At 35.2% G+C, this 127,147-nt stretch overlaps 4 protein-coding genes across 4 annotated transcripts; 3 read left to right on the top strand and 1 right to left on the bottom strand.

Moving 5' to 3' along the window:
• The first annotated feature begins 213 nt into the window (after window positions 1–213).
• On the top strand, window positions 214–3,664 carry LOC128997782 (dynein axonemal heavy chain 12-like). The gene is made up of 3 exons (XM_054423470.1): window positions 214–484; window positions 2,043–2,260; window positions 3,363–3,664. Exons 1-3 carry the CDS (start codon window positions 344–346, stop codon window positions 3,586–3,588), a joined length of 585 nt encoding a protein of 194 aa, XP_054279445.1. The 5' UTR covers window positions 214–343; the 3' UTR covers window positions 3,589–3,664.
• A 7,165-nt stretch (window positions 3,665–10,829) lies between these two features.
• LOC128997797 (uncharacterized) lies at window positions 10,830–14,989 on the top strand. The gene is made up of 3 exons (XM_054423511.1): window positions 10,830–10,892; window positions 12,638–12,801; window positions 14,580–14,989. The coding sequence occupies exons 2-3, from the start codon at window positions 12,645–12,647 to the stop codon at window positions 14,936–14,938; spliced, it is 516 nt and encodes a 171-aa protein (XP_054279486.1). The 5' UTR covers window positions 10,830–10,892; window positions 12,638–12,644; the 3' UTR covers window positions 14,939–14,989.
• Window positions 14,990–19,965: 4,976 nt separating this feature from the next.
• Window positions 19,966–47,748, bottom strand: LOC128997931 (thioredoxin reductase 1, cytoplasmic-like). The gene is made up of 12 exons (XM_054423772.1): window positions 47,400–47,748; window positions 44,204–44,267; window positions 43,205–43,425; window positions 40,235–40,427; window positions 39,703–39,842; window positions 39,121–39,357; window positions 34,268–34,402; window positions 29,805–29,938; window positions 28,780–28,906; window positions 26,684–26,911; window positions 25,219–25,353; window positions 19,966–21,939 (listed from the first exon to the last, which is right to left on the bottom strand). Exons 1-12 carry the CDS (start codon window positions 47,628–47,630, stop codon window positions 21,877–21,879), a joined length of 1,908 nt encoding a protein of 635 aa, XP_054279747.1. The 5' UTR covers window positions 47,631–47,748; the 3' UTR covers window positions 19,966–21,876.
• A 3,852-nt stretch (window positions 47,749–51,600) lies between these two features.
• Window positions 51,601–126,515, top strand: LOC128999074 (protein timeless homolog). The gene is made up of 28 exons (XM_054425431.1): window positions 51,601–51,817; window positions 53,999–54,149; window positions 57,289–57,469; window positions 58,352–58,486; window positions 60,000–60,095; window positions 62,027–62,190; window positions 62,785–62,902; window positions 66,623–66,769; window positions 70,952–71,064; window positions 74,561–74,693; window positions 76,674–76,828; window positions 77,450–77,574; window positions 79,254–79,404; window positions 82,571–82,651; window positions 84,034–84,140; window positions 84,707–84,745; window positions 87,169–87,244; window positions 95,389–95,587; window positions 96,404–96,549; window positions 103,736–103,833; window positions 107,124–107,224; window positions 107,701–107,788; window positions 110,687–110,827; window positions 117,490–117,663; window positions 118,873–119,078; window positions 120,465–120,570; window positions 122,494–122,572; window positions 124,389–126,515. Exons 1-28 carry the CDS (start codon window positions 51,721–51,723, stop codon window positions 126,313–126,315), a joined length of 5,334 nt encoding a protein of 1,777 aa, XP_054281406.1. The 5' UTR covers window positions 51,601–51,720; the 3' UTR covers window positions 126,316–126,515.
• Window positions 126,516–127,147: the final 632 nt, after the last annotated feature.

Raw genomic sequence — 127,147 nt, 5'->3', positions numbered from 1 at the left:
AGAGCCTAGTCAATAGTCGTTTGCCAGATGCAGGGTAAAAAAAATTAAAAATTAAAAATATCACAATCTACCCTTTTAACCAAATTTAAAATGATTGATATGTTGTTTATTTATTTATTAAAATTTATAACCTAATTTAGTAATTACAAACCAGCTTTGTTTCTAACAAACAACCAATATTTTTCAGTTCTCTCAAGAATTTTCACTTGATGAGGAGTATAACTTTCCTCTATCTGGAGTGGGGTTTGTAATCAGACAGGAGTGGAATCTTTACTCAAGGCTATTGTTGGTTGTGCGAAAAACTCTTCAATCTTTCAGTGAAGCATTTCAAGGACTATCCGAGATGTCTGAAGATATTGAACTCCTCGGATTCCAAATCGAAAAAGGTCTTATTCCTACAACATGGTTGAAAGTGTCTTACCCAACTTGCAAACCCCTTGGTCCTTATGTGGATGACTTAGTTAATCGGCTCAAGTATATCAAGGTAACTCCCGCATTTCAGTTTAAAAATTTATATCAAGGCTTTTACGTGTTGTACTATTATCAAATTTACTTAAATGAATTAAAATAACAACTCTAGCTTAATAGACCTCTGAATTTTCACACTTCACAAATAAATGTTAAGGTTATCTGTGTTACTGTCACGTCATTTATTGAAGTAGTTGTAAAAAAAAACACACACATCAGTTGAGCCTTGATGTTTGCAAAGAAAAAAGATTCATTTAAACTTTTGTGAGGAAATATTTATTTAGTGTTATATATTTGGTTGCAATTAGATTGGAAGAATTAAATAAGAATTATTTCACACAACAGAGCAATGGCAGTGGAAGCTTGGAAATGAAAAATTGAAGCAGGCTCTGTAAAATAAAATAATTTCCAGAGATACTTAGAATAATTAGATACTAGAGAAACTTGGGGGATCTGCCTTGGCACTGTCCGACCTTATTCCAACTTACAACACTTTTAAGACTGGAAGCACCAAATCCTTCTATTAATTATTTTTTATTTTTCATTTCACATCTATTTATTACATAATATGTCATAATGTACCTATCAAATAGACAATAAACACTGATTGTCAATTTTTTTTGTTTGTCCTGATCCTAAGAATGAACCGAAAGTATTGAAAGTCAGCAATATAAAAGTGAAAATAAAGTTACATCATATGTAAAATAAACTCAATGTTATTCAATACAGGTCAATTGACCTATTATTATAATTGACAATTGCTTTGGTATAGGCCTGTTCTAGTTGTTAGTGAAGTCTGGATTTTCTTTGCCCAACCATAAAATTATCAGTGTCTATCAGCAGGAAGTTAGATCAGCAATCCTCTTATTCATAAAACATTTTATTTAGCACATTTTTTACTTTAACCTTTTTATAAGGTAAATGATCCATTACAGAAACCCAAGGGGCCATACAGATATTACGAAACACACTTTTTTGTCATTTTACCTCTTCCCTCATGTAACACACCATAACGCTTTAGAGCAAACCCCTCCCCCCACCCACCGTTGTGTTACGTAACTCGATTGTAGTTGACTTTGATAACATTTTAAGCATAAATTTACTAGTGGAATATGGATTTAACAAATCATTAAACTTGTAATGACTTTTGATCGATACCCTTATTATAATCAAATAAAAATTGATAACTTACAAACAAACAAACAGAAACAGAAACAGATCCCTATGTGGACGTATTTTTTATATAACTAACTGATTTAGATATCAGTTTGATTATTTTTGTATATTTAAAGAGGATTGTGTGTGTTACAAAATGGTGAGCCACCCCCTCCCCCCGTATAACGCAGTGTAGCCTATTTACACGCGGCCGCGGCCAGGACTGCAGTGATGTCATCACGTGCAGTCTCTCAGTCTGGCCAACCTCTTTCACTGCATACATCTTGCCCCACACCCCCTGGCTAGATCCACCACTGCTTCAATCAGAGCAACTGTCTGAAGTAGCATTTCTGTTTGCCCATTCTCTTGATGACCGTAACAAGCCACTGAAGTTTCTTATTGTACGGTTTGTTGTCCAGGGTTGCTGTAGTGAAGGGGTAGGGAGACATGTGTGGCTTGGAGGGTTGTTCCAGCCCCAAGCTCTACTAGTGTCTGCTCTAGGGGATCATTCTAGAGTGACTCACACCCCCGTTCACCTGCTGAGTTGGGACCATTGTATGGAGCCTCCATCTCCCGGGGACTCTGGCCTGTTGGTCTCTGGTCTTCTCATCCATGGAGCCCGCTGGAACTCAGCATTGTCAGTATTTAGAGATTTGTTTTACTTTCCTCAGTGATAAAATATGAACCCTTCCCAGACAGGTGTCAGATAAATCCGCTTTATCATAGCTGAGTTAGTTGAGTGGTTATTGTGTTTGCCTAATAATCAGGGTTCCCCTAGTAATTAGGTCTCTGGCTAAATACTGAGAAAAGTCAGAAGCTTTTCGATGAGTTTTTTGGATGAGGAATACAATGCTTATCATGGTAAACATGTTAATCTTTAATGTGAATAACTGTCTAGAGCATAAATGTTGGCAACCATAAAGCATCAAATTTACCATATAATTTTCTTTGCCAAATAAAATCTTGTCCAATAAATAAATAACATAGCCACCTGTTTTACAGGTTAAATTTGATATATTTGTGAAGATGGGTTGCGGATATATCTGCCATTGATCCAGATACTCATGGACGGGTAGCTAATACATCATCTGGATCATTTGTTTTTAGTATAATAATTGTTTATGCAGTAAGAAGACTTTGTTATGTTCATATAGAGTGGAAAAGGTGCCAAAAATGAAAAAAACTTTTTAATTTTACAAGTTTTGCCCGTAAATAAATAAATAAATGTTCATTCCTACTTTACAAGAAATGAAGAAATAGAGATGAAATAAACTTATCCCAACATAATTTCACATATTCTGTGAAAAAAATCAACCCGTATAGGATCCAAGTTTTTAAATCATTTACCACCATCACTACAGACAAAAAACATTTCAGAAATAAATGTAAAACATTTTAGTCAAGAAAAGTTGTTACTCTCTAGAAGATAATTTTAAGAATAAATGTATAGATTGATGTACTTAAGCACAATTTTAAGTCAGTTGCACGTCAAAATTAGTTGCAGTAGAACACCTATTGTATAGTAGAAGTGTTTCTATTTTATGACACTAGTCTTGTATGTCATGTACAAAATAAATAAAGAGATTTTGATTTGATTTGATTTGAAGGGTAAGAGTAAAAATGTTTGCAAGACTTATATTGTGTATTCATATTCAGTATCATTATAGCCAGGTTTTTTTTAATTGATTAGAACCACCAAAGGGTGTATTTCAAGGTTTTTGTAACTATTTTTGTTCCAGATCAATTTTGGAAGACCAGCCTCCAAGGGAATTCATTAGTAAGATGCCTGAGATATGGTTCAAGCCAATACTCAAGTCAGAGAGGAAGGAAGAGTCCAGGCACCGGTACAGTTGTCCTCTGTATGAAACAGCTGATCGAGCAAACTATGTAGCCCACGTGTTGATACCCAGCCAACATTCACCAGCTCATTGGATATACCGTGGTGTGGTTCTCCTTTGTCAGTAGTAGAGTAGAAAAAACTGAGCTGTGAGTAATAATTCATTACTTACCAACCGTTGATCAGCTCAAATATTTGCGTGTTAGGACATATTACACAACAAAAGTGGCATGGAATCATCAGCTCGTTGATATGAAGTTGAAATTACAAATGTTTTGGAACACAGAAAAAGAACAGGTCAAGACAAAATTTTAATTCTTATTCAGTATTTAATGCTCTTATTAACAAAGACAGGCCTGGTTCTTCTGGGAACGTGAAGATTGTTCCTCTCCAGCAGAAATGGGCAGCTGATCTGGTTATTAAGCTTGAAGAGGGAGGCATATTAGCAACTTTTCTTCTATAATCCAAGCGTGGGAGTCCATTAGCAGCAAATATTGCCTTGACCGGGACATCCATGAAGTTGAACCCAGTGCGGCAACCAAGATGTCTAACGAAGCGTCTCTGGACTGATTGAAGATATTGATTCGACCGAGGAGGTAGGACCTGACCACAGAGGCGTACTCAAGCAGCTGACAAACTAAAGCCTTGAACAGGATCGTTAAGAAGTTAGGATAGGCTTTGTCCTGTATATAATTCTATTACAGCAAAAAAAAAATAAAATAAATAACAAAAAAATAATAAAATAAAAATAATAATAATTGAGGACTCTTTCTTAAACCATGGCACAACTTACCCTTCAAAATTATCCAGAAAAAATTCTTCAATGCTATAGTAAGATTTTTCCAGTAATAATTTATGTAAGGTTTTGAAGGTATTTTTTGATGAATTTTTGCTTATGGTTTTTGATAGCTTGTTAAAAATTTTGATTGCCATGTAATTTGGACTATTTTCATACAGAGAAAGTCTATGGTGTGGATATAAGTGTGAGTGGTGTGTGTAATAGTTATGGTTAAATTTAAACTTATCAAAGCTGTCCTGATTATTGTAGAGTAACTTGAAAATTTCTAATATATACCTGTTACTGCTAAAATTCCAAATTTTTTAAATAATGATCTACAGCTTTTTCTTTTGGAAACTTTGGCCATTGTCCTCACCACTAATTTCTGTGCATTGAGAAGTTTCTTTTGTTTTGGAATTGGATCCCCAAAGAACAATACCAGTTGAGATTACGAGATAAATAAACAAAGATAGGCTACCGGTACTTAATAATAAAATGTTTACAATGAAATAAAAATAGAAATAAGAAAATCAACCATTCTTAATAATGTCTATATCCGGCCAGGGAGTAAAATTCCGGGGGTAAAAATCTGACCCGTACATCTTCAGTTGTCTAAACGCTTGTTATCTGGACAGGGGATAAAATTCTGGTTTTTATCGCTAATCTAATTAATCACACTCTGTCTATTTTCATTAGACTTCCAAATCAGCGGGGGTAAAATTCCGCCCGCGAACAATCTTTTGAGCGCTCAGGTTACTACAGTAGAACCTCTTTAATCCGAACTAATTGGGACCGGGGGTAGTTTGGATTATTGAATAGTTCGGATTACAGAACATATTGTTGTTTTTACATAACAAAGCTAGGGAAAAGTGAAAAATGCTTTATAAAGTAAAATACAGTTTTATTTAATACAGTAGTAAACATAGGGAATAAACAGTGCTATACATTACAATTGAAATAACTATAGTGCGCATATCAATAAATACAGTATACAATGAAGAACTACTGTACTGTGTATAGAGTACAGCAATGAGGCGTTCGGATTAGTGGACGTTCGGATTACAGGGGTTCGGATTAAAGAGGTTCTACTGTACATCACAGAGTGATGTCAGCTTTGCCCTGGGGGTAAAATTCCAGGGGGATAAAATTACGGCGACCCTCATTCTTTAGTAATTTAAGTTTAAACAAATTTCCAAAATGGGTCTCTTCTATTTTAACATACACACAAAGTTTCATTAAATTGCTTGAAAAAAAAAATCAAAGATAAAAATATTTATGTAAAAAAACAAAATGGCGGATTCTGGTTAACGAAGTGATTTTGGAAAAAATGTTATTCTTATTTTCTCTTTATTTTGACCCAAGGAATCACTACGTAAATTATGTACCCACCTTTTTTGAACACCCTGATATATTGTATAGTGTGTGTGTGTGCATTAGCACGATAACTCTATCAAAAATTATCCGATTTCGATTAAATTTGGTACAAACGTGTAAACTTATGTTTATACCAACGAGTTTGAGGACTAGCATGATCCGACCATGGGAACATTATTGGGAGATTTATGAGGTATAAATTGGTTTTTCTCGTTTTTGACTCTCAAAACATAGAATTCCCAATTTCTCTCTAGACCACATTTGAAAAGCTTAAAAGCCAAATAATTTAGAATATTGAAGTGATTTTGTATGGTTATTGGTTACGGATAAAATTAAAAAAATTGTAAATTTAAAATTCCCATGTTATTCTTATGGAGAATAAGTATAAACTGTTGTAGTTTGCTTGTTTTTGGGTATATTTTTAATTTTTATCAAACTTAGCAAATCTACTGTATTTATTTTATACTAAGCTATTAATGTTTTACTAAAAAACACACTTTATTACCCTCCCTGTAGCAGCAAACCTACTAGTCAAACCTAAGGTTATTGAAATAGATTTAATTGAAAATCAAATCAGGCATATGGAGATTTGCTTAGTCTGCAGGTTTGCTGTTGCGGGGGTACTTTTTCTATGTAGTAGTTATTCAGTGTTATGTTATTTTTACTTTCTCCCCCTATATCGTACGGAGAACAATACGGAGAAAGTATTGTTTTCGTCAAAATTTTCAAGTTTCAGTTTTGAGTGGATAAATTTGTTTCGGGTCCCCATGAACCCAAAGAAGTGGTTTTCGAATTTATGTCTGTCTGTATATGTGGATGTGTACAAAGCTACAGACCATCTGTAGTCCGATTTTGATAAAATTTGGTATGTAGGTACTAATACATGGTATCTCCTGGTATTTATTTTTTTTTTTTTATTTCTATTTTTAATGGTAATTTTTCCATAAAAAAACACATAAAATAACAGAAAAATCTAATTTTTTCAAACTTTTTCTGAATGATTTTAATAAAACTCCAGTATTGTATAGTCCTATAAATTCTGAACAAAATGGTACAACTCCCATTGCTGTAAAAATTATGGTTCAAAGGTTATGGTGACTTATGTTAATATCTCATTTAAACTCATCAAATAACGAAGAATCTGATTTTTGAAAAAAGTGTATGTTGTCTCACCGGAGCCTGCCCTAGCCCTGCTGGTCACGCAAATTTTTATTTTTAAAATTTGTATTCGAGGCTTACAATTGATTGAAGTTTGAGCATTTTTTTTCTTTAACATACATGTTACCAAGGACTAATTACTCCGTATTTTATTCAAGAAGAGACCATGACTATTTATCAGACGTTTTTACCCTACCAACTACGTTAAATTTGTCGCTGCTTGATATTTTAGGTATATAGTCAATGCTATTATCTAATTCAGTAACTTATTATCAATACAGTTTTTGTTTCTAGTTGGAAATTTATTTAAACATTGATGGTTAAATGACTTTAAATGGTTAACAAACATTACAGTGTCTTGGTCCACACTCTTTAAAATGTCAATAAATAAGTCACAATGATCTTTTCAATACGGTACCACAAAACCTGAGTTAGAGATACCTCGTTTCCAGGAGAAATTTTGATATTCAAAGAAAACCATTCAAGATATAAGGCAATATCTTTTAGACACCATTATCACACTTATGCCTACATGCTGTATTTTCATGTCTTTCAAACAGATTTAGAATATGACTTTCTTAAAAATTATTTATACAGGAGTGCTGGTTCAATTCCAAGCGACATCCATTTCAGAACCCAGATGCCTTTTGTCATTGGGCGAATTAAAAAGCCGCTATCTAAAAAAGTTTGACATTAGATAGAAACAAGACCAGGGTTTGGACCGTTCCCTTTCAAAACGTAAAAAATGCCATTGGCGTAGAAAACACAATACAAACTTAAGGGAAATAGTATAATTTGCAGTCAAAATATAAATTGTAATAAAAATGTTGTGGCAATTAAGTTTATTAAATCTCCATTTGTACAAAATAAATTTAAAACTATAGATACACGTTTTATGAAAATAACTTCTCCTTAGGTATCATTATTAATTTACTTATTCCATTGATATGAACCTATACTAGTAATATCACAATACAAGTACAAAGCATCATTTAAATTTTAAAAATAGTTGTTTAGCCTCCGGATTACTGTATTATACTTAAAATGGTTTACAATACCAAAGAGATCTAGACCACTTTGACCACCAGTCTAGACTTTACCTCAGCCCGGTCACGATCGTTTGTCAATGTCCCTTCGTGTTTTTCGTGTTTTTTGTAATGTGTGTCCGTTCCGTGTATCGTGTTTTGTATATGTTTTATTTATTGAATTCTGTTAACGACCTTCGAATGAAGTGATCACTTAGACACCTTGAGGCCTGAAGATGGTTCAAAACAAGAACCGAAACTAGTTGCCTAAATCAGCAACAAAGGATTACTATATGCAGGTATTGTAAACCATTTTAAGCATCATTTAAAATATTATCCAAGTATAAATATTAAGCTAATAAATACAAAACCCAACAGTACCTAATATTTTCTGGTATAATTGAGATCAGTGTGCAAAGCATTAAAGTGGTCAAGTTATCTTTAACTTTAGTTTAACAAATACAGGTATCGGTAAGCTGAAAGGAATGCTGATGCTAAATATGCCACAGATAAGGTAGTGTTTAGTCTATAACTGATTATACCGAGACAAAGCAATATCTGCTGACAATGTTCTAAGAGTATCACGCCACTGTGGTATGGCTGAAAATATTATTGATTATTCCCTTCCTCACAGTTTCAGAATTAGCCACAAGTTTTAAAAGTATGTATCCACCAACACACATACATATACAGTAATACAGTGTGGTTGGTCCCGGAAAGGTGTAACATATTTTACCATTATAGTTAAAGTAATGCAATTTGGTTAATATATAATCAATGCGATTATATTAATAGATTAATAATAACCATAAATATCTACTCTTTTTAGCTATTATTAAATTTGTATTCCTTAGGGGGGACGGCCCACGAGGAGTCAGACACAGTTATTCCTAAATAGTAACATATGTCAAGTTTGTTATCAATTTAAAAGTCTTGGTTGGTAGAACTCAATGCCGCAAATCTGAAATCACTCGCACAACATAGTCAAAAATGGTAGCCGTTTTTATATTATTTGAATCTGCCATTTTGAATATTTGAACGGCTGTCATTTTTTACTCAGTTGTTTTTTTAGCTCAAATTTACGACATTGTATTCTACTAATAAAGACCTTTAATTTGATGTGATCTTTGGGGACAAATGGTTAAGATTTTTTAAAGATGATTGTGCATCTTTAAAAAATCTTAACCATTTGTCCCCAAAGATGGTTCAGTGAATTGATTTTGCATACTATAGTTTTTTATTTCATTTATCATCATCGCATGAGCACAAAATCCAAATTAGTTTGATAAAATTCTGATCACCCCTTGCGGCTGTGAAGACATCATTATATCCCTGCGGTCAATTATTACTCTGGTATTAACCTGGTGGTGGTTAATTACCCTGGGGCAGGGTTATTAAGCCCTGCGGTCGTTTGACATAGTAATCGCCTCCCGCAACTGTGGCAAAATGCTTATCATCTCCCACGGTCATGTGGAGATCATCATCTTCCGCGAATGAGGCAAAATTCTGATCTTTTCCCGCGGTCATGTGAACATTTTCATCGTCCATCTCGACCGTTTAGAATTCATTATTGTATCTCCCGCGGTCCTGTAGATATCGTAATCGTCTCGCGCGGCAAAATGTTAATCATATCCCGCAGTAGAGTGGAGATCATTATCGTCTTCCGCAATCGCAGCAAAATTCTTGATTTTTCCCGCGGTCGTGTGGACATTATCATCTTCTGTGATCGCATAAAATTCTGATCATCCCTCGCGGCCGTGTGTAGACATATTATCGTCTCCCGCGGTCATGGAAACGTCACTGTTGTCATGCGGGATTGCGATAAATTGAAAATTCCAGGTAGATATTCACGTATATATCCCGGTTAAAAAAACTCACGCATAATACCCGGATCTCCCGGTCGGTGGACACCCTGTTATATATATTGCATAGGGGCGCTACTATTAGTTGTGCCTAGGGTGTTGAAACAGGGTCAAAAACGGGCCTGATTGCATGTGCGTAGTCTTTAGAGCTTAAAGTTTTAATGACCATGGGTTTACTAAACATGTCATCTATGGTTATAGTTTCTCTTCTATAATTGGAATAAAATACAATTGTGTGTTAAATTTTAATTAGTAGTAAGTATGTATTTAGTGAAATGTGTATCTTTCAGCAACAAAAAGTATATTTAAAATTCCTGTAAGTTATAGATTGTGGAAATTGAAGCCAGAACCTCCTTATAGTCCCATAATAGCCAGCGAGTTATGCCGATTCCAAATCATCATACCAAAAGAATAAAAATTAAAAGTATACCTTAGAGTGATATAAATTTGTTAGTGTAATTTTTTTCTAATATACATAAAAACTATCACCAAAGCTTGAACATTCTCCCTATAAGATTTATCACAATATAGATTAGTTGAATACAATTTTAACGTTAGTTCTGACCGGTACGTGCAGAAGGCGGTTTTTTATTGACTACGCCTTGTTATTTCACACATTTCACAACTATTTTAACCAAATCTTTTGATCTAATTCTAAACAACAGTTCTCTCTTTCATTTCTCAAAACCAAACAGTAAAGCACAAATCATTAAATCATTCCTAAAATAAGGGAGTGAACATTCTGTCGGTAATAGCTTTCAAAATCACCAATATGAATTAAAACACATAAAAAGCAGGCATCATATTTTATCATAGAATAAAATCTTTACTTGTACATAAGTAAATGCTGTCACATTTTACATAAATTCATCCATTTAAAAGTTCTAGTTCAACAGTAAAAAATCTTTCTTCTTGAATTTATTCCTTGGTTGCTTGTGTACACTGGCTAACTTGGCAGTAAGTTATCGCTTGTTTGTTAACAAATCTAAAGGGTTATAGTAATGCTAAGGGTATTTTCTTGGCTTTATCACATAGTTTTAGGCTGCTGAGCTGGCATTCTACCTCCCCTTCCCCTCTCCGTCTACCTGTCACTCACATGAGTCATTGTCTTACCTCCACTGCTCTGTGCTCAGTTGAGGATCAGCCGTGACCAGACCAACAACTGTGACTTGATTTGGTTTTACTTTCTTGTTATAGTTCTGTTACTGTCATAATTTACATCAGATATAGAAAAGGTAAGTGGCAATTAGAATAAGTATTTGGATTACTTTCAAGTTTGATGTTTCTAATCTGAAATGTAATTTACTAAAAAGTTTGGTACCGGTATTGAATTGTTCTTTGTTTATTGAATTAGACTTTTTAAGTTCTGTATTTTAAATATTACAGTTTTGTGGTGGAACTAAAGTAATAAACAAAGTGTTTACTCATAACTGTAGGCCTACTTGTAATTTACTAGTTAATGACTAAGTATGACTTTATGGTGAGGGGTTTATGGTAGCTAATGATAAAATAAACTTTTTATTACATTTACCTCTGTTGTTTATTGAGTTCTTGTAGGTAAGATATTTATGTTACCCTATGCATTTTGATGACACTCTTGTGTGGCATCTTCAGAGGCCTTCTTAATCACTTACAATCACTATAGTTTATACTGTATTTACGAAAATATTTACACACACACGGTGACTAGTCTAGTGACCTGACTGCGATACTAATAACCTTGTGTGTAAATATTTTTTTTTAAATATAGTATAAACTATAGTGTTAGTGATAAGCAATTAAGAATATCCATGAAGTTGCCACATAAGCTGGGGTAAATCTAATATAATTCAAGTTCTTAAAACTGGGATAGCATAAAATATTTAAAATAAACATTGCAATTTTTTTCTACATATAACATTATTAGGTTTGAATCTAGGGGTTCCAAGTTTAAATGGTTCTTAATAAAGTTATAACGATTCTGACTCAGTCAAAAAACTCAATTACACAGGGCGAGTTTACAAGTTAAGCCAGGAAGAAATATAGCAAGGTTTTCAGCGCAAAGGACATAGAACTCCCTATATTATCCGATTCCTTCCATATCTTCAAGACTAATCCTACTTTTCATTGGTAATGTACAAGTTCATGACTAGAGATAGCATTATAGTACGGTAGCTGTTGATAAAATAAACTTATGTTAAAACATAGGGGTTCCAAATTTGAAAGGATCTTAATAAAGCTATAACGATTCTGACTCAAGACAAAGTCATAAAGCTCAATTACACAGGGAAAGTCTCTTAAGTGAGTTGGTGGCTCAGTCGGGAGCGCCACGGACATTGGGCCTAAGGCAGCAATGTTGTGGATTCGGATCCTCTAAAGCCAATTTGTTCTCTAAAGTCACTGGCGGAGTCAACTTTTTCCAGAGCTATTTTAATAACAGCTTTTGAGCAAGTGGAGCGATCACACTGGGCTAGATTACGAGCTGCGTGCAAAAAAGTAACCAGTAGCTTGTGAACTCGCTCTGAATAATTGAGCCTTTACCATTGCGGCTTCACCAAGGGGACTAGTATTGTTTGAAAAACTATTATGTTAACACACATTCACTACCGCAAGAGTAATGTAGTATACTCATTGTTGTTTGCAATGGCAGTTCATATTAATATAGACTGACGTCGCATATTTGTATTGGTGTTCTAATGTGTTAAAAAACTGATATCTTTGTAACGGTCTATCTATTTGAGAGCCCTGAATTCTCTGCAGATGTCTACGCACATGTGCGTCATTTGGCCTGTGGATATGATGATTAGTGACGGCATATGATTGGCATTTGCTGCATCACTGGCCCACGGTCTGCGTGTACTGTTAACTAAGTGACACCCGGTCTCATGTGTAATATTAAAATGTATACCTTTGTCCGTGGCAATGACCACAGTGTTGCATATATGTGGCGATTGGTAGCCAAAGTTTTTAAACATTATTTAGTTTAAATTCTGGTTTTCAGATTATACATGGATATGAGCTTCATGTTTTTTACAATTTCCGTGAGGTTTCTTGCCTACTACAAAATTATGGCAGCTGTCTTTGAGAACATTCTGGACATAACGCCTAAACCAGACATTGGGAAGAAAATTGCTGACTTCTTGGAGGAGAATGGTATCTCTCCAGGTAAGATTTAAACAATCTCCATTGTTGTCATGACCACTATGCTACTGAACAATCGTTGGCTCTCTTAAGGAGATGATAATTAATTATGATGTTTACCTCTTGATTGCCAGGTTCTTGATGAATTAATAAGTTAACGCTCTCTATGTACATTTTGCCACAAGTGTGGCATCATCAGGAGCTGTCTTGTTTCTTCTCACATCACTTAGTCACTAAAAAGCGCACCATCCTTTTTTATTTACACTTATTTACATTCGCAAACGATTCATGGCGCGAGCGTGGAATTCCGTGAGCACGAGTGCGTGAGCGGTCCGGGAGCGCTACATATGTCACTGTCCGACTGCCCGGCTGTTGTCCTTGTACTCGCTTTTTGAGGTGTTGGTAGGTTAGGGGATGGGGTGAGTTTATGATACTAGAGCTTTCTCTTCTAAGACTGCGATGTTGCCAAGTCTCTGCGGCGTTGTCATATTGTACTTCTAGTTGGTTTATGAGTTTGAAAATTATCAAATTGTTGTAGTCTTCTTTTTTGTTTAGAAGGGTATCTGGTTTGAACTATGAAAATGTTTATAAATATGGTAGCTTTCTTGGATTTTAGCTAATGATTTAGAATTTTTACGTTTTAGGATTGTTAATGATTCAGGAAATGAAATATGATGATTCGGATTACTTTTAAGGTGTTTGGCAACTAATGATTCTGGGTTGGTATGGTATCAAATGTCACCGATGAGCGGCGACCGGTTTCAGCCCAGCTGTGGGGCCATCTTCAGGCGATGAAGGAACATAAATTCACTCCGAAGAGGTTGTCATAAAGTCTATAAATACGTCACAAGAAACAACACATAAATACTTTTTTTACAAATACATGTGTGACCACAAATTAACTGCGCGGCAGACGGTACGCGTACATTAAGTTGCTAGTCCAGACTGTCGTCACTGCCGTCTTGTCCATCTGCCATCCCCCTCCCCCTCCTCCAGTTCTTATCAGGTCCTTTACGTGTTGTTACTATCCTTTCAATGCCGACTACTGTTTTAATATTGTTCATTGCTGTCGACATTAAAAGGATAGTAACAACACGGAAAGGACCTGATAAGAACTGGGGGAGGGGGATGGCAGATGGACAAGACGGCAGTGACGACAGTCTGGACTAGCAACTTAATTTGTTAATTTGTGGCCACAAGTGTATTTGTAAAAAATTTATTTATGTGTTGTTTCTCGTGACCTATTTATAGACTTTATGACGACCTCTTCGGAGTGAATTTATGTTCCTTTATCGCCTGAAGATGGCCCCACAGCTGGGCTGAAACCGGTCGCCGCTCATCGGTGACATTTGATCACATTGACGGATTAAAGGTATTTTAACCTGTAGATTAAGGTAAACTATTGTAGTTTACTTGCTTCTGGATATAATTTGATGAAACTTAGTAAATTTATTTATTTTATACTAAGCTATTAATATTTTAGTAAAAAAATATACTTTATTAACTTCCCTGTAACAGCAAACCTAACTAACCATTAAACTGCGTAGCTAATGTTATTTTAGAAGGGAACACATCTGGCATTTTTAAGGAAATTTTTTAGTGAAAACCTAATCAGGCAAATGGAAATTCTTTTAGTCTGAAGGTTTGTTGCGGCAAGGAGTATTTTTGTTATACACCCTTTTTGCTCATATGGCCTCAACACAGCCAATTTAGGTCAGATAATTGAGACTCTACCGTAAAACTATTTTCATAATATAAGTTAGTTTAAAATAATGAAATTCATACTTTATGTACTATTCCAGTACATGCGCTGCTGTACCTGTCCGGGAGCATCCTGATCTTAAACTTCATTTTTACGGTTCAACCGATAGCTATAAATGCTATAATTATGTGCAAAAATCATAAGTACCAACTTCCAAAATTGAGCGGCGATAGCGCAGACATTGAAGCAGGAATCCTTTTGAATCATGGAACGTCCCCTCCACTCTTCTTCTCGGCTCCCACTCCCCGCAAAACTTTGCAAGATCCTTCTCCAGACTTGCTACAACACAGACTACTTCAGGAGCCAGCTAAAGTACATTTTGAGGATGAAGTACCTCAGCGCAAAGTACACAAACCGGACCCTCCAATCAAAGGAATGTTTCAGAGTCCTTTGAACTAAATTGAAAAGAACAACCGCAGGCAAATTAATCTTCAGTTGTAAGAAAGTGTGTGTTGTTAAAATTATAACTTGTAGTAACATAATTTTAAAATGTTGTATTCAAATACATATTGGAATATTTTTTTTTACTATAGATTTTGTTATACTTGGACTTGAATGTCTTTTTAATAGTTTTACAGTAAGTTTGAATACACCAATCTTAGGAAACCTAATAAACTGTTTTCAATTAAATTAAAATTTTGGTCTAATAAATTCATTGTAAAAAAAAAAATTCATTGTAAAAATCATTGTAAAGTGTGATATTAAAGCAAATAAATAAAGTAAATTGAGTCTAGTTATTACAACTCCTATATAAAGTGTTTTTGTTTGTTTTGGAGATTTATTTTAAATTGATACTTTGATGTGCAACTAAGACTAGTGAACCTGTCTATGGCAGTGATTGGGGGAAAGGCCTACTTAAAAATTAACATTGGATGGCTAGGAAAAAACAAAGTATTGCTGATGACACAACTTTTGTAGTATCTGCAAAAACTGAATTTGGTGTAAAAACTCAACTCAACAATGCCTTGTCAACCGCTAAGTCATGGTACTCAGCCAACAATCTAACCTTAAATGAAGATAAAACCGAATTCCTGTACTTTTCTTTGAAAAATCAACTGTGCAATAACCTCACTAAACCTAGCAAGGGAAGATGATTAAATTTTCTACAAGAAAAGTATATAATGTGTTTATTTTGGTTCAACAGATTACGAGTTATAACTTATTTAATTGATATCTTATTAAAATACTCCTTCCATAAGAAATACATGTAAATTAGTATGCGAAATGGGGCGAATCCTATCCGCCCAAAGGAAATATAACTGATATTCTGGAAATCTCGACAAAATTTCCAGTAATTTGACACTTTAATCATGAAATTTTGTCAAAAATTAAAGCGAGGGTGAGCGTTTAAAAATGGGATGATTTAAGGTTTTTTTTTATATTTCCAATAAAAAAACACCAAACCTCGACATTTTGTTACCTCGCCCTCGCCTTAATTTTGGATCAATTTTAATGATTAAAGTGTCAAATTACTGGAAATTTTGTCAAGATTTCCAGAATATCAGTTATATTTCCTTTGGGCGGATAGGATTCGCCCCATTTCGCATACTAATTTACATGTATTTCTTATGGAAGGAGTATTTTAATAAGATATCAATTAAATAAGTTATAACTCGTAATCTGTTGAACCAAAATAAACACATTATATACTTTTCTTGTAGAAAATTTAATCATCTTCAATTTTATAATTTACTATAGTATACAAAAAGTTGATAGTTTTCGAGATATAATCAAAAAACCCAAAATGCGTACCTTTCTCCCCCCCTTTTTCCCCCCTCCACCCCCTGGCTCACCACCTAGGAGTCAGGACTTTTGGTATGTTAACACCCTAAGCCCCCTGAACAAGTTTCTGAAGGAATCGCTTAGTTACCTGCTCACGCACTCTACACCTCATTCCTTGACTGGACTACTAAGTTGAAACACTCAAAAACTGCTACATACAACACTATGTGTTGTACTGTTTGACGTTGCCTATTACTGTAATAAGATTAATGTCATTAATAAATTCTAATTGAGTCTTATAAGTACTGGTATGTTTGTTAGTTGAGGGTAAACTAGATAAAAATATTAATATTTAAATCACTTAATCCACGGAGTATAGGGTTCATAATTAAGCAATAATATATCTGCTTGTACAAGGTATGTGCAGTTGTAGCCTATAATTGTTTTTTGTTGTCTAACGTTGCGTTCAGACAATAAGAATGTAATTGAATAAAGAAGGATAACTAATCAAAGACTTTTTTTAAATTCTAGGTAGCCAAATGGTTACAAATGAATAAATGGATAAAAATGTCTTTATTAGCCCTGCGTTTGTATGAATTTTTGTTTTTTGGTTTTTTTTTAGAGGAGGGGAAATACTTTAAACAACACAATTATTTATATCAGCCTGTAGTATTCAACAGGCTTGCAGATATTCTGTTTTATCCATGCTACATTTAGAAGGTATTTTCCAGGGAGCATCCTAAACAAACCATAATGATAAAGAATCAGTTAAATGTAAAATCTCTTGTTTCAATGGCAGTGATTATTAGACCTGGGGAGCAGGGTCACTTTAGTTAATGGGCCCGGGCCTAAGGGCGCAAGAGGTTTCGGGTTTGTTGGGGGGCACTAGGAAGACAAAAGTTCCTCGCAAAGAAGGGGAGGGGCACAAATATCTCTCGGGCCCATAGCACATCACATGCAAACCGCAGGCCTATTGGCAAGGGTGGCATGACTAGACACCAAAGACAGAGAACTTGCAGCTCTATCACTAGCATTTCTGTCAATACCAATAGAAGTAGCTCTGGCATGGGCGTCCATTTATATGAGCTAGGGAGGGCTCAAGCCCCCTATGAGACCTATTAACCATTTTTAGATTTTGCAATTAAAACATAAAATTGACAAAGCTAATTAAAGTACAAAAATATGTAAAATCAACCATTTTGTTCCTAAATTTTTAACATTTTCTGAAGGAACGTACCCCTGGATCACCCTTTACAAATTAAAAATCGACGAGATCAATAATTGTGTACTTAGAGGTTAAAACACAGTTACTATATTAGGAATAATAAATAAATAACCAAGCAGGTTGGGTTATGATAATGGTATAAAATTTTATTTGGCATTGAATGAAGAGTGATGGATATATCTGCGTTATATCACCTTTTTTAGAGTTAAGATCGCCAGTTCTATTTACGCGATTTTTTAAAGTCTATTTACACAAGTTTGCACTTCACCAATTTGTTTCATTTGTGTCATTTTGTGTCATTTGTTTATTACTAAGAATCACTACTCACAACTTCAAAGAGAGGTTATGATTTTTAATATAACCTCTCATTGAAAGTGATATTGATGCAACGACTCATTGTACCAACCACTCATTGCACAACTCATTAACAATAATTAAATTGGTCTTAACAGCAGATAAATTGACATTCAAAGCATTACGATTTTACTTCTTGTCTCTCAATCCTTGAATCTCATTGGTCCGCTACTAGTGTTTGTAAAGTAAAAAAAAAACAAGCTTGAAAAGTGAACCTTTTAATTCTAAGAACTGAATTCAAAGGGCTAGTTAAAAACGGTTGCAGGTAAAATTTTTATCAAAATCGTTCAAGACCTTTTTGAGAAAATTCAATTATTTTGTTATTTTATGGGTTTCTATAGGAAAATCACCATTAAAAATCAATATTTAAAAAATAAACACTTGGAGATACCATAGGTACCTACATACAAAATGTAATCAAAATCGAACCCCAGGTGTGGTCTGTAGCTCTGTACACGTCCACACATACATCACTTAAGGAGGAACTTGAAGATGCCATTTAGATTAAGTTTTATAACTAATGTTGTATGCTTTGACACTATTCATGTATATAAAATGTATAAAGTGAATAAAGATAATTTGATTTGATTTGAAGTATGGTTTCGTACTAGTGGACTTAAACTAAATTGTGAAAAAACAAATCTGATGAAATTTCAAACAGCACAAAGTAATGACCCTACAACATTTGCAGTTGAGTTTTTAAATACTGAAATTACATCTAAAATACAGAATACATTTTTGGGATTAACAATTGACCAAAATTTAAACTGGAAAAAATACATAACAATACTCGGTAATAAACTGAATTCTGCTTGTTTCCAAATGCTTGTGTTAAGGGATAGAACTGATTTGGAAACTAGATTAATGGTTTATTTTGCCTATTTTTATTCCATTATGAAATATGGAATTGAGCTATGGGGTTCATCAGCTGATTGGAAAAAAATATTCAAGTTTCAAAAAAGAATTGTTCGCATTATGACATTTTCGCGGCCACGAGTCTCATGCAAGCCAATCTTTAAACAGTTAGGATTATTGAGCCTTCCCTCTCTCTATATATATTCATGCTTACTGTTCATTCAGAAGAATTTTGATCTTCTTTGTGGACAGCAGCATTTACATGCATACAACACAAGGTGCAAAGAAAATTTTCAATACCGAATACATAACTTAACAATCTATGAAAAGGGCCCTAGTTACATGGGTATGAAGTTCTTTAATAATCTACCGACAAACATTAAAAGCCAAATCCGTTTAAAGAGTTTTAAGAATACTCTAAAAAGTTATCTTTTAAACCAAGTATTTTACTCTGTAAGTGACTTTTTACAAAATTAAGCAGCATTGTTATATGTAATTGTTGTTTTAGAGTCAGACAAAAATGTTCTGTAACTTAATTGTATTTTTAGGTTTATATTGAATTGACAATGTCACCAGTTTAATAGCTTTGCTATGTACAAATGTTTCTATGTGACAATAAAGTGGATTTGATTTGATTTGATTTAAAAAACCACATTTTTGGGTTCAAGGGAACCTAAAACGGATGACAACAAATGACTCAACGCCTGCCGATGTTCTGCTAATCAAGAGATGGAGAGACAAAACTGCCAGAGACTGTTGTGAACACAAAGTTTAGAAGAAATCTGTCGATTATTTTGAGAAATAAATCTGTGTGTTCATTTTTAGATTTTAAGATGAAAGCATGTACTTAAAATATCATTAAAAAGTAAAAACATGACTTTTGTAGATCTTTCAGTACCGAAAGAACATTTAAATGACCGACCATTGATAAACTGAAAAAATGGGTTACCCGAAACGTTACCGACCCCCATATTTCGGTTAAACGGGGTTTTACTGTATATAAGGAGAGTAAGAAGAAAAAAGATTTAAGTTTAATGGGTCAAATACATAAAAGCAAATCGATTTGATTCTATATCTCCACACAAAATAACTATAATGATGAGTGTTTTTTTTTTTTAGTGATTTTGTACATATGACAAACATATTGATATTATTATTGAATGACATTAAATTAGTAAGTTGGTTTGATTTAGCATTATTAGAGAGCCATTGAATTTTGAATCATTCACTAATCATAGTAACTATAATTATAGGTAAATAACAAAATATGTCTTTCTTTGATAATATATTTTCAAAAAAAAACCCACAACCAAAACTAGTTCACATGAAAGCTGGTAACGTGATTGTATAACATTTTCTTACTCCTACAAAACCTTACATAGATAACAATTTCCCTTAGAATGTCGTATCATTTGTCATCATGCCCATCAAAGGCCTATCAAAAGCTGAGGGTACGTCTTCACAACTTGATGCTATTATAATTCACATAGGTTATACAAAATAAGGGGTTATTTATAACCCTGATACATCTTTGAGCGATAGTAACGTGAACATTAGATTTACCTTCAACTAACTAACAGAAAGTTAGAAATAAAAGATCTTCAAACATAGTTTAAACTGCTAACAAGACTTAAATAAAAGTTAAAAGTTAAGACTTAAAGTTTGATATATTTTTTTTAATTTCACTCAGTTAAATGTGTAAAATTGCAATTCAATAGCAAAAACAAATACAAAATAAGGTGCACCTTTTTGTTAAAAATAGTCACTATTCAAAAAACACACACTATTTCAGACTTTCCCTCCTTTCTTATACAGCAAAGGTTAGCTGAGATGCTTCGTATACCTACTGAACATACAAGGTGATGTTTCGTTTTTGATGATGGGCATATTTTTATTTATTTTTGCTTGTGTAAACATGTGTCATCTGATTATATTATTAGTGAGGAGTCTTAATATTTCTCTTTTGCTTTAAATGCACCTAGCATTGATAAATTAGACAACTGAACAGTAAAAAAACATCAGCACACTACACATTCATTATGACAAAAATATGAAAAACAAGTAGGTTGGTAATAAATTAATAACCTACCAAAATATTATGTCAATACCACGTGGAGGGAAAAGGACTAAATACCAGCTAATAATACCAGTTCTTTCTTTATCTTTGGTGCATAATCTATAATAACCTTACACTGTTTGGCATAACTCATAGTTTTCGGCAAAATTGGAATTGTAGCAAAATCACTGTATCAATAATACTTGCATCAACAACACTATTCAGATAGCCTTCAAAAAGCCTCCAACAAATAGTATACATTCGCTTGGATATAACAATATCACACTCTTACACTTTATGCACTGATAGAAAAATAAGGATGCACCATATCGTGCAGTGAGGTTCAATCACAGTCACTTTAGTCTCTTTTATCACTTTTTTCACTAACACCAGAGAAAAATAAGCTATTCTTTGACTAACAAACTATTTCACTAATACAAACACAATAGTAATAGTACCTAAGGCAACAAGAGAGACTACAAACATTGATCATTATTGCTTAAAGGTGAATAATGACAAACATCAGGTAATGGGGTAGTTGTGAGACTTTCCCACCAAAACCATCATACTTCATTATTCTGTAGCATTAGATCATTAGAATGGCGACATACATCACACAAAATATACTTTGTCATAAGTACTTAATATGCAAATTTAGAGAGCCTGAAAGAGTTTCTTTTAGCTTTGAGGTTTTTAGTCATCTTCAGTTAAAGTTAACATTTTAGAAAAATCAATTGAGCCCATAATTTATTTTTACAAAGGGTCAGAACAGCTAGATTACTGAAGAAATTAAAAATTACTCAGGTTTTAAGTTGCTTTTTAAATACCTGTTTAACTATCATCGGAAGTAATCATTGTTGGTAGAGTCATATTATATTTAACAGGATGGGTTTAACTTGTCAAGTAAGCTGTTCCTATCATGATATTTTTTTAAATGTCAGGGGATTTATCTCAGATTTACTGAGTTTACAAATTATTAAACTATTTCTAAAAATACTGTGAAAAAACATTAAATTACTAAACAAGCTCTCTCTTCTCTGTTTTTACAAGTCGCCATTCATTCAGTTGCGTGGAGCCGTTAGATGGCAGCTGCCACTGGAGTGATTCCAGCAGCTAACTTTAACCTCAGCAGCCACCAGCTTCAGCAGGTTTGCCCGAAGCTTTGGTAATCGTCATTGTTGTGAAGATCTGTAAAAAACAACAGTAAGTTTAAGAAGTGAAACATTTATTTTTGAACTTGTTTCTCTTGTTAATATTTTGGATCTTTGTAAAACAGCTTAGCACGGGAAATGTTGTCCTCCTCCCATAACAACAACCTTGATTCAGTGTCAGCTCAGCCTCGCACAGAGACCGTTGTGTCCGATTGCCGCTTATTGTGCCAGTTTTATACATCAATCCAGTATAATTAGTTTTTAGATCCGACTATTTTATTGGTGGAGGGAAGAGGGCTGTTCCATATTAAGAGTGGTGTGGGGTTTTGGCTTAGATTTAGTGAAATGGAATAGAATAATGAAAATAATTACTGTAGTGAAAGATTGTGAAAGGAACCTAACCTCGAAATTGTGCTTGACGCCTTTTTGCGATATGTTTTTTATGGTGTCACTGGGATTTTCCCCTGCTTTTTCCCTCTATTTGGCAATACTGAGGACCTGCTAGCAGTTTTGTTTGGTGCTGCTATCTGTTGGGTTCTTGTAAAACTCAGTCCACAACAAATGAAACGCAGTACATTCTATAATATGTCTCTCCTATTGGGTGAAACTAAATTTAAACATTCTCACGCACTCATCCACGCAGCGCATTGGCTGCTCCCGCTCCCGGAAGCGGCTGGCCATTTTGCAACCGCAATGAATGTGTTAAGTACTTAACAGGACACATAAAAATAAATAAAATCTTTATTGTTTAGGTATTTATTAGGGGTTATTTTTTACTGTCTATGTATTACATTACAATATGTTTATTGTCATATTTCAGTTTGGTTAGTACCGGGGCTATACAATACAGGGGCTGGCTCACGACTTTGATGTAGCACCAGTGCCAGATTTACCACTAGGCAAAAGGACGCAGAATTTTCTACTAAAAAAATGTGTTACAACAAAATTGAATTTTTCATTGAATTGAATTTTGTGTTCAATGATTTTTCGAGTAAACCTGGTGCCGAACGGCCTGAAGGGAAAAGCTTTAAAGTTGAACACTTATTGATGATAGCAAAATGTTTTTTTTCCTAGTTGGAAATTAAATTCTGAGGGGGGGGGAATTAATTGTATTCAATAAACAGGTTAGGTCTACTCCTAGAACCAGCCACACTCAAATTTCTTCCCTGGAGTGCTCAGAAGGATTTGACAAAATCCAGGGGTCGATACAAAGGTTGTTTCATGGTTTTGACTGCTTTTAGCGAATTTCCCTATAGGGAAGTAGCTATTACCGTAGGTGGCATGGTAAGACCTAGGCCCAGGACCGATTTACTTTTTCATTTTGATGTCCCCAGAGGCCAATAACACCATTCGTTCAAATATATATATATATATATATATATATATATATATACATATAGATTTATATATATGTGTCCGTGAACACGATAACTTGAGTAATTTATGTCCAATTTTGATGAAATTTGGTTTGAAGGTGTAAGGCGGGATAATCTTGAATGAGTTCGCGAACCAGCATGATCGGACCATGGGAACAGGGTTTTACGGGGGGTTTTAAGGGGTAAAAATTGGTTTTTTAAATTTTTGACCCTCTAAACACAAAATTTCCCAATTTCTCTCCAGACCTTTTTAAAGAGCTTAAAAAAAAACAAATAATTTAGTATATCAAAGTGTTTTTGTACAATTATTGCTTACGGAGAAAATTCAAAAAATTGTTATAAAGTTCCTATGTTATTCTTAAGGAGAATGTTGTAAAATGTTGTAGTTTGCTTGTTTATGGATACATTTTGATCAAACTTGGTAAATTGATTTATTTTATACTAAGTTATTAATATTTTACTAAAAAACACACTTTTTTACCCTCCCTGTAGCAGCAAGCCTAGGTACTCATAAAACCTAATGGTTATTAAATATATTTAATTGAAAATCAATTCAGGCAAATGGAAATTTGCTTAGTCTGCTGGTTTGCTGCGGCGGGGTGTTTATTTTAATCGAAGTTTCAGAGCTCTAGAAGCGCTCAGGAAAACCTGCAAATGCTCAGGTAAACGGGAGGGATGTTTTTTGAATAGGTTAATTTCAAAAAAGCTTAACTATAGCAACTGCTAGTCACTGGCAGGCAAAAACTGGCGTGAATAGAATAAAGTAGGCAAAATTTACGTTAATAAATTTGGAAATTGAAAATTAAATTCTTAAATGAGAATAGTCGTAGGACAAAAATGTGTGAGTTTAACAAAAATTAACATAAAAGGTGCAAATAAGATTAACTAATATAACTAAACTTCAAAATTAATCATCCGTGAATAGGTTTTAGAAGATGCGTAAATCGGAAGTCGAGAAATTAACGAATCTCTTCCTTGGTCAAGTTACGATTACAGTTCGTTTGAGGCTAACACACTCTTGCGCGAATTAAAATACAAGCCAACAGCTGATCGGGAATTTTCCTATTGGTCTAGTCCATCGTCTGTCACAAACACCAATCTTGAGGTTTTTTTATGTCGTCGTTGGCGTTATATATTTGGTATTGATAATGTCAAAGTGTGAAACAATCTGATCAGTTTGATGCTTTAGAGTGTTATTATTAATAAATAAATTGTGTGAGTGTGTGTTTGTTCTACATTGTGATTGAAACTAGGCCTACGTTCTATTGCACGCAGTCCAAGTTATGACTAACACATAGACCTATGTGTAGGCTATTATGGGTTTAAATAAGTAAGTTCTAGTGTTTTATTCACAGTATGTTTTTACCCCCTTAAAATTTGGTACCTTAAAATTTTATTATTAAGGTTAAAAATGTTGAAGATAATCAGCATATCTATTACGCTATTACGCTTTATTTTTTCAAATAATTGTATGTTAATATAAATAAGACAGCTATAACCTTTCAACAATGATTGGACTCTAGAGGTGTAATACTTTTGACTTGACTACAATTTATAAAATACAAAATCCAAGGCAACTTACCATTTAACTTTTTTTGATATCTCTTATAGTTTTTGAATAAAACAGCTGGCACACTTATATCAATCACCCTGTATATCTAAAACTAAATTACATATCCGAGATATAATCAAATTTATGTTTTCTGATTGAGCGATACAGTATCAGCGATTCAGTATCTTGAACTTAACTGATTAAAACTATCAATATCCCAAATGAAAGCCTTTATTTCTAGAAGTATTTTAAAGACCAAGACATATAAACTAACTTAAATAAAACTAGAGTTATAGAGTTGGCCTAAGAAAGATTTTTTTATAACCTAGCCTACTATACCTAAATTGATTTGTCTGATTAAACAATGCACAGTTAATGTGCGATTTACCTCAGCGCAAGTAGGGTGGATCCCGATCAGATTATTAAAGTCGTCCTTCTTGGCTCCCAGTTTGAGTGCAAGGGCAAAACCTTGAGTGATTTCTCCAGCATTAGGCCCAAGGTAGTGGAAACCAATCACTCGTTCCTGTAATAAGACGGGGACTTAAGTAGGTCCATGTTAGGTTAGGTTGATACAAACTCAAGTTTAACACTGAGGCAATGCTAAGGTAGGAAAATTAAAGAGAGTTGAAAATACACTTTTGGTCCTCGAGATGAACAATATTTCTTGTTATACTGTACCATTCTTTAAGCTGTATGATTAACAAAATACCCCCGCCGCAGCAAACCTGCCGTCTAAGCGAATTTCCATTTGGCTGAATTGGTTTTTTAATTGATCTATTTAAATTACATTAGGTTTAATGAGTACCTAGGTTTGCTGCTACAAGGAAACTAATAAAGTAGTGTGTTTTTAGTAAAATATTGATAGCTTACTATAAAATAAATAAATTTGCCAAGTTTGATCAAAATATATCCATAAACAAGCAAACTACAACATTTTACAATATTCTCCATAAGAATAACATGGGAATTTTAAATTTACCATTTTTTTAGTTTTCTCCGTAACCAATAACCGTACAAAAACACTTTGATATACTGAATTGTTTGTTTTTTTAAGCTCTTTAAGAAGGTTTGGAGAAAAATTGGGAAATTTTGTATTTTGAGGGTCAAAAGTGAGAAAAACCAATTTTTACCCCATAAAACCCCCCATAAAACACTGTTCCCATGGTCCGATCATGCTGGATCGCGAACTCGTTCAAGTTTATCCCGCCTTACACCTTCAAACCAAATTTCATCAAAATCGGATAAAAATTACTCAAGTTATCGTGTTCACGGACACATATATATATATATATATACATATATAAAAATTTGAACGAATGGTGTTTTTGGCCTCTGGGGACATCAAAATGAAAAAGTAAATCGGTCCCGGGCCTAAGTCTTACCATGAGACCTACGGTAATAGCTACTTCCCTATAGGGAAATTCGCTAATATAAATTTTGTACATTATTAACCTTTAAAAATTAGCTCCTAAAATGGTTTCCAGTTTCTTGTTTTGCTATTAGATACAAACAGTTTTGTTATTTGGAAGTACTGCTTTAAACCTGCATTGCACGTATTAAAAATTTCCATTTTTCCTGCAGTATGTTTAGGTATTGGTACCGTATAATGTGCATAATCGTACACTAGAGTACTAATAACAAGAACTGTATTTTGTTGTACGTATGTTGTCCAATGCAGCAGTGTTGCAACAGAATGACCTTTTGCTTGCTGCTCAACACCGATCTTAAAGACTGACTTTAGAAATTCAGATCTTTTAGTTCAGATTGGATGTCCGTTAGCTAGAATTTTCAAAAGTCTATTGTACTTATTTTGTGTGCAGATGCTATTGTTATTGAATGACTTTCACACTAACCTGTTCACTTTTCAGACAGATGAGTTTTCCGTAGGATTTGTTCTTGTTTCGTTTGTTCAGATCCCACTCTAGAGGTTGGAAGTGCAGGTGGTAAACCTCAATTTGGTCTGGGAACTTCTTCATTGCATCTTCTTCAGAGTACCCGACACAGCCGTACTCCAATGGAGTGAACACCGTGGTGGGCACATGGTTATAGTCAAAAAGAGCCTTGCCTTTACCATACAGCCTCTGTGAACAGTCATTGTACTACATTATAGGGCCTGAAGATCTTTTGAGGTTCATTGTATCCCACGACCACAGCAAAATCGTAAATTTGCAATCCCTCGTTCTTTGTAGACTCTTTCTGTGATTGTGAGAATAACAATTCAGCTCAGTTGACTGGAAAATTAGCTGTTTGCACGCCTGTTATAAATGACCCAACAATATTTCTGACCCTAACCAATGCCATGGGTCAACCCCCGACCCAAATATTGCAGGAACCCACAGATCCCCAACAGTTTTGTCAATCGGCGGGAGAAAAGAATAATGGAGGATGAACCAAGAATCAAGCAGTATTGCTAAGTTAAAAGGTTGATAACAATTCAGGTCACTGCACAGCATATTAGGGATGGACGGGTAAAGAATGTTTAAGATATTATAAAGAAAAAAATTTCCCGATCATCGGGATGGGATTTTCAACATTTTCTTGGGACAGGATTTGATCTGATTGTCGGCAATTTTGCCGCGTCAGAACGGACGATGACGGCATTTTCCGCGATCGCAGGACATATCGCCGGTATGGCTGATGACGATGACTATGACTATGGCGTTGCGAGAGTTGTTAACGAACCTAGGAGGCGATAACCATGTCTCTGTGATTGCAGGAAATGTTTAAGATGGCATCGCGAACGTGGGACATGTTGACCACGGTGTTGTGATTGTGGTAGATGCTCTCGATTATAAATTATACTGTCCGCGAGAGTTAAGAAGTCCCTTGAGCCAGGGCCAATGACAGTTTTTGGAGGTAATCGCTCTCACTATTTGCAGGCGCTAAGCATGAGGGAACCTGGCATCGGGCCCTTGGCACATGCTGTATGTATCTGTAAACATCTGTTGTAAACATCATAACTCATATCTTTGTTTGGGTGAGTGGATGGTCGAATCATTTGCTTCAACGCGGTCTCGTATTTTCGTACAGTTATTTTCGTTTTGATTTGTACGTTGCTGGCCGCTATGGAAAAACTAAAGCTGCGTTTTCTATATGAAAACGTGGTTTGGCCATGCAAAGTGGGGAGAGAGATTTAATTAGACGGGTGATTGAGTTCCGAGATGATGAAAATCCCAATGAAGTCATTAGGGCCGATAGAAAAGGCAACAGAAATTCAAACTATTGCAATGTTGTAAACTGTTAAATTTATAATTAGGAGAGCGGGTAAAAACTAGACATTGTGTGTAAAAAAACTGTAACCGGTTTTGAGGGAAAGAATACATTTTAAAAGGAACTAATAGAAGGGAAGGAAACTGGCCCACGACGTAGGTAGTGGTAAAGGAAGTAGTAAAGGCCGGCATCGCAGAGTGGGGGAACCGTTTGTTGCAGTTAGATTAATGTATCTGTAATACCTAAATGCTATGAAAAGGGAAGGAAACAGGTCCATGACTTAGGAAATGGTGAAGGAAGTAGTAAGGCTAGCAGTTCAGAGAGTGGGAACTGTCTGTGGCAATTACATTAATGAATCTGCAATCCTAAAATGCTATGGGAAGGGAGGAAAACAGGTCCACGACGTAGCAAGTAGTGAAGGAATTAGTAAAGGCGTGCAGCGTGGAGTTTGGGAATGGTTTAATGTATCTGAAATACTAAGACTGCTTTCAGAGTAAACTAATTATTTTCCCCAGGTACTTGGCTTTAATTTGGGCAATGATGATGCCATTGATTGATTGAGTGAATGATAAAATCCTATGGTCTGAGCCCAGCCTATTAACAAAATAAATTGAACCCTGGACACACCCAACTTGTAGCAGATCCGAGGCTTACAAGGTGTAGACTTTACCCCCCCAAAAAATTAACACCTCACAATGTGCTACAATAAAGTTGCTTCACTACAAGCAATAACCCTTACCTTAGCCAACAGTTTCCCAGCTTGTATGGCCACTGGAGTCAGCTGGAGTTTCTCTTCAACAACATCACCGACAGCAAAAATGTTCCTCACACTGGTTTGACTAAATTCGTTCACTTCAATTCTGGTGCTGTGAAACATAAATCAGTAGCATTATTACAGAGTAATACAGATAGATATAAATAGGTAATGGCATTGGTAGCATTTATGAGGATTTGTCTGTCTAAAACAAAGTCGGATATTTAAGGGATAGTGTCGGATATGAAATTTGAACCGAATCCGACCCGATTTTTTGGATATACACATACCTCTAGTTTAGACACAAATGGTATAGCCTCACTCTGTTGTATGAATAAATGCATTACATTGGTAATACAAGTATTTTCTCATTGTTTTATTTCATGTTTAAATCACAACACTAAGAAAAATACATTGTACATCATAGAATTTTATTTAGTGAAATAATTAAAAAAAAAATACCTTTCAATATTTTATTTCATCATTGCAGATTTCTGATTTTAAAACTTCTTTTGCCATGTTTTGAGAGAAAAGTTGACGTTTTTAAAACTCTCAGTTCAGGATTGTAGTTTGTTATGGATTGATTACGATTATAGTAACAGTAACCATTACTTGTTATAAATTCAAAATGTCATTTAAAGTAAATGTTGGTGAACCTAAATATGAATTACAATAACTTAAAAACATGATCCACCATGATTGTTAGTACAACACTGTAGAACCATACAAAAAGAGTTACATTAATATGAGGAATGACAAATGTTAACCATAAGACAAAAAACACACACACACACACCGTTTGTGGGATTTCCATAAAAGAAGTATACATGGTTATTATTTGATTTCTGATTAAGAAGCTTTTGTTGAGTTTCATTTGAAATTTAATTTCTTAAGAATAGTTCACAACCTCTACTGACTACCAAAACATTCACATAATTAAACTTAAGATTGTTAACCAACAGAAAGCTAGAAACTAAATCAATACCTCCAGGAAAAGGAATAATACTCACCTACTTTCTTGAAACTTGACATTAAGGTTTTCAAGCCCTATGCCTGTTGTGCATGGCTCTCTTCCAATGGCCAAGAAAACCGTTTTAAATGTGTCAATATATTCAGACCCATCTGAGAGACTTTTGGCTCTTACCTTCAAACATAATAAGTGTTACCAGTTAAATGGGGAATCTTTGGCAAAGGAATTTAGGCTAGTTCAGCTGGCTTAACTGAGAAAATTAGAGTACAGGGGCTAAAAGATAAAAGAACACAAAAACATTCGCCCTGATTTAGTGCTTCTTCAGAGATTAGGTTGAAGAGAAATGTCCGTTTAAGTTCAAAACTGGAGTGATACTCCCTTACTAGCCAATTGGCTTTCCTTTAAAATATTACCAGCGAAATAGTCAACTTAGTTTACAATTATCAAAAGAGCCATGGTTTCTCTATAATTCTTATTACTGCAAAAATGTGATCACACTTTTAAGCATAAGAAATTACTACTGATTATAAATGTTTGCGTGTGATTGGTTTGGACCTGCATTTGATTTAGGTATCACTTGCACAGCTTTTGTCATAGCCATAAGATTTTTGTGTGTATCTTCTGATGGTTAGGTTTTCTTTAGTTCTGACAAGAATCTGGTTCTGAGATTGCCAAACTAGAGGGAATCTTATTTTTGTTCAATTACAAGCATATTAGTTTTTGGCAAGAAGTTTTGAAATATATTTTGAACTGATACAACCTACAACAGTAGAAACCAAACAATAAAAAGATACGTGCTTCTTGAAAAAAGCAAAAATATTCCTGACAAAATAAAAACAAATAGTCTAGTAGGCCTAGCTATGATCATGATGAAATACCTCACTGAATAAAGTCAACATAATGTGAGTAAAATTATAGCCCATTTGACTGATAAATAGCATTCAGCATGACTAAGGTTATGAAAATAAATTTTTACTGCTGCAGTGTCATTTGAAAGTCTATGATCAATTCAGTTTATAGGGAGAGCACCAACTTTATACAAAAAATATCAATGATGTACTCTTCCCCCGGTTTCATCCATACAGCGTTTTGATTTTTGAACGTGTTTGATGTTCATTAATTTTAATTAATTTTCGTACAATGAAAAACTTTAAAACTAATTTTTGATAACTCAAATGAATAATTATAAATAAATAAATAAATAAGTAAATAAAAACGTCTTTATTAGCCAGCGTTTCTCTGATACATGTCAGTTTTTCAGAACAACTTTTGTCATTAACCTACTGCACTTACAACTAAACATTCATATCTTTTAAAAACTTTTTAATCTTAATCTTAAAGGTATTGTTGGATGCAACGGCTTTTAGGCTCTCGGGTAGTCCGTTGTACAATGTGGGTCCGAAATATGAGAAACTTTTCTTTCCCAATTCCAAGGTGACCCTTGGAAAGTGAAGCCTCCCACCATGACGTGTCCTACGTTGTATGACCTCATCCCGGACAGAAAGCCTCTCGCAAAGATAGTCGGGCTCACGGAGAGTCAGTACCCTGTGAGTCATGCAGCACGTCAAAAACCTGCACATGGCTTCCATGGGCAACATCCCGGCTGCTTCACGGAAAGGGGAAACATGATCAAATTTTTTAAGGCAGAATACAAATCTGATTGCTGAGCTTTGAATTCGCTGTATTCTGCACATGCCTTCCTTAGTGATACTATTGCCATATGCAGGGAAGCAGTAGTAGACTAAATGAAATGAAATGAAATGAAATCAACTTTATTCATACTTTGCAAACATGTGCACGAATGGCGTCATTACATTGGATCAAAATCATAATGCTTAATCCTAAAAAAGTACAAAAGATATAATCACTATTGAAAAAGTTCTTATTCTAATATATTATGTAAGAGGAAAAATTTGTTCTTTGAATACAGGGGATTGGTTAAAAAGTACATTTTTAGATTATTTTTAAATTTTGTAGTCCTTGTGTAGTCCTTTAGTTTTGTTGGAAGAGCATTATAACATTTTATACCCATATACATTGGTTTTTTTCAAAAAATCTTAATCTATGTGAAGGTGTTGCATAGTTATTTCTGTTTCTGGTACAGTATTGATGAGAATCCCCTACCAGTGAGACATTATTTGAATTTTTGACAGTATATAATATACATTGATAGATATAATAGCTATATACAGTCATTATGCCTAGTTCTTCAAATTTTTCCCTAACAGAATCTTGCCAATCCAAATTTAACATAATGCGTATTGCTCTTTTCTGGAGAATTAAAATTCTGTCTAAATTAGCTTGTGATGTTCCTCCATAAATACTTATACCAAAGGATAAATGTGAGTGAATATGAGCAAAATAAACCAATTTTAGGGCTACTGACTACAGCCTGACTACAGACTACTGACAATATCAGTGACTGCATGAGTTGAAGCTTTGCAGCCTCAGGCAGCATACCTCTGAACCTGTACAGACCTCTCAGTCTTCCTATTGCTCGTTGGGAGACATGCGTGATGTGATCTTTAAAATTCAAATTTCTGTCAATAATGACGCCAAGAGTTTTGGCTTTGTCACAGACTGCCAGACTCCTGCCATCAAGATTGATGCTCAAGCCATTATCTCTCAATGTCTGTACTAGGTTCACAGGGGCAGTATGAAGTACAGTGCACTTGTCTGGATTTAGCCTAAGCCCATTAATGCTAGACCATTTGGAGATGTTCTCCAGATCAGTGTTGATCTTGTCGATGGCCTCACTCATGTAACCAGGCTCATAAGACAAGTGCAACTGGGAATCATCTGCATACAAGTGTGCAGTACAATGTTTTACACAGCTGGGAAAGTCAGCTGTGTAAAGCGTGTAAAGTACAGGCCCCAAACAGCTACCTTGAGGAACGCCCCGTTTTTTGACGAGGGGATACGATGTTTCACTACCCAATCTGGTAACCTGCATTCGGTCGATAAGGTAAGAGCGAATCCAGGTAGTGATTCTATCACTAAAACCCATATATTTCATTTTTGCAATCAGCATACTATGGTCCATAGAATCAAATGCTTTGGAGTAATCAAGCATGACAAGTGTGCTATGTTTCCCTTTGTCCTTGGCATCAATCATGTCACAGAATAAATTGGTCAAAGCTGTACATGTGCTGTGGTTTTTTCTAAAACCTGACTGTAGTTTAGGTAGCAGCCTATTGTCATTCATAAATTGGGATATCTGGTCAATCACTATTTTCTCTAATATTTTAGATATTGCTGGAAGTATTGATATTGGTCTAAGATCTTCTACCTTAGTTGGTGCAGCTGTTTTTGGCAATGGCCTGACAATACTTTGCTTCCATGCATTCGGGAATACTCCACTGATGAGTGACTCATTTACAAGATGTGTGATTGCTTCAATAGCAAACGGACTCACAGCTTTTAACATGTCTATTGATATTTCATCACTGCCTACAGCTTTAGACTTTATTTGATTCATCACTAGTTTTACAGTTGCTTCGGTGACAGCACTAAATCAACATTCGTTTCTTGTTTCATCTTGTTTATTAGTCATATAAAATTTAATAATTTCTTCATCAGCCTTGATACCAGACCCCATTTTTGTAAAATATTCATTAATGTCATTAGCTTCAAAACCGTCAATAGTTTCTATACAATTGTTCTTATAAACTTCGCAATTCTTTATACATTTCCAGAAATCTTTGCTGTTGTTTGTTGTCGACAGTTTGTTGGTAAAAAACCTTTTTTTCGCATGCCAGACCATTGAATTCAATCTGTTTCTTATTTCCTTATACTTATGCCAATCAGGATCACTTCTTGACTTCCAATATCTATTCCTTAATTTATTTTTTTCCCTCGTCAGTTTCTTAATTATATCATTTCTCCACGGAGCTACTTTCTTGGTTACCCTTTTACACACTATAGGTGCGTGGTTATCATATACTTTTCTAATTTCATTGGTCAATGCATTTTCAATATTATTTACTCCTTGTAAGATCGTTATCTTTTTCCAATCTATTTCAGAAAGTTCTCTTACCGCTTGGTCAACATTGAATTTTGAAAAATCCCTATATCTGATCATCTTTGGTTTCTTTTGTTCTTTTCTTAGGATCAATTCACAAAAAATAAGCTTGTGGTCCGTAATTGACTTCCCTCTGTGATCTAATATGCTAGGTGCATTTATAACGCCGATCCTCTTGACTTCAACCGACCTGTCCACGAATATGTGGTCTAACAAGGTGGCTGAAGTTGCTGTCACCCTCGTAGGCTCGTTTATTAACTGGATTGTATTTGATTCTCTCAAGAGTCGGCATAAATATTTAGAATCACTACTTGTTATCCATAGATTATCCATAGATTCAAAACAGTTTTAATGTACAGTATTAGCTAAAACAATGAGCTTTATGAAATAAGAATGTTGAAATTATTAGAAAAAAAATTAAGAACTAAGAATTATATTATAGAAACGATAAAAATAAGGAAAATTCTTTTGTTTATTCTTACCAGAAGATTCTCGCCATTTTTTGTAACTGACTCGGGAACATGTTTAGGGACAAACTTTACTCCGTGGGCTTCCAAGGTTTCACCAATCTTATTGGCAATATCTTGGTCAAATCCTCTCAAAAGAATAGACCTCACCTAAACAAAAGGTTAACATTTAATTTCTATAAATGTTTAATGTGACACTAAATAATGTTGTTATTCATTGTGCAAATAATACATTGGGTTTCATATAGGAATTTGGCTAAAGCGTTAAAAGTGGCTGATGGAATACTTTTAAATAGGTATTCAAGTATTCGAGTATTCAAGTGGTTGAGTATTTTTGAATGCACATTTCAGTATTCGGTTCGACTCGAGCTTTTCGAGAGAACTTGAAGAGTTGAGATTTTTATGAGTTTGCTGGAATTATTTATATTTTATCATACAGTATGGCAGAATCAAAGCATGATCTTTACTCTAGCAAGTTATTTTATAATTCTTGGGGTCTACTGGTCTTAAAACATACCTGATATTTAAAGTTGTTAAAACTGAGAAGAATTGAATTGAAGAAGTAAAATGCTTGGTTTGGATACCTCAATGGCAAGATTAAAATGAAATGACAAAGACAGCTTTGGCTTCCTAGATCTGACAAATAAAGTACTAAAGCATATTTTTAAAGTTAAGATGTGGGGACAGACGTTTGTTTATTGTTTGGGCAATACACTGTTTTACTTTCCGAAGCTACAAAAAAACAACATTAAACTTGGTAAATTCATTTATTTTATACTAAGTTAATAATATTTTAATAAAAAAACACCTTTTACCCTTCCTGTAGCAGCAAGCCTAGGTACTACTAACCTAATGTTAATTAAATAAATTTAATTGAAAATCAATTCAGGAAAATGAAAATTTGCTTAGTTGGCAGGTTTGCTGCGGCGGGAGTATTAGGACTTTGAATCATCAGCCTAAATCCATAAAAGAGGAAACAAGAATTGATAGTTCCAAGCGAAAACAGAAATAATATATGATAATTTAGTTAGGGGTGTGCGAAGCAGCAAAAAATTTTCGATTCGAAGCAACGATTCGATTCAAAAGATTTTCGATTCGATTCGATGCAACTCGATTCGAAGCAATACGGTATTTTTCTATTCATAATTGTCAATTGAGTGGATTAACAATAATTAAAATTTATCACATTTGTGTAATACAAATTTTTGTTGATGTGGTATTAGGCCTATTCATACTTACATATGAATTTTAGGTGAAAAAATATTTATTTTCAATCATATGTATTAGAATAACTGCTGGAAATACCAGTGAGCTGCTTTACTTGCCTATTTCATAATTTTTACTTGGAATTGGCTCAACTGCAAGAAAGAAGAAAATATTTTTTTTATCAAGACATTCATTCTCATTTTAATAACTGTTTAAATAACTAAATAGGTACCGGTAGCTAAATTACAACAAATTTGAATGGAACTTAATATAAAAAGACCATTAAGAAATAAATTTACATATCACAAGTTTAGGGCCTGTGGACCGGCTTCAGGACTGCAAGCAAGAAGAAAATAAAAATAATATGTTTCCACCATGCAACATGTATCATTCATTCCCTGCCTCCTAACCTCCTTAGTATAATAACCTCACACTTACATTATTTGTTACATCATCATAAATAAAGAATTATTATTGGCATCAGTAGGCCTACAGCTTTACATAGGCATTATTTTTATAGGGCCTAAAATAGTAATAGGCTAGAAGCAACATGTCAAGTGGAGAACTCATTGAAGAAAAGATATTGTGTAAACTAATTTCCTATAAAACTCAAAAACAGTAAATAACATACAAACATTGTTTATGGTATAATTAATAAGGACTAAAAAATGCATATCATGTCATACAGTAGTATAGACCTACCGGTACTGCAAGAGATTAAAATCCTAAAACAACTGATTTTGATAGCTAATGAATGAAAAGAATTAAAAATCCATAAAATGAAGCTAAACAATATCACAACTAATTAGGTACCCGAAAAGTAACTCTTAAATAATATATAGAAGATTAAAATAATATTAAATCAAGAGACAAGAAAGTTAAATGCTATCTTCTAGTGCCCTTGGCAACACAGGTCAATGTTTTTAAACTACCCTCAATGTTTTTGGAACAGCAGGGCCTTTTTCTCTTAAGGAAGGGTAGTAGTGTGTCAACAAAAACAATGAATCAGTCTCACCAGCCAGGCCCGGGCAACGATGTGTGAATTCAAGGTCATAGACCCTCCCCCTCCCCTCTTACACCACCCGGTTGCTACCCAGTTGCTTCAATTGCTGACAAAATGCAAGTGATGAAACAAGGAAGTAGAGACAAAGAAATATATTTCTTTATTCAAAAACACAAAACTGTTAGAGATTATTTTCAAAGAAATTAATTCAATGTAATTTGTGAGTTGTAAATATTGTATTGGATCTTAGAAATATATTTTTTTAACCCTATTTAACCAAGATACAGATCTGTTCACTATATCAGATATTTCTTTTGTTTATAATTTATTATGTAAAATACTAAAATATATTTTTAATTAGGTATTGAATGAACAATAAATGATTATACTAGTATGTCTGGATAAATAGTCTTTCTATTCTTTTGACTTTGTTTTCTTTGCACTGTTAGTGTTGCGTCACGGCTTTTGTCTTGTTACTCTTATCAGTAAACGACTAGACCTGGCTCTGGCTAGTGGCAGTGCGGCAATTGCTCTGTTGTGTCTTTATTCTTAAAGGTCGTGAGCCAACTTAATTTTTAATTCTCATTTGAACATTTTAATTCCTCTGTAATAGATATAATAATATAAGAGTGTTTCTTTGGAAATAAATTATTCTTTTTTTTCTTTTGCCCCAACAAAAATTCGGGGACGGGGACCGACAGACACCTAACAAAAATACCAAATGTATCAGTCTATAACATTGATCTTACTAGTTAAGTATTAAGTAACAATTTTTCAGACTTATTTTTAAAATGATTTTGGAGTAACCTACCTTGTTTTGGCTAGGTTCACAGTAGTAAAATATTTCACACACTGCTTACATCAAGACAAAAAACAAAACCTCTAAAAAAAATATAAAACAATTAAAGCTATATTTAATGCAAAGAATGTATTAAATAAGAACACCTTCGTAAAGGAAACGCAACAGCAACGCGCTCCTGTATTGCGGGTATTGCATTGACTTTCTGCAGGCGTTTTTCGTATATGGATACTGACTCCCTCGTGAATCGAATCGTTTTTTGACCACCACTGAATCGAATCGCGATTCGATGCATCGAATCGAATCGAATCGAAATTTCGATGCATTTTCGATGCATCGCACACCCCTAAATTTAGTTTACTATTACTAGTTGATTAATTAGTTTACTCATGAGATTTTGTACTTGCTGTTCCATGTAATCAGAAAATCATTTCCTCTAGAATAGTTGTGTATTTTATTGAATTCTAACCACAAAAAATAATTTATAAATGTTATTTAGTTAACAAATACTGTACACATATTTGACAATTTCAATTCAATTTCAATTTCAATTTAAATTTTGTCATGAGAGCCGAAACCCCCTGACTGCATACCCGGTACCTATCCTTGAGGACATACCCGGGCCCCATGATGTAGGCCGAAGCTTACGCACCAACCTTTGGCACATCATGGGCGGATGACTTAAGGTCATCAAGCTCACCGGCTGCCGAAGCAGGCCCTTCGGAAAGAGGGTTGCCCCTCAATCCTAACCAGGGATACCGGCTACTTGTTAAGCGTCACTCCAGTTGGGTTCCACCAGGTACAAGGCCCTGGAGGACCATAATGGAGCGCCCCGACGCATTTAGTGCAAGTGACACACGGGACCTATCTAATCCCTGACAGGCAGAACCCGCCATCATAGCCGAAAGGAAGGGAACCGTCAGCGAGCTGACGAGGGAACCCCAACCTCCCATTTACACCACTACCCGATCGAGGCCTTACCCAGTTGCTGGGAAACCAGAGATAACCAGAGCGATAGATCCCCGGATACCCCTGGCGGGCTCGGACCCAGCACCCGATCTACTTCGTTTGCCCATCAGACCCAACATCACTGCCAGGCCATCAGGGTTTCCCAAAAGGAGGCAGGTATAGAAGTGGGACCCACCCGGATGAACCTATCCACCAAAGGTGGCGACACCCTTGACTCAATTGAGGTTCCGGGAAGAACCCCCCACATTCAAGATAACCATACCGTCCGTGATCAGAGACAGGGATTGGTTTGCATAAGTGCCTACAAACCGTTGTCCTCACACTGCGGAAAGTTACGTTTCCCTTGAGTGTCCCCATGAGCTACGGGTACTTGCCCGTTTTCACCTCCAGGAAAGGCTACTTCCAAAGTCGAGGATTTGCCACTCAGAATGCTGGTCGCACACAACAAGCAGGCCGAAGCCCAAAGAACCACAGACACAGGTAGGTTAGAGATTATGATGCACTTCCATCTCTCCTAGAGCTAAACACCCCCCCATCCTGGATGAAGGAATGTCACTGGGACCCAATGCCCAGTCGTCCATGTCTGTGGCCTACTTGTAATGCCGATTCCAACACCGGACAGTTACCTCCCCTCTGGGGGCTAGCTAGGGTCCGCGTGGTCGCTGGGCCACGTACCCACGCAAGCGTGGGCCCCCTGCGGGTCACATACTTGACACCATTCAAATACACAAACTTGCACCTTCATGTTTAAATATTTTTTCCTACCGATGCATTAGTCATTTCCACTCTCGAAATGTATGGCCGCACTCGGCTAAAGCTTCGTGCGCCAATGACGTGCTTTGAGCTCTTAATACACAAATTGCTTTTATTAATTGATTGATTGATAGTTACCATGACTGTGACGTCGAAGCCAAGCCCTACTAAGAAGCCTGCGGTTTCCAATGCGATGTAGGACGCTCCTATGATGAGTGTCTTGCCTGGAGGCTCTTTCAAGGAGAAGACATCGTCCGAGGATATGCAGAGGTCTCGAGCCCCAGGGAAGTCAGGATAAACAGGTCGGCAACCCATGGCAAGTAAGAAGTTTTGACCGGTGATAGTCTTCATAAAGTTACCTTCCTTGTTGTACAGCTGTAAATAAAAACATTTGATACAGAAAGTTCCTTTACAACCAGTCAATCTAATTAAACAGTCATGTGGATGACGGTGGCCCTTCTGTTAACCCATTGACACTGTAATTTTATTTTATTTCTTTATAATTGATAATTATTTGGTTATTTCATTTTATGTATTTTACCGGGCATGTATTTCAACACGATATGTTGCATTAGTCCATTTTTAACCAAAATAAAAGCCGAAAAAGAAAAATCTGTGCCCTAGCAAATATGGAAGTTATCAAGAGATATTAATTATGAATACTCTTTTTCCCCTAATAAATGTTCTTAAGTTATACAAACACTAAGAAAAGATACTCACATTAAGTGTATGCTTATCTACGAACTTGGCATATGCGTTGTAGTACGTTACTTCTTTTTTTTTCAAATCAGTTCTATATTTAAAGTTGAGAGACTTAATGTAGTCTTGGATATTTGTCACCATCTCTTCCCACGAATGTCCTGTAGAATAAACAGCTAGATTCAGTAGAGCATATTTATGAGAATCGTGTCGTATTAAGCATAATTTTGTCTCAAGCAGAGTTATCAAATGATATGTTTTTAATTTGTTGACTCTAATGTTAAGTCAATAAACTTGGATGATATTTGTGATTTAGTTCATGATAACTCAGCATCAAACTAAATACTAGCTTTAATTCTTTTTTTAACATTCTATGTTACTATTACAATATTGGTTTTTATTTTTTTGTGTTTACTAATTGTTATATAAAGGTGTGAAATAAACTCTTACTATTAGCATGTCGATTGTATTGATGTTTTTGGATAGATAAACAAATAACCCATCAATTTAAAACATTATTAAAATAATGCTAACAAACACAAAGCCAACTAACTTTTATTGTCTGTGGTCCAGCCAAAGTATGCAGAATCTTCAATATCTTCACCCAAGAGAGCTGCCTTGTGCATAAGTTTTTTGGGGATGCAGCCCACATTGACACAAGTTCCTCCCAAGCCCCACGAAGTCCCTTGGGGAGAAGGCAGTACTAGGTCGCAACACGCCACTTTGCGACCGTACGACGATGCTTCCTGTGAGACACATGCGACAACTTCACTTTGTGTGGGGAGTAAATTCAATTCAATGATTTACTGTAGTAAAAACTAACTGATAGTTCATGATCATTATTGAAACATAAAACAATCAAAATGGCTTAGAATGCACTTAATAATCTACCAATGTATTGGAATTTAATCTATAATTCTGTAACAAAATATTGTTTGTACAAGCAGGCCTGGGTTAGAATGGTTTGTAAAACATGTCTAATTTTAACAAGAGATCGAATTTTCATACCGAAAGGCAAGAAATTGTACATTTTTACCCCTTGGTATTCAAAGCTGTTTTGAGTGACAGTATGCATATACCTTACAGAGGAAATATTATCTTATATAAGGGTAAAAAATTAGAAAAAACCCATTTTTACCCTATAAACTCCCCCCCCTGTTAAACCCCGTTCCCATGGTCTGATCATGCTGGTTCGCGAACTCATTCAAGTTTATCCCTCCTTACACCTTCAAACCAAATTTGATCTAAATCGGACAAAAATTACTCAAGTTATCGTCTGGATGGACTATATAGATATATACATATATAAAAATTTGAACGAATGGTGTTTTGGCCTCTGGGGACATCAAAATGAAAAAGTAAATAGGTCTTACGATGAGACCTACGGTAATAGCTACTTCCCTATAGAGAAATTCGCTAAAAGAGAGACGTAAACTGGTGGCGCTCAAAGTAACAACTACTTTTGTCAATGGCTAAGCTTATCGTAACGTGACCCAATGTATTTAAGAGTAAGGCAGCGTCAACTACAGTCAGCGTGCACAGTGATTGTGTTAAGCCAAAATAATAAGGTACCGGTATTCTAAACATGTACATATAGTTTACAGTTGATACTGTGTACTGATATATTTGAATGAAAATGCAACAAAATGCTAGTCAACAGAAGCTGTTAAAAGGAGTAGGTTGATATTAATATGACTAAAATCAGTTGATAATTAGTTTTAATTGTTTAAATATGTAAATTATTAAATCTTATAAATAATAAATCGTCAATACTAAAACTTTCTGAGAATTCTTGGACTTATCTCAAGAGTCATTGAGATAAGGTGAAATGGTTACCGTCTACTCTTAGTAAATAGTTAAGAGAATTTCTGATTTATAAATTCATCAACACATTTAAAAGTGTGGAGGAGATAGGATGGCTATTCTTTTTATATTATAGTTATTCCAAGTGCTTTTACAATTACTTCCTAATTCATATGCATGTTACCGAGGTTAATTTTTTAACAATGTTTTTCTACACTGTGAAATGTTAACAAGTATCCAGTGAAAATTTATCATTGGCTTGAATACAAATAGCCTAATACAATAGTTGTTTTACCGTAACTGACAACACAGCTTCGTCCGAGGATTAGAAACGATTTAACATGATTTTGTGACACAGAATTAATTTAATTTTAATAATTAGGAGTAGTATTTGTTATTAGCCTAATTGTTATTTTTTACTCTGAGATATTTATTCTGTGTACCGTTTTTGATTTATCATTATATTTTATTAGATTTTAACTTTTATTTTCAATGGACAATTAACAAATGTGTTAAATGGCTTATTGCATGCTGCTAATAGCCTATGGTACTTTAATATTTATAGTATACGCGAGTTGCGTACACTACTTTACCTACGACAGTGTTTTAATTATTAAAAATCACTACTCATAACTTCTTAAAAGAGGTAACGTTTTGTTTGTAACCTCTCATTGCCACTGACAGTGATGCAACGAAACATTGTTTTAAACACTAATTGCACCACTCAACAATTAAATTGGCCTGAGCAGCTGATTAGTTGAAGTTCAAATCATTACAATTTTACTTCTTATCTCTCAATCCTTGAACCTCATTGGTCCGTTACCCGTGTTGTTATGAGTAAAACTAAAACTATGAAATGAAAAAAAATTAAATGAAAAATGATTTATTTAATCAGGCAAAGTTCCTCTCTTACACTTAACCTGTTTATACAAATCTAAACATATAGGCCTACTGTACAATACATATACTATAATCTATTTACAATATGTAATGTAAAAAGAAACAATAAACTTAAGGTATAGTACAAGTAAAACTATGCTGTTATGAAAGTAAACAATGCTGTAATGAAAAACTTTTCCATTCTAAGAACTGAACTGAACCGACTAGAGTCCCGCAAACTCGGCGTAATGTGGACTGGAAGGGTGCTGAGTTTGTGAAATGCCAGGTTATCGGGAACTAGGGTTAAAAATAAGGACAATACAATTTTAAAGCTTTTTAACCTCCTTTTTTTGTATTACAAGTCAGTATTAAGTAATCAGATATAGTACAAAAAATCCTTGGTACGAGTTGTGAATGATTTTACTTGAGCTGGCTTGAGTCCATGTTTAACTCGGACTCAAAATATCACCAATTTTCTGAGCCAGGTGATGGCCGAGTTATCCAGACTGCCGGGTTATCGAGTGCCAAGTTTGTGGGACTCTACTGTACTTTAAAAAACAGTCGTAGGTAAAATTATTTATAGCATTCCTAAACCTATTGCCTTTACAGCCTGCGGTCTGTAAAAACTAACTATTGCATCATTCTAAATGCAGAATGGCATAAGATGATTACAATCTCTACAATACATTAGGCAATGTTCAATGAAACTCCTTTAAATGTACATGAGCACAAGTGCCAACTGTTGAACAAAACTCAAGGCTTATTCCAGCACAAATCCTACGATGGACTTATTGAATGGAAACATAGCTTATGATTCTGTTAATGTACAAAAATCACAAACCTTGGCAGAAGCTAATCCTCCAGATCCCCCTCCGATGACAATGTAGTCATAGTCGTAAGTACTGAATGTTCCTTCGAGTCTATCGAAAAGTGTACCATCGGCGAGCGCTTGCTCGGTATCAGTACAACCTCCTATATGCTGCTTGTTGATAAACACATTTGGTACAGTTCTTTGGCCAGTCATATCTTTCAGAACATCTTGCATCTGAGATGTCTTCTCAGCTACAAAAATCACATTTTATTAACTGATTATTTTGTATGACTCAATAAGAACTAAACACATCAAGGTTTCAACATATCCACTACAGTCAGAAAAGATTTTTAATTTCTTTAATCAAAACCCCTTAGGGTGACTGTATTTGAACTTCTGAACTAGGTCTGTTATAAAGTTTTAATTTTGATTTGTGTTTCTGAACATTTAACCAAATTTTACACAATCCAACTTGAATAAACAATCTTTGCCTGGTTATTAATTGAGTTGTGTGATTTAAAGCTAAGAAATTAAATCTGAGGTTAAGCCAAATCTATTCCTAAGGCATTAATAATTTTTTCTGAGGATAGCATAGGCTTACATGTGCGGGAAAGAGTCCAATCTGGCACGTACAGTTTCCAATTTGCCTCATTCAAATCTCAAAATTAGCTAAACGCCTGTAATTTTTAATATATAAAATATAGACCTATGGATTAGTTCTTGTCTTACAGTTTTCTCTGGAGGATTTATTGACCTGCACATTTCCCATTAAAACTGCTTAGAACTTAGCACAATAGACTTTCTACTAGCTTTTAAAATAAATTTGAATAAGTTATAGTTGCTTAAAAATACTCTGAGGGATAACTTTAGAAACCTTTACAATTTAAATAACATAGACTAAGTTAATTATAATATAATTAACTATTCCTATTTATGTTGAAAGCCAAGTGTTTAAATATATTGTCTATATTGACTCAATGAGAAAACTTAATCTAATTAAGAGTTTAGAGAATATTTATTACTTATTACCTGGATAATTATCTAATTCCAGGGCATGGTAGTTTTCTTGCAATTGATTGAATATATTTTTGACCTGAAAAACAATCACATGGATAAAAGGAACAAACTTAAAACAGTTATGTTGCAGTGCCAAGTTTTGAAGAGATGTCGTATCCATGTGTTAGTACAAGTAGGCCTAAGTATAATGTGAGGAAGATAGCTAAACCTATATGCAGATTTGTTACTAACTGGGTCCTTTAGAGTAGGGCCTAGGTTAGATTAGGAGGCAAAAGTTAACTTTAAATAGGTGACTTAGGGTTTCACCAACTAAAATTTTAATCCTTTTATGTCTACTTATATTGTTTTTCAGACTGAATCCGAAAATGCAAACACAGTGTTTAACAAAAAGAGTCCTAAGTGTCCGAAATACAAAATAAAAGATTAGGAATTTGAGGTTCTTTTAGTGGTTGGAATAGTGGTTTGGGCTAGTCCAAGTTATAGCGGTGAGGAAGGTATGTGGAGAGCAAACAGCTGTTTATATACGATACAAAACTTTGGTTCCAATAGGTCTACTGAAGTGATTCAGACGAGAACAAGAGGTTAGGAGAGGCTAGGAAATTACGATGATGATAAGAAATGCAAATTGAGGTTGATCATTGCAGATGCAGATTAAATCAATTCTTTGTTTGAAGTTCATTGTTGGTGATGGTGAGTTAATGTTGTTTAGAGGTTTATTGCAAACATTTTCCATTACAATTCACAGTAATAACAGTGTCACAATTCCATCACGCTGAACAGTACCCCCTCAAACTTGAAGTTCTTCAGGTCATATGTCAATTGTGGAAAAAAGCTCATCTTCAATGTTTCTTGACTCAGTAGAAGCCACTGACCCCAAAGTCAAATGCAACCTTTTCTCTAGATATTTTTCTTCGGTCTTCAGCAAGTTTGGTTGGTTTGGTTAGTTTAGAACAGTTTCATTTCATAATCAACAATTATTTTTTCCTCGTGAGATCATGCAGCAAGTTTGGTTGGTTTGGTTAGTTTAGAACAGTTTCATTTCGTAATCAACAATTATTTTTTCCTCGTGAAATCATAGGCCTACAGCAAGTTTGGTTGGTTTGGTTAGTTTAGAATGGTTTAATTTCATAATCAACAATTATTTTTTCCTCAACAAGTATAAGTGTTGATGAGATCTATATGTTGCAATATGTTGTACTTTGCTATTGAAACCGGGATTTTACGGAAAATACAGAGGGAATTCAGGTTAAATTGAGGGAATTCTAGGGGTAATTGTGGTACAGTGACCTGTAACTGCAACTGCTCTAGTTTGTAGTTTGTGGTGAAACAATTCAACAGATGATGTAATTGTGTAGATTTCGGATTGGCTGATGGTTTCTTTTGTGCAGTAGGCTAATCTGATTGGCTGGCGGTTTCTTTTTTGTTTGTTTAGAACCAGGGACGTAACTAGGGGGGGGGGGGGGGAGCATGTGGGGCATGGCCCTGGGCGACAGTTGTTGGGGGCGCCAACTTGGGCACAAATTTTTCAAACAAAAATTATTGAACAATTTTTAATCCATCTTGTGTTGCAAAAGAAAATCATTATATTTTTTATTTTTATACAAGTCTAAAAGTACAAAGTGACATGATGAATGCTATATGACTGTTATTATACTGATTACGAATCATGTTACGGTCCGTATGAACTTGTACGGAGAGAGTATGAGGATGAGCATACTGCGTTGTCTCTCTGTCGTCGATGAGTCACTAGGACGGTGCCGGCGCGGCGTCAGAACACTTCCACCCCCCTCTCGGCATCCACCTACCTCTCAGCTCCCCATTCCTCACACCAGTCACCACACACACACACATACTACAAACACAACACTAACACATTGACGGTATCGCTGGTCTGACCCATCGATATACAACCTGTCTGACCTTGACTAACTGTGTATGTTGTGCACTAGTGTAGTTGACATCAGTTCATACTGAATGTCAGTTGGCAATCAATGTCAAATAAACTCTCTTGTAAAATGGCGTTTGCCGTGCATGTAATATAAATAAATAAATACAAATACTTCATTCTACTCGTAATCAGTGGTTCAGGACACGAAACGTGGTTGCGGTGCTGTGTTTCTTTGCGTGTTACTAGCAATATTATTTTTGTGAATGATTTTGTTTCCAAATAAACTATTTGTCTTTGAAAATACGTAACGTACTGAATTCAATTATTTACCACATATATCTAGGCCTTAGTAGGCTACTTTGAACTTGAGGTTAAGCATTTTAAGATCTAAATAGTATTAATGTATTGTACCGATGGACACACCACACATCTTTTAAGAAGGGGGGGGGGGGGCGCCAAAATAGGTGTTTGCCCCGGGTGCTGAATAGCCTAGTTACATCCCTGTTTAGAACTGTATCCATGACTCCATGCTGTTAGTTCAGAGTGAAGTAGTGACAAAGGTAGCTCAAATTAGTGATTAATTTTCATTCTAATTGTGTCGGAAAGTAACGTTCTGACATTATGTAGGAAACGGGGTGATTCCTGGTGAAATATGTGGGAATCAATTTTATGTAGGTAATCGTTGGACGAAGGGATTTTAATTTTCGTTGTAAGCTAGTTGCTGGTTTGCTATCGGCAAACTGGCAAACCAAAGACATGGTGCTCTCCGTGCGTTCCAGTTTTGGTTATCTTTGAGTGAGCAGTAAATTATAAGTCGAGTGTATAGGCTATTCCTTGTGAATTCTTCACGTCGATTTAGTGAATTCAACATTCTTGAAGTGTGGAATTTTGTAAAATTGGTGTATATTGAGGTTTTGGAGGAACTGTGGTTAGGGTCGGTTTAATAAAATTCCAGTCATTATTTGGGACTGGAATTGCTTTTCCCCCAATTATTATCCTCCAAAAATTCATTTTATACACAATTTCACACTTCGGGAAGTGTTTTTAAGCTGGGGTCTGGGTCCTAAATTTTTACCACCACCGCAAACTGCAGTACAATAAACCTGATAATTAATTAATACAAAACGAACCACATAAAATTCACACCCAACATCAACAACATATTAGAAGAGAACTGGAGAAGCTTGGACATTCAAACGGCCAACTCCACAAAATCCCATAAGTACTTAGTTTACAGCTCAGAAATTGTTCAAGGTAGGCTAGGCCTATTAATTTATTCACACACGGTAGGCCTACATAAAAGAAGGAAAAAATACTTACCTTTTTGCAAAAAGGACATGTAGTTTTGCTAAAAATTACAATCTTATTGGTGTCAATTAGTCCCCTAAAAGCAGATTCTATCTCTAGGTTTGTTTCCATTTTGGCTGAAAATGTTATGTTTCCCGAACCAAATCTTCTTGCAAGTCTACTAGAACTAGGCCTTGGTGCAACAACTTTGAGTGTGCTAATGATCAGAATTATATTTCTACTAAGTAACACAGCACATTGCATAGCAGCTTTTAGCAGCCACTGCTTACTAATACTAATAAATAAATAATTTTCATTATATAATTTTACATGAAAATGAGGTTATGGCTGCGGAAAGAAAGGCATATTTTTTTAGATAATAAGAACTAAATTGTAGAAGTACTAGAAGTGTGCCGTTCCCCGTTGGTCCTGGAGCCGGAGCTGTTTCAGTTCAACTTCACTTCAACTTTCTTTCAAAGGAGCGCTCTGCTGCTGCTGGTGCTGTGCTGGTATAGGACCTACTCCTATGACCGTCGTAATTCGTGAAGTTAGCGACACTTTTTCGGACTGTAATAGATATGGGTTGGTACGCCTGCGGACGCCACAAGCGTGTTTTGCAGGGATGTCGGAAACGCAATTCAATGACAATACGGTGCGAAAAGATGTTTTTACATTTATATAACGTCAATTTGATTTTGTTAAACGTGTATGTATACACGTTAAAACTAGTTAATTGACGTATTTTAATAGGCATATTTGAGGCCGTATTGTACATTATACGTAGCTATGGCTTAATAACACGCGATCAATTAAAACTCCTAACATAAAAAAGTGTATGATCTTTTTCCTAAGCCCATCACATCAACTTTGAGCTATTCTAATAGTAATATACAATTTGTAATTTGTAGAATACTCAGTATGAAGATGATTGAAGCAGTCCCGTAAATTACGAAGCAATATAAGGCAAAATCTATATGGTTGATAGGAATTTGTGTCAGGAAAAAGCGCACGATCTTTTTCCCAAGCCCATCACATAAACTTTGAGCTATTATAATAGTAATATACAGCGTGCAGAATAATCAGTAGTATGAGTATGATTGAGGCACTCCCGTAAATGACGAAGCTATATAGCAAAATCTATATGGTTGATACGAACTCGTGTCACACAATCTTTTTCCTCAGCCCATCACTTCAACTTTAAGCAATTAAAATGGTAATATAAAGCGTGTACAATAATCAGTATAAGTATGATTGAGGCAGTCCCTTAAATTACGAAGCTATAAGGCCAAGTCTATATGGTTGATAGGATCTCGCGTCAGGAAAAAGTGCACAATGTTTGCCCTAAGCCCATCACATCAAATTTGAGATATTCTAATAGTAATATACAATGTGTAGAATAATCTGTATGAATATGATTGAGGCATAAAGATCTGTTGTGTTCTTGTTCTAATGTTCCATTGTGTGACTGAATTGATCACTAACGTTGGCCAGGGTGCCATTGCAGCATTGAATCTTCACCAAAAAATGGTAGACAATAATTTCATTATTGAACCTCTTATGTTGTCGGCTTAAGCATTTACAGTATTGCTAGTAATGATTGGTAAGGTTATGTTTTGTATTCCGTTTCCAGTGATATGGGATACAAAATATGTCCTTACCGATAAAAGATATTAAAATGAAAAATAAACATAAAATAGGTCAGAGTCACCGAGTTGTTTATGATGTATTGAACTACTTTTGAAAGAAGTTCGATACTTGATAAACTACTCGATTTTGATTTTTCATATAGGACCAATATTGAAGATTGCACATAGTACATTGAATTATATTTCAGTATTCCATTTCAATATTCACAAACCCAGCCTATTGTTACCGGCAAAAGTTACGTTGGCATTGTTTTCGTCAAAACCTTTTAAGTTAGCTTAGATATTATTATTCTGAATCCTGAGCCCAAAAAGTGGTTTTCGAAGTGATGTCGGTGTTCACCAACCTAAATAAAAATACTTGATTGAATTTAAATGAAGTAGTTTTGTATTTTTTTGATTACAGTTACATACGAGTTTGATCGTACAGGGACTGATGGAGAATTTTATTTAAATTGAGAAAACCGACAAATATTTTATTATTTTGTCATAATTGCAAAAACTTGTTTGAAGAATAAATCAATTTGAATTTATAACCTTGTTACCAACCTCTTCTGAGAGCTAAGGAGGTCGTCTTTGGGAAACGCCGAAATATGTCTGGGGTTGTTCATTCTTAGATAGCGGCTACAATGCCGGTGCCTCAAAAAATAGCTTAAATTACACTCAAATCAAGTAACTTGCTCCTAGTAACCATGTAAATTTGGCGTTATAGCATCGTAATTTACGGGACTGCCTCAATCATACTCATACTGATTATTCGCTGCACACTGTATATATTACTATTATAATAGCTCAAAGTTGATGTGGTCGGCTTAGGAAAAAGATTGAACACTTTTTCCTGATGCGAGTTCCTATCAACCATATAGATTTTGCCATATAACTTCGTAATTTACAGGACTGCCTCAATCATACTCATACTGATTATTCTGCACACTGTATATTACTATTATAATAGCTCAAAGTTGATATGGTCGGCTTAGGAAAAACATTGATCACTTTTTACGGGACTGCCTCAATCATACTCATACTGATTATTCTACAGATTGTATATTACCATTAGAATACCTCAAATTTGATGTGATGGGCTTAGGCGCATTGTGCCTGACGCGAGTTCGTATCGACCATATAGACTTGGCTTTTTTGTAGCTTCGTAATTTAAGGGACTGCCACAATCATACTCATACTGAATATTGTACACGTTTTATATTATCATTATAATTGCTCAAAGTTAATGTGATGGGATTAGGAAAAAGATTGTGCACTTTTTCCTGACGCGAGTTCGTATCAACCATATAGACTTGGCTTTTTTTGTAGCTTAGTAATTCAAATCAAATCATTTATTGTCCATAAACATATATAAACAATGCATAGACAAAAGTCACAAATGTCAAAATAAAAGTCAAAAAGGAAAAGAATACAATTTCAATGTATATAAAACAATAAGTAGTATTACCTCTTACAAACCTGGGCTCAACTTAGATCACTCAAAATGTAGTTTTCCAAATTGTTATGCCGAATCAGTTAAATCTGAAATTTTTGATGAATACGGTCTTTTTTTAACTAGCCAATTCTTCAAAGCAATTTTGAATTTAGTGCCTTCTAATTCCTTTATATTGTTTGGTAGGAGGTTGAAATAAATTGACCCCATCACAAAAGGACTTCGGCCAGTTTTGTTGAAATTCCTCCTCGCACGGTGGAAATCATCCTTTCTTCTCGTGTCGTACCTGTGGATTTGACTATTTTTATTTGTGTGCTTAAGGGAACATAAGGGGTGCTTAAGGGGAATTTACGGGACTGCCTCAACCATACTCATACTGATTATTCTGCACGCTGTATATTACCATTTTAATAGCTCAAAGTGTATGTGATGGGCTTGGGAAAAAGATTGTGCACTTTTCCTGACGCAAAAATTGTAAATTTAAATTTCTATGTTATTCTTATTGAGAATAAGTAAATTGTTGTGTTTGCTTATTTCTGGATATGTTGATAATCCTTGCCCATTTATCTATTTTATACTAAGCTATAAATATTTTACTGAAAACAAACTTCATGCCCGTAAAACATAATGCTATTTAAATAAATTTAAGTTAGAGTCAAATGTAAATTTGCTTAGTCGCAGGTTTGTTACGACGAGGGATTATTTGTATTATAACGAACCTGTCGACGATAGTAGTTTGCGACCTTTCGTGATGTCGGCTATATGGGAATGAGCTGATTAAACCATAGAAAATAGTCTGTGGTTAAACAATGTACTCCATGTAAATGTGCTTTTTCTTAATTTCTGTTACGTGATTGGTTCGTTTTGTTTATAATTATATACGCGACATTTGATTGGTTTGTAGATGCACCAAAAATCTAGTTTCCCGCGATTTCCATAAAAGGATTCCGAATTCACCTATTCTCTTATTCCCTATTCCTAGAATTTGCCTAATATGATCAATCGTCAATCCTCTTCCCTTGCCAATGTCGCCATTATTCGCTAATGACGCCATTTGAATAAATTGCGTTGCATTGCATTTAGTGATTGTGATGTGAGCTAGTTTTTGTTGATTAAATTGATATCGTACTTTATCTGATTAGCAATTAGGTTTAACAGTATAACACTAATTTTTCCTGCTACCCACCACTATCGGATAATATGTGAAGTGAATTATTACTGTCTTTTTATTTCGACCCTAAGTTAGGACTAGGCCTAGGCTTGTAAATTCGAGATGACTTCAGGTTTATTGTCTGCTGAATTATCAGCAGCCTGCAACTCCTTAGGCTTTTGGTCCGGAGGATCCTACACTAAAAACATTTATTGTAAAGGTAAGTCACATTCTTAGCTAGCCTAGGCTCAATAAATACTAGGTCTAAGCCTAGGCTTCCCCCAATGTGTTCTGCGTTCTAATGTTGGAGCCATTGGTCTTGTCATTTAGGCCTACAATGTTCTGCCTACCAAGTAGGGTTTCCATACACAATCATAATAAAAACACCTTTGCCAATTCAAAACCCCTTTTCCCACATGAGTGTCATGAAAAATCTGTCTCTCATAAGTTAGGGTCTAGGCCTACGTTTTCTAGGCTGTCCCAATGCTGGAGCCATTGATGTTGGCATCTACAATGTTCTGCCTAGCTAATTGTGTTTCCACACAATCATGATGAAAAACCCTTTGCCGTTTCAAGAAAATTTTTGATCCAATCCCGAAAAACTAGGCACCGTGTGGACGTTGAATGCCAAAACTAGGCCCAATATAGGCACTTGCATTTAGGCCTAAAGCTACGTTGTCACTGGTGCGCCTGGAACTGCAGTCATTGGACGATCGTCGTCGCACGAATCGTTGCAGTAAACATTGTCACTGGTGCGATTATTAACTTATACTTTACTTTCACTTTAACCCTCCGAGGGTCACGCGTCAAAAAATAGACGCACAACACACTTTGTGTAGGGTCACGCGTCTAGTTTAAGACGCACAAACATCGTTTACGGCGAAGGCTCTATGACTGACTGAATCGGATTGAACTGGATCGAGTTAGGTATCGTTCTTTTCATTAGATTCTAAGCTTTCTAAAGGTCTGTCTCTAAGCGCTGTTTGTTCTCTGAGCCGATCGTAATTGTTAGCAGACAGCTGACGTGCATATTAGTAAACAGGTTACTTAACCTCGGACTGATGACTGATGTGTTTTATTATGTTTATCATTGTTTTAGTGTTAAAAATCAAAAGTAGTGATATACGTGGTGCATTATAAGAAGATTTAAGTGGTTTTGAAGTGCTGGTTGATGATCCTGAAGAAGTAGGTAGTGATATTGATGTTAATTATCAGCCAGATTCCTAGCTATGGTTAGGCTATGCATTCTTAGCTAAACGCTATGTACTGAAATCCGTTTTTCGCTCATAACTTATTTATTTGATAACTTACCTCGCTATATGATTATATATTTGTAATCCTCATTAAATTTAGAACAAAGTGGCTATTTTCAAATATTTATAGGCCTATAATTTATTACAATTTCATTGAGCGCGAACTTATTTTTTTTTTGAAAATTTTCAAAATTATATTTTTTTTTACCTAAAAATTTTTTTTGAAAAAATGTTCCTTATGTTTTATATATAATATTGAAGCCCATGATTTTCCAAACAAAATGGTATATAGAACATTAGAATTAACATTGTTTTAAGCTTCTCAGATCCGTTTTAATATAACCTTGCAAAGGGGCCAAAAATAGGTGGACATTAAGGCCTAAACTATGGACCTTTGGAGGGTTAACCTTGCATTTGCCCGTCCACAGAGACTACAGATCTGTGCGTGGAACGTATCCAGCAAAGCAAGGGGTGAGCCGGTACAGTACAAAGGTGAACTGTACTGATAAAAGTTAGTGGCAGTGACCAGGATCCGAACCCACAACACTTCTGCCTTGGGCCCGAAGTCGGCAACGCTACCGACTGAGCCACCGACTTACCTACACAATCGTTCAGTTAATTCTTGACTGTTGCCGAGTCGAAGTAGGGATAGTGAATTATTAGTTTATAAGTTTTAACAAAATTCTATTCATTTCTTTGTTAGATGTTGGAATGGCCTCTGGATCGTCTGAATTAACTAGGCCTATATAGTGGTTTAAATTACCTTGTTACTGTCAAAACGATCCTTTGTAGTTAGTAATACTACAGCTGTTTTATTCTTCAAATGGAGCACATCATCAGGTCAGAAGAATGTCAAGTAGTCTTCATATTCCTCGCAGTGGAGTTCGTCAAAAGTTTATTAATAGGTAAATAGAGAACAAAACACATATCACACGGAAACACGAAACATTTAATATTGGTCGACCAGACGACGGTAACAACACACGTGATACGGCGCCGGTTGAGGGTGAGTCGCGACTCATCTTATGCTTATCTTAATGAGATTAGATGAGCACATTTTCTCAAGATTACTAAGGCAAATCTGGAGTCTGTTGCCATCTTAGTAATAACAGCCTAAAACTTTTCTTTAAAATATCTTTTGTTTTCAGAGACAATCATTGACTTCATTAGATTTCTACGCTCAGATACAGATCGGGCCGTTAGAAAGCACCTTGGACAAGCCAAAATCCTTCAAACAGATCTTATTCCTATACTAATTGAACACTCAGAAGATGAGGATCTCTTTTACGTACTTTTACGGTAAGTTTCTTTTAATGTTCATTAGGATAGATCGTAGTAACAATCCTAATTTTGAAAGTGAGATCGGGTATTAAACCAGATAACTGAGTTTTTGTCTGGGTGGTGTTGACAGTGGGCTTAGGCTTAGGATGACCTAAACCATAGTCTTATCTCTCACTAAATTTGAGTTATCTGTAAATTCAAACTTATACAAAATAAAAGATGAGTGGAAATTATTTTAATTTGTATCTGAATAATAAATTATTAATTAGCTTATTACAATGTAAAGTAGAACCTCGATATTTCAACACTTTGTGGACTTAAGGGGTGTCCAACTATCGAAATGTCAAACTATAGGGAGTAAATGGAGTTTAATATACAGGAAAGTAAAAACACAAGTTTTAGGCCTAGGCTACAAAATAGAAATCACCCAAATTTATTAAATACTAAAAAGCTTAACAATTTCACTGTTCATTAGTATCAAGTCAACAATAAATGACAAATTAATGTTAAAGTCAGCCTACATCACAAAAGTAACCATTAAATATCACTTGAAAAAATAGCTCACCACCCCATATCGAACTACAAGGAGTGTCGAACTATCAAAGGTTTACTGTATTCCAAACCCCTGCTATTTCAAAAACCCACCTACTCCAAGGTAAAGTTTAGAAATTATTACTATATTTTTATACATTATCGTGAAGCTAACACAAAATCGAGAACATCTGACACAGTCTTGACAAAATCGTGAACATCTGCTACTATCGCTGAGACACATCACCATCGTCTCCCCGTAATTGCGCTAATAACCTGAATATCACCTGCTTTCGGCGATCGTAAAATCAAAAGTTTGAGGCAGTCACGGTGAAATTCTAAGTGTCATCCAATATTACGGCGATACCATGAACATCATCCGCCATGGCGTTGATCAATTATTACATAAATCCCCTTATTCCAAATTCCTGACAATCCGAACCAGGTTCGGTTCCCGGTTAGTTTGGAATAACCAGACCCTACTGTAATTTATTATATCTATAGCTTAAAATAAGATATATCTTTTCATGTAAATATTGTGACCTACATTGTGATGACTGGTTTTTGCAAAACCTTTTCATTGTTTAGACATGGTTTTTTTAACATACCTCCTGATTTAACTTAACACATAGGAATAAACAAAATTACTAATGATACTTGCCATGAATGTAACAGTACTTTGTACTTTGATATATATAGGCCTAGTCATAGTCCTGGTTTTCTTGATCACCGGTGGACATAATTTGCTTATGTTTTTGTGGACTGTAATATTTAAGTTGATTTAAATCATGAAATTTTAGTGGCACAAGGAGCTAGACAGCATATAAGAGATTTCCAGATGTTGAGCTGTGAATACATTCAATTTTTCCATTTGGTCTCATGGCAAACAATAGTATTGTTGATACTCCTATGAGGGGTTGGTTGGCCTAATGCAACTATTATCGTATGATATGAAGTATTTCAGGAGTATCTACGCTTACAAACATGAAGGCTACATTATAAACATGTGCAACACATGTAAACCTACGTTTATCCAAATGAGTTCATGAACCAGCATGTTCTCAAATACCCATGTGATACTTATGGGGAATTTGGTATCTTTTTTTATGTGATACTAAGCTTATTTCACTGAATACAAATCTTAATAATTTGGGAAAATATATTAATATATTATTACAAAAATCATAACTACCATGTTGCAAATGTGACGGCCCCAAAAATTCCCAGACCCATTAGGCCAAACATATCAGTTGGGGAGGTTTTTGCTACACCCTCAAGAAACCCTGTCAGTACCGTCACAAAAGCTTTGCTTTATTTCAAATATAAAAAGAGGGTCTGTAATATTGGACTGTTAACCTCCCAACTTTCTGCGTCAGCCAGTTGCCTCACCATGGAATATTCCGTCAGCCGTGGCTCAGCGCTAGGCCAGGCCAATGTTCTCCGAAGTGTTACGCGCATGGCTGGAATTCGCTGAGACAGCTGAGCAGGTTGCTCGATGAAATCAGTTAATGCGCAGCTACAGTTTGTCTAACGCCCTGGGCGATCGTTACGCGGCAGCACTGTCCGGTGCTTGCACTGAAGTCACGCGGCATAGCCGCAACGTGGTTGGCTGGTTCCCCTCCTAGCCCAACTCTGGGCTATGGGCAGAGAGCACTCAGTTGAGTTAATCTAAATTCTAAATTCAATTCGGTCGGTCATGTAAAGTTGCGTCGCCTTTCCCCATAGCCTTCTCGGGAGGCTATGTTCCCCAATAACTTATTTGTGTTGTATTTGTAAACTGAACATAAATACAGCAAGTCGGAAGCTACGTATTTGTTTTGTCTTAGTCTTAAGTAAATAAATTATTTATTCGTAGCGCATTTTCTTCGTTTCATTCGGCCACCTGTCACACAAAAGCCAAATATGGCTTGATTGCAGCTCACTAAAAAGCAGGAAAATCAAGTTGATCACTTCCACCAGTCTGTGTTAGTTTACTCCTTATCTCTCCAGTCCTGTTATCACCATATCACTTAAAACACAACAAATTAGCAGTAAATCCACTTTGCCACTCAACAAATCTTGGTCTAAAAAAAAAGTTAAGAAATAAATATTGTAATTATTCTTAATATTGTCAAACAAATTATAGACTCTATTTATTATTATAATCTAAAGCTTACCTTACGATCCAATTGATTTATTGTGGAGACCTAGGTTTCTACGCCGGAGCGTTATCGTCAGTCCTAGGCTAAGCTAAACTTTTTGTGTTTCATCCGGCGTAGAAACCTAGGTCTCCACAATAAATCAATTGGATCGTAAGGTAAGCCTTAGATTATAATAATGATTAATAATGATCCAGAGGCTATTTCTCCAAACCAAAAGACTATTTATTTATTTACATTTATAGGCTACCGTATATTTATTTAATTACTTGGCAAAAACCAGTTTCACACTTATAAATGAATATACAATATTATTTTAATTGTAGCAGCAAACCTTATTACTCAGTATTATACCTTAACATTTTTAAAAGAAAATATTCTATTGATAATCAAATTAGTCAAATGGGAATGTATTTTTATCCGTAGCTTACTTAGATAGTTGTATTAGGTCTCATAGTCCAGCATTTGACAGTATATTATTTTGACAGACTGCTTCTCATCCTTACATCCCCTGTGCTTATGGTTTATGAAGAGGAATTACCACAAGAACGGGACAAAAGATGTGAATTCTTAGAAATCCTCTCCCACTTGCAAAGTTATAAAGAAGCTTTCACAAAGAAAGAAGTGTGGGAGGTTCTGACTTCAAAGCTTGAAAAGCTGTTGGAAATTGTAAGTCTATATAATTCACTGTTCTTGTAATGACCCTTTATTTTCCAAGTGTCCATTTAGGCTAGATACTGATGAATAGGTACATTTTTGTTTTTAAATTTGTTAAAAGAGGTCCTTTACTTGTATAGTCCACATACAAAATACACATGAAATGTGTTTATTGTCCTTTGAATTTTTGCAAATTATTGACAATGTCATAAAACAGCTAAAGTTATAGCATAGTCAATGAATACAAAATAGCTAACTAGACAAAATGAGACATGTTACAATACATATTTTAAATATTATAATTGTATAATCTTATTCTTAAAAAAAATGTGTGGCATTTAGAATAATGGAAGTGATTTAACCCCACAACCAACAAAATCCAACAGTACTTTGGTCAATTTGCTAACTCTACTTAAAAATTAATACCAGGCATTAAAAAAACCATTTAAAGAATAGAAGGGGTTGTTCAGAAGCAATTTGTTGAATTTAGTTTTAAAATGTATTTTCGTATTAAATGTATTAGCTTGTTGTATATTTTAAAATTATATTACAATATGGCTTTTAAGAGTTTTAGATTTTTTAGACAGTCTGAAAAAAACTATGGTAGCAACGTTTTTATTCCATGGATAGAAGTCTGCTTGGATGGATCATACATATATTTATTTATTTTCCAATAATCACATATTTTTTTATAAAAGAACGTTTAGTTAAAATGCTATGAACTAATTTGCATAAGATTTTGAAATTGACAAAAGTCAATTTTTATTTTTAGATAATTTTTCTTAATTAGATAAAGTCATTTATAAAAATATTTTGTAAAGTTGTAAAAATTGCACACGTTTTTGGTTAATTGACTATTTTAGAAGGTAAATTATTTTTTGTGTTTGTTTACAGCCATATGAAGATAGGGACGAAGACCACACAAAGACCATAGAAAGGATCTTAATCCTGGTAAGGAACGTGATGGAAGTACCTGTTGACGAAGCTGCTGAGAACCGCCCGGACAATGATGCCAACATTCATGACCAAGTAATTATTGATTAACATATTTAATTAGTTCCTAAAAAACCTCAATAACTCAACCTTGTATGGCAAAGACCAATGGAAGCAAACTTCTTAAACCTCCAAATAGCTTTGTTTTATTGTCTTCTTGATAATCTTACATCTAGGTTCCAACGCTAAAACTTTTCCAATCTAGCGCATGTTTAGGCCCAATTTCATACAGTTTTAATATTTATTATGAAAGGTAAACTTTTTGCTACCCGGTCCATCAGTTACAATATTTAACTTTATCTGAACTAAAGATTTTGGTAAAAGTAATAAAAGGAATATAGGAAATACTCGTCTATATAAATTTTGATTAACTAAGCTTAAGAAAGACTGAAATTTTCAACAAAGACAAATAGTTTTCACAAAGAAAGCTGGTTACAAGTAACATATTTTCAGCGCTGGTTCCAAGTGCTTGAGAATTTTGTTGTGTCTACACAACAAAAGCAACATTTCAAGCTAGTTTTTTTGGTTGTCGAAGAATTATTATTGCTTGAAAATGTCAAATTAAAAATTCATAGAAGGAAAGTTGGTGTTCATGCAATTAACCGCGGAAGAGGTTGGTTTGCGGAATATCACCATTTCCTCAACTGGCATTGGACAAAGTGAGGTTTTTTTATGAGAATGGAGTTAACCCCGTTTAGTTACATCCTCAAGAAACTATAAAGCATGTAGATTGAGGCATTTGCCCCAAATAGCCCCTCTTCTAAAGACTTGAGATATCAGTCCATCGACATCCATACTGCACAGTTGTTTGTCAGTCACTGCCACTGACTGGTTCGGTCAACAAGGGCCAGAAAACGGGTACGGTACAAAACGTTCTTGCGTGCTTGTCAGAACTTGTAGCAAGCACTTGCTAGCCGGGACAAGCTTTGTCTATGAACGCACATGCTTGATACAATGTAGACTTTTCTCACACCTGTTGGAACTTGCAAGCGCTTGTCAACAAGCGATTGTAACCAGCTTTCTTTGTGAACGAACCCATACTTAATGTATGCTCTAAATTTGGCCTGTGAATACATGTACAATTGAAGACCAATATAATCTTGTCTCTTATGTATGTTGGCCAAGAAAATTAAATCTAAACTAAGAAAACTAATTATTTTAAAAATTTTCTGTGAGGATAGCAGACTTACCTGAATGGGAAAGAGTCCAAAATGACACAATAGACAAAAAGCTTTACACTATACAAAAATTAAAATATTTCACTGTCACTGACATAATTTACAATTATGGAAGAGATAGTTTTCTTTGGGTAGAAAATAAAAATCCTCTTGTTTATTCTAATATTTTTTTAAGACTTGCACAAACCAAAAAGCCTTTGTAATTAACCTTTATATTTTTTACCATTGGTCCATCTGTCAAAAATTTGCAAAAGGTCTTTCAGGTGACAGGAATATTCCCTCTCTTATTGGAGATTTCTACAAAAATTAATGATTTCGTTGTTTATGTCTTCCGAGAGTTGTATGGTTCAACTGTGCTTGTTTTGTTTCAGGTTCTATGGTGTATGCATCAATCGGGGATGGTGGATCTGCTTCTATTCATATCCTCTACTAGACAAGAACAACAGTTCTACTTGCATGTGTTGGAGGCAAGTAATAGGATTTTATGTCAATGAAATTCAGTACAGTTAATCTGTCTTGATATTTAAGTCGCGATTAATTCAAATTTGACCTATTTAAGAATTTTTTTATACATTTTATTTTGTACTAAAGTTGCATTTGTACTTTGAACTTGTAGTTTTCACACTAAAACACATGCTGCATGAAATTGATCTGATGAATGTTTATACAATGTTGCCAAATTTATATTAATTTGACCCCTGCTTGTCAAGGTATGAAAACAGACACTTTCTATAGCTTTAATAGGCCTATTTAAATAACAAAGGCAACCTTTGTAAAAATCATTAGCAAGCCAAAGAAAACTGTATACACAGTGAAATCGTGCGAAAGTCATAACAAAATATTAGACAGATAACTCTATCTATAAGAGAGTCAGCTGTGTGTGTCATAAGCAGTGCCGTCCAGGACGGCGTGTTACGTCATGCGTATGATCATCGCCGGCGCTGTCGTGATGATCCCATTGGATTATGGATTCCAAATCATATATGTACCTATAAGTTAATATCCATCATAGATATTTTGATAATCTCATGTTAAATATCAATAGGCTACGTTGTGTTTTACACTATTAACTGCATATTGAAACTCTTAGTATTTCTTTGTGGAAATATCGAGAATTCTTGAAGTACCGGCAGGAAAATACGGAATTTAAAAAATCAGTTCTGTGGACAGACACCCTGTGTTATAAAAAATATAATATTTTTAGTTTGTAAAAATCTGGTGTGTAAAAAATGTATAGTCAGTTTGTAAACATTGTGAGTACATCCTTACGGTTCCATGGAAACCAATCAATATTTACTTTGAAAAACCTCACCTCAGATATTTGAAAGCCCGCGGTGCAGAGCCCCAAGTCAATTTTGAAGTGGAAATAGTCTTACTTTGGAGTGCATTTCAGTAGCTATCTACAACAACTAAGAGTGGGTGGCCATGCAGAAAACACTGGACATACAAACACAAACTCTCTTTTTATGGTACACAATAAACATATACAGGGTGTTCCAAAAATGTGGGGACATAATTTACTCAATGATTCCTTGGGACAAAATAAACAAATAAAGGTAAAATCAAGAATACGACTTTTTCCAAAATTGCTTTGTTAGCCATTTTATCTAAAGATCTTTTCAACCAATCTTATGAAACTTGGTATTTATGTTAAGGTAGAAGACACCCATGTAAGAAAAAAAGTTACCTTGATCCATTTAAACATTTCGAAATAGTGACCATTTTATTTTTAAAATTTAAATTGAGATACCAAAAAATTAAAATAAGAAAAAAATTAAGATCGGTTTATAAAATCCTAAGACAAAAATGTTTATGTAAAAAATACATAATGATATCTGGTTAACGAAGCAATTTTGGAAAATGTTGTATTCTTGGTTTTCTATTTATTTTGAACCAAGAAATCACTACCGGTACCTAAATTATTTCCCCAAATTGTTTGAACACCATGTATAAAGATTGAGTAGAATTAAAAAAAAGCTAACATAATTTCTGTCGGACCACTTGCATATCTAGCATTATGTAGCTTACTCAAAAATTTTTTTTCATAGTTTCTAACATTTGGATTTTTTTTATTATATTTGGTTGTAGTGTTCACTTGGAATTTCTTTATGTTAACGGTTGAAATAAATCATCAAATGGCCTCCTTTACACTGTTAATAATCAATGAATGATAAGAGTAACTTTAAACTACTACAAGTCTCCACATTTTGAAACTTTGTTCGAAAAAAAAAGATATAGAGCACATTGTAGCCCTTATTTATTAGTGGCTTGAATTGTTTTGAAAGTGAGACTTTGTTGCTAGGCTATTTATAAACAAATTTGTATACACAGCTTAGATGTAAAATTAATTTGATTACAGTTTATTAGGTACTCGTAATTTAATCATTATTTGATACAGGTAACAGTATTAATGCTTAGAGAGCAAACTCCTAAATCTTTGGCTGAAGCTACAGTTGAAAGAAGTGTTGACGAGAAAGAAAGAGATGAAAAAGAACTCCTTGATATCAGAAGAAAGGAAAAACTAGAAAAAGAGTCAAAAATGAAGAAATATGCTAGCGCTAGGTAAGTAGTCATTGTCGTTCTGGTTAAAAATGTTATTTATTTGCAAATTTCATGTAAATTGGTTAGGCCTAACGTTTGCAAATTTTTTACGTTTATATTAATTAAGTGATTGTTGTGATAAAAAAAATTAACAATTGGTGTAAAATTTGTTATCAAACTAACAGAAATTGTATGAGAAGCCATAATGTTGCATTGTTGTTTTAGCCAAGCGGCAGTAGGCTAATGAAGGACCGGTGCCGCACAGGTAAACAATACCCGGCTTAGGACACAGACCAAACCCTTATATTCAGGATTACTTGTCCACTATCATAGCTGAGTATTGATATTTACATTTAACATCCGTTATAGATACTGGTGCTTTTCTCTATAACCATTGGCTCCAACAATTTTCATATCACTACAATTTTTCAATCACTCTCAAAATGCTCTGCTAGATGCTGGTGTTTCATCTTCATGTGTTGTGATTTATAACATCATATCTATCATATAAGCATAATTTCTCGGTCTAAACATATACTGTCAGCCACACAGCTTTGTTCTGTCCTAATATATTTCAATATTTTTCACTCAATTAAGGATGAATTTTTGTTGCAGGCATTCGAGATTCGGAGGAACATTTGTCGTTGATGGTGTAAAATCAATCAGTGAAAATGATGTGATTTTTCACAAGCCCCTAGCCAAGGCAATGTCCCAATCCTCATTGTTTGAAAAGGTAATAATAATCAAAATAACAAATACAATTAACATTGCATTAACTAAGTCAATATAAACTGTATTAAAATAAAACCAACTAATAAAATATATAAGTGCCATGTAAGCTCTTGAGTGCTTTTCTACTATTGCCATGTTTTAATTATCAGTTTTACAATGATTCAAAAATAGTGCAGTATTATTTCGTGCTAGGCTCTAGTTTGGTCTTGTTTTACACATAGGTTGCGGGATTATCATTTAGTTAAATTCTTAGGATTTCAACCCGGGACCTCAAGGACCAAAACCCCACGCTCTATTAGACCAGCTCCCAGTAAAGTAATAAGTTTATCTCCGCTGGGGAATTGAAGCCCCACAACTTTGTCACAATTTTGGCAGCGCATACACAGAAACAAATCTTGGGTTTTATCGAAAGACATTTTATTGTAAAATCTTGTCGTGTTTCATGCAGTGTGCAACAGCTCCATTTATACCCATGCTTATTGTTGTGTATCAAACATATTCAGACAATATGTCTTATCTTACCTGTTGCAGTGCACACAACACTCACTTACTTACTGTTTGAAGCTGTTTTTTTTTTTTCATGAAGAATGTCTCTAAAGGCTACTTAGTACAGGTAAAATTATATTAAAAAACCAGTAGAAAACATAAAAATTAGTCCATTCATGAAACTTTCAGGAAACGTAGTAATTACCATTAGGTATTGGAATCTGAAGAGTCCCTAGTGATTGTGGGGGTGGAAGTACCATTTTATGGGGTTTTAAGTTTATGGGGGTAGTGATTTTGAGAAAATTTTTATTTATGGGATCCAAGCATGTGGGGTGTCGTTTTCTATGTTTCTTAGGATGCAGAATCGAAAAAGAACATAATAAAAGCAATACAACCAACAGTTTATTAGAAAAAGACTAATTTATTAATAAAAACTAAATATTATAAATTAATTAAGGTAAAATAATCCAGTTAATTAATATCAATCACCTATTACACAATTAATCATGAGTCAGTGTCACATGTTAAAGTTGTGAGGAAAATTAACCAAGAAACTGGTAGTTACGCCTCTTTAACCACCACGTGTCTGTTCATCAGCTACTGATGCATCATCACCTTCCATGGAATCGTCAGGGCCTCTAACTCGTTCTTCTCCATCATCGTCTTGCCTTAACACTGACAGCTTAGTAGTGGGGATGGGTAGCAGAAACATATTTCAGTTCTGGCGGTGATCCTGCAACTTAGGGTGAAGATAATATATAAGCCCAAGAATTTAAAAGCGCCCAGACCCCAATTTTTAAGGACCTTGGTAAGGACCTTGGCCCGTAATGACGTCATCAATATGGCGCTCGGAAGAGGGTGCTGGGTCGCTATGAATTGGTTATTATACCAAAATGCCTGAACCGATTTTAATGAAATTTGTCATACAAGGGCTTGAATACGATATCTAATCCCTGTTTGTCAATGGTCGATTTTGATTAGGTCATTTTTTTAAATGGCGGCCGTTAATAATTAAAATAATTAAAAATTGTTTAATGTTTTGTTTTTCAACTCTCTCTAGAAATCTGCAGCAATCTTTCATTTTCCTTGCAATCACAGGTTGTGATGCCGTCTCTGCATTTCATGGATTAGGCAAAATACCCCCACTGCAGCAAACCTGCAGACTAAGTGAGTTTCCATTCCTGATTTGATTTTCAATTAAATCCATTTCAATAACATTAAGTTTAGTGTTAACTAGGTTTGCTGCTACGGGGAGGGTAATAAAGTCTGTTTTTTTAATTAAAATATGAAAAGGTTAAATAAATTCGCCAAGTTTTATCAAAATATAACCATAAACTAGCAAAATAACTAATCAGGGTATTCAAAATAGTTTAGAGAGAAATTGGAAAATTTTACGTTTAGAGGGCAAACATGAGAAAACCCAATTATTACCCCATAAATCCCCCAGAACACCCCGTTCTCATGGTCCGATCATGCTGGTTCGTGAACTCGTTCGAGTAAACGTAGGTTTACACGTTTTTACAAAATTTCGTCAACATGGGTAATTTTTGCTTGAGTTATTACTTGAGTTGTGCTAACGTTCTTTAAAAAGTACACGTCTACAGTCATTAACGCTGTTAAAGTTTGATGTTATAGATGATCATATAGTAAAGTACAACAAATCTTTGGATTGATTCTAACGAGTTCGCAATCCGGCATGATCAGACCATGGGAACGGGGTTTATGGGGGATTTATGGGGTCAAAATTGGGGTTTGTCATGTTTAACCCTCTATAACATTTTCCAATTTCTCTCTAAACCATTTTGCATACCATGATGAATTTGAATACCTTAAAAACCAAACTATTGTGTTTATTGAAGTGTTTTTGTACGGATATTGGTTACCTACAGAGAAAATTCAAAAATTGTAAATATTTCATTCACATTTTATTCTTATGGAGAATAAGTAAACTGTTGTAGTTTACTCGTTAATGGATATATTTTGATAAAACTTGGCAAATTTATTTATTTTGACCTAAGCTATTAATGTTTTAATTAAAAAACACACACTTTATTATCCTCTCCGTAACAGTAAACCTAGGTACTAATTAAACTTGATGTTATGGAAATAGATTTAATTGAAAATCTAATCAGGCAAATGGAAACTCACTTAATCTGCAGGTTTGCTGCGGTGGGGGTATTTTGCCTATTCCATGAAATGCAGAGATGGCATCACAACCTGTGATTGCAAGGAAAATGAAAGATCGCTGCAGATTTCTGGAGAGAGTTGAAAAAACAAAACATTAAACAATTTTTAATTATTTTAATTATTAACGGCCGCCATTTAAAAAATGACCTAATCAAACTCGGCCTTTGACAAACTGGGATTAGATATTGTATTCAAGCACTTGTATGCCAAATTTAATTAAAATCGGTTCAGGCATTTTGGTATAATAACCAATTCATAGCGACCCAGCATCCTCTTCCGAGCGCCATATTGATGACATCATTACGGGCGACCAAGGTCCTTAAAAATTGGGGTCTGGGCGCTTTTAAATTCTTGGGCTTATATATTATCTTCACCCTAAGTTGCAGGATCACCGCCAGAACTGAAATATGTTTCTGCTACCCATCCCCACTACTAACCTGTCAGTGTTAAGTCAAAACGATGATGGACGATTCCATGGAAGGTGATGATGCATCAGTAGCTGATGAACAATATGACACGTGGTGGTTAAAGAGGCGTAACTACCAGTTTCTGGGTTAATTTTCCTCACAACTTTAACATGTGACACAGATTCGTGATCAATTTTGTAAGAGGCGATTGATATTAATTAACTGGATTATTTTACCTTAATTAATTTATAATATTTAGTTTTTCATTAATAAATTAGTCTTTTTTTAATAAACTGTCGGTTGTATTGCTTTTATTATGTTCTTTTTCGATTCTGCATCCTAAGAAACATAGAAAACGACACCCCACATGCTTGGTTCCCATAAATAAAAATTTTCTCAAAATCACTACCCCCATAAACTTAAAACCCCATAAAATGGTACTTCCGCCCCCACAATCACTAGGGACTCTTCAGATTCCAATACCTAATGGTAATTACTACGTTTCCTGAAAGTTTCATGAATGGACAAATTTTTATGTTTTCTTAAGTGAGTTTTACCTGTACTAACTTGAATCTAGCATAAACTCACCTTCACCTAAAGTGAATTGAAAAAAAAACCTCACTGTTTGTTACTTGTTACAGCAACGTGCCAGAATCCCAAAAAACAAGCAGGCAATGAAAGACAACAAGCCGAAGCGACGATCACCTTTCAGTGTGCGGCTGTTTTTAAAAAATTATTCCATTGAGTTTCTTAATGGAGCGTATAATACATTGATGCGGAAAGTTAGGGTGAGTATTTTCCCCTTTCTTAATGTTTGAGTATGAATATACTACTTGAATACTTGAATGTTCTACAGTAGAACCTCGCTAATCCAACCTCTGATGGTCCGACTCCTCGCTTGGTCCGACCGTGCTGCCAACACAATAGGCTTCCGGTAACATAACCTCATTGTCCAAGAAAAATACCCAGAAAACTTTATTAATTGTGTTTTTTTTAGTCTAATGTGTTGAAATTTGTTGTATATTTAACCATGTCTGTCCATTATTAATATTAATTAGGCTCCCTCATTATTCTTTTTGGAAAATCACAGTTCATTTGACAAAAATAAAATGGAAGCAAAACAAAGGAATGCCGATCAAAGCTTCAAGGTGAAGCTATCCGTTTTCACTGGACACATCTGTCTGCTGTGCGCTTGCTATGCCACAAAATTTTGTGATTTGTGTATTTGGTAATCATGACAACTTTAGTAGCCTGTGATTGGGTGTTTAGTAACCATGGCAACTTGTTGAATGGGTGGATGAAGAGAAACTTAAGAAAGAATAGAAGAACAAAGAGAAAGAATAAGCTATGTTTTTATGTCATTGTTATCTTTATCGGTGTATTTTATGACTGTTGTCATGCTATAAGTAGGCTACTATTATTTTATACTTTTTTATGTGTTATCAAATGTTTTTATCGAAACAGCGTAGCAGTAGCCTATGACTAGCAGAAGCTTACTAGACTTTCTAATGTTCTGTTCTTTATTTTGCTGTACAATGTTTGGCAATTTTATGTTTTGAGTAAAAGCTTGAAAAAGCTGTGATTTTAAACGTGAAAATTTTTATTACTGAACCAAGGGTAATGACATAACATAATTATCATGATCGCACAATAGCCTACTGATTGTATTTTTATGATGTAATATGCAAATTATTACATTAACGTCCATTTAGTTTGTGAGTTGGAAATAACTGTTTTATGTCATGTTGGATTAACCGAGGTTATCAGTTATCCGTGGTCTGTTCAAAATACAGTTTTACTACGTTTTTATGTTAATACACGTTCCTCTGATAATCCGACCTTTTTGCTGTTTCGACCATGCTCCCGGTCCCGTAGGTGACGGATTAGCGAGGTTCTACTGTACTTAATATTAATATTGGAGTTTAAGAATATATTCAACTCTGTTATCATATACTAGTACTACGCTACTATGTAACTAAATTGACTTAAAAACTATAACTGATTATTAACTATGCTTTCTTTTTTCAATTATTAATCATGGGATGGAGCTCTGGAGAATTTTATGTGATTCAGTTAAAGTTTTTAAAGTACAGAAAAAAGTTTTTAAGAATGGCATTATTTTAGAAAATCTTGTAAGTCCACACCACAGATATAACGCAAGGTTTAAAAATAATTTTCCATTACCAATCCATTAAATGTGTCTCATTGAAAAGATGCCAACATTAGGGGCGGTGCAAAAGAAAAAGGAAACCCAAACGCTAAGAGCTATTTCATGAATATTGCAACAATGATCGATCAGCTGATCGTCAAAAATTGTTGAACGTGTTGTTTCTTATACATTTTAACCGTTTTCACGAAGGCTAGGACTACGATGCCGCAGCACAGTATTCAAAATTGTGTTTGGTGTGTTGAACAATATGTTATAATTTATTTTTGGGTTTCCTTTTTTTGCACCACCCGGTACCAGGGAAAATCTGTACAATAAGTTACCAGGTTTAAAAAATATTGTCAGTACACAATTACATTAAAAAAAGAATTTGTCTAAATGTTCAATGGAAAACTACTACCGTACCATATTAATAAATATTTATTGTGAACTACTTTTCATTAGTCACTAGTCAGTATTTGATTTTTAATTACAGAATGTAAGTTTGACCAACAATGTACTGTATTTATTACTGGGATAGACGGGTTGGATTTTAGCGAATTCCCCTTTAGGGAAGTAGCTATTACCGTAGGTGGCATGGTAAGACCTAGGCCCGGGACCGATTTACTTTTTTGTTTTTATGTGCCCAGAGGCCAAAAACACCATCTGTTCAATTTATGACAACTAGACAAAGCTACCAAAAAATCATCACGATTATTCAAATTCATAAAACAAAATGGCGGCCATTTAAATTTTTTGTAAAATCAATGGTTTTTGAGTTATTTAAGAAAGAAAATTTTAAATGGCCGCCATTATGTTTTATGAACTTGAAAAATCGTCATAAAATTAATAACTGAAAAAAACAAAATGGCGGCTGTGTGAGTAACTAAGGACTTTCGGACAATTTAAATATGATATTTAGGTACGTTTCTTACCCAGGATCAATGCTCTAAAATATTGGTAGAGAGTTCCGGGACACCCTTTATATATATATAGAGTTATATATGTGTCCGTGATTGCGATTAACTTGAGTAGTTTTTTTCCGATTTTAATGAAATTTTGGCTTAAAAGTGTAAGGGGGAATAAACTTGGATGAGTTCGCAAACCAGCATTATTGGACCATGGGAACGGGGTTTTAGGGGGAGTTTTATAGGGTAAAAATTGGTATTTCTCATTTTTGATCCTCAAAACACAAAATTTCCCAATTTCTCTCTAGGTCTTTTTAAAAAGCTTGAAAAAAAAACAAACAATGCAGTATATAAAAGTGTTTCTGTAGGCCGACTATTAGTTACGGAGAAAAAAAAAAAATATATAATTTTTAAATTCCCATGTTATTCTAAGGAAAATATTGTAAAATGTTGTAGTTTGCTTGTTTATGGATATATTTTGATAAAACTTGGCAAATTTATTTATTTCATACTACTAATATTTTACTAAAAACCACACTTTATCAATTTCCCTTTACCAGCAAACCTAGGTACTCGTTAAACCTAATGTTATTTAAATGGATTTATTAAAAACTAATTCAGGGAAATGGAAATTCGCTTAGACAGCAGGTTTGCTGCGGCGGGAGTATTTTTTCTCAGGACAAATACAAACATTTTTCTCTCAAACATTTTTTTTTTTTAATTTTTTCTCGTGAATTGTTATTTCCTTCTCAAATTTCAGGATGGAACGGGACGGGATTTTTCACGTGCATAAAAAGGGTTTGTTTTTAAAAGTCTTGAGTATTGCAATCACAAAACAAAATCAATTTTTACCGTTTGTGGATCTATAAAAACCTAAAAATATGTAAAAATTTACAGGTATGGAAACTTGTGACTCGCGGTCACGTCGCGATCTTCGAAATAACTCACGGTCTGGGCACGATCGTTGAAATGACTCGCAGTAACGGCGTGATCGTCGGTATGACTCCGCAGTCACGCTGTGATCGTCGGATTGACTTGCGGTCACGGTGTCATCGTCAGTATGACTTGCGGTCACGGTGTCATTGTCGGTATGACTCGCAGTCACGACGTGATCGTGGTCACGCTGTGATGGTCAAAATAACTCCGTGGGTATGGCGTGATCGTCGGTATGACTCCGAGGTCACTGCACGATGGTCGAAATGACACGCGGTCACATTGTGATTGTTCGGTATGACTCGCAGTCGTGGAGTGATCGTCAGTATGACTCAGCGGTCACGGCATGATCGTCAAATGACTTCGCCTCCTGCGTTCGTGGAACTATCTTAAACACCTCTCGTGATAGTTGCGTAGTCGTCACTCGCGAAGCGGCAAAATTGCCAATGATATGATCAAATCCTGTCTCGTAAAATTCCTGAATCAATTGTAATCCCGTCCCTAGAATCGGGAATATTTTTTCCTGAAAATTTTCCAAAATTTTGGGACCTGTCCATCCCTAATTTATTATAATTTGACAATGTCACCTTTATTATAGCTATGCTATGTAAAAATGTTATTGTGACAATGAACTTTGATTTTATTTAAAGAAATGTTTGGCAAGAAAATTCTATTGAGTAGTTTGTTGTCCCCTATGTATTGTTAAAACATATTTTGCATTTATTTTACTTCATAATGTAGTACTGTAACACCTAACCTCAAAATATAAAAAATGAAGCACCCTCCATGCTGAGATTCTCAGAATCCGAGGTAGTATCGGCCCCAAAAAATACCTCGGTTAATTGGAAGTATATTGTAAGTATTCATTCATATTTATAATAAAAACCAAAAGCCATTCCGTCGTTAATGGAATGGATTGTATTTAATAACAAAACAGCCTGTGTTTTTTGTGTTGTTTTCAACAGGAACATTTTTTTCCACAGGAAAATCTTGTACGAGGGAAAAACAACAAAGACGATGAGAAGTACTACTTTTGGGCCATGAGTTTTTTTATGCAATTCAACCGACTGTACAACTTTCAAGTGAAGTTAATAAGGTATGTTTTTAAGAAAAACCTGCATTCAAATAAGCCTGTTTTAAAATTGCTTCATAGTATCAGCGTTTTGTTAGTAGGGAGAGTCTCTTTAGTCACTTGTGAAGTAATAAATCTGGGTCTACTAATTGAAGATATTTAGGAAAAATTTAAATTTCCAAAATCATAGAGGGCCTCAGAAGTTATGTTGCAGTAATAGCAAGGTTCCTACAGACAGTTAAACATGGTGTTTGGTATTAATTTAGCCATGGATTCAGATTGCAGTCAAGCAGTCAGCGGTGTGCAGTCAAGTTTTCTTAAATATGGGGTTTCCAAAATTATTTTATTCAATGGTACTGAAATGTTAACTTTGTACAAGTCTTTGTAAATGTTGTTTTATTATTAAATTAGATTTTTGCGAGTTTTTATTTTATTTTAAAATGGTATAAGATTACCTGTTTCCGTCGGTGATCCTAAATTTGTTGTATTGAGCAACCGTTTTCAAGGTTATAACCCCATCATCAGGCTCTTGTTGTCACTGTTGCGAGATCGTCGGGTTTTATAAACACATAAAAACACTAACATTTAAATAAATAAACTCGAGACATATTGACAGACAAAGACGATTAATATAAATTCGGGAACTAGTTCCACACTCGACGCGGCACGGGCAGACGTTTTGTCATGACTGGGGTTGTGACTGACCTTGCTGCCCCCTCCCGTTATCCCGTTGACGGAAACAGGTAATCTTATACTATTTTAATATTCTAGAAGTGATCCTGGACCAAAGAACACCAATATGAAGTTTTATTTGTTCCTAGACTGTCCTAACTTCCTAAAGAACATTTTTTGTACCTCAAGTTAGCCACAAGGTTACCCCGCCTTTTAACATATTTTTTCACCATAAGTCAAGTCTTTATTAATCACAATACATTTCACAATGCAAACCAACTCAGCTGGGGGAAAAAACTTGACTAATAAAATTTGAATAAAACAGTTAATTGTATTTTATAAAGCTAGATATTAACTTTAATTTAACAAATTATTCCGTATTATTCATTATGCCGTAATAAGCTTTGTTGGTCAATAAAATTAGTTAACAATACTGAGATTGATAACTTCAACAGATTGGTCTACAAGTGTACACATAATTAAAGCTAAAGATGAGTCGGTACATTACAAGACTTGCACAACTTAACCTTAACTTTGTTTTAGTTTAGACTTGCTAAAAAAGGTGACTCTTTCAAAATCAACTCAATTCGCCTTTTCAATTAACTACCTACCTAATAGTGCAAAATTTGTTGATTTTTATATTTTTTTACAGAATTTATAATTGGCTCTTTCAAAATCCTGTTTACAGCTTAAGTGAATTTATCAACCAGAAATTTGATGTAAAATTTTAATTAAAATAAGTTATGCTTATTTGTTACTTATGTAATGTTATGATATAGGCTGTAAGAAATTTGAATGGATTAAGATGACTATTTTGTAATGTATATGTGTCCTATTTCTTTGTAAAAAGATCATTGGAATAAATTATTCTTATTCTTAACTTTGCTGACAAATTTTAAGGGACACTAGACTCTTTACAATTTTGATGTATTCTTTAGATTCTTGCTCAAGCGTTCAAATTTCACATCTTAACCTTCAGACACTATTATATTTATTTTTATACAGTTTTCATAGATAGTAGCACTTTGCTCCCTAGAATTAGGACATGCAATGCAGCTAGTTGCTCAACATTTCACTTTGCATTTCCTAGTGATTTTGTTTTGTTCAGTTGTCATCCAGAGTGAGGAAAAGTAGTGAGTAATGTAGGTTAGACTAATTTAATTTTAATTTTAATAATAATCAACATTAAATAGGCTGTATGGATAAAATTAATTCTTACATTATAAACTGTTTTTATAAACATAAAAATGGAGTAATATTAATTCATGGTGATGATTAAACAGTAAATAGAATTTTGAGGTTAGCAATGCAGGGTGTCTAGCCGACCTAGAAACCAGGAAAACCGTGAATTCTTGGTGAATTTTGTAAAGAATAAGGAAATTGAAAATTTTGATTAATAAAAAAAAAAACGCTCAAAATCACCAATTCCTCTTGTTTTGCTCATTTGAAAACTGTGATCGTGGGAAATTATCACAATAACGGATGTTGCCGTGATCGCAAGTAATGATCCAGGCCTTTGCCACAATCACTAAAGATCATCACGGATTTTGCTGAGACTGCAAGATGATCTCAGATGTGGCCTCTATCCCAAAAAAATAGTCATATGAGTTGAAATAATCACTGGAGACACAATGGTGAATGTTGCCGCGATCATGTGAAATCATCTCAAAAGTGGTCACAATCGTTCTAGCTGTGGTGCTATGATCTAGTTATAATATTCATGCTTGACTGTTTCACATATACTATTTGTTGTAAATACTAGGCACTTTTAAATATATATTGTTTGTACACTTAACATATTGGCCTCCCTAAAAAATTATTTACTGTTTGTACCAAAATCAATATTTTACATGATTTTAAAGGTTGTTTTTGCAATACAAACTTAACAGTTTTTTTTTTATAATTACTACCTCCCTATAAAATACCACCACCATAACTGAGATGGGAATGTTTGTGAGCATAATTTATTCATTTCAAGGTATTAACTGTCCTTTGTTTAGCATGTCTCCTTAATAGTGTTTTTCTTTTGGTCGTAGAAGATGCATACTACGGTTGGTCAGAAATGATCATAACTATTCATTTGCTATGTATTTTAGCAGTATAATCAATATGAACTTTCGACTTTGGATTCTACAAAAACTACTGAAAGATTTGAAAATTTTTTTACTGTGCCTACTATTTAATTTTAAACGCATTTAAACACATTTTTTTATACAATTAAGAACAATTTATTAGCCGTACACCACTTTTTGATCAAGCCATTTTCTTCATGTGCAATTTCCTTAGAATTGATCAAGTTCTTACTGTGAATTTGTATTGCTGAATCACCTGCAAATAGATAAGGTTTAGTATGTTTTAGGCTGGTCATTAATGTAGATAATGAAGCATACTGGGAATGACATTGAGCCCTGGGTTCACCATGTAACACCTCTTTATAAACAGAAAAGACACCATTGCAGTAAAAACTTTTTATCATTCATAAAGATATGATTTAAAAAAAATAATAATGTTTTTTCTTATAATTTATAAAATGCAAGTTTTTGATCATGAAATCTAAAAGATAAATTTGTTTGCCTTCCCAACTTATCTAAACAACACAAAATTAACTTTTGGACTGCATACTTAGTTCCTCTGTTAGCTCTATTGTGCTATTAGCTCAATTCTAACCTCAATTGCGTAGGTATATTTGTTGAGTACACAATTATGTTTTAGTTGTCACATACCAAAATTGCCGACCACAAGCACTTTTATTAAATAAAAGTTATTGTTTGGAATTGTAAATCCTAAAGAGAATTACTTACAGCTTTTCATTTGTTACCAGTAACAATATTGTTTATAACTGTTATAGTGAAACAATGGATCAGGAGATATTCCATTTTCTGTACACACGAATGGAAACGTGGCTTGAAGAAATGGTGACTGACAAGAAACATACTGCAGAGTATTCAAGGAAAATCCACTCTGGGCTGAAAGCTTATCAGGTAAGTTACGAAAGAAATAGAAGCAAATTGAATTCAGCATTTTAAGTACTGCAAAGGGAGCGTAGTGGTTAGAGCGCGGGAATTCAGTCCCTGAGGTCCCGGGTTCGATCCTCGCCAAGTCACTAATGGATTTTATCTAAGTGATAATGCCGCAACCCCTAGGTCTAGCCTGAAGTAATGTGAAAAACAATCCTTGGCTCGTGCCTAGCGTGTTCCAAAGGTACTTTCTTCCTTTTTTTTCACACATACACATATTACACAAGTGTCTTAAACAACTAGGCCACATGAACCAAAAGTAATTTTCAGACTATTTTATAAAGTCTAAAATCAAATGCTTGTTTGTTTTATAATGTCCGAAAGTACTGACAGTGACAAAACATAGTCTTGCTAGTGTAGAAAGTTTTATGAGCAGCTTGGAAACAAATGAGTTAATATATTTCCTTCAGCACATTACTTGCTTATCACACATTCATAATGTTGTCATTTTCGAAGAATTCATAGCACTGTGCATTGTGGACCCTATTTAACACTATTGAAATGCCAAATGAAAAGCATTGACTTTCAGTTGCGAAGTTAGCCTCCTGTCTATACAGACAAATTGTAGCCAATTTTTTTAACAAAGGTAACATAGTTGAATGAGCCCAGTAATTTGTGTGATTGTGAAGGTTCCATTTTATTTGATTTTCATTCTATTAGAGTAAATTGGGACATAAATTGTACCATGGTTTACAAAAAGTTTCCATTTCAGTTTTTGTATATTTAAAAAGCTTGTGTTTAAAGAACATGTTATTAACTAAGTTCTATCTAATACAAGAAACTGGCTACAACCTCAACATGGGAATGGAACAACTACTTCACACAAAATGTAGTGGTTTTACATCGTATAAGGTCAGTAGTGATACAACCAGAGAGAGTTATTTGTGGTTTCATCGTTTGTGTGAGATAAGGACTGTACGAGTCATTGAAATTCAAATGTGATTTGTTTCACGCAACAACTTTTCATATACAGTGTGATTGAAAAGTCCCGGAACGGTTAAATATTTTAAAATATAATGCAGATAGAGCTACAATACTTGGTACAAAGTTACAGGGCATAAAACTCTATTTTAACACATATTCAGTGATCCAATAACTCTTCAGGGGGACGGCCCACAAGGAGTCGGAAGAAAATCTCAAATGGAAGCATAGGTCAATATGCACATCAAATTAAAGGTCTTTTTTAGTAGAATACAATGCCGCAAACTGTACTTCAAAAGGTTGATCGTGCGCAAAATGGCAGATGTTCAAAGATTTCTTGAATCCGCCATTTTGAATCTTTGAACGACTGTCATTTTTTACTCAGGCATTCTTCTGAGCTTGAATTTACGGCATCGTAATCTACTAGTGAAGACCTTTAATTTGATGTGCATATCGACCTATGCTTACGTAAACAATTTTCTTCCGATTCCCTGAGGAGTAAGCGTATAATAGCAATGTAAATTAAATTAATCTTTGAACATCTGTCATTTTGGGCAGGATCAACCTTTTGAAGGGCCGTTTGCGACTTTGTATTCTACTAAAAAAGACCTTTAATTTGATGTGCATATTGACCTATGCTTCCATTTAAGATTTTCTTCCGACTCCTTGTGGGCCGTCCCCCTGAAGAGTTATTGGATCACTGAGTATGTGTTAAAATAGAGTTTTATGCCCTGTAACTTTGTACCAAGTATTGTAGCTCTATCTGCATTATATTTTAAAATATTTAACCGTTCCGGGACTTTTCAATCACACTATATATTAAGTCATCAGTTAGATGACTGGATAACTAATTGAAAGATTGATGATATAGATTAATATATATTCTATTCCTATTGTGGACACTCAGATTGATGTAGGTAAGTTGTTGGAAAACGAAGAAGAGCCAGAATTAATAAAATAGAAGGTATTAACTGATTCATCAATTATTGCACTCTAATTATCTTGATTATCTTATCATTTCAGGAGCTTTTGATGACCCTTCAGTATATGTTAGCGTGTAGCGACTCTTCTGTACAAAAATCAGCAGTTACCATTGAGAGAAAAGTCTTCTATCAGAGTGAATACAGAGAGTTAATCATCCACCTTTACAACGTGTTTACTCCAATCAAGTTCTCCAGGTAATATGTTTGGTGGAAATTTTTAATGTTTTAAAGTCAATGCTCGCCAACATCTTTAAAAGCCTAATCTTGTAAAATGGAAAAATATAAAAGCAAAGCTAAACTCCAATTATTTTAAGAATGATTAATTATGCTAACACTATGATAGGCCTCAAGTATAAACCCAAGCTGCTTGGTCTCAGTCAGTGCAGTTTTATGGTGATATTGGTGGGCCAGCTTATTTCACTGTAGTTGAACCTGAAAGAATCTGATTCCTGTTAATATCACAAACAACCTAAAAACTGAAATATTCAACTAATACAATTGGCAAAAGATGCACGTTTTAAAAATCAACATCTATCACATGATCTATTAAAACAAACAAAAAATCATTTTAAAAAGAACATCACTCAAAATTTTAAAAATCGGAAAATGTGCAAAAATCTATTTGGAGTATTATCAATTCAGAAGTCGATAATAAACAATCAAAGCACATAAAAAATATAATGTTAAAGGGGACAAATAATGTTGTTACTAATCTCAGAATTATATCAAACAAGTTTAATGACTATTTTATAAATACTTATACGACCTATAAATTGTCTGTTTTATAAAAGTTGTAACCATCAAAAACATTTTCAGGCTTTACTTAAAGGATCTAGTAGAAACCACCCATCTCGTCCTGAAAATGCTGGAGAGATTCAGCAAAATTCACAAAACTATGATCGTTCAGGGAAAGCCTGTGAAGAAAACGTCAAAAAAGAAAAGTAAGTGAAATTTAGTACCGTAAAACACCGGAGCAAGATAACGAAAACTCTTTGACCTAATGGACTAATTAAGTTGGTCATAAGGAAATGTTTGATGAAACTTGCAAAGTGTTTTTTTACAATATTTTGAACAGAACTACATAGGGACTGAGCTTTGCTCAGGGAAATCATTACTATACTTTATAGTCTGAGAGCAGTCTTTGCTATTTTAGTTAAAAAAATTAACACTGATCTTATTTAGGCATGAGGGAAGGGCAGGTCAGGGTTTATGCGGATTCGTGGCTGCATTAAATGTTTTGAAGTTCAGTTAGATTAGGATGGTAAAGTGTAGGTTATATTCTGTCGAGTTGTTAATTGTGTTACCTTACATCCATATTGTTTTTAGCTAGATTCAGATTTACAGGGTGTCCACATTCTGGAAAGTCAGGGATAGTCATGGAAAGTCATGGAAAAAAATTCTGGTCATTGAAAGTCATGGAAATAGGCAAAAGGTCATGGAAAGTCATGGAAATCCCCAATGATGGATGGATTTGAGGGGACCATTCAAGGCTCTAGTCGGCCCTAACCCCAATTATTGTAGCATTTATCAGCATTTTTTACAAATGTTCGACGATTCAATTTATTACAGTTGTATTAGTTTATGAGTTTGGAGTTTATATTAGTTCATTGTTGTACCTATTGTAATCCATTGTTATCTGTTAACACATATTTCAGTATTTTCTGTGAAATAACTTGTCCATGCAGTATTATTTGTGTGTGTGTATGTTATATTATAATTTTCGAGTAAAGTTCGTGAGTCATGGAAATCAATGGTAAATGGTCATGGATAGTCATGGAAAGTCATGGAAATTAATGAAAAATTGTCTGTGGACACCCTGGATTAAAATTCTTTATTTTTCACAAAACATTTTCCCCTCCAGCACAGCTGGTAAAACAGGTGACATGTCAACATCTTAAAAACTAAAAGCAAAATATATACATAATACAATTCTTTTGGCCAATAACTTAATCAAATTCCTTAATTTTATATTCATATTTACATCATATTACAAAGTGTCACATAAGAAATCTTTAATACAATAAAATACTTTGTTTAGAAGCAGGGACTGAACTTCTGTCTTAAACTTAAACTGAGCATTATCAATATTCTTTATCTTGTTTGGTAACTTATTATATACATTTTTTCCAAAATTCTGAGGCAACTTTTCAAAGGAACTTAATCTACGAATAGGAAACTGGAAATCCCTTCTGTTCCTAGTCTGATAATTGAGAATATGTTGATCTTCAATTAATAATTAATAATCATTAATAATCATCAATAATCATTAATAATAATTAGTAATAATCAATAATCATAATAATAATTTTTTAGTCTCCCACGACTACCGAAATGTCATCGTCGTCATGGCCGATCGCGGCAATAGCGGTTTTCTATCGCGATTTGGAGATGTGTTTTGATTGCATTTTAATTGTTTTTATTGATAACAGTCAGTAATCCGGCATTTTCACTAATCCGGCAGTACCATGGTCCTATATCTGCCGGATTACTGAGAGTCTACTGTAGCCTTTTTATTTCCAGTCAGTAGTCATGATCAACAAATTGAAGAACTCTGTTGGGCATCTACATTTACTTTTTCAATTCTCAAAGATGTTAAAGAAGTTATTTAATGTTTGTGCAGAACAATCTAAGAAGACTGTTCCAGTCAAAGTCAACCTAGACTCCGCCTGGGAGAAAATTGGTCCGGAGTTATCGGCACTGCTTGTGACCGATATTGAAATTCCACTCGATGAAATACCATTTCTCTCGGGCTCCCCCATGGAAGAGGAAAAGTAAGTTGACACACTATACTCAATAATTTTAAAGTAGTATAATATGTAACGGGCTAAATGTGTCCCTACACATTTAAAATAACCCCCTGGGTAAAATAACGGTTAGACCACGAAACTTAAACAGCCAGATGTTGGCTGTTGGAGAAGCTTAGTCACAACACTAAACTGACATCATACCTAACCTCTAATTCCAAGACCGCAGACGACGTCAGTGTCAGTTGGTTGTTTGATTGTTTGACTATGTTTGAGGACGGGCTGTGGGACAAAATAAGGCGGCAGAGCCACCTTCCTTGGGGTTACACGGCTATAAAGCTTTTTGAAGCTGTCATGCGCCTCCCTTCTCTGCCACTTTTTTGTTTCTGTAACTCATTGACCAATCAGCGAGTGATTTAACTTTCGTCTCGAATTGTGACGGAGGTGAACATAGAAGAGTGAAGAATTGTCATTCTGATGCCCGGCATTCGTTCGTTCGTTTTCGTTTGGTAGTGTTTTGTCAACTTGTGTAAAATTGTTAAGTTCGTGAAGCTGAAGTTCTTCAAGCTAAAGTGAAGTGTTTCGGTTAGATAATAATCTACATTGTTTGGGTGAGCTTTGTAATAAACCATTTAGGTTTTTGTACATTGCTTTACCAGTTTTTAGTTGGTATATTTTTGCTGAAGTTTGGAGGCTAGGCCTGACTCCCAGAACTAGCCATACGTTTTAACCAACCAATTTAGTAGAGTATTGCAGTTAGTGACATACTTTCCGAATTAACGTTTCATAGCTTGTATTAGGACTTTTTAAAACTCTTAAATATTTTTTAAGTTCGTCGAAGTCCCTAAGCTTGTTCCAGCAGACAGGTTTCTGCTAGAGATGTGCGAATAATCGAGATTTTGAGTTTGAATCGAGTACGGCCTTGAAACTCGAGCTTATCTTTGAACTCGGCAGTTTCGAGTCGAGTTTGGTTTAAAATTGTTAAAAAATCAATATTTGTGTTCAGATCTGAGGCAATCCTGCCCCAAAGATCAGCTCTGAAGGATGCCCAGTCAGTTTTACCTGGGCTCCTGAACAAGCGAACCTCGCCGCAGAAATTCCCCAACCTGAAGACAATGTGCCTATGATCAGACAGGGATGGCTCAAGGGACACTGACCAGACAAATAATCCTGTCAGCCATACCCGCTGAACACAGGGTAAGATCAATTACTGATTGGCCTATCCTGCTTAAAAAAGTTGGTTCTGAGCCTACGTTTGCAACAAGTAGGCCGCAAGAAGCTATGTACTCCAGAAGTGGCCTACCTCGGTTGTTAGTGTCCCTGCATCCCCAGGCCGTATTATGGGCATTGGAGTCGCAGCCTATCACGAGTTCGGATCCAGACTCGTGTGCGAGGTCGGCCAATCTTCTAACCTCGGCCGATGGGAACAATCCATCGTCGCCCTGTGGCATGTAAACAGAGGCCAGCAGGAGTTTTATGTTAGATTTAGTACATACAGTCTTAATTACTGTTACGTCCCTCGAACAAACCTCAAGAACTGGATTACATTTTAGCCCCTCTTTAACCCAAATGCAAGTTCTAGGGTGTGGGACAGATGCAGAGATGATGCTACCCTTAATAGTTCCAATCCCCGCAATTCTAAAATTATTGACCCAGGGTTCCTGAATCAAAGCAAAATCTAAGGACTGCTTAACCGTGCTCAGACAGAACACAGCCGTGGCAGCCTTACTGTGTTGTAGGTTCACTTGGAGGACCTGGGTCATCAGAGGGAGCACCAGAGATAACTCTGAGCTGTAGTTTCCCCAGGCCCAGGTAGATAATCCAGCCACGATCTTTCAGAACCTGCGCATTCATTTCATCAATAGCAAGAACAAGAATCTGATGATCATCCTTCCCCTTCCTCTTCCCACCAATGACGCGCCAGTGCTTTGTCGTGACACCAGGATTTTGCCGCTCAATCTGAACAAGCACTTTAGAGGCTTCGACCTTGGCCAAGCGCCTGTCAGTGCGAAGGAGCACTTTAGTCGTGCGCAACAGATTCTTGTAGTCTGCTACAATGACCTCCATACTCCCCTCACTTCCCAGCGCTAGCTTCGGTGCCACCCTCTTTAGCCAGTCAGTTGTTTCAGAATTACCACAAGTTACGACAAGAGCACCCTTCTCATGGTAATGTTTTCAAACTGATGCGGAATATTGGCGCCATCATCACCAAACACAAACTCCATCAGTTTGTCCTGCAACAAATCAGGTTGTCCTGGCCCTTACGAAGTCACTATAACCTCCGTGATGGGGTGGCAACGATGGATCGGAACAATCAATGTTTTGACCCAAAAATATTCATATTGATATAATCGAAAGAAATCTATGTTTTTATTACAATATCATGAAGCCATAGCTCAAGAATTAGTTCACTGACATTAATTGAAAGCCAAATCTAGGTTTTTGGGAGACACAACAAAATCACACTGTTTTAAACTTGTAACCTAGTTTTATACAGTTTTAAAAACACGTCCAACATATCGGATCTCGATATATATCGATACCCTTCCCACACCAGAAACACATAAAAGGACGTCAAAGCAAGCGTCATTTGCTCACGTGAAACACAAATGTCGATTGGCTGACATGGTAGTGCAGCATTGCCTCTCGACCAATGAGAACTCTTGTTACATACTTTGACTTTACTTAAATCCAATCAAGCAAATATAAATTGGTCTAGTCTGCAGGTTTGCTGCAGCAGGGGTATTTTGTTTATATCTTTATACAAAATTTGCAAGGTATAAATTTTTACAGCTCATGGAGTGTTCTTCAAAGTGGAGACACTCTGTCTTAAGTTAATATTGCTACTGAAATAAGAAAGGCAACCTTTGTAAAAGTTATTAGCAAGCTAAAAAAACTGTATACAATGTAAAAGTTTGCGTGGTAGTAACATTTTTGACAAATAGAGTGGCAGCTGTTTCCTTGATGCGTGATGTCATGCGTGAACGGTGTTCGCAAGTGTCTTTAACAACCGTTTGTTGCAGCTTTAAGCGTTGCTAGCGCTGGCGCGAAGATACCCCCATTGGATTGCAAATTCCAATCACATTAGAAGAAAATACAGGAATTATACTAGAGCTTTGAAAAGTTAGTCCTGTGGACATGAATTACATTTGTTTTAGATAAGATCAACTATTGGTTGTTTATTTTTTTCTAGGATCAAGTTTATGAAGAGTATAAAGGCGGAGTTAATGGCAGGAAATCTGGAAAAGTCTATTGGAATGATAAGAGAAGCAAGGTACGTCCTAAGTTTAAGGCTAAGAATACTGATATTACAGGGTGTGCCAGCATAACTTCCTTTTTTGAAAACTTACTTAACAAGTATTAATAAACAAATGATTAGTTGTTGTTTAACATGATTTTAAATACCTAAAGTTTTACATAGTTTTGAAGGTCAATTCAGGTAGGTAAATTCCCTTATTCTCTTTAGCCTACTCTTGAGTAAAGCAATTTTTGGTGTTTGTCATAACAGATGTAAAAATCTTAAATATAAAATTTTACATAGTAGGGTGTGATGCTAAGCATTTCTGGAAACCTCCTCAGATTCTTGGAAGGTAAATAGCCTAGTAGTGAATATTCTGTTTTGTGTGCGGCCAAACAAATTAGGTTTCAATACTAAAAGAAACAAAAAGAAAATTTAAAACCGAAAAACAACTGTGACCTCTGGAATGGCTTGATCGAAAACCTTCATACAAGCAAGTCACATGCAGATCGTTTTGCACAATCGTCATTTTTAGGAATGAAAATGACAAAATATACCCTTCATCAGGAAAAAATCTCGTCTTTGAAACAATTAAATAGGCAAAAGGGCATTTCAATATTATTGAAGGAGAAGGTGCCATATAACCGAATCCAATAGTGCCAAATCAAGTTTTTATTCAAAATTTGCCAAATGTCACGTTTGACGTTGGATTTTAAATTCCAATAGCACCGAAAGAGATGTTTGTGTAACAGAGCCTAATATTTATTTCAAAATCCAACACTATCGAATGAACACTAAAAATTTGTCAGAGTACCGAATTTAGAATCATTCCAATAGCTCCGAAATCAAAATAAATCCTACACTGCCGAATCGCAACGCTTTAAATTATTTCGGCTCTATTGGACGTTTTAAACTTTCTTTCGGCGTTGTTGCATGATTTTGCAAACAAAATCCTTAACCCCCACCAATCTTCTCCCTCAACTCATTCCGACCAACTTTCGGTTGGTTGATCTACACCCAATGAAGATTCAAGAATGCATACTATCGGTGCCACCTCCACCACCACCCAGTGGTAACGCCGAGTAGAATCGTCCTGATCGCTGCTGTCCCTAGAGGATTTCTCTGAAACGTATGATCTAGGCTAGGCATCCGTTGAAATTAATGTAATGATTTTTACCAATAACCAACCTTGTCTCAACAGACCCATGTGCATTTTTTTACACGAAAACAAATTCCAACATTTTAATCAGGGAATCATTTTTATCACAATTAATCAAAAGATCAATGCTACCTTAGTAAGCCAGTATTTATCTACATTGTAACACTCTAATGTTAATATTAAAATCTGTTGTCAGAAATCCTTGAGTTTATTTACCTCTAAGTTGACTAATGACTCAACAAGATTAATTTGGTTTCAGAATCTATTGGCCAGAAAATAACAGTTTTGGTCAGGCTGACATGGGCCCCGATGAAGAGTTTTTGGTGATGCGAGAAATATTCTTTACCGATCTCGGTGAACTTCCAGGTTCGTAAAACTCAACTACAAATAATCCTTACTGTTAATGGTAATTATTTGTTTTACATGTCTTAATGTGAATGAGTAAATTTATTGAGTGATGTGGCAAGGTCAAATTACAGTATCTCCTCTACTTGGCCTCGGGTTGTCTGGCCCTTTTTTTATGATCACTTATCCGAATGAAGGATACAATTTTTATCAGCAGCTTACAACTTTAGCTTTCCTCGCCAAAATCTATCTGTGGGCATCTGTTGATAAACGGTGTACTCTACTGGTCTGATTTAGTTGAGTCCTAAGATTGATCGTGTTTTTGCTTAGTCTCAAGGTGTCAGGCCGATTTTGAGGTGTTTACTGTAGGCTACATGGAATTCTGATACAGTACAGAATACAGATGTAATCTTGTAAAAAAAATTTAAAAATCAAACAAAAGTACAGTATTACAACAATATTACTTACATTCCCTAATTCTAGTAATAGTGAGGGGGTGGAAAATAAATTTCTAGGCAATAATGACTGTGTTTTCACATCATGTTTATATTAGATATTGTTTGGTTTAACTCCATATTATTTTACAGAAGCTGCAATTCCCTCCGATAACACCACAGACGAGGAAGGTAAATGTTCAACAACAATATTAGTTTATTTGCAACATAATTTATTATTATATGCCCATAGTTGATGTAATTTTGTTTTCTCAGACATTTCTAAATTAGGGGTGTCCGGATATCTGGATATTATATTCAATTGTTAATAAGCTCAAACTTAGTATAGTACAGTAAAAGCCGCTGATCCGGTATCTGATGGTTTGGCACTTTTGAAGATCTGGCATTGGTTCAAAAAAAGTTGTTAATACTTTTTTAAGCCTTATTAGTGGTTTGGTAGAGTTGAGAGCGATTGATGGAGTTGGTGAACCACCAGCAAGCATGGGTGGTTAACAACATTAAAGTTTTTTTTAGAAGAAATGCAGTTTCGTTGGCATACAATTCTTATTTAATTTACCTAAAATAAAAATAGAGTCAAATTGTTTTGATGTTTAAAAAAAGACTTATTTTAATATTAGTCTTCTCAAGCTTAACGTTAGTTTTGTAACGATAATAATTGTTTAAGCGACAAGTAAGGCATAATGCATCTTTATATTTATTTGACGCTATTCATTGTATAATAACGTGTACTGTGAATGGATAAAGAGAATTTGATTTTATTTGATTTTTATTTAACAATCAGCAAACATTGTTAGTTTACAGCATAGTTGATAACCACTGGCAAACATTTGTAGCGATCGGTGGGGTCGGGAGTAAACCGTACATGTCAGGAGCGATTAGCAGATGCTAAAGAGCGTCTATTTTCATTAGTCTTGCAATAACGGCTGTTTTATAAAACCTACAGTGATCTGGCATTTTCAAAGTCCCCAAGGTGCCGGATTAGCGAACGTCTACTATAAATATTTTATTTTATACTTATCTCATGAAAAGTATTTACAAATAATGCCTGGAATTTGTCTAAAAATTAATTCCTAATTCCTTAATTCCTAAAATAAATTCCTGGAAATAGGCCTACAAGTTCTCTGGAAACGCTAACTCAAACTTAAACCATCTTAGTTAAACTACTTTTGATTTATTTAAATTTAATTTTGTAAACTTGTTTGATACTAAAACAGATTAATAAAAAAACAATAACTTTCAACAGTTAAAGGAAGTTACAGTTAAGTTGGCACTTGGGCCTGGCGCGCCACGGCGTGTTAGTGTAGGCAGGGGGTGGGTGGAAGCTAGGTAAAGATCTTTCTTCAAACATTCCACTGCTGACTCACGGGGTTGGCGCCTCCAAACGATGACTAGTTAACGTCATATTAAACTAATAGGAGATGACTAATACGGTGTGGTATTGTTATGAAAACCCAGGGAAATTCCTAAACACTCTGCTTTATTAGTAAGTCGTCAGCTTTGCTAGCATCACAGTGGTTTTTGGATGTGTGTCTTTTTAGTGTAAAGCATATTGTTTGTAATTAAAAATGGGTAAGCTTAAATTTATTAATAATTTGTATTGCAGACATTTTATAAAAGTGAAAGAGTTCAACATACTAACCCGCATGACTGCAGACAATGTTTTTGACGTATGTTAGTAGAGAATTTCTCTCGATCGGTCAAGTGCCAGCTTAGCTGGAACTACCTGTAATTGAGCTGTTGGTGCCATGTTTCAAACTACACTACTTTGTAGTCCCCTCTGCTTTATTATGCTGATATAGTGTGTTTGGTCTATAATTTCTGTAAAAAAAAAAAAATTATAAGCTATAAAAACTATCAATCATTTTAGCCTCTGGATTGCTTATATAATCAATTGATAATGTAAACTCTTACCTTAGCAATCCTTATTGTGGTTGTCCGAAAACAATGCCTACAAGTTAATATTTTGTAATATTTTAAATATTTTTTTTAAGTTAATACCAAATTAATAATTTGTTCGGACAACCACAATAAGGATTGCTAAGGTAAGGGTTTACATTATCAATTGAATATAAAAACTAGTTTGAATTTTTATCAGGAAAACAATGTTATTTTAGTATAGTAGGCCGCATAGTAAAACGGTGGTCTCAATGTTTAGTGATACAAACATCTTATGGTCTTTTCGACACCTTAATTCTACATCTTACTCATACTAATCCACAAAATATATCTGCCATATTTTAGCAATGCACAGCCTCCACTTTTGGTGGAATTGGACAATACAGCTGATGTTTGATATGTAGAAATATTATAAATAAAATAATTATCGAGATTTATCTTTAGTTATTTGTTGAATGTACCCTATTCACTGGGTTGTAGCCTGTGTCTTACCTAGTATACTATTTATTTGATTCATACCAAAAGCAGTTTCAATCAATGGTTTTGACTGAAAGTCGAAAAATGTTGACAGTTTCATCTAATCACATCTAGAATCCAAAACTTGTCCAACGTTTCAGTTTTGAATCATCACTACTTTAAAGTTGAATTCTACTTGAACCTTATCGTAAACTCGTTTCGACTAATATACTTTTTTTTAGCGGATGATGAAGAGTCTGAGGCCCAAAACATCGAAATACCTGACACAGTCTTCAAGTTTACTGACTTTCTTGGAAGGTATTGTCACATGCTCACTAAATTCATAATGATTTATCTATTCAAAATCATCTAAATTAAGTTAAGATTTATAGTCCCCACGGTGAGTGGCTCCTTTGGTGACCAGAGGTATCAAATAGATTTTTTTTTGTTCTGAATTATGCATGAATTCTTGTGACCATGGAAAAAGGGATGAATTTCTTGATAGGATCTAGAATTTCCCTAATCATTCATAACAGTTCAACCAACAGCATTAAATTTGCCAAGTATAATGTTTCATCAACAGTTCGTGAAAACAAACTCAAAGAAAATAATGTCTGAAGATGATCATGAACAAGGTCCACGATCAGAAAAAAATACATAGTTCATTCTAAGTCAAGCAAGGTCAGATGCTGATGTCAGGTGAGTCTTCCCGAGGACTTTATGTGGTTTGAAAAATCATTTGTAGGCCTTTCCATTCTGAGACTATAATCCCAAAAATGGGGGTTTTTGACCATGCACGGGGTTGAAAGATGATGCACATTAAAATTGAATCTTTTACTTTGGTCCATGAGTTTTTAATTTATTTGTGCTCTTCAGACAAAAACCAATAACATCTCAGTACATTATTTAATAAAATTAACCACCAAATTTATGTGATAAAATAGGATTTATTTTGTCCTGTGATTGACATTTTTGTTTTATTTGTATGGAAAAACAGAATTAGACTTAATTTTGTTTAATTTCCCTCCATCATTTCCTGTGCAATAGCTTGTCCTGTTTTGTTTTCAAAGCCTTGTAAATCACTCTAAAATACTTGTACTTCATGTATGAAAGATTCTTTCTCAGTAACACAAAAACTGCCTCTTAAACGTACGTTTCTGAAATTGGCAAGACGGGAATGTTGCTGAAAGTCAACAGTCCCGGAAGATCAAATAATTTATACCTGTGCCGCTAGGTCAAAAACTACAATGTTTGCAGTGTCTGTAGATCAAAAGTCCCACTAAGTCAAATAGTACAGTCCGAGCTAAAAACGTGGTCTATGTTAAAGCAATTGACTTATTGGGAATTTGACCTAATGCAACAGCAGTTTTAATATAACGAAATACGGTAAAATACAAGTTCAGTTTCGCTGAGTCAACAGTGCCGGAAGATCAAAAGCAATAAAAGTGAACGTCGATTCAGTGTAAAGTAGACCTCCTGCAACGCTTACTACACCAACAAAACTTGCTTTTAGTTACTTCGTGTTTTGTCATAATTAGAATAGAGCTAAAATTATCATATTTGGTACATAGCTTATCTATTAATGCTTCTTGCCAACTGTTTGGTCAACACTGTAGATAGGTATAGTTTATGTAATGAAAAGCCTTTCGTCAAAATTTGTGGCATAAAATACACGCAAGGACGATCTGAAAATTTCTGGTTATTATATACGTTTGTAAAAGGAGATCCATTTAATTTTAGAACTATTTTATAAGTTATAATGTAGTCTACACATAAACTGTGTAAATGTATTACGCCTCGGAAGGGTTGAAACCTGTCCAAACTATCATATATGAGTGAAAATTTAAAAACGTACGTTTTCAGGAAAAGCACTTTGCAAATTTTTTTCCCCTTTTTTCAAAACTTTTATTATTTTTTTTATTTCATTAACATTTGAAGTTTTATAAAATGTCCATGGTAACGCAATATCTTTGGTAGTTTCTTTTTAAAAGAGCATCTTTAGTGGAAAAACACAAAATCCTGTCACGACCATAACGGACGTTTAAATGAATATTAAAAATAGTTAGTATTATTTTTATAGATATGTTTTGCTATAAACTAATTTACTTTTATGACCACTATACAATAAAAAGGTCACTGAGCTTTTGGTATATTTAGTCTTTCTAGAAAAAAATAAAAAAACTCAAAAAATTGAAAAAAAGCCAATAAAATCTTTTTAAGTTTGTATAACTCCGAAAAAACTTACCTGAGACCCGAAAAATCGTTATGTTTGTATAGAGGTGTGCTTCTTTTGTGTATAAAACATTGAAATATGACGATATTTTAATTTTTGAAATTTTTATGATAGAAATCATAAACGTGATGGTCAGGGACAAGCGGTACGGTCGTGAATTGTCTGGAATAATCTAAATCTTTCTAAACAATCCTTCAATTATCCTGTTAGTTATAATAAAAATATGTGTTTCAATTGCACTAAACTGTTCAATTTACAATTATATTAAAGTTCTTGTCACGACCAAACACACTATAATCCATAAGGCTGGATTGGTCGTGAAAAAACCCGCGATGGTCGTGAAACTTTGGTCGTGAAATTACGTGTTATTTGGCTCTGTTCTAGTGGTAGCCCTGCACCTCATGTTCGAGGATACAAAGTGGACTTCTAGGTTAATCTAGCAATTGAAATAACTTATAAACAAAAATTAACACCATGTCTACTTCATCGAATGACTACGTACGGTCATGGACACACCAAAATTACAAAAAACACAATCTTTCCTTTATTAATCTTGTAATTCCTCCTTTCAACTCGAAACGACCGGCACTACAATCCTGACGTACACCCCGAACTAGTCTCTAAAACCAACTGACTCCATCGACGCCAGGCTTGCCACTGTCGTGCTCCAAAGTTGAAAATTTTTCCCAAATGGTCGTGACGCCAAATCGAGGGACAGACTTATTTTGTCATGGTAGTCAGTTTGTGATGACAATAAAATTATAATATGCTCCTTTTTTGTAAGTTTAATAACCATTGATGACATAAAAATATGGCTTTATATATTTCGGCATGAATAATTAGTCTAAAAACAGCGTGAAAGTTGGAAAATGTACCCTAGGGACACGTCATGGTCGTGAATTTCGAGACTTTAAAAATACGAAAAAAATACCTAGAACCTATTTAAAACCAAATAAATGTGTGTAACATGTTGCCCCCGTCCCAAAAAATATTAAAACACATAATAATAAACTACAAATCCAGTATCTACGAAGTAAAAGGCCAGGGACATGAAAACGTACGTTTTTAAATTTTCACTCATATATTATTAAAACGTAAATATGGTTTTTTCACATTCTGAATCAACCAGTCGACGGATTTTCATTATTTTTGTGTTGAAAGAAAGATAATTTTGAGAACTAGGGAATGTCAAAGCCATAATTATAATTAAGGGTCCCAGTTTTTTAGAAATTAAGTTTTAATTTTTTTAAAGTCTAGTAGCCGACGCTAACCTTCTAAGCCAGCTTTTAGTACAATATAATTTGCTTAGCATAACAGCTGTAAACATTCAGCATTTGTGACACAAATTCAGCATTTGGAAACAAATTTAAAGACATATTTAGAGTTGACTTATTTATACTATGTGTAATGCTGACCATTGATACATTCAATTCCTAGGTATGAGAATGGCAGATTATTTAAATTTGCATAGAAAAATAGTAGGATGTTCAAATTATTTTTTAAAGGAATCTTTGTAATCATCGATTTGTTTTAGTCCCATATAATTTGTGTAATATTGTTCTATATAACTATTAGGTTTTTGGCGAATTTCCCATATAGGGAATAAGCTATTACCGTAGTACTTATGGTAACACCTGGACCCGGGACCGATTTAATTTTTCGTTTTGAGGTTCCTAGAGGCCAAAAACACCATCCCTTCAAATTCATATATACAGGGTGATCAACTCAAGGAAGCCACCATTGGGAAGTCGGAAACGGTAAGAATTAGAGAAAACATTAAATGGGGGACATTCCTTTATTTTTTGTGGCAGTTAAAAATATGATTTTAGTTTTTTTATCATGTTTTCGGATAGAATATGCAATTTAAAAAACTTTTTTAGCCTCGACACTTTTTCGATAAACCCACTCGTTTAGGAGTACAGCCTATGGAAAAATGACTTCCGGTGTACATTTTACATCATGTAGAGTAAGTTTAGAGCAAAATTGCAAAAAGTAAATTAGTCTTAGAATTGCATCTTCATTCCTTAAAGACTATAAAATAAAAAGTTTTCCACTTTTCAAGTTTGCCGCCATTTTTTTAAATAATATAATTTATATTTTTAATTAATTTTATGGTCTTTTTGGAATGTGGATGCAATTGTAAGACTTTTTTACTCTTCGTATTTTTGCTTTAAACTTACTTGTTTAGGAGCTACATGATTTAATATGTAAACCGGAAGTCATTTTTCCATAGGCTGTAACTCCTAAACGAGTGGGTTTATCGAAAAAATGTCAAGGATAAAAAAGTTTTAAAATTGCCTATTATGTCCGAAAACATTATAAAATATAGGGTGTTCGATAAGAAATTTCAAATTTGGCCGCCATTTTGGAAAATGGCGGCTGAATTTCAAACGACTAAAATCATATTTTAAACTGCCACAAAAAATAAAGGAATGTCTTCCATTTTGGGTTTTCTCTAATTTTTACCGTTTCCGATATCCCAATGGTGGCCTCCTTGAGTTGATCACCCTGTATAGCCTATATTTATTTATTTGTATATTTTTCCTGGGGGAACCCCAAGACCCCCTCCTTTTTGGGGGGGTATTCCATACCCCCCAGGCCCCCAGTGACCCCCCCCCCCAAAATATATGTCTAGGAGCGCCCTTGTCTTCTTTACCTATAAAACACATGGGATACAGCCTTTTCTTCACTGATCATGTAATGCGTGATTTTCTATAAAGTCTTGGAAAAATAAAAGGTAAAATAGATAAAATAAAGGTGTACTGTATGTGGTTTACACACAAATATTCATCAAACTGTGTGATATTTTGTTATTGCAATGAACAATTTGGGAGTATCGTATTGTTTAAGTCGATGGAAAATCTCTGTTAATCCTGTTTTACAAGCAAACCAAAAAGATACATTAGTCACCACTCTATGCGACATATTCTAACCAGAAAATTGTAATCGTATTATTCTATAAGCATTGATAGGATTGCAAAGTACTTCACAAACATTATTTCAAGGGTAATAACAGTCACAATTTTCGCCGACTTTAAAAGAGTCAACTAAACTACTATACTAATGGACACACAACTAAATGAAACAACTAATGGAACAACTCACGATGTACATATAACAGTTCGATATAAGCATTGAGTATACACGTCAGTGGATACGTGTATACCGTACCCAATGATATAAGCAATGGTTCTTGCAATTTATTGCTTATTGTTTTTTAGAGTTGTTTTCGGACTTACTCTGTTTTCGGACGTACTCACACTCGTATAAGGTTGTCCACGTTTGTCATTGATAATGTAGCCATGTTACATGGTTACACCCGTTGTCAAGAATATGGTTACAAGTTTTCCGTCTGTTTTTGAATAGCGATACATTTTTTCACATACTTAAGAACCACCTGATTTCGTGCATTACATGTTCGTCTCAATTTTAATTGCTTTAGTAGGCATTATTTTGGTCGATGAGGACTTCAATCGGTCCTTTCAATGATAGCTCATGAAATATAGTACTTTGTCCATTAATTTTATTGTTTGGTAAAATGGATTAAATTATCCTGCAAACCCAAATAGAAATAGTAAATATAGTATTTGAAACAAATCAGTAACATGTTAATAATGTAACCTACATTATTTCCTTGAATTGCATAACAGCAATTAACTGGGCTGATCCTAATATAAATAAATCAATATGTTCTTCATAGGCATAGCATGGGTTCATAACATGAGCCGCTGGGGCTGAGCCCAAGGGAGTTAAAAATGTAAGGTTGGTTTGCAAATGTACGTGACACGCTCTTTCTAATGAGACATGAATGGTCAAAATCACCTAAGAAATTCGGAGGAGTTCAACGGAAAAATTTCGTGTTGGCGTAGTCCTGGATTGGCTATATTTTTTTTAACAATATAGATAAAGTAGTGAGACTTGGTATATCAATAATATAATAGCCATAAATATCTACTGTCTTAAGCTATTATCACTGTTTAATCCCTTAAGGGGGATGGACCACAAAGACTAAGACAAAATTCTTATATAATTTTAATACTATTTTACCTGTTTTTAAAATGGCGACCATACAAATGTATGCATTTTAAGCCAAGTATGAATGGAGTTGAGTGTGTGATGAGTGGAGCGATCTTGTTGTCCTGTTAGTGACTAAGGCCGACGTAATCCTTAGACACAGCTGTTAATTAATAGTCCATATAGTCAATTAATAGCAGCAGAGGTCAAGTTTGGTAGGTATCAAATTAAAGGTTTTAATTATAAAAATACATTGCCGCAAACCCAAACTCAAACGATGATGATGATAATAATGTTAATGATGTAGCTAAAACGTATCGTTTGAAATTTAACAGCTGAAAATAAGTTAAATAGAAAAGGTTTTGGTTACATCCATCAAATTGTTATTGGACACTAGTAAGTACTAGTGCACTTTTTTATATTGATTATATGATTATATTGATTTACTTTGGATTTTAAAAATGTGAACGTTTTATTTTATTAAAGATTTATGGTGATACGTAAATATTGTGGTGTAGTAAAGTATATTATATTGTAGTTAAAAGTTAAATTTTGAAATTTTAGGGTGAATCGAGATGAATCTTTTTTTATAACATGGGTCTCTCCTACCTACATACCAAGTTGGATACATACCAAGTTTCATAAACATCGGTTGGAAAAGTGTAAAGATAAATATTTGTATGTAAAAAATACAAAATGGCGGATATCTGGTTAACGAAACAATTTTGGAAAAAATGTTATCCTTCATTTTCTGTTTATTTTGACACAAGGAATTACTAGGTAAAGTATCTCTCCGCTTATTTTTAACACCCTGTTTATGATGTATTCTTATAAGTGAAAAATGTAAGCTGGTAATACAGAAAGATGTTTTATAAATAATATGAATGTACTGGTGATCTGTATATTCATCTTTTTCTTGTACTTAGAACTGTAAATTAAAAGTCCACTCAGCAGTCGCATCGTACGATGTAGTTCTTTCCATGCGTTGCGAAATGTTAAATTTGCCGTCCTCTTCAACCCAAGTTATCTATTGAACCACTGATTGTAAAAAATTCAAAAAAATATATTTTACGCATCACACTTTTGGCTACAACTTTGCCACAGACAAAACCTCCTTAACCCAAAAACAAAAAAATCTCGCATGCTAACTTTTTCATGCTAGAAATCACGATTTAAAACTATTTCACCATACATATCAATTTTTATTAGTTAGATCGGTAAATAGTTTAAAGTTCCAACAAAATAGTCATCGAGTAGGACTAACCAAGAAGCTCTGTGCCAATTTTCAAAATTTTAGCACAACTTTAAGTAGACCAAAACACGAAATTATTGAAGTCATGCGTCGAGAGGACTATCGCTGTTTTTAACAGATTATACTTTTGACCTTCCGGCACTGTTGACTCAGCGAAACTGAACTTATATTTTACCTTATTTCGTTATATTAAAACTGCTGTTGCATTAGGTCAAATTCCCAATAAGTCAATTGCTTTAACATAGACCACGTTTTTAGCTCGGACTGTACTATCTGACTTACTGGGATTTTTGATCTACAGACACTGCAAACATTGTAGTTTTTGACCTAGCGGCACAGGTATAAATTATTTGACCTTCCGGGACTGTTGACTTTCTGCAACGCGTCCGGCAAGACTCGTTTATGTTGAAATCATACAAGTGCGTCAACCATGCATTTTTAGAACTACCAATGATACCCATGAATTTTGCATGAAATTTCTCATCTCACTACGATGGCAACCCCGAATTACCACGATTATGGCAAAACAACAACCAATAAACCGAAACCAACTTTTTAACAAAAACCCATCCCTATTTAAAACCAATCATTTTTTTTCACACAGTTTTTTATTGATCTGCCAATTAATTTATCTACGCTCACTGAAGCACCAATAAGTGTATGTAATCATGTAAGATATTCTTTTTTAAGTTTAGGTCAGTTGGTAGCACTACGGACTTCGGGCCCAAGCACCCCGGAGCGATGTTGTGGTTTCAGATCCTAGTACCTACCATTACTTTTTATCACTACTTTTCACCCTTGTCCTGTACCGGCTCACCACATACTTTGCTGGATAGATTCCCTGCGCAGATTCGTAGTCTATGTGGTCAGGCATATGCAAGAATAAAAAATGCCTCTTTATTATTAAAAAAAATTTATCTGCACATGTTGATTTTTAACGCTATATGGATTACTTGTTTGCAGGTTTGCTTGCCCCAAAGTCTTGTCTGCAGCCTCTATGTTGTTGGAAACTTTTGAGTCTAACACCGATGAAACAAACCATTGCATTGTGTCGCTGTTCTATAGAGTCGCATATGACTTAAGACTGCCACAAATGCTTTTCCAGGCGTCATTGTTTAGGACGTTTCGAAGAGCGTTAGATTCCAAAGACGCTCGATACTGGGTAAGATACAGTTGGTCCCTTTCTCTTAATTGTTGCTATTGGCAGAACTCTAATGTAAATGATCTAATTATATAATATTCATGACCAAAGGCCTGAGAAGCGGTTAGAGAAGTCACTCTTGTACAGTTCAACTGTGTATCTGTGCGCTGCGGGCCGGTGGTTAGGTTGCAGGGTGGGAGGGGGCTCTTTTCTAAAAACATTGGCTACCCCAAAACAGCAACGGGAAGTTGAGGCAGCCCAAACTGGCCTGCAGGTGCCTGTATGCGTCCTCCGACCTCGAGTAATCCTATTAGTGACGCTCCCGTGTACGACCTTGTACAATTTTGAATTATATCCATTTTACTTAGGACATACGAGGTCATGATCGTATATTATTAACAGTGACATAGCAAACATTTCTGTTTTAGTCACATTCCAATCGGACATATTATGCGGTTTTACACCAACAATAAATGGGAAAATATTCAAATCAAATCAAATATATTTATTTCCATTCGGTACAATAAAGTACAATAGGATAGGTCAGATTGCATTTATTTTACAAATTGTCATGAAGAAAATTAAAGTACCTAGATGTGAATATAAAACAATTTAAAGCAAATTCAGGCAAATGGAAATTCGCTTGGTCTGCAGGTTAGCTGCGGCAGGGGTATTTATCTAATAATAATCCATTTTTTCTTTTATATTATATTCTAAAAACTTACAATGGTCTGGAAATGGAAGCTCAATGTATAGAAGATTTAATAACTATCATTAAAAAAATACCTTACCCAGTTTATATTTTAATTTTACTTGCATATCATTATACTGTTGCAGGAAATCCATGCATTGGCAGGATATATAATGAAACGGTTTTGTTGCTTGAAGGAAGGGAATAGAAGGATATGTCTGGAACTTTTATTTTGGAAATCAAAGAAGGAAGCGTATGAAATTGAGAATGGATATGGCTCAGCTGAAATAAAGTAAGTACTTGCAAATAAACTAAATGAAATTAAAATGAAAATCTTTTTATAAACAGTTTTTGGACGGACTCGACAACTATAAAACCCCACAATTGTGTCCCGTAACAAATTATAGCCTTAACTATAGACTCAAAGCAAACACTTTTGGAAGATATTGGCAAATTTTTATTAGTTATCAGCCTGTCCCAAATTGAATTTAGAGCAAATTTACCTATTTTAAATTTTTCCTTGAAGTGTGAGGTCCTTTATGCGCTAACAAGATTAAAACCCCTATGTGAAAAGGAAACTTTAAAAAATATATATTTTTCATACATGCATTCAGTCATATCATTTGGAGTTTCGATAACATTTTTCCTGATTTGTAATCAGTGTACTACTGATGGAAACTGTTACTATGGTAATAATTGCTAAATATAAAACTCTATTTTGGAGTTTCCATGTCTGGTTTTATTGTAATAGTATAATGCACATTTATGTTTTTCATTTTTTTAAACACAACACCTATTTAACTATGAAAAATTTAAATATCATGTAACCGCAAATATTACTCAGTAAGTTACAACTCATTTGTGTTAAACACTAAAAATAATTCAACAACTTGGCTTTATTCATCATCAGGATCTGAAGCTGTGCTTTGTATGCTCTACGACTGCAACTAACTAGATAAATATTTTAGCTATGTTGATATAATACAACTTTCTATTGTAATGAAAAGGTTATTGGTAGCCTAGATGTCTCGAGCAAACATCATAAATACTTCGTCAAGCGCAGTTTTACTCAGTAGGAGGAATGTGTTTGTGTTTTTCATTTAATATATTGTCCGTTCATCAAGTGGTTAGCCGAGTGTTAAGGCATTGCTTATTATCAAAGCTTTGCCAGTGAGTAGATCCTCAGAAAAGTTGGAGATAGAGGGCAGCTGTCAGGATCATTAGGGTTTTTACAAGTTATCCTGACTAAAGAATCAGCTGGTCCTAATCAATCAGTAGCAAAGCTACCACGTCTTTCATTCAACACACATTCTTTATTTTTAGTAGCCAATAATTGATTATGTGGAGTGTTTGAGTAAATTAATGAAAAATTAAGAGAGAGAAAATAAAAGTCATGTTTAAAAGAAGAACAGAAAGGAATGATGTTTATTTATATAATAGTACAGGTAAAATTATACTAAAAAACCAGTAGAAAACATAAAAATTAGTCCATTCATGAAACTTGCAGGAAATGTAGTAATTACCATTAGGTTTTGAAATCTGAAGAGTCCCTAGTGATTATGGGGGTGGAAGTACCATTTTATGGAGGTTAAAGTTTATGGGGGTAGTGATTTTGAGAAAATTTTTATTTATGGGATCCAAGCAAGAGAGGTGTCGTTTTCTATGTTTCTTAGGATGCAGAATCGAAAAAGAACAAAATAAAAGCAATACAACCAACGGTTTACTAGAAAAAGACTAATTTATTAACGAAAAAATTAAATATGACAAATTAATTAAATAAAATAATCCAGTTAATATCAATTACTGTATTACAAAATTGACTATGAGTCTCTGTGTCAAATGTTAAAGTTGTAAGGAAAATTAACCAAGAAACTGGTAGTTTTGCCTCCTTAACCACCACGTGTCATATTGATCATCAGCTACTGATGCATCATCACCATCCATGGAATGGTGAGGGTCTCTAACTCGTTTTTCTCCGTCGTCTTGACTTAACACTGACGGCTAAGTATGGGTATCAAAAATATTTCAGTTCTGGCGGTGATCCTGCAACTTAGGGTGAAGATAAAATATAAGACCAAGAATGTAAAACCGCTCGGACCCCAATTTTTAAGGACCTTGGTCGCCCGTAATGACGTCATCAATATGGCGCTCGTAAGAGGATGCTGGGTCGCTATGAATTAATAAATGCCTGAACCGATTTTAATGAAGTTTGGCATACAAGTGCTTGAATACGATATATAATCCCAGTTTGTCAATGGTCGAGTTTGATTAGGCCATTTCAAAATGGTGGCCGTTAATCACTAAAATAATTAAAAATTGTTTAGTTGTTAACAACAAGTTGTTTTATCAACTCTCTCCAGAAATATGCATCAATCTTTCATTTTCCTTGCAATGACAGGTTGTGATGCCGTTTTTGCATTTCATGGAATAGGCAAAATACCCCCACCGCAGCAAACCTGCAGATTAAGTGAGTTTCCATTTGCCTGACTTGATTTTCAATTTAATCGATTTCAATAACCTAAAGTTTAATTAGTGTTAACTAGGTTTGCTGCTACGGGGAGGGTAATAAAGGGTGTTTTTTAGTTAAAATATGAATAGGTTAAAATAAATAAATTGTCCAAGTTTTATCAAAATATAACCATAAACTAGCAAAATATCCAATCATGGTATTCAAAATGGCTTAGAGACAAATTAGAAAATTTTACGTTTAGAGGGGCAAACATGAGAAAACACAATTTTTACCCCATAAATCCCCCAAAAACCCCTGTCCTCATGGTTCGATCATGCTGGTTCGCAATCTCGTTCGAGTAAACGTAGGTTTACACGTTTTTACCAAATTTCGTCAACATTGGGTCATTTTTGCTTGAGTTATCGTGCTAAACGTTCTTTAAAAAGTACACGTCTACAGTCATTAACGCTGTTAAAGTTTGATGTTATGTCATTTAAAAAAGTAAAAAAAAATCTTTAGATTGATTTTAACGAGTTCGCAATCCAGCATGACCAGACCATGGGAACGGGGTTTTTGGGGTCAAAATTGGGTTTTGTTATGATTAACCCGTACGCATAAAATTTTCAAATTTCTCTCTAAACAATTTTGGATACCATGATGATTTTGAATACCTTAAAAACCAATAATTTTGTTTATTGAAGTGTTTTTGTACGAATATTGGTTACCTACCGAGAAAATTAAAAAATTGTAAATTTATCATTCTCATTTTATTCTTAAAATGGAGAATAAGTAAACTGTTGTAGTTTGCTCGTTTAAGGATATATTTTGATAAAACTTGGCAAATTTATTTATTTTGACCTTGGATATTAATATTTTAATAAAAAAACACTTTATTATCCTCTCCGTAGCAGCAAACCTGGGTACTAATTAAACTCAATTAAAATATATTTAATTGAAAATCAAATCAGGCAAATGGAAACTCGCTTAATCTGCAGGTTTGCTGCAGTGGGGGTACTTTGCCTATTCCAGGATATACATAGACGGCATCACGACCTATGATTGCAAGGAAAATGAAAGATTGCTGCAGATTTCTGGAGAGAGTTGATAAAACCAAACACTAATCAATTTTTAATTATTTTAGGGATTAACGGCCGCCATTTTTAAATGACCTAATCAAACTCGACCATTGACAAACTGGGATTATATATCGTATTCAAGGACTTGTAAGCCAAATTTCATTAAAATCGGTTTAGGCGTTTTGGTATTACAGTATAACCAATTCATAGCGACCCAGCACCCTCTTACGAGCGCCATATTGATGACGTCATTACGGGCGACCAAGGTCCTTAAAAATTGGGGTCCGAGCGGTTTTACATTCTTGGTCTCATATATTATGTTCACCCTAAGTCGCAGGATCACAGCCAGAACGGAAATATTTTTTCTGCTGCTCATACTCACATAGCTGCCAGCGTCAAGTCAAGACGACGATGGAGAAGAACGAGTTAGAGACCTTAACCATTCCATGGATGGTGATGATGCATCAGTAGCTGATGAACAATATGATACGTGATGGTTAAAGAGGCGAAACTACCAGTTTCTTGGTTAATTTTCCTCACAACTTTAACATGTGACACAGACTCATGGTCAGTTTTGTAATAATTGATATTAACTGGATTATTTTACCTTAATTAATTTGTCATATTTAGTTTTTCATTAAAAAATTAGTCTTTTTCTAATAAACTGTTGGTTGTATTGCTTTTATTATGTTCTTTTTCGATTCTGCATCCTAAGAAACATAGAAAACGACACCTCACTTGCTTGGATCCCATAAATAAAAATGTTCTCAAAATCACTACCCCCATAAACTTTAACCCCCATAAAATGGTACTTCCACCCCCACAATCACTAGGGACTCTTCAGATTTCAAAACCTAATGGTAATTACTACGTTTCCTGCAAGTTTCATGAATGGACTAATTTTTATGTTTTCTTAGGTGAGTTTTACCTGTACTATAATACAATGGATTATCTTAAAATCATCAGCTGTTTTAGTAATTTAAAAAATTCTAAACAGGCTAAAGAAAAATTTTAGATAAAAGAACTGAACATACTCCCGGCCTTGAAGTGTCCTCACTTCAACAGTTAGTTTAGAACAAAACACATTAGGGGTACCTAACACAAAAGTTTGTTGTAGGCCGGATATAGCATCTGTTTGCATTTTTCTACTTCTCCTTTTCAACCTATACCATCTTTGCTGGGAAACACCTTAAAAACTGTTGCTGGAGACCACCGAAGTCCAAGCTCTTTGAAATGTTGAGCATCAGAGTTTTGAAGGAACTTTGGTGTTTTATAATGAGATTGAGTAACCGAAGTGAACAAGTCTTGACAGTTCATAACACATTTCTTCAATTCAACGCACTCTTGTTTCAATAATTCAACTAGGTGAGATTGGAGGATGAGCGCTTCCTCTGTAGTTTGTGATGAAGAGTAGCTATTGCTCAGAGCTCCATCGGAAGATACAACCACTTGACTGGATTGCTTGACTGTCTTTACTGTAGTGGTTTCATTCTCTGTTGTGTTAGCGGCGGCACTGTCTGTTGGTTTAACAGCAACACGATCGGTAGGATGGGTGGTGGTATCATTATCGGTAGGATGAATAACAGTATTGTCTCTTGGGATGACAGCAATGTTGGTAGGTTGGATGGCAGCACTATCACTTGTCAAGGTAATTGAGCTCACTGTTGTATCTGTATTCGTTGGTTGATCAGCACTGTCACTTGTCAAGGTAATTGAGCTCACTGTTGTATCTGTATTCGTTGGTTGATCAGCACTGTCACTTGTCAAGGTAGTTGAGCTCACTGTTGTATCTGTATTCATTGGTTGAGGTTTTGTCACTGTCTTTGTGGTATTTCTAATCATCGTGTTTGCGAACTTAGGTATTGTGATTGTCACTGGCCTCTTTATTGTGATGAGTTTTGTTCCAGGTTGTATAATGTCGTTGCCTTTGATTTGAAACTGACTTGATGAGTTCGGTTTGATTACATGCACTGCAGTAGTTCTATGAGGTTGAGCTGAACTGCAATTAACCTTGGCCAAATAAGGGTTAGAACCAATTTTTGAAAGCAGCACTTTAATGTAGCTGGTGATGTGGATGAATAGTTCACTGATTTGGTCTTCATCTTCAGCTAAAGTTTCAATGTTCAAATCATCTTCACTTGATGTACTTACAATTCGATAAAAATAAGAATCAAAGTCTTTTTTCTTCTTCTTGGTTTCTTGCATGAGAGTCTTTAAGGCTTCGTGTTGCACAACTGTTAATGTTTCTTTTTGTTCAACATGTTGATCTATGATGTTTCTTATTTTGTTCATACAATTTTTAATAAAAGATGTGTGTCGTGTATAAGTCTCAATTTTTAAATCACTATTTGGAGATGCCATTGTACAAAGATGAGATAAATGTAAAAAATTCACAAAGTGTAAATGAGTGAGTGAAGAGTTCCAATGTGGAAATAAGAGTTCAAATGGGTAAGAGTTCAGAGGTACAGAAAACAATGGGTAAAATGAAGAAATATTAATATAAGAAGAGTTTAGTGGATGTGTGTAATATTCCAAATCGCTTAAGTAATATCCGGCTCGAAGGACCATTAAATAATGTGGAGTGTTTGAGTAAATTAATGAAAAATTAAGAGAGAAAAAATAAAAGTCATGTTTAAAAGAAGAACAGAAAGGAATTATGTTTATTTATATAATACAATGGATTATCTTTAAATCATCAGCTGTTTTAGTAATTTAAAAAATTCTAAACAGGCTAAAGAAAAATTTTAAATAAAAGAACTGAACAGATTAGTCTTGCCACAAAAATACCTACTTACTTACTTACTTTCCGTGTCCGGAAATCAGACTTCGCTTTTCCAAAAATTAGCTACCGATATGGCTTTGTCATTTGCATGTAAAAGATCATCTAATTTGCAAGACTGATCTAGGCGTGGGCAGATCAGCAGATGGCCAGGATCCTGAACAGCACCACACGCGCACAAGATGTTTTCTTCGTCTGGTAAGAGACCCCATTTCTGCATGTTTGTCTTGCATTTTGGTACCTCGACCCTAATTCGATTTAGGGTCTTCCACACCGTGTAATGAAGGCCTCCACCAGGAGCCAGTTCCTCCCTGGCTGGTATGGGAGGGTTAGTCAACGTAGCCTCCCACCTTGCCACCCGATTGCTTGAGAGTGATCCATCCAGGACTCGTGTCCGTGATAAAAAGCTCTTTCTGGACCGAAGCCGTCGCTCTGCAGGTTGGTGGCCGTGTAATGGGTGACGAGGGTCTGCCTCTTGCTTAGTCCTTTCTACGTCGGCAGCGACATCACGTCGGATTGATGGAGGGGCGATCCCTATGATAGGATAGAGTTTGTGTACAGGGGTTGGTTTCAAACACCCAGTTACAATCCGAGCCATGTTATTGACTGCAATGTCAACCTTTTTTGCATGTGACGATGCATTACATACTGGTGCATCGTACTCCGCAGCCGACACACTGAGCGCTAAAGCTGAGGTTCTGAGTTCATTAGGGTTAGCACCCCAGCATCTGCTGGTGAGTTTCCTGATAATATTATTCCTCGCTGAGACTTTACCTCTTGTCGCAATACAATGCGCCTTAAATGTCAGTGTGCGGTCCAGTATGACACCAGGGTATTTGGGTGTAGGACAATGCTGAAGACGGTCTCCCCGCCACCTCACATTCAACTCACTGCCGCTTCTCTATTGTTTAGATGAAAGGCACAAACTTGGGTCTTAGCAGGGTTCGGCTTGAGGTGATTTGCGTCATAGTACTGGGAAAGTTCATTTAGAGTCATAGTCAGCTTCTGTTCTACCTCTTCAATATTCCTACCTAGTGCCGCCACCGCCGTATCATCAGCATATATATACTGACGTGTAGCGTTTGGCAACGGTTGATCGTTACATCGTAACATATGCCACAAAAATGTTCGTATACAACATTAATAAGTTTCAACCATTTGTTTGTTTTTATAGTGCACATTCGGCCAAGAACGTATGGACAGAAGAACAAGAGGATGAGTTACGACATCTTGCTGCCGAATACGAGGAACCCCCTGCAAAAGAAGAACCAGGTAAAATAACAATTTTCTTCATATTATATTCATCTTGCTAGGATTGGTTATATATTGGGGTCTGCGTGTAGTAGACTCTCAGTAATCTGGCAGATATAGGACCGTGATAATGCCGGATTAGTGAAAATGATGGATTACTGGAATGTTATCGATATACACTGCAACAAGTGCAAAACACGTCACCGAGGATCGCAGGAACGGAAACTGCAACTGACACGATCGGGCATGACGACGATGACGTTTCCGTGACCCCGGGAGGCTATGATAATGTCCAAACGGCCGCGAGAGATGTTCATGATTTTGCCACAATCGCGTAAGACTACGACAACGTTTCCGTGACCCCGGGAGGCAATGATAATATCTAAACGGCCGCGAGAGATGTTCATTGCGATCCTCAACTGTCTAAAGGCGCCGGATTATTGGAGTGCCGGAGTGGCGAAGTGCCGTATTAGAGAGGGTCTACTGCACAGACAATTTAAGCTTCGTATGGTTCGGTACGTTACAATGAAAAAGGCAAATACCCCCGCCGCAGCAAACCTGCAGACTAAGCAAATTTCAACTTGTCTGATTACATTTTTACTAAAATATTTCCATAAATAAGAGATATTTATTCCCTATTTAAATAACATTAGATTTAACGAGTGCTTAGGTTTGCTGCTACAGGGAAGGTAAAAAGTGTTTTTGACCATACATCAATAGTATAGGATGAAATAAATAAATTTGCCAAATTTTATTAATATATATTCATAAACAAATAAACTACTACAATTTTCATTTTCTCTGTGACTGTTAAGCATACAACAGCACTTCAACATACTAAATTATTTATCTTTTTAAGCTCTAAAAAAACGGTTTAAAAATAAATTGCAAAATGTTTGGTTTTTAGGGTCAAAAAATGGGAAAACCCCATTTTTACCCTATAAAACCTTCCATAAACCCCCGTTCCCATGGTCCGATTATGCTGGATCGCGAACTCGTTTGAATAACCGTCAGTTTACACGTTTGTACCAAATTTCATCAAAATCGGATAATTTTTGCTTGAGTTATCGCGCTAACGGACACTCACACACACATATAGGTATATATATATATGAATTTGAACAGATGGTGTTTTTGGCCTCTAGGGACCTCAAAATTAAAAATTAAATCAGTTCTGGGTCCAGGTCTTACCATGAGTACAACGGTAATAGCTTATTCCCTATATGGGAAATTCGCTAAAAGGAGTTACGAAGAAATAAAACTCCATAAAGATCATGTGGTTTTTTCTTACCAATAATGTTAAGATGATCGGTTTAATACAAAAACAAAATGTTGTTTGTATACTACTTCTCCAAAACTATTACTATTCGATTGAAACTCAAGTAGTTCAAAAGCATCGAGCCGAGCTCGAGTAGTTAACTACTCATATAACTTCTCAAACGTTTTGAGTACTCGCACACCCCTTGTTTTATGTGAGATAATATGACTAAAATTGAGAAAAGTACCACTTAAGCTAGGAATATTAAGTTAAGTTTGAATTAAAGCTAAAAACACGTAGTTCGGGTAACCGGAGTTTGTTAACTCGGGAACTCGCTAACCCTATGTTAATGAAGTGATCCGTCATAATGAAGTGAAAATAGGTCGACAATGAATGGTGGTGTATACTTATCTTTATCTAACACTATTTTGAGATTATGGTGTTAGTTTGTAAATGCACAATGTTAAAATGGGTTGAAAATAAAGTCATAAAAAGTCTTCATAAATTTAGAACGGATCAAGATTTTTAAAAACTAATTGTGGCATTGTAATCAGCGTAAAATTATAGTTTGAAATAATGAGTCACAACCCTATCCTTGAAAAAAAACTTTGTATCCAATATGGCGGATCCAAGATGGCAGCCACAAATGCATACCCAGTCAAGATGAAGTACTTACCACTCTACAATGATCTGACGTGGTCCGGAGTTTATATCTTAAGAAATGTAGAAAAAAGAGGGGGGGGGGAACTCATTTAAAACTCACCCTGTATACTGTTATTTTAATGATTATTATTATCATCATGTTCATTTATTATATGCTTGGTTACATAAATATTACTCTACATGTGTGCAAATACATAGGGTGAGTGCACCAGTGAATGACCACCCCCCAGTGAATGACCGTTTTGTATAAAAAACCTCATATCAGGCTTTCTGTATTCCCTAGTCCATTACAAACGTGTTTAAAAGTAACTTTGGGGCCTTATTAAAATTCACTCTTTGACTGATTCAAAAAGAAAGTGTCAATCGTCCTTTTGTAACATAAACAAAATTAGATGTTTCAAGCAGTTCGTTTCTAAGCTTCCCACTATGGCGTCTCGCACAAACATGGTTGGTTGTAATTTGTCACGGCTCCTTAATTATTGATTGGAACTCTAATATATTACATGCAATTCATAGTTAACATGTTAAGGTACAAATCTGTACTCATTTTAAGATAAAAATCCAAACCAATTGTATATTTAAACTGCCGGTCAATTACTGGTTCAGAAATTAGGGAATAACCAGTGAATGACCGTTTCGGTTAATTGACCGATTTGGGTTTATTTTCTTTATTGATATTGATGACAATGTTTTCTGATTGAGTAAGCGATTGCTAGGAAACAAAAATTTTTGTTAGAAATTATGTGGATACACTATAACCAAAGTTTGAATGCGAGTTAAATCTTACGGTCATTTCCTAGATAAAAAGTGATCTTTCACTAGAACCTATATTTTAATAACCCTGATATCGTTATTTTTCACTACAGGGTTTTCAGCTTCCATGCAAAAATCTTGAACGGGGGTTATTCGATAAAAAGGAGGAGGTTTAATACAATTTTAAAATTGTTATGTAATATGCGGTCATTCACTGGTGCGGTGATTTATGTGCAAATAAATTGTATTTTCGATACTTTTTTTGAACATAATACATTAAGTAGTATCATCGGGAAGTACAGGGAAATATGGGCAATATATTTAGACGATTTCGAACAATGTAGCTTAGTAGTATATTTTCCCATGTCGTTTACAAGTAGAAAGTCAACCTTAAACGGTCATTCACTGGTGCACTCACCCTAGTCCATTTGGATAATTTATTAAATAAATATCAACCAGTTACTAATTTTTCAATGGCAATAAGTTATTTGTTTTACACAAATTGATAATTTTTGTTTATCAACCCGGGTATTTCAAATCTCTATTTTCAGTTGGTGTTTTAAAAACTCAAGTCCACATATCGGAAAACTGTAGTTGAGATTAAATATTAATCGTGTAATTTGTCTTTATTTTTTAGACGCAGTCTCTTGGATCATGCAGAATATGATAAACAAGTCAAGAAGCCGAAGAGCTGTTGTAAAGAAACTAAAAGAGCTTTACCTCTTTGTAGGCAATATGGTAGGTGACTTTTCCTTAAAAGTTAAAGTCTTATGCCTTTAAATCTCTTATAGACCCAAGAAGGTTTTAAGAGACGTTTTACAAGCTTGATTGTACAATAACCTGAGTGTAAAATCCAGTAATAACTGGTATTTGTGCTTCATTTTCAAAAATCGCCTCCAAGAGCTCAGGTTTACCAAAGCCAAAGAGTAAACTGAACTGATAAACCTTTGCTTAAAAATTCATTAGTCCAATTACAGATAATCACACATCAAAAAGAAGAACTCTGTGGGTTCACAAGACAATTTTGAGTGAAGAAACAATTGTTCTGTTGTGAAAAAACAGAAATTTAGATCCATTTTGCATATTGGGTCTGATGATCGGAGTGTCCAATCAAAATCTTATCTTACCCTCTTGTGAATAAACATCCAAGTGTAGATATAAGTTATATATTTCATTTGACATATTTTTATCTACCAAAATGTTTTTTTGTTCAGAAACCAAGATCCAAGAAACTAAAAGAAATGAGTGAAGATGAAGTTAATGAATTAAGAGGTCTTTTTGAATTCTACAAAGAGAACCAAGGTAAGTCCAACAGGAATTCAAAAACCCTCGCATGTTAAAAACATAATGTTCATAAAAACTTGTTGCTTGAATTCGAGCATTTGTATTAAGATTCTTAGAGTCGTTGTAACTTGTAACAAATTGAATTTAAATACGTTATATGAAGGGGTTTGCGGGTTCCCAAATTTTTCAGGTTGGGTCGGGCCAGTGGAAGACCCGAGAAACCCGGGTCTGGTCAGAGATATATTCGGGCCAAGATTGGATCGGTCCAAGAAAAATAATAACTTCTTGATCAGCATCATACATGTTATTAAATTACCTAATTAAGAGTAATTACTAGTGTTTTTAGACGTATATCTTTTTGTTTTTCAAAAAAATAATAGCCCTATCATTTATTTTCAAAGAAACACACTTACATTATACAGGGTGTCTAGTAGTCGGGAAAACCAGGAAAGTTGGGAATTAGTATTGAATTTTAAAATGGTCTTGAAAAGTCGGGATTTAGTCTTTATTTTGGTATCAAAGTCGGGAATTTTCATGATTTCCCTAGACAACGATCACGTGTTCCTTACCACGCAAGACGACGATCATGAAGTTTCCTCGACCACGGGAGACGATGATGATGTCTACACGGCCGTAGGAGATAATCATGATTTTGCCACGATAGCGGAGGACGACGATGACGTTTCCGTGACTGCGGGAGTCAATGATGATGTCTACATGGCCGTGGGAAATGTTCATAATTTTACCATGATCGCGGACAATAACGGTGACCGCGGCATTCATTGTTGATGTCTACTTGGCCTTGGAAGATGTTCCTGATTTTGGCGTGATTGCGGATGACTACGATGTCGTTTCCGAGACTGCGGGAGACAACAATGACGTTTCCGTGACCGAGGGAGACAGTCAATGATGATGTCTACACAGTCGTGGAAGACTTTCGTGATCCTAAAACACCCAAATTGGCTAGTTAGAATTTTTCATTACTGCATTTTTTTTTTACTTTAGGCATACTAAGGAAAACACCCCTTTATCTTAATAAAACTTAATGACAGAAAGACAGGGGTTGGTGTAGTATAACCAAATTATTTAATACATTTTGTTAAACTATAAGGATTGCTTTCGGTATCAAGAATCGAGAATTGAACCTTTTGGTTTTGATAATCACTAATTAGTTGAAAAAACTAGTCATGAAAAATCTGTAATTAGTCTTGAATTTAAAAATGGAAATAAACTAGTCACCCTGATTATATCTATTATTGCAGAGGAATTAAAACGTTCAAATGAGAATTAAATATTAAGTATGCTCACAACTAAGAATAAAGTCGCAGGGCAAACAACCGTGCAACGTAATAGTGCAAAGAAAACAAAGTCGAAAGAAAGATAAATCATAAAGAAATTTCTGATATATTGTACAGTACTGTCGGTCAAAACCAAAAATGTTAAAACTCAAAACCTAAACCCGAAACTTGTTTACTTACTTGTTACTAAAGTCAAAGTTATAAAAAAATACAGGTAATAATTAAATGTTCAGTTTGAAATGAAAACTGAAAGAGATCGACTCCTGGCCCTGAGATAATTACATAAAAATGTCACTGATAATCTTAAAACCTAAAACAACATATTTTTTATAAATAACCAACATTTAAATAAATTAAACTCCTGACACCAACATAAACATGAATATTAGATTAATTAGAACATTTAGTGGTCAATATTTTAATTGTCATTTACATTAATAACTTTGATTTAATGTAAATGACTAAATTTATACATCGGATTTAAAATTTGTTAATGATAATTATTGAACTAGAGCGTTCACGGAAGTGTCGCTAATCGTATTATAAAGGGTCGTGCGGGAACAGCCGGTAATGACCCGGTCAGTTTGGGCTGCCTCAACTTAGGGTGGCGAGACGTATAGTGTCTTTGTGTTATGTTGTATGTTGGCATTTCATTTTCATTTCTTTTCTCATTGATTTAATATTTTCTTCTATATATTAGTTAACAGTTCCTCTTAGTGTAATTAATTCTAATTGTGATATTGTTTGACTTGAGTTTATGGATTTTTTATTCTTTTCATTTATTAGTGATCAAAATCAGTTGTTTTTAGATTTTTATCTCATGCAGTAGGTTTATCTATACTACTGTATGACATGGTATGGAATTTTTACAGTGGTTAATAATCATACCATAAACAATGTGTGTGTTAATTAATGTTTTTGAGTTTTATAGTAAATCAGTTACACAACTTCAATGAGTTCTCCCTTTGTCATGTTGCTTAGCCTATTCTATTTTAGGTCATATAAAAATTGTTCTTATGTTAAAATGTACTAATGCCAATAATAGATAAGTTATGTATTTGTGATGATGTAACTAATAATGCTATTGCAAGTGTGAGATTTTATACTTAGGAGGCTACTTGTTGTAATTTAGCTATTTAGTTATTTCAACAGTTATGAGCATAGAAAAGAATATCTTAATAAAAAATGTTATTTTCTTCTTTCTTGCAGTTGAGGCAATTCCCAAGCTGTAAATAAAATATGATAATACAATAATATACATAAATACTATCTTTGTTCATGTTTTATTTTCATATTACTATTACAGACACGGATCGAAGTTTAAAAAAATAAAAACATTAATTAATGATTTTTGGCCCAACCCGACCCGAACTAAAAAAGTCTGACCTGTAGACCCCTAGTTATATGTAGATTTTCTTATATACTAAATGTAAATAAATGAATGACAAAATTATTAAAGACAAAAAAGTCAGAAGCAAACCATGTTCTGAGGAGTCTGTTATTTAAAGATTGGATGTGGGAGGTTCTGATAAACAATCGGTGAAATCTTACAAGCTATAATTAAATTTAAATAAATAATGGTTACGAACATAAAATAAATTAACTCTGTTTTGCTTAGATCCAATGAACTGCATTTTGGGTCGTCTGTCAGTGCCTAGAAGTAGAAAAGTAATATCTGACAAGCTTATAGAGTTGGGTCTAATCACTGATAAAACACAGTTGAGGAAGAAGAGGACAGCAGGTGGAAAATCCAAACAGAGTAAGTACACAGTAGAACCTGTTAAAACCAAAATTTGTTTTTTTATTTACAGTATCCAATGAATGTATTTATTTATCAAAATATTGTCAATCCATATCAGGTAATTTGTATTCACGTTATTGATACAGTAATTAGATCTTTTTTTCTTGCAAAAAGATTAATGTATATCCAGGGTGTCCGGTTATTCAGGAATAGGTATATTGGGTCAAAACAAATATAAAACAAAAATCAAGAATAACATTTTTTCCACAAAATGCCTCGTTAGTTAGATATCCACCTTTTTTTATTATTTACTAGCTGGCCTGACAGATATCGTCCTGTCCTAATGTGATTTTATGTCAAATGCTCGTTCATTTTCAAGATGAGCTCGTTCGCATTGCTATATCACGTCCTGGTTGAAGTTCGTTCGCTACACTCACTCACTTTTTTGGTTGGAAATTAGCTGTTGTCATAAATTTAGAAAAATAATAGTGCTGCACCCTGTTGGTAAACCTATTAACTTTTTAGTACTATCAATCATCACTAGGGATGGACGGGTCCCGAAATTTCGGGAATTTTTCGGGAAAAAAATATTCCCGATTATCGGGACGGGATTACATTTGATTCGGGAATTTTTCGGGACGGGATTTGGTCCGATCGCCGGCGATTTTGCCGTTTCGCGAGTGCCGATGACGCCGCTTTTGCGAGCGATAGGTCCGCGAACACAGGAGACGAAGTCGTTTCGACGATTGCGCCTTGACCGCGGAGTCATACCGACGATCACGCCGTGACCGCGGAGACATACCGACGATCTCGCCGTGACCGCGGAGTCATACCGACGATCGCGCCGTGACCGTGAGTCATACCGACGATCGCGCCGTGACCGCGGAGTCATACCGACGATCACGCCGTGACCGCGGAGACATACCGACGATCGCGCCGTGACCGCGGAGACATACCAACGACCGCGCCGTGACCGTGAGTCATACCGACGATCGCGCCGTGACCGCGGAGTCATACCGACGATCACGCCGTGACCGCGGAGACATACCAACGACCGCGCCGTGACCGTGAGTCATACCGACGATCGCGCCGTGACCGCGGAGTCATACCGACGATCGCGCCGTGACCGTGAATCATACCGACGATCGCGCCGTGACCGCGGAGTCATACCGACGATCACGCCGTGACCGCGGAGACATACCGACGATCGCGCCGTGACCGCGGAGACATACCAACGACCGCGCCGTGACCGTGAGTCATACCGACGATCGCGCCGTGACCGCGGAGTCATACCGACGATCACGCCGTGACCGCGGAGACATACCAACGACCGCGCCGTGACCGTGAGTCATACCGACGATCGCGCCGTGACCGCGGAGTCATACCGACGATGACCCCGTGACCGCGGAGTCATACCGACGATCGCGCCGTGACCGTGAGTCACACCGACGATCACGCCGTGACCGCGGAGTCATACCGACGATCTCGCCGTGACCGCGGAGTCATACCGACGATCGCGCCGTGACCGTGAGTCATACCGACGATCGCGCCGTGACCGCGGAGTCATACCGACGATCACGCCGTGACCACGGAGACATGCCGACGATCGCGCCGTGACCGCGGAGTCATACCGACGATCACGCCGTGACCGCGGAGACATACCAACGATCGCGCCGTGACCGTGAGTCATACCGACGATCGCGCCGTGACCGCGAGTCCTTTCGACCGCGAGTCACAAGATTCTACAGGTACCTGAAAAATTGTTACCTATTTTTTTGTTTTTTAGATCAGAGCCACAAACGGTAAAGATTGATTTTGTATGCCTTTTTTGGTAACTGCAAAACTCAAGACTTTCTTTTTATGCACAAAAAAAAATCCCGTCCCGTCCCGTCCCGAACTAAAAATTCAATCCCGTCCATCCCTAATCATCACAGAATCAAATTGTTTAGTTGAAACAGCTGATAAGATTCTTTAATTCCATTTAAATATGAGTACTCATAAGGTTAACATGAAAAACTCCAGAGCCCCTGGGGCGGAGTCCTTTTGACGGATCTGCACCAAACTTCACACAAACCATCCTTAAATAATGCTTAATAATGCCTGAAAGTTTCATTACAATCTGTTTGAGCGGTCTCGGAGTCCATAAAGAACAAACAAACAAATATACATTAACGGCCCATATTAGAAAAACTTAACTCGGCACACCTTTATGGCATGATATGAAGTACTTTTTGGGAATAACCGCCACTTGGTGATCATCCCCAAAATGGGGGATTTTGAGGGAAACTCAAAAATGTCAAATGAAAAGACCCATCGAGTGACCCCTCATTTTGAAGGTCCTGGTAAAAGAAAACCAACAACGCAAATTAGAGGTCAGTAAAAAATGGCAGCTAATTGAAATTCTCAGAAGTTAAATTCAACTTGCAGCTTTCCAAGTCTGGAGACCCCCTGTAAATTTTGTAACGGCTCACACTAGGAAAACTAAACTCTACACACCTTTTTGGCATGTTATGAAGTACTTTTTAAGCCTATTAGCCACTTGATTCCCAAACCCAAAATGGGGGATTTTGGGGGAAACTCAAAAATTTAAAATGTTAAGCCCAATCGAGTGACCCCTCATTTTGAAGGTCATAATAAAAGAAAACTAACAAAACGCAAACTAGAGTTATCTATCTTAACACAGTAAAATATGGAAGCCAATTGAATATAAAATTGTAAGTTATTTCTGATTTCTAAAGATTTCAATCAGCTTCCATTTTTTACTGGATTGAGATAGAAACCTCTGGTTTAGGTTGTTAGTTTTCTTTTACCTTCAAAATGAGGGGTCACCCAATGGGGCTTATCATTTAACATTTTTGAGTTTCCCTCAAAATCCCCATTTCGGGTTTGGAAACCAAGAGGCTATTAGGCTTAAAAAGTACTTCATAATATGCCAAAAAGGTGTGTAGAGTTTAGTTTTCCTAGCTTGAACCGTTACAAAATTTACAGGGGGTCTCCAGACTTGGAAAGCTGTTTAAATTTAACTTCTGAGAATTTCAATTGGCTGCCATTTTTACTGGATTGAAATAGAGACCTCTAATTTGCGTTGTCGGTTTTCTTTTACCAGGACCTTAAAAATGAGGGATCAATCGATGGGGCTTAACATTTTAAATTTTTGAGTTTCCCCCAAAATCCCTTTATTTTGGGGATGTACACCAAGTCGCGGTTATGCCATAAAAGTACAGTAGAACCTCTTTCATCCGAACTAATTGGGACCGGGGGTAGTTCGGACTATGGAATAGTTTGAATTACAGAACATGTTGTTTTTACATAACAATAGCTAGGGAAAAGTGAAAAATGCTTTATAAAGTAAAATACAGTGTTTATTTAAAGCAGTAGTAAACATAGAGAATAAACAGTACTGTACATTACAATTGAAATAATTATGGTAAGTATATCAATAAATACAGTATATAATAAAGGACTACTGTACTGTGTATAGAGTACAGCAATGAGGGGTTCGGATTAGTGGACGTTTGGACTACAAGGGTTCGGATTAAAGAGGTTTTACTGTACTTCATAACATGCCATAAAGGTGTGCCCAGTTTAGTTTTTCTAGTATGGGCCGTTAAAAAAATAACAGGGGGTCTTCACACTTTTACTAACCCTGTATAGATATCTAAAGAACCTTTTTCGATATCTTAATGTAACTTGTATTATGGAAAACCGGCTGATTTCATGAAAAAATCCCAAGGACACTTTTTTTTAGCCTTTCATTGTTTCTTACCAGGGTTCCCACTCAACCGTGAAAACCTTAAAACCGTTAATTAGGTCAACCAAGAAAAAACTTTGATTTAGCCGTGAATTTGTTTTTGGACCCTTAAAACACCAAATATTTCGCCTGGAGACGACACAAGGGGCTACTCGTGTGAAACTGAATGCAGTAATATCGAGATTATTGTATGTGTGTGAGTGAGAGATAGGTGTTTGGCCGAAGTCCAGCGGTCCCTCCACCACCCCTGGTTTAAGTCAGAGACTTATTCACCAGGCCCCTTTCCTGAAAAATCTTCAGATCCTCTTCCAGTTGTCGGCTTCATTTTTGTCCTTCCAGGCACATTCTGTGCCTAACCAACACCTCTCCCCTCACCTAGTACCCTCAGTACTAGGATCATCGGATTTTCTTTTTTTTTCAATCTTCTTTATTTATTTATTTCATTTTTCCTAACATTTATCCTTTTCGAATTCCAGCCTGTCTTCCTGCATTTTCAAATTCATGCTTTTTCTTCTCTATCCTTCCGCACATTCTGGCAAACTCCAGCGAAGATTCTTAAGTTCTCAAGAAGTTGATTTTCTCCCAATTCCATGTCTTGTCGGAGGAATTCCCTCATGTCGCTTTGTTCTTCTTCGGAGAAAGGGCACTCCATCAGTTCATGTTGCGATGTCTCCAGCTCTCCGCAATGAGTGAAATGATCTCTCTCAGAAGAACTCTCAGAATCTCTGGCCACCAAGCGGAGTCAAAAGCTCCAGAAATATCAAGAAACAATCCTACTACATATTTTTCTTCCGTCTCTTTAACTTCTCTTCTCATATCCAGAAGTGCGTCTACCGTTCCAACACTTTCCGTGAATCCATATTGCAATGGATTTGCCCTATTTTCCCTATCCAGCCATTCTTTCATCCTTTTCACTATTAATCTTTCGCCCAGCTTTCCTAGGACAGGTAAGAGGGTTACTGGCCTGTACGATTTAATCTTACTTGGATCCTTTTCCTCGCTCTTCAGAAAATTTTGACGATTCCTTTTTTCCACACATCAGGATACCTGCCTTCTCTCAGCATCTTGTTGTACAGGTTCAACAGCGTCCCCTTGATCCTTCCAAACATTCTCTTTACTACTTCGTTCTTTATTTCATCCACTCCCGGGGCTTTCCTATCCTTCAGCAGTGCAACGCATGCAATTAGCTCTCCTTCCATCTTCCTCATCCGTTCCAATGCTTTCTTCAGCCATCCTACTTCTGATTCTTGCTTGTTTCTCTGTACCATCCTCTTCCCTATCGTCTGGCAGCAATCCTTGTATCATTCTCTCTGGGGCCTCTTGCGAGAAAGAGAGAGAGGGGGGGAGAGAGAGAGTGTAATTTGACATTTCTTTATTTCACCTGCAGTGATTTAGTCCTCGATGGTCCAATATTCCATCACAACAGGCACAAAAAACACATTGCCATACATTGTTGTGGTTACACTTAATAACATATTTATTACAATGTTTTTTAATGGCGAGAGAGAGAGTCATCATTCACTCACTGCTGGAAAACAACCATAAGGAAGAAAGAATATTTAGAACAACGAGTTAGCACAAACTTTTTCATTATGCCTACATTAATGAACGACTTCTCTCTCTCTCTCTCTCTCTCTCTCTCTCCTCTCCCTCGCGCTCTCCCCCCCCCCTTCCCTTCTGATCCATCAATACCAAATTTATTGTCTTCTCATTCTCCCCTACCCTCCCTCTAAACACCACAACTCTGTCTTTTATTTCTCTGCCTCTATCTCTTGTATCTTTCTTCGCTCTGTGCCGACTGGCCGATTATTACATTCTATTCATGGAATGGGCCTTGAGGATTTTATGGTCTTGTGCTTTCCTGCATGTATAGATCTAAGAAATGTTAAATTTAATAATGGTGCCATATTCATCGGCTACGAAACCTTACTTGTGTACTGGTTAGAAAAGGCATTACATAAAGTTTTGTCATTATAACTAAAATTGTTTGGAGAACATAAAATTTATAAAAGCAGACCGAGAGAACCGAGAAAACACTATGAATTTTGTTGAAGACAAATAGTGGGAACCCTGCTTAGGTACGGGAAACCCTGTATACCGTATATATACAGTAGACTCCCTCTTATCCGAACACCTGTTAACCGGACATCGGGATAACCGGACTACACTAGGCGGAAATGACATCTCTTTAACCGGACAATTTATACCAGCACATGGGTTTAAACGGACTAGATCGGCCGGAAGTGGGCTGTACTGAAACCACTGTTCTCGTGGGAAATATTTGAGACCAGTGATCATGTGTCTAAATACAATGCTCTCCTAAATTTAAGTCAAATATTTAGGTTACATAAAGAGATTGGGGACGTCGGTTTAACCGGAAAACCAGTTATCCAGACTGGTCTCGGTCCCGAGGAGTCCGGATAAGAGGGAGTCTGGTGGTTGCGGTTTTATTATAATGGTATTATTTTAAAGCAGCATAAGATTAGTGTGTTTGGAACTGTGGTTTGGTTTGTTGTGGAAGGACAAATATTGTGTAAGGAAGTAAAAAGTGAAAATTTAAATACAGTAGGCCTATAATCATTTCATAAAATAGACAATCAAAAGTGCTCTTATATGGATGTTAAGTTATTCCATTGAAACTGTTTAAAGAGAATATATGTATTTTACGGATGTCTTGCAGAAAGTCAACTGTGCCAGAAGGTCAAATAATTTATTCTTGTACCATTAGATCAAAATCAATATATTTTGTTGTAGCATTAGGTCAACAGTCCCATTTAGTCAACCAATAAAGTCGGTACCTACTAAAAATAAATTATTTGACCTAACAAACATTTGACTTTCAGCAACACTCCCGTATTTTACTATGTTCTAGTTAAACTGTTTGAAAATAAGTCAGTTGAATCTTTTGAATTAAATACATTTATTTCAGCGGGCAAAAAAGGAAAAGAGTGGGGTGAAAGGAGTGATGATGAGAGTATATATGACTCTTGGTCAGAGGAGGAAGATCCCGAAGCTGTGTTACGCAGAAAGGAGACAGAAAGAGTTCGTGCGGCCCCCCTTCTTCCCCAGATATTTGTTGTTTTGAAGAAAGCTGTAGAGTTGGGTATGTAGATAATCTATTGACACAAATACATCTCATCAATTGCAGGTCTATTGTAATGTCTTAATCTACTGATTTTGTCACAAATCATATGAATAGGAATATTACAGTGGTCAACAAAAATACCCCAGGAGATACTATGGGGACACTAGTGTACAAAACCTGGATAAAATAATTAAACTTACAAAAAAAGTCTTGCGATTAATGTTAAACCTAGAACCTAAAGCATCTCTAAGAAACCACTTTTCACAATTGAATATACTAACTGTCTATGAACGCTGAACGGTATATTTTAGAATGCATTATTTCCGCCAAAAGTCATATTCATATCATCATATGTATGTGTTTCGCAAAGATATACACACATATAATACTAGTTACGTGTAGTTTAAGTATTATAACTTCAATTTGTAGGTGTGGCTTGGCTCAAAAATGGAGTCCTGTTATGAACCTCTATAGATATGTATATCTTTTTATGAGACTTGAGGCGAATATGAGGTGTTCTATTGTACTGCATATTCCCAAACGGACATTACCGTGCTATGTTTTAACACATGCCTCTGCATGGTTGTCAATATAAAAGCAGTTTTAGATTTTTGTATCCATAAATTTGGTGTGGTGTGCATTTAACATAATGCCGACATTAATTATAGTCTGTGATTGCGGCACAGTCGTGATCTTCTCCCGCAATCGTGAGGACATCATCATCGTTTCTAGTGACCACAAAAAAATTATATACTTCTCCCTCGATGGCAAAGACATCATCATTGTCTCCCATGATCGCGGGGAATTTAAAGCATCTCCTGCTAATGTCAAGACATTATTATCGTCTACTGTAGCTGAAATATCATGTTAAAATTGTTATCTGTCTTGGTCTCTATGAGATGTACAAGAAATCGAAGATGGTCAGGTAAAAGGTGTTGATTTTACATGGATCTGACTAAGAGGTTTACAACTGTATAAGATCGCGCACATGTAAGGTCATATTAAATTTATCGTTTAAATTGAAAAACAAACCTTTATTGTATCTAATCAAAGCAATTTGAACTAAAAATTTGATTGATGTAGTCAGTATAGAAGTTAATAAGTAAATTTAGATTGACTATATCCAGTGAAATTAAATCGTTCTAAATTTATTAAAAAGGTATATTAATAGATACAAAGTACTTATGAGGTATTTATTTTTTTATGGTTAATCATGTGTTGTTTTAGGTGATGTGGTGAAGATGCCTTTTGACTGGCTAATATCTGAACTTGGGGAGTTTTTGAAAGATCTGCCAGACACTGAGGATGAGGACAGCCAAAATGAAGGCATGGCATTGGTCCCGATAAGTGATCCCATCATTCACGCCTTTGAGAACATCCCTATCCTCCAACAAGTCCTGCATATCCTGTCTTTTGAAAAACCGAAGGATCAAGTACGTACGACTAATGTAACTGTAGTTTTTTGCAACATTGTTTTTGTGCGGTGTAATTATATTATAATAAAGAGGAAAAAGTATAAAAGAGGTTTAATTTATGAGAGAATGAATGAGTACATGTTGTTATGAGAGGTGATTCGCGATGAATGAATGCCACAATGAGTAATAAACATTTGATCATGAGCTGAGAATTACGGATAGATTGTTAAGAACAAAGACATATAAAATAACAAAAATTCAAAGACATCTTGACTGAACATACCGCCCCCTTTGAACCAACAAGGCTCAACAAAAAAGAGAAATAAAAACAATATACAATTTAAGAGAACCTGGGGTTCTCGGCAATCGGTATTGGAACAGCAGTATTTTTCCGATCGTGAGATCTTCGTAGAAGTCAACAATCGGTATTGGAATAGCGGTAAACTTCAGATCGCACGATTTTCGTAAATAAGTCTGCAATCGGTATCGGAATAGCAGTTTATTTACAATAGCACGATTTTCGTAGAAGAGTCGGCAAACAGTATCAGAATAGCGGTAATTTTTCGATCGCTCAATCTTCACAGACGAGTTGGGAATCAGTTTTGAAATCGCCACAAATTTGAATTAGAATCTTTCCAAAAATCCGGTGGACGTCAATGTATACTATTACTATTAGGCGCTTATATGGATACGGACATTCACATATATCCATTATAAAGACCTGCTCATAGATTGGCCAAAACAGATAACTGCCATAAAATAAGTTGCATACGGTTTTTTAATAAATTAGGTCTGGCAGCAAAACAGGTTCCTTTTATTAGGTTTAAGTCCAAAATGTTTGAGTGGCTCGTTTAAAATCCATATTACTGTATAACAGAGTACTTAGTTTCTGATGTTAATATTAATTTTTTAATTTAGAACCCACTGTATTTTATAGCTTTAGTTTTTTTATTTTTATTGTTGACTATGTCTATTCTTTGTAAAAGGTCAATGACAATAAAGATCTTGATTCTTGATTTTTGACACAGATAGTATGTTATATGATATGGAATAAATAAACAGTAACGTATTTGGATACAGACTCTTTTGTTTGTTGAAACCAAATCGGATCCATCAAAACTGAATCCGATTTTTTGTGGATCACATCGGGCGTTGGTTCTAGCTCAGATCTGATGGATCCGGTGGTCCGATATCTGGATCCGACCATCACTAATGGCAAGGCCTTGGTTGTGACTTCTCTGTCAATGGGTTTTGATTGAACTACTTCCTGTTTATCAACCCACTATCAAAAAGTTTAGTTGAGACTGATAAAAAATATTTCAACTAAGATAACAGAAATCAAAACACATCTGTTCCTTATGTTGTATATGAGTAATCAGTTATAATATAGATTTTTTGTAACAGGTAAAGTATTGGAGAATCCCTGGTACGTGGAAAGAAAAAGAAATCGGTGAAAGAATCATGTGGCTCAACAATGCCTTGAACGGAGATTTGCCTGATACCAGCCAAGGTAATTTGTTAAATGATATAAAATTTAATTAAATCGCCGTAAGAAGAAGATAGCATAGTTATGTGGAGGGTGTCAGGTGTGAATTAGTAACCTCAAAGAAGTTTGGGACGGGGTTTTTATTTCCTTCCCGAATGTGGGACATGGCTGAATGGGATATTTGCCTGTGCAAAAATGTTTATTTTAAAAATCTTGATTTAATATTCTTGCAGATAGCAATAATCTAAAAACACAAAAATGTACTGTTCTAAAAAGAGCAGTAATGGGTTACAAATACAATACACAAGTAACAAAAACTGGTACCTAAAAATAATGCATTATTTATCTATGCAACTGTGAAACATCAATCTAATTAGCTAACCATAACCACAGACAGATATTTAAACTCACTAGAACTACATTTGTATAATGAGAAGTGTTTTAAGGCGTGATATGGTTACCTGTACAAAACAATACAAGCTTTAAGCCCCCCATACATGGTCCTATCTTCGTGTAGCTTCAGTTTGATTCGGACAGCATTGACCTTCATAATTTGAAATCTTCTTTAATTTGAATATTACTCCTGGTCCCTAGCATTTAATTTACAATCAATACTAAATAATCCTGGTTAGTTCAAATTATATTTTGGATAGTTCGAAGCTTCTACGCGAAAAAAAGACGCCTCAAGTCAAGTGCCTCAAGTGTTTGTTGCTGTACTGTTTGCTTCGTATGTCCCACAAGCACAGCATACTCGTGTACAATTCAATAAACTTCCTCCTAAACCTTTTGTTGTCACTAATGTCACTGCACATTCTTAATCAGGTTTAGTCTATAACGTTCACAAATAAACTGAAGTTAACTGAAAGTACAAAGACCAAGTCTGTTGAGCCCATACACGGCGTGGTCGGTTGTGTCGGCCAAATACGTCTGGAATCCTCAAATTACCGTGGACTTGTCCTACTGTCTGTGGACCCGGTCTGTTTTACCCGCACACGGTCTGATGCTGTCCGAGTCGGATAAGTCGGCAGACATGTCAGACCGTGAATGAATCTGGCTTTATTAATCATACTTTTGGTTATAGTGTACCTATCTATCTCAATGATATCAAGATTATATATTCCACCATCACGTCACCATTGTACATATGGAGCACAAGCACAGCATCATCTTTAACATCTTTCGCTATCACATAGCGATTGTTTAAATGACTGGCGGTCACAGCTCAAGCGTTAAGATCTCCCTCGATCACGAATACATCATTATCGTATCCTGGGTTTGCAGAACCTTGGTGAACATCTCTCGCAATCGCGGAGATATCATTATTGTCACCTGCCATTCTGTCAACATCTCCCACATTGGTAATGTAATTATAGTAACTCCTGACACGACAAAATCACTGATGGTCAAAATGTAATTCTGTTCCAGTGGTGGAGAATAAATTGTTCCCAAACATTTCCCGAAATTTTAGGAGCTATTCATTCCTAATTCCTAGTGAAATGGTTACATATTTTAGCCTCGGCTAGAGCAACAATTTAATGGGCTGGAGATATGATAGTTATTGAAAACTTCTGGACACAGCAAAGTGTACAAGTCAGGTACAGAGCAGCAAATCACACTGTGATTCTGTTTACAAATGATGCCAGTAAGCAACAAGTCAACGTGTACACACAAACAATGGAGCTATATGCACAAATAACCCTTTTAAACATCCCTCTTAGTTTGGTTTGGAAAGAGGAATCAGAGTTAAACACATACCACCAAATTTTAATATTAACTTTTTTGGAATAGTTTGTACAGAATAACTCTTATTACAGAATGAGCTTCACTCAATGTGGAACTCCCACATTATTATAAGTTATTGATTATATTGAATATAAGTTGTCAGTAAACAAGTCTTTAATATAAGCTTGAAAATAACTGTCCTAAAAGTTTTTTTTTTTATTTCAGACCTAGAAGAAGAAGTTATATCTCTGAATACTGAAGACCGAACATATGTACAACCTAATGTGTCTGACAGGAATCTCAAGTAAGGGTGGAATATATTATGTTTCATAATTGTTTTCACTTTGAGTTATTAATAGGCCTATCATCTGATCTCTCTTTGCAAAGTGGGTACCGAGAAAAGATGATCTGACTTTCAATATTATAATGGAAACAATTTTATTTTATGCAAATACTTTTTATATGAAAATACCTCAAACAGTGTATTGAGGCTTAGGGAAAATTTCCTTTGTGGATATACTCTAAAAATCTTCCAAACAAAGCTTATTAGATGTAGTTTCAAATCTAAATAGAAGTTAAATGATAACTGACGCTTAATTTTTATCTTACTCAAATATGATGGATAAGCAATGGGAGTTAACTATGTGTTTTTTATTGGGGAAATCACAAACATTTGCTATAATTTTTGAACTGTGAAATTTACAGCGTTGAGAGCTGTGTCATTTTGTTTACGGTTGAAAGGGTCATAAACAAATCATTATAAATCACAATTCACTGATGTTTCAGAATTTCTTTGGGCATGCCTTAATTCTAAACTGTATGAAGTCAGTCAAGGAAGCTTAGTTAAATGAGCAGAGGAAAATCCAAACATATTACATGATTGGTCAAATAAGCTTGAATATTAATGAAATCACAACCTTAATTTATTGATTCTAAACAAGGTCATGTTACTCAGGCTACGGCCACACGGGCGTTTTTTCACGCAAGAACGCAGCGTGAAAAAACGCGAGAAATATGGGCAGCATTAAATGTAATGAGGTATGCCACACGGAGTCTGTTTTCACGCAGATTCGGCGCGTCTTCAAAATCGACCGCCGCGGGCCCGCAGAAGAATGGACTGGGGTGCATTTTAGAAGCTTGTTTTCACGCTCTGTCACTGGCCACACGGGCGGGAGCAACACGCAGCTTTGATCAAGTCGTCCTAGCAAGTTAAAATAAATATAAATGTATCTAATTTTGTCCAGGATAGCGTAAAATATTTTTGGGTCTAGCCAATTACACAGTAGACCTACACGTTTTATCTTAAACATAGGTCGACCTTACTGGACCACTCAATAATTTTTTACTAAAAGGAAAGGCATTTAGTTGGACTAAAAAATGTAAAGAGGCATATATGTAGTAGAATATTCAAAGATCTGATGAAAATCTTGTCATAATAATATTTATATAATATTTTTTTTTTAAATGTCAAAATAAAATAATTGTAGTGTTGTTTTCGTATCGAAATCAATATACCATTCATATTTCTTGTTCACTAGTCAGAAACAAGGTTACTATTCCGGCCATGAGGAAGATATATAACATAATTACGTGAATCCGTCAATCAACTGCGGGTTACCACTGCATTTTGCCGCTCCTGGACTTCAACCGGCGTGAGAACAAGCTACATTTTACTGCGTGAAAAAAACGCACGTGTGGCATACAGCAGCGGGAATTCAAGCAGCGTGAAAATAAGCTACATTTTACCGCGTGAAAAAACGCCCGTGTGGCCGTAGCCTAAATGACATAAAGAGAGCAGTGGTGAAGATTGTAAACCATTCAAATACAGCTGACTTCAAGGTTCCTTGACATAACGCTTGTTCGTTTTTTCCTACTAGTAGGGTTTAATAGTATTATACAATAGCTAAGTTAATCATTGGCTGTATCTGTATAAAAATATGCAAGCTAAAGAGAAAGTTATTGAGCTGCTAAGGAGTAGATTTCTGTGCTGCTATCTATAATTAATATATAACAATCATCAAATTAAAACTTATTATTTTGCATGTGTACTTTCATATCTGTTGTAGGACTTTCATTTGTTAATTTAACTAACTACAATAATATTTTTTTTTTTTTTTCAGAAGCACTAGCAACAACAGTCCCTATCTAAAAAGGACCAGAAACATAGTTGATTATTCAAGTTCTTCAGAGGAAGACCTGGATAATTCTAAACCAGGTCCATCTCTACCTAAAAGCCTATCAAAAAAAGGGAAGTACAAGAATGATTCAGACAAAGAAAATCACCAGCAATCAAAAATTATTGATGCGAACATGACAGACACAAGTGAAAATGGTAGCATCAAGACAAACCGGAAAAAACGTTTTATGCGTTTTGAATCAGATTCCGAAGAGGAAGAAAGTCGCAAAGCTAGAATTTCTAACGATTCAAATTTAGTTGAAAATAATGCTGACTTTGTAAAAAACTCTGATAGTGAACCAGTGGTTTCCTCCCCTTTTGAAATGAAGTCAGAGAATAGCAAGCTGAAAAGAAAAAGACAAAACAATGTCATATATTCTGATGATGATTCCAACATCATCGTAGAAAAAGAGACTGCTGAAGACAGTAAAAGACCTAAAATTCAGGTTGATGCTCATCCATCCAATAAGCATGAAGTTGAGCTATCAAAAGGTTTAGTAAAAGAAGTACCAAGAATGGACGTTGAGAATGTAACGCCTGCTAGAAGTATCCTCGATGAAATTTTTGATCCTGCCCAGAATTTTAGTTCACAGGATTATAGTCCTCGACAGGATGTTAGTCCTCTACAGGATGATAGTCCTAACTTTGTTTCTACCCAATCGGATGATTTTGAAGGTTGCCCACAACGCGATTATTTGGAAGATGCCATGTTGGCATCTTGTGCTAATGATCCAAATTTAGTTGAAAATAATGCTGACTTTGTAAAAAACTCTGATAGTGAACCAGTGGTTTCCTCCCCTTTTGAAATGAAGTCAGAGAATAGCAAGCTGAAAAGAAAAAGACAAAACAATGTCATATATTCTGATGATGATTCCAACATCATCGTAGAAAAAGAGACTGCTGAAGACAGTAAAAGACCTAAAATTCAGGTTGATGCTCATCCATCCAATAAGCATGAAGTTGAGCTATCAAAAGGTTTAGTAAAAGAAGTACCAAGAATGGACGTTGAGAATGTAACGCCTGCTAGAAGTATCCTCGATGAAATTTTTGATCCTGCCCAGAATTTTAGTTCACAGGATTATAGTCCTCGACAGGATGTTAGTCCTCTACAGGATGATAGTCCTAACTTTGTTTCTACCCAATCGGATGATTTTGAAGGTTGCCCACAACGCGATTATTTGGAAGATGCCATGTTGGCATCTTGTGCTAATGATCCAAATTTAGTTGAAAATAATGCTGACTTTGTAAAAAACTCTGATAGTGAACCAGTGGTTTCCTCCCCTTTTGAAATGAAGTCAGAGAATAGCAAGCTGAAAAGAAAAAGACAGAACAATGTCATATATTCTGATGATGATTCCAACATCATCATAGAAAAAGAGACTGCTGAAGACAGTAAAAGACCTAAAATTCAGGTTGATGCTCATCCATCCAATAAGCATGAAGTTGAGCTATCAAAAGGTTTAGTAAAAGAAGTACCAAGAATGGACGTTGAGAATGTAACGCCTGCTAGAAGTATCCTCGATGAAATTTTTGATCCTGCCCAGAATTTTAGTTCACAGGATTATAGTCCTCGACAGGATGTTAGTCCTCTACAGGATGATAGTCCTAACTTTGTTTCTACCCAATCGGATGATTTTGAAGGTTGCCCACAACGCGATTATTTGGAAGATGCCATGTTGGCACATTGTCATCATGATTCAGAAAATTCAAGTATCCATGTTTCCGACCAAGAAACACAACAAGAGCTATCCCAGACCATCGTACTGACTGATTCTACACAGGATGATGTGTTGTCAATTCGACAATCCTCCCAGACTACTGAAGAATCAGATGAAGTTCAAATTGTTTATGACGCAAAACTAGATAGTTAAAAGATTTTTTCACATGACCGATAACTTTTTTAATTATGTTAATTTGTAATAATTTGCATTTTAGGAAAATAACATATCACTCATGAAGTTGTTACCTTTATTTATAATTACAATTTTCAAAAGACGCTTTAAAACATATTAATTTTTGTTAAACACACCTGTAATTTCAAATGTACTACCTAATAAGGGCGGTAGTTCTTCCTTCCAGGGGTTTGCCCTAAAATTGATTTTGTAAGAAATAAAATACTTAATCCTAATTAAAAATATTTATAAAAGTAAAAATTTAAAGCTTCTGAAAAGTGGTTTATTGTGGTCTCTCGAGCCTTTATTAAACTTCTCTTTTTTAGGTACAGCTTTTATTTCAGCTATTCAGACATAATTTAGTGCAGGGGTCTCCCTTGATTTTCAATTTTCTATATTTGCTTATAAATATATAACATTTTGGCTTGCTGAATTTCCAGAGAACACAGGATAACATAAATAACTATTTTCTATATACTACAAAATTTACTCCATTTAACTTTTAATTAGAAAGGTTTTAAGAAAGCTTTGCCATACAGGAGTTTGCAGCTCAATTTATCGGAAATATTGCATTTGTCACTTAATATGTCAGCTAATTTAGGGCTGCAATTGAACTGTAGTTCTGGTAATTAAGATTGATTTAAAATATCTATCCAACTAAGCAGATCTATATTTAGATGACTCGGCCACTAAATGTTTACTGCTAATTTTACCCTATTGAGAAAAAAATTACAAGTGAGATTCATGTATTTAACTCATATTTATTTATACACGGTAGCCAGCCGACCTGGACTGAGACTGAATGATATTC

The sequence above is a fragment of the Macrosteles quadrilineatus genome, unplaced genomic scaffold (genome assembly GCF_028750875.1).
Source record: "Macrosteles quadrilineatus isolate MER2022 unplaced genomic scaffold, UCM_ALF_1.0 Scaffold_7__1_contigs__length_78375512, whole genome shotgun sequence".
Taxonomy (NCBI): Eukaryota; Metazoa; Arthropoda; class Insecta; order Hemiptera; family Cicadellidae; genus Macrosteles; species Macrosteles quadrilineatus.
The sequence above is the reverse complement of the archived record's forward strand: the minus strand, read 5'-3'. Positions and strand labels throughout refer to the sequence as shown.

Excerpts from the sequence above, each read along its gene's own strand:
- LOC128997782 (XM_054423470.1), top strand. The coding sequence starts at position 344 with ATGTCTGAAGATATTGAACTCCTCGGATTCCAAATCGAAAAAGGTCTT. Across the intron at positions 485-2,042 it reads ATCGGCTCAAGTATATCAAG|GGTTGCTGTAGTGAAGGGGT; the intron begins GTAACTCCCGCA and ends TTTGTTGTCCAG. Across the intron at positions 2,261-3,362 it reads GCCCGCTGGAACTCAGCATT|ATCAATTTTGGAAGACCAGC; the intron begins GTCAGTATTTAG and ends TTTTTGTTCCAG.
- LOC128997797 (XM_054423511.1), top strand. The coding sequence starts at position 12,645 with ATGGATATGAGCTTCATGTTTTTTACAATTTCCGTGAGGTTTCTTGCC. Across the intron at positions 12,802-14,579 it reads GGAGAATGGTATCTCTCCAG|TACATGCGCTGCTGTACCTG; the intron begins GTAAGATTTAAA and ends GTACTATTCCAG.
- LOC128997931 (XM_054423772.1), bottom strand. The coding sequence starts at position 47,630 with ATGCAATGTGCTGTGTTACTTAGTAGAAATATAATTCTGATCATTAGC. Across the intron at positions 43,426-44,203 it reads GGAATTAGATAATTATCCAG|CTGAGAAGACATCTCAGATG; the intron begins GTAATAAGTAAT and ends TGATTTTTGTAG. Across the intron at positions 28,907-29,804 it reads GTCAAGTTTCAAGAAAGTAG|CACCAGAATTGAAGTGAACG; the intron begins GTGAGTATTATT and ends TATGTTTCACAG.
- LOC128999074 (XM_054425431.1), top strand. The coding sequence starts at position 51,721 with ATGACTTCAGGTTTATTGTCTGCTGAATTATCAGCAGCCTGCAACTCC. Across the intron at positions 62,903-66,622 it reads AATCCTCATTGTTTGAAAAG|CAACGTGCCAGAATCCCAAA; the intron begins GTAATAATAATC and ends TACTTGTTACAG. Across the intron at positions 74,694-76,673 it reads CTGGGCTGAAAGCTTATCAG|GAGCTTTTGATGACCCTTCA; the intron begins GTAAGTTACGAA and ends TTATCATTTCAG.